At 39.2% G+C, this 139,312-nt stretch overlaps 16 protein-coding genes across 25 annotated transcripts in view; 9 read left to right on the forward strand and 7 right to left on the reverse strand.

The window, feature by feature from the left end:
- Nucleotides 1-867: 867 nt before the first annotated feature.
- LOC105269627 (uncharacterized) lies at nt 868-6,096 on the forward strand. The gene is made up of 8 exons (XM_011310026.1): nt 868-3,722; nt 3,894-4,217; nt 4,302-4,688; nt 4,767-5,081; nt 5,167-5,247; nt 5,304-5,599; nt 5,702-5,882; nt 5,964-6,096. Exons 2-8 carry the CDS (start codon nt 3,977-3,979, stop codon nt 6,083-6,085), a joined length of 1,623 nt encoding a protein of 540 aa, XP_011308328.1. The 5' UTR covers nt 868-3,722; nt 3,894-3,976; the 3' UTR covers nt 6,086-6,096.
- Nucleotides 6,097-33,722: 27,626 nt separating this feature from the next.
- LOC105269628 (zinc finger protein 512B) lies at nt 33,723-35,308 on the reverse strand. Its single transcript, XM_011310027.1, has 2 exons — nt 35,225-35,308; nt 33,723-34,726 (listed from the first exon to the last, which is right to left on the reverse strand). Exons 1-2 carry the CDS (start codon nt 35,237-35,239, stop codon nt 34,034-34,036), a joined length of 708 nt encoding a protein of 235 aa, XP_011308329.1. The 5' UTR covers nt 35,240-35,308; the 3' UTR covers nt 33,723-34,033.
- A 2,667-nt stretch (nt 35,309-37,975) lies between these two features.
- On the forward strand, nt 37,976-39,155 carry LOC105269630 (aggrecan core protein). The gene is made up of 2 exons (XM_011310028.1): nt 37,976-38,081; nt 38,360-39,155. Exons 1-2 carry the CDS (start codon nt 38,058-38,060, stop codon nt 38,984-38,986), a joined length of 651 nt encoding a protein of 216 aa, XP_011308330.1. The 5' UTR covers nt 37,976-38,057; the 3' UTR covers nt 38,987-39,155.
- A 1,989-nt stretch (nt 39,156-41,144) lies between these two features.
- LOC105269688 (uncharacterized) lies at nt 41,145-42,659 on the forward strand. The gene is made up of 5 exons (XM_011310131.1): nt 41,145-41,217; nt 41,277-41,449; nt 41,919-42,082; nt 42,170-42,287; nt 42,342-42,659. The coding sequence occupies exons 1-5, from the start codon at nt 41,145-41,147 to the stop codon at nt 42,657-42,659; spliced, it is 846 nt and encodes a 281-aa protein (XP_011308433.1).
- A 608-nt stretch (nt 42,660-43,267) lies between these two features.
- Nucleotides 43,268-44,769, forward strand: LOC105269689 (uncharacterized). The gene is made up of 5 exons (XM_011310132.1): nt 43,268-43,274; nt 43,468-43,627; nt 43,690-43,909; nt 44,050-44,213; nt 44,274-44,769. The coding sequence occupies exons 1-5, from the start codon at nt 43,268-43,270 to the stop codon at nt 44,767-44,769; spliced, it is 1,047 nt and encodes a 348-aa protein (XP_011308434.1).
- Nucleotides 44,770-44,827: 58 nt separating this feature from the next.
- Nucleotides 44,828-47,274, reverse strand: LOC105269631 (uncharacterized). Its single transcript, XM_011310029.1, has 3 exons — nt 47,160-47,274; nt 46,823-46,996; nt 44,828-46,746 (listed from the first exon to the last, which is right to left on the reverse strand). The coding sequence occupies exons 1-3, from the start codon at nt 47,205-47,207 to the stop codon at nt 45,121-45,123; spliced, it is 1,848 nt and encodes a 615-aa protein (XP_011308331.1). The 5' UTR covers nt 47,208-47,274; the 3' UTR covers nt 44,828-45,120.
- A 500-nt stretch (nt 47,275-47,774) lies between these two features.
- Nucleotides 47,775-52,421, forward strand: LOC105269632 (aconitate hydratase, mitochondrial). The gene is made up of 7 exons (XM_011310030.1): nt 47,775-47,957; nt 48,685-48,839; nt 48,893-49,059; nt 49,141-50,388; nt 50,481-50,754; nt 51,136-51,484; nt 51,586-52,421. Exons 1-7 carry the CDS (start codon nt 47,925-47,927, stop codon nt 51,724-51,726), a joined length of 2,367 nt encoding a protein of 788 aa, XP_011308332.1. The 5' UTR covers nt 47,775-47,924; the 3' UTR covers nt 51,727-52,421.
- A 101-nt stretch (nt 52,422-52,522) lies between these two features.
- LOC105269633 (B9 domain-containing protein 1-like) lies at nt 52,523-54,148 on the forward strand. Its single transcript, XM_011310032.1, has 5 exons — nt 52,523-52,704; nt 53,075-53,186; nt 53,354-53,462; nt 53,530-53,648; nt 53,965-54,148. Exons 1-5 carry the CDS (start codon nt 52,582-52,584, stop codon nt 54,078-54,080), a joined length of 579 nt encoding a protein of 192 aa, XP_011308334.1. The 5' UTR covers nt 52,523-52,581; the 3' UTR covers nt 54,081-54,148.
- Nucleotides 54,074-58,045, reverse strand: LOC105269690 (trehalase-like). Its single transcript, XM_011310133.1, has 9 exons — nt 57,948-58,045; nt 57,774-57,890; nt 56,963-57,264; nt 56,352-56,530; nt 56,094-56,275; nt 55,714-55,960; nt 54,925-55,165; nt 54,669-54,868; nt 54,074-54,387 (listed from the first exon to the last, which is right to left on the reverse strand). Exons 1-9 carry the CDS (start codon nt 58,043-58,045, stop codon nt 54,229-54,231), a joined length of 1,725 nt encoding a protein of 574 aa, XP_011308435.1. The 3' UTR covers nt 54,074-54,228.
- A 3,244-nt stretch (nt 58,046-61,289) lies between these two features.
- On the reverse strand, nt 61,290-75,752 carry LOC105269634 (trehalase). Its single transcript, XM_011310033.1, has 10 exons — nt 75,312-75,752; nt 71,921-72,037; nt 70,982-71,283; nt 70,588-70,766; nt 69,041-69,222; nt 68,193-68,436; nt 67,119-67,359; nt 66,548-66,747; nt 63,119-63,286; nt 61,290-62,031 (listed from the first exon to the last, which is right to left on the reverse strand). Exons 1-9 carry the CDS (start codon nt 75,428-75,430, stop codon nt 63,125-63,127), a joined length of 1,746 nt encoding a protein of 581 aa, XP_011308335.1. The 5' UTR covers nt 75,431-75,752; the 3' UTR covers nt 61,290-62,031; nt 63,119-63,124.
- Nucleotides 75,753-91,000: 15,248 nt separating this feature from the next.
- Nucleotides 91,001-100,173, reverse strand: AstA-R1 (allatostatin A receptor 1). 4 transcript variants are annotated; one of them, XM_011310035.1, is made up of 5 exons: nt 99,644-100,173; nt 97,569-98,180; nt 96,679-97,150; nt 95,994-96,248; nt 91,001-92,173 (listed from the first exon to the last, which is right to left on the reverse strand). In XM_011310035.1, the coding sequence occupies exons 2-4, from the start codon at nt 97,976-97,978 to the stop codon at nt 95,994-95,996; spliced, it is 1,137 nt and encodes a 378-aa protein (XP_011308337.1). In that variant the 5' UTR covers nt 97,979-98,180; nt 99,644-100,173; the 3' UTR covers nt 91,001-92,173. The 4 variants fall into 4 exon arrangements, with proteins under 4 accessions (XP_011308337.1, XP_011308339.1, XP_011308338.1 ...); XM_011310037.1 differs by lacking the exon at nt 99,644-100,173 and having other exon boundaries at nt 96,679-96,936; nt 97,021-97,150; nt 97,569-98,905; XM_011310036.1 differs by lacking the exon at nt 99,644-100,173 and having other exon boundaries at nt 96,679-96,948; nt 97,021-97,150; nt 97,569-98,905.
- A 350-nt stretch (nt 100,174-100,523) lies between these two features.
- On the reverse strand, nt 100,524-110,257 carry LOC105269636 (shematrin-like protein 1). Of its 2 annotated transcripts, none has more exons than XM_011310039.1 (5): nt 110,155-110,257; nt 107,799-107,877; nt 106,063-106,194; nt 105,552-105,647; nt 100,524-101,431 (listed from the first exon to the last, which is right to left on the reverse strand). In XM_011310039.1, exons 1-5 carry the CDS (start codon nt 110,185-110,187, stop codon nt 100,629-100,631), a joined length of 1,143 nt encoding a protein of 380 aa, XP_011308341.1. In that variant the 5' UTR covers nt 110,188-110,257; the 3' UTR covers nt 100,524-100,628. The 2 variants fall into 2 exon arrangements, with proteins under 2 accessions (XP_011308341.1, XP_011308340.1); XM_011310038.1 differs by having other exon boundaries at nt 100,524-101,449.
- A 1,534-nt stretch (nt 110,258-111,791) lies between these two features.
- Nucleotides 111,792-124,986, forward strand: stg1 (stargazin-like protein). 4 transcript variants are annotated; one of them, XM_011310044.1, is made up of 12 exons: nt 111,792-112,048; nt 115,531-115,756; nt 115,840-115,963; nt 116,298-116,638; nt 117,229-117,553; nt 120,608-120,700; nt 121,125-121,268; nt 122,065-122,153; nt 122,433-122,588; nt 123,210-123,422; nt 123,505-123,671; nt 124,133-124,986. In XM_011310044.1, the coding sequence occupies exons 5-11, from the start codon at nt 117,271-117,273 to the stop codon at nt 123,658-123,660; spliced, it is 1,134 nt and encodes a 377-aa protein (XP_011308346.1). In that variant the 5' UTR covers nt 111,792-112,048; nt 115,531-115,756; nt 115,840-115,963; nt 116,298-116,638; nt 117,229-117,270; the 3' UTR covers nt 123,661-123,671; nt 124,133-124,986. The 4 variants fall into 4 exon arrangements, with proteins under 4 accessions (XP_011308346.1, XP_011308348.1, XP_011308344.1 ...); XM_011310045.1 differs by lacking the exon at nt 111,792-112,048 and adding an exon at nt 115,298-115,445; XM_011310046.1 differs by lacking the exon at nt 115,531-115,756.
- Nucleotides 124,987-125,086: 100 nt separating this feature from the next.
- LOC105269638 (voltage-dependent calcium channel gamma-1 subunit) lies at nt 125,087-133,113 on the reverse strand. 2 transcript variants are annotated; one of them, XM_011310040.1, is made up of 6 exons: nt 133,000-133,113; nt 127,515-128,042; nt 126,227-126,428; nt 126,092-126,166; nt 125,712-125,849; nt 125,087-125,575 (listed from the first exon to the last, which is right to left on the reverse strand). In XM_011310040.1, exons 2-6 carry the CDS (start codon nt 127,545-127,547, stop codon nt 125,325-125,327), a joined length of 699 nt encoding a protein of 232 aa, XP_011308342.1. In that variant the 5' UTR covers nt 127,548-128,042; nt 133,000-133,113; the 3' UTR covers nt 125,087-125,324. The 2 variants fall into 2 exon arrangements, with proteins under 2 accessions (XP_011308342.1, XP_011308343.1); XM_011310041.1 differs by lacking the exon at nt 133,000-133,113 and adding an exon at nt 131,363-131,422.
- A 747-nt stretch (nt 133,114-133,860) lies between these two features.
- LOC105269640 (uncharacterized) overlaps nt 133,861-139,312 on the forward strand; it is a 6,724-nt gene continuing 1,272 nt past the window's right edge. Inside the window, exons 1-3 of one of the 2 annotated variants that reach the window (XM_011310047.1) lie at nt 133,861-133,947; nt 138,958-139,123; nt 139,275-139,312. The exon at nt 139,275-139,312 is cut by the window's right edge and continues 184 nt beyond it. In XM_011310047.1, the coding sequence (XP_011308349.1) occupies nt 138,977-139,123; nt 139,275-139,312 (185 nt within the window). In that variant the 5' untranslated portion in view covers nt 133,861-133,947; nt 138,958-138,976. Of the gene's footprint in view, nt 133,948-138,747; nt 138,831-138,957; nt 139,124-139,274 lie in introns of those variants that run through there. The other variant, XM_011310048.1, reaches the window with a different exon arrangement.
- Nucleotides 133,955-138,980, forward strand: LOC105269642 (protein split ends). The gene is made up of 11 exons (XM_011310049.1): nt 133,955-134,136; nt 134,203-134,272; nt 134,615-134,849; nt 135,821-135,998; nt 136,083-136,315; nt 136,487-136,773; nt 136,910-137,587; nt 137,894-137,989; nt 138,091-138,192; nt 138,354-138,636; nt 138,723-138,980. Exons 1-11 carry the CDS (start codon nt 134,079-134,081, stop codon nt 138,792-138,794), a joined length of 2,292 nt encoding a protein of 763 aa, XP_011308351.1. The 5' UTR covers nt 133,955-134,078; the 3' UTR covers nt 138,795-138,980.

Genomic DNA, 139,312 nt, shown 5'->3' on the forward strand with positions numbered 1-139,312 from the left:
ATTCCATTTGGATATTTTATTATTTACTGGAGATCCTCACCAAACAAATTGTATTCCTAGGTCCCTCCAGTTTCTCATTATCCACACCCTCCAATCTTAACTTGACCCGGGGAAAATTAAGTCACGACCGCGGGTAATTGAACATTTCACCTATCGTCACACGTGGAAACTTAGTTTTGGGTGGTGGGTTGAGAGGTTATTCGGCAGTGGGAGATGGTCAAACACCTCGTGGGACTGCGGATCAAATTTCGTGAATGCTCACTGAGTCCAGTGCTGAGGGAATATTCTATGCATACGAAAGACGACAATGCTTGTTCGAAAATTAAGATTACCCGGGAGAGAGTGTATGGTTTGACTCAGGTGGGTGGGTGGGGGGGTTGTTTGGAGTGTTCTTGCGATTCTCGGCAACATCGCGGACAGGGGACCGATAAACCGTGTGCACAGGCATCCCAGGTAGACACGATAAAGGCTGACGATGGAGTCAAGCCTGCACAAGGCTTGGCTTGGCAAGGCTGAGCGTCGGAGGCCTGAGAGAAGGCTGAACTCGTTGTTCCATTCAGCCTTGAATGAAAGATTCGTCAGCAGGCCTCCTCTCAGGTTCATTTCAAGTCTCGCTCAGACGTTCAATTTTCAGGCTGATTTCTTAAGGCTGATTCAAGACTGGGTAATCTCTAAATTCTTCAATTATTTTTTTTAAGCATTTTGAACATTAGAGTTCAATTTGCAATTTCTTGGAGTATATTTTTATTTTACCTGGTTTTTCATTTCAATAAATTCTGTAGCTCATCTGTTGACTAATTCGAGATCGATTTCCTATACATACTATAATTATATACATACTATACATTAGTTTGACATAACCTAATCGTTCGTTGGCAGCCGAAAATTCTTCCGAAGTTATAATTTCTTAAATCAAGTTCTTTGTATACAACTATTACAATACATAAGTATAGAATGGCTACGCGTAAAAGTTCGTCGTATCCACGAGTGAAAAAACATCGATATTTAATGCGTCAGCATGATTTAGTGAGTGATGCAGAATCCGTTAATAACGATGCTAATATGCTCCAAAATGCCGATGACGCATGTGGATTTCTTGAAGTTAATTTAGAAAATGATGGAGTTAATGATCAAATTTGTCAACGAGAAGAATCTGACAGTTGTGAATCCAGTGATGGTGATAGTTTAAGTACATTTAGACATAGTGATGATGAACAACACCAAGAAAATTGGGGAGCTACAGAGGAGACAGATAGTGATACAGGCGATGATGGATGTCTAGTAAATGCACCATTGAATTTAAAAGAAGATCTGAAAAATTGGGCCATACGCAATATCAGTAACGCAGACAACAAGTCGGTTAGTGAACTTTTAAAATTATTGCGACTGCATGGTCATGCAGATCTTCCTTCAACTGCAAAAAAACTATTAGGTTATGCTCAGCGTATTGACAGTTGTCCTATGGTGTCAAAAAAAAATACTAATGGTAAATACATCTATTTAGGAGTACAGAATGGACTAATTAAAAGACTTAGATTGGGAGTTTACGATGAGCCCGAGGTACGTGTCATAGTGCATATTGATGGAATGACGATTTATCAAAATACCAAGCAACAATTATGGCCAATCATTGGGAAAATTTTTCATAATGATTATAAGTCCGTGCCGTTCATAGTCAGTTTATATTATGGTGATGCTAAGCCAAAATTTGTAGAGAATTTTTTATATGATTTTGTACAAGAATCGAAAAAACTAACAGAACAAGGATTGGTAGTGAATGGTAAACAATATTCTTTCAAGATAGCTGCAATTATTGCGGATGGTCCTGCAAGAGCATACATAAGATGCACTAAAGGTCCTGGAGGATTTTCATCGTGTGAGCGCTGCATAGTTCCAGGGGTTACAGTTAATCAAAAGCGAGTTTATCCAGAAACAAACCTTCCAAAACGGACGAAAGAGAGTTTTGTTACTCGTGCCGATAAGGAGCATCAACCAACTGATTTTAAAAGCCCTCTATTAGAAATACCAGGCCTTGATCCTATAAAGGATTTTCCACTGGAAATTATGCATTTGCTATTCCTCAACCTCATGAAGAATTTGCTCAGCTATTGGGTCCGCAGTCTTCGATCAAGTAAATTGAACGCTTTCAAAACTCTCATGAAAAATATCACACGATGGGTACCAGCTGAATTTCAGCGGAAACAATTTGATATTAGTGATGATGGCCGCTGGAAGGCAACACAGTGTTCATTTATGCTTCTTTATGTTGGTGCGATTGTTCTAAAGTTCATATTACCCAGGGATGAATACCATCATTTTTTACACTTGCACATTGCTTGCCGGATCCTCTGCAGTACTGAGCTAGTGATGGACTCAATGCATTGTGATCGAGCCGAAAAGTATTTAAAAACATTTGTCAACTGTATGCCAACTTATTATGGTGAAGATTCACAGGTTGGGCATGTTCATGCTACTATACACATTCCCGATGACGCTAGGTATTTTAAAACATCTCTGAGCAATTTATCTGCGTCTTTCGGGGAAAACTTTATTGGGAAATTAAAATCACTTGTGACGGCAAGGAACGAGCCATTGGCTCAAATAGTGAATCGGTCAAATGCTCAAGAGGATTCTGAGTCGATCATGAAGCTCAAAAAAAGAGAAGTACTGAGTGAATGTGTTTTAAAGAAAAAACTTCAATATTATGAGAGAAATGGACATCAACACTTGAAGCTTGACTCAGTTAAGTATCATGATATGATAATTGCTGATGAAGCTCCAAATAATGTCGCACAGCTTCATAATGGAAGAATCTTGTGGATTACGAACATTTTTATGAGGGCAGAACACAAAAAGAATGTTCAGTCCCCAGAGGACATATTCATTGAGGGGTGTATTGATGATGATCGCGATCATGTATTCACCACCCCTTGTCCTTCAGCAGAAGTAGGCGTTTTAAAAATTAAATTGTTGAACAACAAAAAATTATTCAAACTTGCTGATATTAAAAGCAAGTGTGTATTTCTCGAAATTGAAGATGAATTCTATACATTATCTCTGCTTCACGCCGACTGTTAACCATTCAAAAAACTTAACAATAACTGTATCTAAATAAAACTCTATCTAATATAACTATTATACTATAATTTTTATATTACTATAATTTTTTTTTCTATCATTAAATTAATAGCGAGGTGAATCTTTCCTTTATGTGGTGTCCTAAGATTCATACTGACTAAAGGATGGATATTTTTTTTGTGATATCGAGGGTAGATTAACTTGTTAATTATTATTGAAAAATTGTAGTTGATGTGTGGATGAAAAAAAAAACGATGCTACCGTGCATTGGACTTCTTTTTGAAGAAAGCCAGAAAGAGGAGGGAGAGGAAAAGTCGACGATGGCGCCCTCAATTAGTGTTAAGCTATTATACGTCCTATCCAATAATACTTCGAACAACAATTAGTGATTGATGTGAACATTAGAAATTTGAGCGTTTGCGTAAACTCGTGTTTTTTTCCTTTGTATAAGGCTGGGTGAGTGGCATCGAGTGCATCATTGTGTTGAATAGAGGGACCCGGCGTTTTGCCGGTGGAGGTTAGTTAGCAGTGGGGATACCGCAATAAGCATTTCCGGTGTAATTTTATGCAACCGTTTGTGTTATAAGTTTGTTAAAAATTATAGAAAGAAAAAGTTTTGAATATCGTCATCTTAATGCAGCGTGGTGAGTAAAATCCGTTTATATATTATGCAGTAATGCAACTCAATCCCAGACGTTATATAACCGTTATACTATAACGCGACGCCAAATGGCGGGACGTTGAGGTTAGAAGTATTAGCACGTGTTACATACTCATACGAGATATACGATCAACTCAAAGAACGAATTTTTTAGGTGAAACGGTTCTTTCCACCAATATAACGGTACAAATATAAAGAGTGAAGCTTTCATCTGGCAAATTGAGTAATATAAGTACAATGAGTGATGAGTCGACGCCTAAATTCGCGATTGTGCATTTCTTCAAAGAAAAAACGGATGAAGACAAACAAGTTGTAGAACTATTGCCAGGATTGTGGCTACGAAAAGTAGAAGGAGAATGGACATGTTACTGGCCACCTGCAAAAGACAACAAGTATATTCTAAAATGGGTGAGAGATGAAAAAATTCCCCAAGATGACTGGATCATGTGTGACGAATTGAAAATTCTTGGCTGGGCTGGTATGAATTGTTTATATTTGCAGGTTTTTCAGAATCCAGATTTTTTCTGTTTTCGGTTTCATTTTATCCTTCATAATTTTTTAGATGACTATGAATCTGGGTTGCGTCGAGTAAACAGAGCCCTTATTCAAGCCGAAAATATTGTTACCGAGTCTGACAAGGAGAGTGTACGAAGCACAGTCTCTAGAATATCTAGGAAGAGAGCGAGAGAGCTTATGAAGATCAGCAGCAAAAGAGAAAATTCTACAGACTCAAGTAGCGATGACTCGGCCCCATTCATGAAGAAGCCAAAGACAAGAAAATTAATGAAACAAAAGACTAAACGTTCTCGAATGCTTTTAAACCATGACAGTGAGTCAGAAATTGAGATTTCCAAGGTGCAACGAGATGGAAAACCTGAACACTCGGATGATTCAACCTCGACCCTTGAAAATGATTCGCTGCTATTGAAAAAAAATGACGTGAAGTCAAGTCAGTATGATTTTCGACGTCATTTATCTGCAAATTCACTCATTCACTGTGTTTTTTTTTACATTGTGTGTGTTTTAGAGATAAATAAGACACGTAAACGATCCTCGAGTCCAACCAATCATTGCGACAAGACCCCAAAAAGCAGTGCATTCAAGGCCAGCTATTTCTCTCACTTAAACAGAAGTCCACAAAAAATCAGTCCTCAAATTCGAGTAGGATCTGGTCTCTCTCATAATCCAGCGGAGATTTTGCGAGAAATAAAAAATAAGCGAGAAGAATGTGCTCAGGATAGTGGAGGATGTTCAAAAGAGAATACTACCAACAGGGATATATCTTTCACCACCCCAAAGTCACGTTATTCTGATCTATCTGGATATGGATCTCTTGTGAAAAGTAATAAAGATTTTTTTTAATTTTTTTGTAACTTTTTAAACTCTATTTTTCAAATTTATGCTATATCGAACTTACAATATTGCAGATGCTTATACTAAGGCTCGTTGGAGAGAGCAAGCTGCACAACTGGAGGAGCTTCGTAATGCAATTACTGATCCTGAATTAGGTAATTTTTTAATTAGTCATATCCTAGAAATTGATAACATTTTCTGTGAATTTTAGGAGCGGTTACGGATTTTTTAGCTGCGAAACTTGATTTTCGCATGGACATTCTGGGAAACAAGATTGACAATGCCAAAAGGAGTATGAACTATGATTTTAAAGCTGGAGTCGACAGATTGGCCGTTGCCAAAGTGAGTCAATCAACACATGAATTCACATCCTGGAATGACATTTTTGGAGTCAATTTACCATTAAAAACTGTGGACGACTTTGATAAATTCGAAGAATCATTGAACCAATCAATTCAAACTGATGCTGAGAAACAGAAAGAAGCTAAGGAAAAACAGAATATTTTGGTGAGAAACGTGATAATCTTTGTCTGACAATGTTTTTTATACGGCAAAATAACAAAAATTTGTCGATTCACTAATTTTGAGGTCTTTCTTTTTATTTTGCAGAGAAAAAAATTCACAAGCCAAATTGCACAGTACACTGATTACATGAAGTGTATTAAAAATATTATTGATAGCGTTATTCAGAGGGACGTACAATTATTGTACAGTGGTATGGGAAGAGTTTGCAAAAATGTTCAAGTCAAACGACCCTTCAATAAGACCGTTTGTTTCCAATGTATGACTGGTGAGTAATTTTTTTTGAATACTCGACCATCGTCAACATACGTGGTGAAATATTTCAAGTAATAAAATTCCGTTTTTTCAGACGTAATGCTCATAAAATTCCCTGTACCACCAATACCAATCCTTACTGCTACCAGTAACTATTTAAGTGGCGCAGCCAATCGAAAAGGAAGCTCAGTTGTCAGTGGAGCCCTGATGAGTTAAAAGTATATATTCAGTGAAAATTAAAAAATTCTCTCTTTACGTTCACGAATGGAATTACTTTTTTATTTCCCAAATGTATCGTTAAATAACGAAACTATACAAACTATACCACTATATCGAAACTAGATGAATTTGAAATAAGGTGGCCTGAAATCGAGCTTAATATAGGCTGAAACAAGCCTCAGGTAACCCTCGCTATGTGCGTCCTATTATCAGAAGAAAAGACTCATCGAGGCTTTTCTCGGGCCTTGCATTTTTGTTCTTCAAGGCTTCCGGGAACCCACCCTGGGAGCCTTGCGACAGGCTTTGCTTCGGAGGCCTTGAACGCTGTTATCATTTTAGGGCTTAAGGAGGGCTGGTCCTGGCGTGGACTGCAGCCCTGCTTGAGCATTTCTGAGCCTTGGGTCAGGGCTTCGTGAGCCCTGTTCGCGTCGTCGATGTCTACCTGGGATGAAACGAGTATTGCGAACTTGTGGTTAGCCAACTTTAATTTTGTGTTTGGAAAAAAAAAAATATTTCACCTGTCTCACGTTGGAAAATTGGCCAAAATCTCGTGATTCATGGCGACAGGGAAACAAGTCAACTCTCCCGCCTGATTTAATTCAATTTTTCCCGCATTAAAACGAGAAAAAAAAACTTCATTTATCAATTGAGTTGAAAAATAAATCGGGATTACGGAAAAAATTAATGAGAAGGGAGAATTCATTGTCGCGATCAAAGCCGCGGAAATGGAAAATTGTCGACTCCTCCACATCAATCCATCGGGCGACATATTAAATTTTTTTTGGTAATGTTAAGAGCTTATTTCCCTTAATTTCCTTTGAAATATTAAGGGAAAAACTGATGGACCGAGTAGCGCACGACAAAAGCCTCGGCGCAAGAATAAAAGAGAATTTTCGTTTCATGGCGAATGGGTGACGTGAAAAAAATTGTTTCATTTGCCTCTTCATCCGCATTTTCGTCGCGCTGAAAAATAACGAAAAAGCAACAGCGGAAGCCCTCATTTACATCGTTTCCATTTTCCTCATTTTTTTTTTTTGCATTTCAGTGGTACATTCAAATTGAAAACGCCCAGTACCCAATTTTCCAACTTTCCACCCGCCATTCCCCACGACTCCTTGAGCTCGGGAAAACATTGGGTTTGAATTCCATCGAGAAGTGGGTAGCCCGGGTAGCTAATTTATGCACTTGGCGTACCTGATTCATCGTCGAAGTTTCCCCCGATGCCCTGCGTTTAATTTAAACTCCCCAGGGTTGAACGCCAACGGTTAAGGTTGTTACGGCTTCATACTTGACAGTACGCACCGAGTCAAGCCTTTCAGAAATTTTTGTGAAAAGAAATCGTTTAAGTTCACTTCAATATTTCCATTTGCCCGTCAGTTTGTATTCACGGAGATTTTCCCACAATAATGAGTTTTTTCAACGACTTCAGCGGCAATCAAATTCGAAAAGAAAAAAAAACTCAAATGAATGAAGAAAATGTTTCAGTGGAAATTTCAAAAAAAAAAAAATGAAATATAATTGCTCCATTTGCCTCTGGGCAATAACTCGGGAATGCACAATCGGGTACATCGTGGAATATAAAATTTTGGCCCTCAAATTTTCGAAAATAAACGCGGATGGGATTGAAATTACATCGGCATTTATGTCCGGGTCGCAGGTCGGTTTTATCTGAGCTCGGGGTTAACTGCTAACCAATTTGACCGAGCTATTGATTCATTCACTGTGGAAATTAATCGATGCAGTCGCTCCCAGCGATCGTAAAGATAACTCTGCTATTTTTTTTCATTTGCAGTGGATGGAGGAAAAAAAAAATAAACGAAAATATTCTGTGACGTTCTGCTTTTCGATTTTTATCCCGATATATCCGGTATTGAACTCAAGCTTTTGCTACACGTTGCATATCGTCACCGAGTGAAAAATTCAAATCAGTCCATGCTCAACCTATTAAAAATGAAGAATGATAAATCCTAAAAAGGAGATTCTCGGAATTAGGTTGATGTCTTTAGGAAGAATGACGAATAATTGAGGCACGAATAGACAGATAGATGGATAGGCTACACACGTGATAAGACCAGGGAAAACAGAAAAATATGATAAAAAATTGGGAAAGATATGTGGGTAGATTTATGGTCGGTGCACGCGGTGGGCGTTATGAGCCATTTGCCAACTATTGTTTTCGGAAAAAATAGCGGTGGTAAAGCTCCCTGTAACGTCAATAGGCTAGTCCCGTGTTAGCGATCCATAACGCAATTTTTTTCCGTCGACCTTTGCCCTCGGAAAAATGTTCATAGCTGCTGTCCTCTCATACGTTATCATCGTAGAAACTACAATATCATTATAATGTGGTACGCTCATTTGATATTCCCAGACTCGCCAGCCAAAAAATTTCATTCCTGTTTTCATAGTATTTTTTTGGGGAGGAGATTCAAACGGAGAAATCCAATCCAAAACGGTTGCGCCTGTTTTCCTTCAATATTTATTCAAGTGGTGGATCGTGGCTTCCAATATTTAGATTTTATTCATTTTAAATAGATACGGTCACTGACTCAATGGAAATTTCGTCTTCTCTGATTGGTTACTTCAAAATTAAATTCTCACGGAAAAACTTTGGAGTAATTACTTGATGAGTCATTTATTGTTATAATTTTCGTGTGAATTTTAGAATAATTATTCACCGGAGAGATAAAATTTCAGAATTTTTGCGGAAAATTATACTGTGCATCGTAAATTTTCCGAGGGTAGCGCGAAAAATTCTCCCTCACGGCAGTAAACTTTCACGTGAGTCGATGATAATTTCTATTGACCCTAGCCTCATGTAAACATAATTGGGAGATAGATTTCCATCGATTTTTCCAGGAAACTGAAATAGCCGTGAATTTTTAACCGGATGAAAAAAAAAAATCAAACGAAAAAGTTCCACCAGTGAAATTTTCCCGAATATCATTTCTCCGTCCATCAAGAATTTATTTCCACTAGATTGTCCATCGACTGATCGCCAGAATGATGCGAATTTACGATCCCGAGACACGTAGTTCGATAAAATAAAAATCGTTACTCAAATCGTAAAAGAGGACACGAAGCAGAAGGGAATTATTGAAGATCCGCAATGGCGGAGCTTTTTTAAATATTTCAGAGTTCCTTTGTGACTGCGGGCGTCGTTGAAGCCGACATTAGCCATAAAATTCCGTGGGATAAGATTGCCGTAGACTTAGGTTTCCCGCAATTCTCATATTTTCCCGGCAAATCCCTCCCGTTGGATTGTAGTCATCCTTAACGTACAAGGAATTAAAGAAGAATTATTCAGCGCTTCCCGCTCCCCTCCATTTTTTATCCCGGCCAAAAAAAAAAATAAATAAATAAAACCCGTTGAGAACAAACACGTAACATCGGATGCCCGCGGGAAATTCCTCGCATAAAACAATCACGACTACTTTTTCTAATGAAGAAACATCCAAGAAAGGGTGCAATCAAGTAATGAGAATGAAAAGCAGCGACTATTCATCCGAAAATGCTGGCAAACAGGGGCACGGGGGGGTGGGGTGAAATAAAAAAAAAATGACGATGAATTGCCGGATGCTGTGCACGGGGAGCTCCATCCATCGCAATGAGTGGGAGAGCAATAATAACGCCAACTTTTAAACACATAAAAGAAGAGATGCCGAGTGACGTAGAACACTGGAGAGCCGAATTCAACTGGCGAAGCGTGGAAAGACTGTTCGAAAGAAACAGAGGAACGGAAAACAGTTAGGAAACTAAGTGAGTTCTTCACAAACTAGTGGCCGAATGGTCTCTCCCACCCGTTGAGCTTTTTTTTTTTCTCTTCTCTCTTTTGAACGACTGCTCTTCCGCCTCAGAGGGTGGAATATCCCTCCTCACCCACTTACCACCCACTGCCACCCATTTTTCAGCCCTCCTCCCGTTCACCAGCGGCTGGGCTTTATCGTCTGCTAATAGCGAAATAAAATCTGCACCAAGCGAAATCACAGAGGAGTTGGGATATCACTCGCTAGTATATACAGCAGGTACACTCATTGCAACCACCTCCTTCCGAAATACACCCCCTACCCCTCCCACAACCGGAAAACTCGGTACAAACTTTGTACACCACATTATACCAGTCGAGTTTTGTATTGGAATAGTGTAGCTTCCAGTTTTGTGGTTATGTCGAAAAACTAAAGTTTTCGTCTCATTGATTTGGACTCTGGGAATTTTAGGGGAACGATTGGAAATTTTTTCTCATGATTTTAATGCTTGTGGGTTATTGAGGGAAATCCTACGGGGGGAGGGGAATTAATTAAAACAGAATTCAACGGAGAAATAGGGTATTTTAATCTCTGTTATCTGCTCGTTTCGGTGCTCTTCATCACTGAAATTTTCCATGAGAGGTCTATTGAAAATTCTATCAATTACGGGGGTCATTATTTTTGGAAACAACAATATGGGGGAGTGATTAATCAAATGGGGAATAATGAACGTGTGCTGTTTGTTCGATGAATTGACAAACAATGGGGGAATTCGGGTCGACGGGTCTCGAGGAGAGTCGAGAGGTTTGTCATAATTGTTTATTTGGTTTTGACGGATGTGGGGTAGTGGTTTTTTTTTTTTTTTTGGGATATGTTTAGGGTTGAAGTTTTTGAAATTGAAAAAAATCTACCTCGGGTGGTCATTTAACATTGAAAGCAAATTCCCGGAGTTTTATGGGGGAAATATCGGGATAACGAGGAGGATAAGGTTCAACAACTGGTACAACCGGGAACACCTGCGCGTATCCATTCTGATACTAAAAACTCGAGTGCCTGAGGGATGGGGATCGGTGTACCTTGGACTCTGGAGATTAAAGGGTGAGGGGGTTGACGTGCACTCGTATAAATCGGGTTGGCATTTGGTACTGATATCCTGAAGAAAATCCACCCTGACCACCGACAACTGAACTCCTCTGCCCAGAGAAATTCAGAATTTAGGAAAAAATAACTCATAACTCGCGTAATTGACGAATTCAATTCCTCGAATTCAACGGAAATTTGAGAAAAATTCTTTTGATCTCGCTTTTACCGCACGAAAAAATCACTATTGACTCTCAATTTATTTTTAAATCACCAAATTAATTGTTATTGAATAGTTCCCAATATTTACGTATTCGAAAAGCAATCCAGTGATAACACCGGTAAAAAAAAAAATTGTAGTCGGAATATTTTTTCCCAATTTTCAAAAACTTGAAAAACTTTTAAGAAATTTTTTTTTTGAAACAAAAAAAATTGGGAGATAAAACAATTGTATTTTTCGGAAATGTTTTGAAAATTTTTTAAAAATTTGTTTTGGAATTTTTAAAAATAATTTTCTGGAAATTTTTGCGAATATAATTTTTTCTTTTAATTATACTGTTGTTTTCTTACTCTTTTGATTTTTCAATATTCTCAAAAAATACGCCATTTAAATTATAAAAAAATTTTTCCTGCTCAAATTTTTGAAAAATTTTTCAAAACCTTTCCCAAAAATAAAATTGTTTTGTTCTTCGATTTTTTTTTGTTTCATAAAAAAAAAATTCTGAAAAGTTCCAGAAAATTTTTTGAAAATTTGGAAAAAATATTCCGATTACATTTTTTTTCACCCGGGAATCCCTTCTTCAGTGGTATGAACTTTTTCGCAGTTGCAATTGGATAAAACTAATCTTTGAATATTTTCCACGTCTCGATCTCCAGTAGAAAAATTTCCCAGTGATCTGTACGATTCGCTCTATTCCGAGATTATTCCCAGGAGGATTTTCTTTGATGTTATAAGTTCAACTGCTGCCTTCCAACATTTGCCAAATGAAGCCAAGAGATTTCAGTTCGAGTACAGGGATTTGCTTAGTAAATATTAACACATTTCCCTCCTCAGTACGCCCGTCTTGAAATGGGGTGGAATATAGATGCTGCGAATTCATAAAATTCACAAGAGAGATTTGTAAAATGAGGAAAATATCAGATGAAAATAAACAAAGCCTTGTGGAATTCTCAAAGTGAAAAATTCTGTGATCTCCACCTAAATCTCTTCACAGAGTAAAGAATTTTTTCATATTAACATTCCCAGATTGATAAACACACGTTCTTCAAACAATTTCCCTAGTAAACAAATTTTTTGATTTTTCACTGAAATTATTTCCCTCATCCGCAATTCTTCCCCAGAATTCCACGTAATTTCCTAGAATTTTTCTCTCCACTCTCCCAAAAGAGAAAAATCAACTCATTGAGATTTTTCCTCAAGATGCGAAAACCGTTGTCATGAAATTCCTCTGGAATTCCTCACCGCTGTCTCCCCCATGCCTATCATCTCCAACTAGAAATAAAAGCCGCAGTCCCCATGAATCCCTCGATGAATTTATCCTCGAATCCTCCGTAATGGTGTACTTGAAGAAGCAGCTGGTTCATAGACGCTCCAGAATGGGACTGCATAACGAGAAAAGAACGCATTGAAATGGCCCCGGGTAGAGGGAAAATGACGGCCGAATGCCATTCGTTATCAGAGATCATTTCATCCAGAAGCTACAGTTTCGATTCAAGAGATTCCAGTGCTCTTCTCTGGCTTCAACCCGAAATGAGGTCCTGAGGGGGCTCCAGGAAACGAAAGACCCCCCGGAGACTCCAGACTCCTCATTCTATTTTCTCTTATTTTTTTTTTCAAACGTGACGGCTAATTTGGAACCAATCGAGACCATTGCCTCAGAAAATAATGGAACGTCAGTCCAGGCATTATTTCTCTACTTCCCCCATTTTATAAAACGTCGAGTGTCCATCTCTCCTTCCCTTTGCCACCGTCAGCTACTATTTATGACACGACAGAGATAAAAATTAATAATAATCTAAATAATAACATAAATAATAACAAAAGATTGAAGCCAACGATTGGACCCAACGATTGGAGCCTTGATTTGGACTCGACGAAAATTCACGTGACCCCATCGAAAATCAATGGAAGCCACTTACCATAGACACTCACAGAATGTTCATCAGTGTGGAAAATCGATAACCCCAGCCCAAGTAATCCCAATAATAATTCAAGATTCACATTGGAGGGAGGTGATAGTGAGGTCGAAAGTTCAGGGTAGAATCATCAAGAATTTCCACGAGTTAATTAAATTCAATTACAATTTTCCACCACCGTGAGCACCTGCTCCAAGACAATATGTTTTCTTAACTCACTGTCTCCCAGTAATTGAATATTATTTAAAAATCCACCGACAAAAGGCATTAGATGCTGTAAAAAATTCATATATAATTTTAAATGTTAGGCCCAGGGGTCGTCGGTTCGAATTCTCTGCTCGCCCCTTTTTTTTCTCGTTCATCCTTTCAATGTCATTTTTATAACAATTTTTAGTTTCAACTGAATATGGGTCGAGCCTCGAAATATCTCTGAACATCGGGTGCGCGACTTGTCATTTATATTTCATAACTGGTGAGATTAATACTGGAGTCGGATGCCCTCGCGAGATTCTGAGGATTTTATCTCCCGTCCAACGTACGTTAATAAAATGATAAAAAAATATTGTGATGAATTCCCTCGTTAAAGTGCAGCTGGATCCATCGATTTTCATGGGTTAACCCGGTATTTATTTATTTATTTTTTCTCATCGGTAAATCTTCACTGGTTCGAATTAATGCTCTAAAGTTTCGCCACTTAATTGTTGGGGTTCTTCAGGGAGTCTTTCGTCTCACTAACTAATAACCACCCACCATTCTGGTATGTTCTATCTTTCTCTATTATCTCGCTGGCGTCTTAAATTCTCTAGCTCGAAACCTGGAGGAATTCACGGTGTGCATTAATGGCGGGGGTATAGTTCTCCAAGAGGATAAATATCCGGAGGGTACTGGTGCACCGATAAGGTTCCACCCGGGGCAAAAGGTTTTTCGGTTGAGGAATAATTTCCCCAATGATGAGTCGAGCAAAAAGCACCAGCAATCGGAAACTAATATTATTTCCTTGATATCTATTACCATAATTCTTCATTTATTTAATAATTCCATATAAATTTCTCAGTGAATAGCAATTTTAATAAAAATTTCACACGTCCATTTTTCTCTTGAAATTTTTATTAAGAAAATAAAGAATTACTGGTTTTACATGCGTATTACGAAACTCGTGACTTTTATTGAATTTTCTTCAACTTTCTGACGACTTGGAATATAAAAAATGGCGGACGATGAAAAAGTTTCAGAGTTATTTGCGGAAATAATGAAGTACAAAGTTGTCAGTGGTTGAGGCGAATTAAAGAAATCCATCATGGTAATTAATTCTAGGTCTGACCCAAATGGAAATACTCCACTGATATTTTCCCCCCTAGGTCCTGACCGCGCAGAATTCTGATGTAAGACGGTTTTCTATGTTTACCTTGGTATTTTTTCCACTTGCCTATTTTTAAAGTTGAAAAATATCCCCCCCCGTTTTACTCTTATTTCACCTCGGCTGAACTGGAAGTGGTGCATTGACTGGCTCCACCGTTCGTTTGAACTCTTTTTCATTCCTTGGAATTCCGTTGGCTCTTTTGAAAGGGCTCTCGTCAAGGTGCACACGGGTCTTGATCGAGAAAGAGAAAATGGCACACAACACGCAAACGCAAAAGAGTCGTGAAAACCCGGTAATGCAACGGTGTACGTCAGCTATTCAATGTCATCTGGTTTTTCCATCTGACGAGTGCAAATAGAATGCATTGGGCTTTCCACGAGGAATATTGTGCATTTTTAGCTATGGAAACAAAATTTTTTATTCTCCGGAAAAGTCGGATGGTTAGAAAATTCTGTGTTGCACACTGGAAAAATTTCCCCAAGCCTGTCAACACCAAAATTCACATAAGCCCTAAAATATATCATAATTATTTCAATTAAAAAATAGCCATGACTGCATTATTAGAAAAATAATCAATCGAAAATGCGTAGTTTCGGAGGAAATGCCGGGAATCCCATGAAAATTCACTCCATAATGAAAATAAATCGTAAGTTTCTCGAATAAGCGATTTTCCCCGGGACTAGATTTTTTCCTGGGTCGTGAAAAGATCCGAAGTTCATGGGTACTTGAAAAAAAAAAATTCATGAAACATGAAATGCGGAAATAAATTTTTTTTTCCATAAAAACCCAACGCGTTTGAATGGTTACAGGCGGAACTTCTTAAAAATCTCGCACTTCCCGATATATAGGTGGCACACTCTATTTACCAAGGGGGAGGGTGTCATAATTTTCACGTGGGAATTTTCGAGTGCCGGAAGAAAGCCAGACTATGGGGTTTTGGTGCTGTGCCACAGGCGAATATGGGATAGGAGACACCCCCACCCCCGTCCTTTCTTCTGTTGTAGAAACACAAACGTGACGTGGCTTTAAAATGACTTGCATCATGCTGAGGAAATAAGGCGCCATCTGGAACTAAAAAGAATAAAAAAGACAATAAAGAAATGGCGATGGAGATGAAAAAAAAAAAATAAAAGTTGTTCCCCGGAGTTATTTTTTTTCAAGTGTCCACCGAGTTTTACGGTGAAACTTCAATCTCTCTGACGTTATTACTTCGGTAATAGAAAGTATGCCAGATGGGTTGAATCAGTCATCCCTTAGCACTATTTATCCTTGACGGTGTGGGGGTTTGTGGGCGGCATCTATGGGATGTATGACCCAGTGGGTACATAGTGCAAGTGAAAATATAATGTGCCATAGATTTTTTACGGTTGGAAAATTTCACCTGAAATTTCAAATTGACGCAATTGAAATTTATTTCCAGCTGACAATCTCCATTTTCAGGTTCAAAATTCGAGAATTTGAAAATTATTGGTTAAACGTCAGACTAGCGGCTTATCAAGGATGTACGATATCTACCGCGAAGTACAGGGTTTGATGGTCGTGAGGAGATCCTGGTGAGGAGGAAAGGGGGAGAAACGGTGAGGAAAGGAAGGGGTGATAAAGGGGGATGAGGGTGGTATTAGCTGGTCGATCGATAGTAATTGGTGAGTACGAGAGGTTGATAACCCACTCGAACTAGGCGCCAGATAGCACTCCGGTTTTCGCATAAATGTGAATACGTATGATCCTTACCTCGGCATTTCATCTCGACGCTTCAAGCTAAATACATCGTTGTTCATCGTTCTTTGCAATTTAAACTCTCACTCTTTGTCCTTTTACCCTGGCATAACTGCCCCGGTGTCCTTGGGGGATGAGAGAGAACCGCGTGACTAGAATAATTGCACAAAATTTACCGCTGACGAAAAGAAAGACGCGCGGCTAGTTTTTTTCAATCCCTCTATTCTTTTTTTCTTTTCTTTTTAGCTTCCTTTCTTCCGTGAAGAGAGGAATGGGGAAAAGCACTTTTTTTTACCCACCACTTTATACCACCAGTCGAGGTCCCGCACTATTCACAAAAGCGTCTCATTACATCGCCATCCCCATAGGAAAGTTCGTTATTAGAATAAAATAAAAGGCGAGAGTGGATATAATAGATAAAAGTTGTTAAAATGTTCTAGCGATTTTTTGCATCGTGTTTCACAGGAGAAATTTCAATTGTTGACATTATTGTTCGAATATTTGAATTCAGTCATTAAATTTTCAAGAATTTTGTGATATTCCTCAGGATCCGGTGACAATCATTGAATAATTAATCCGTTTAGTTGATTGAATTCTTGTAGGTGGGATTAAATGAAATAGAGAATTTCGGGAGTAGGTGAAAATGCATTCTAGAAAAAGTGGATTACCCTCCTCATTACGAAATTATAACATTCGCATTATCCTGTTATTTTTCGTCCATCGGACTGGCACCACAAGTTTCCAAGTGGTCTCACGTGAATCCCGAATTCCCAGTCGCTCCGAGCTATTAGTACTTGTCTTCGCAAGTGCACGAGAATGCCAGTACGTGGGTCGAGTGGTGAATAAAGAGGAAAGAAAGTGGTGCCCCAGGGGTAGAGGAAAAAAAAAAGCGAAATAATGAGGGTAAAGAAGAAAATAATTAGAAAATAAATGAAAAAGAGTAAGACGAACCGGTGTGAGCCGCGTCGGCTCTCCATTACCGGTAATTTTCCGAGATCGTGTGCGATCCCATTAATGAAAATATGAGATGAACATCAGCCTCGAGATTCAAACTGTTGCTTTTTATATTTAATTCTATTTTATTCTTCACCGTTCAACCACTGAATAATGCACGTGTGACCTGTCGTTCGCCACCGAGACTCTATTTTAAAATTTGAAATAAATAATAAATGTCCCCTGATAATGTGTAAAGTCACTGAAGAAAGGAAACGATGAATAAGAAAAGTGCTTATTCATATCCGTTTCCTCCACATAACTCTGTCAGTGGGGATTGCGTGATGGAGAAAATAAAAATACGAATGTAGAGGTATACCAACGGTTTTACCTCTAGCTGTGACACAGATTCCCGATTCACCGTGCATTTTATCCACCCTCCGATGAATATTATGGACAAATAAACAGAGAAAATACAGTTCATCCATTACAAAGGGATAACAGCGGGGGAATGATATCGGTGAATAAACCGTGAATGGAGTCTGTCGAGTTAATTCAGTTTTAATCTGGCCAGTGGGGTACCGGTGCACAGGAGTTTTTCGGGGGAGGCAACGGTATGTCGCATCAGATTATAATGCACGTTGTTAAATTCAGGGTGTTCCAGTGCGATACCCACGATTGCTACGACAAACCTGTGCACCAGTAGCTACAACTATTTCGAGTCATCGAGCTGGAAAATAATAGATTGGCGATAAATCAATTAAAAGCGTAATTAAGTCATGGAAATACCAATTAAAGGACGGGACTGAGGTGAAAGAAGGAATTATCACGCTCATTACCTCCATATTTTTACAAATGGTGGACGATTATTGCCAAATGCCATTATCGATTACGCTTGACTTGGGAAAAATGCATTCCACTCTATCCCAGATAAAATCATCCGCAAAATCCGCCGGAACTGCAGTAGATAGTGCCGCCAGTCGACAGTCATGTTCGCCCTACGGCCACTGGTTCGCGAATTTATAAGCAAATTAACATTAATTATCATTGGCCATAAATTGAGCCCCGACGAGCTCCACCTAGTGCTAATTTTACATGGCCACGAACCATAGAGTGGCTCGCGCTGGTCAATGTGACACGGGGAAAACAAATTTCACCGACCGCGGAACAATCCGTTAATTTCCGAGGTACATAATAACGTTGGAAACCCACCATATTTATCCGCCAAGAGAGTATCCATAAAAAAAATAGGGAATCAAGTAAAAAATTCGGTCTGACCCAAGTCGGAGTGAATCTACTTGAATCAACTGAATTCTTCGGTTTGAGGTATTTCCACTCTGAGAAAAAAAAAAGAACATGGAAAAAAAAAGTAGCCAATGGAGACGACAACTCCCTCAAATGATGCGTGTAATGATTACATCCATGAAAGAATCATCCGACATCTTGTGAGCATCGTTGATTTCTACCACTTGTTGATTTGACATAATATCCGGTCTTGGACATTCATACAGCCCCCCAACAACTGATTTATGCATCTGCATAATTAATGAGCCACAAGTATTCCCTGACAACTGTACATGTCAAAGCCCAACATCCCCTCTCGAACTTTTCGACCTCATCGATAAATTTTCCATCAGTAGATCTGGTCTCGTCAAAGAGCGCGACCCGCCCTGTTGACCGCACCTCTTCACCGTTACCCAGCGTTAGTCAAACACGATCAAATGATGTGGTAATGCCTGTTGACGGGGTGAGGCGCATTACTCACTAATTAATTTCATTAGTTGTACCGCACATGCTGAACGAACAGTCAAAGAGCTCTGAGGAGTCGAGTGCTGGTGTCCCAGGGGAATTTGCCGCATTGTTCTTTCCCACCAGTCGCTAAAATAACAAACATATCATAAAGACCACGGATTAATTTGTAATTACCACTTGCCAGATGTCGCCGCCTAATTCCTCTGAAAAATATCACTCGATATACGGTAAAAATTGAGTCGAACGAACCGAGAGAATTTCCCTATTTACAGCTATTCCAAATCCATTACCACAGAGTCATCCTTCTGCGCCTGAAGTTGACTTTAGCGCGATGCATCATCCAGAGGAGTGCAGCCCACAGAAAGAAAGAGAAGATGGAATAGACGATCGTTTCGCCAGCTCTACGTTTTCCATGGTTATGCTCTTTTTTTTTTTTTGGAAGCGAGAGGGTTGGTAAATCCTCCCTCGATTTTGCCGGGAAAACGAAGAGAGAGACCAGACGGGGAGTTGCACTCGAGCCGGAATAGAAGGGAGCGAGGTAGACACGGGTAAATGGGGTGAGTGAGACAGAGGAGACTTATAAATCAAAGCCCCTTCCGTACAAATCGTCGGTAGCGATCCCCCATTCCCTGTTCTCATCCAAACGTGTCTCCGAGACTGTCCGCTTTTACCCGTAGCTGCCTATTCCATCACCTTATTCGTCCTGGAGAGCCTTCGGAAGCGTCTATCCTCTTACACCTTCAATTTTCCAAGAGACCATCTCACTCCCTCAATTCGCCTTTGTCACTCTGACCCAGAAGCTATGGCAAAACGAGTGAGTCCCGTAGTAACATCGATTTGGAAAGATTTGGTGGTGGTAAAAAAAGAAGAAAAGTGTGGGAGTGATGGGAAAGCGGAAAATGTGGAATTGAGCATAGGTGGGATCGAATGAACAAGAGTAGAGCATGTAGATGCCAGAGGAAGGAAGGAGACACTGAGGAGCCGCAATGTCGAAACTTGTGCAACTAAATCCCACGACAAGTTTGTCTCCGTTCACTTACTTGCTATCCACGAAGTTAACGTGAACGTGTTTGTGATATTACCCTAGCTCGTTCAGCCTCTACAACCTCGCAGCTCCACATCTTCAGTTATCTTACAACAGCTGAAACTCGGTAGACGCTCGCATGCATTACACCCTTATTGTGTTTCAAAACATTTTGACATCATTGCCGAAAGTTATTCAAGGTTTCTTGGTCAATGAGCACGAGACATGAGGAGAAAAGCCACGGTAATGATAGAATGTAATTGATGATGTGGATGTTGTCATGGATTTGATAAAGCTGGAGTTTTCCAAGGGCTTGGAGTAGGCGAGCTTTCTACGTACGTTCACCGTAATTTCAGTCTGTATAATTGATGGGCACGAATGTCATCGGAGATGAGGGGGTACTACGGCCAGTAGCTAATGACACGTCGGTTAGCTAATTGACACCAGTAGCTGGTACCATGTGTTGAAGCATCTAGAGTTTAGGGGCTGATAATTTCAGTACCCTCGGATTCAACGGTATCAACTCCTGTGGATGCATCCGACATCTGGTAAACATGGACTATGATTTCAACTCACCCCTACTAGTGCACGTACGACGGCAGTTCTTGGACAGTTTGTCAGTGAATGTAACACCAATGAAAATCAGTCCCTCGGTGGGTAGCCGCAGGCGGGTAAATATAGGAGTCGATAGATACCGCTCGAAAACGTTTACATGGACGACAAGTCATCGGTAGTCAAGACTGATCCGATTGGCTCACCGATTCCACCAAATTGTCGTGAGTGATGAACGAGTTATTATCAAAAATTATTATCATTATTTATTTTATCATGCCCGTGGTGTTGGAGGAAATCAGGCGTTTTTTCGTCTGTGAAAAAATCAACTTATGAAGCTGTTATGGAAATATCGATGCAATCACTGGTGACAGTGACATGTGAAATGCACTCTGTTTTACATTTCCCATAGGTGTCAATCCCTTATTTACTCCAAGCCCTGAAGATCGAGCGTGACAAAGAGGCAAACAGACACTGGGTTGCATCGTAAAAGCACTCGGTGCGCCTAGCAGAGGGGACTGAGAAAAAGAATGGCTCGTAAATCGGTTAGATTGAGAGTGACTCGGGTGTCCGATATGCCACCTCGCTTTTCTGGTGGTGAAAGAATGCCTCGGGTCGCGTGTCTCGAATGTGGAAGTAACCACCTTCGCTCATACCCCTCATTCCCCACCTCCAGTCCTTCTCCATCTTCTCCAGCGGAGTGTGTCACACCGACATTTCTCTCATTCCAATGCCGATGAAAACGTGAATCGAATTGAGTTATCACGGGTAGTCTTTCCATCGGTTTACCTTTTAAAACCCCAATCGTTTATCCACGAGCTTGCGATTCGCCTCGACCAGAGTTCATCCAAATAAAAGTCATTACGTCACATAGAAATATCGATATGACTCGAATCAATCAATCCGATTCAAATTGATGGTCGGTCTGATTGATTAAAGGATTTGCCGAGACATTGACTGGAGGCAAGTGGCAAAATGAATCAATACTTCTGGTACACGTATCATTTTTTTTTCTCTCACTGGTTTCATTGATTCGCATTTATGAGACATGAGTCGAGAACTCTGAGAGGATGAGTGTTAGGGTTGACTCCCGGAATAATTGGAGTACACCATTTCGCAGATGCAGCAGACCCTTCAGACTGACATCTATTTCGTTTACCCTCAACCATCCTCGACTTGATAACAACCACATACCTAACTGCGAAGCAATCCACACGTAGATCCCTCCCCCACACTTTTCAGATGATGGATGAGAATAAAGCCTAGACACCCCCCAATGGCATTGAGAAACCACCGAGAAGCGACAGCTGGTGAGATTAGGGGTCAGGTAGGACAGACACTGCCCCAAGAACTTTTCCTCAAGTTCCTCTGACGGATTGACCAAAAATTCCGAGTGAAGTCTAGCGCAGAGGTACGGTGAAATGATGAGGAGATGGTGAAAAAGTAACTCGACGATTTTTCAAAATGACGGAATAACCAGACACCCGGTGAACTGCTGTCTCTCATCAATAATCCAACCTCTGAATACCACCGGGCGTTTGCAGGAAGCTTGATAACAAACGCCCGCCATTGTCTCATACCCACTGAGACAGCTCTGAATACCTAAACCGTAGCCCCAGTGTTAATTGGATCCACTACCCCCGAACTTGACCAAGAATTACACCCCAAGTAACAAATTTCACCCGAATATTCATCATTCAACGGACTAAAACTCAACGTGACAACACGCGAAAAAGCTTTTACGCATCATCCTGTCGGTGAGCTCAACCCCAAGATAAACATTTTAACAGGGTAAAATACGTTGACAGATTTTTTAAAGAATCACTTATTCACTGTAAAATGGCCTCTCCACCCGAAAAGCAATTTTCACAAGATTTCAAATCCACCGAAATTGAAGTTGATTAGTTTCTATCACTGTCTCCCATTCAAGACAACACCCCAGCGATTTGTATCTGCCAGGATTGTTGGGTCGATGGAGGAATGAAAAGGGGTGAAAATAGAGGGTAGATGGAACAACAGTTGAAGGATGCGAGAGAACCCCCACCGATGCTGTTGAGTGGCAACACTGGAGATGAGACACAGGAGTTTGTGAGAATTTGCACGTTAGGATGTGGCCGTGTCTGTTTTGTAAAAGTCAGTGTGCGAAAGAAAAATGAAACATCAACTGGTTTAGGTGAAAGGTGGTAATTAATTCAAGTCCAACTGTCGGAAGAAGTGCGTACTCTCGAGGGGCAACCATCAAGTGAGTCAGGACACGAGTGAAGGCACCAACAATCTGTCTAGTGACTCCTTCCGGTCTGAGTATTACCTGGCAAACTTTGTCCTGAGATTAGGTGGTGACACTGAGTAGAAGTCCCACCATCGGCCAAGTTTCGGATAGTTGAAGTAGTGCACTCGGAGGAGCTACTCTTAAACCCCTCCAACTTCTTGCAAACTACCTACTTAGCAGTGTCATCGTTGGATAATTAAGCATCATCGGTCGATTACTGATAAGGTCCGGGTCTTGACGTTATCACAATGAAAAATAGGATTAATGGATTAATGGATTAAATAATCCGTGTGCTCCTCATCACGCCCGATTATGCCATGTTTTTGAATAGTTTATGCTGATAAAAAAAAAGTGGTTTCATTCGAGCGAGTGGAGGTGTTGGTCCCAGGGGTGAGGACTTTAAGAGGGCAATGAAGAAAACGTATGGGACGCTTGGGAAACACCCACTTTGATAGTGGTTATGGCTCGACTGTACCACCACCATCCCCTTCTTTATCCTTATCTCCGGACTCCAATCTTTTCGTCCCTCTTCACCTTTTCTTCTCGACCACCTGCTCTTCAAACCCTCATAATAGCCATCCCCTTGTTTCTCATTTTTTTTCATCGATAATTGTTTATGTACATCGGAGAAATCTTGTGATTGATTTTCTCCTCTCCTCGCATCGGATGGCAGATGGTCTTGATAATCGATCGGTGAAGATCGAGGAATTATCATTGGCTTGACTTTTTGCCGCCCATTTTTTTCGATTTGACATGTCAATCATAACTCGCTATATCGAAAGGACGAATTTGACTTGGTTATTGAGTTCGGATGCGCGGCGCTGTCAATTTCGCTGACTAGCGATTGGTTTAATTGGAATTTCATGTTCCACGGATACACCCCGAACCGGTTTGATTTCCCCCGGTCTATTGTAGTGGTCACGGTGGTAACATTGATGGGCCAATCCTTTGCCAAAAAAAAAACCCCCCAAAAACATTGTTAAAAAGAATTGTCATATTGATTACCTACGGTTGGTGAATGGCTTTTGCAATCACCAGCAGTGTCCACGGACAGCGCAGAAATGATTGGTCAATTAACGGTGGAGATAGTCACCGAGATATTTCAATAGAATGTCAATTGATTGCTACTGGATAATTATACGAGAGTTATTCGAGAGACAAGTGATCACAGGAGTTGAGGGGATCGATGAGAAGACGTGAATTGGAAATTGTGCATTGGGAATGAAAAACTCAGTGAAACGGATTGAATCGGCTCCCCTTTTTCCGAGTATCATCGCGGGGGGAAAAATATCCGTGCAAAATAATACCCTGGAAATGGCGTAGAAATGACTTTCGGATATGTCAAGCGAAGGCATCGTGTCAGTTATAAAAACTATTCCACTGAAAAAATATTGGAGGAACGTAAACAAATTTTCTATCGATTATCCCGGGAATTTTTATCGCATACTATTACCGGATTCTCAACGAATTTTATCAGAGAAAAATTGGATATCTTAAAATCAATAAAACACTCAATTTTCCGATCCAATCACTCCGTGAAAATGATCATGAAAAAATTCAGCGATAAACTAGAATTTTCAGAGAATTTAACCCGTCAGTAAATGTGGATGTATTAATTTCAAGTTGTCGATTTTTTTTTTAATTTTCCAGAAATATAATAATTTTCGTAATGACCTGCAGAAGGTGGAAGTTGAGTATTTGAAAAATAATAATTATCCTTGAATTGTGGGGTTTGGGGTTTTTTGGTGATGTGGACATTTGGTGGTATTTTGATTTGATTGTTTTTTGAATTGATTTGGCATCGGCACGTTCATCAACTGGAATGCCAACACGTTTGCTCATAGGTATACGTGGAGCCTCATCCCCTGTGATACCTGGCACATGGACACTTTGGCACAGGCCGTACACAGATTACAGATAACCCGTCCTTCACGTTATTTGGGTGAGCTACACCGGGGAGCACCTCGAGTACCGATTCGAGGGAGATAGTCACCCAAGCATTAATTGGAAACGAGAGTGGCATTGCGTGTGGTGTTCTGTCCCGTATGTATTTCACTGTCTACCACATAACCGATACACTTTCTGTAGGTTGCTGTGGCAGGCCAATAAAATCCTATTGCAAATCCCATCGGCAAGGGTTTGATGAAAATTTTCCAATGGTACGTTGAGTGAAGTTTGATTGAAAAATACGGCGAGAAATATCAGTGAAAAAAAAATTCCTCGTATTTTGGATAAACTGAAATTCAAAATAATCCACAACCCTTTCGATTTTTTCTATCCCATATATTCAATATTTTTTCATAAATCGGGGCATTCAATCAAAAATAATATTGACCTCTCAACTCAAATAGTTCGAATGAAAAAAAAAATCTTCAACATTTCTACGTCATTCGATTCACGGGTTAAAAAAATGTAATAGGAATATTTTCTCCAAATTTTCAATAAAATTCTGGATGACTCTTCAGAATTTTTTTTTATGAAGAATTTTTTTTATGAAGAAAAGAATTTTATTTTTGGAAAAGGTTTTGAAAAATTTTTCACAAGATTTAAATAGGAAATATTTTTTTATAATTTAGACGGTGTATTTTTCTGACTATTGAAAAATTTTAAAAGTAAGAAAACAATAGTATCATTTTAAAAAACTATATTCGTAAGAATTTCTAGAAAATTATAAAAAAAAATTTCCAAATTCAAACAACACTGAATTTTCAAAATGAACGACAAGAAAAAACCAAAATAAAAATGCAAGTGCATTGGCAATTGATTTATAAAGGGGGTTCTCCACGGAAAGAAACACAGATTCAACCCCCGAGCCCCGACTTTCGTCAATCGACTTTATAATCGAGATGCGATATACCTCGAGCGAAGAAGCGAGTAATATACCGTAACCGAGGAGAAGCGTATAGTCTGGTCGTTGGATGGTGGGATCGGGAAGTTAGATTAAATGTAAATGAGCGCCGATATTCGTAGAAGTATAGCGGTTTGGCCTCTCCCCCCAAGCCAAACCAAAGAGTACCCATCTGTCTTCCCCCCCATTCACCCCCCCATTCACCCCCTTCACCCCGATTTTTCGCAGAAGCGCGCGGGCGCAAACGATCGATCCTTGGGCCAGAGAATCACTGGCAAAGTGGAGTGAAGAATAAAGGGTGGGTGTACCCTGTCGGCGGAAAAGCTCTCGCACACGCAACCACAAAAGCCCGATGCACACACCTAGAAATGAGTGAGACCTAGAAGGCGTGTTACCATCGGCACACCAAAAGCTGATGCTGCGGAATCGTTATGGTCCGCACTGTATACCGCAACTACTAAAAGTTATGTATTTCGTAGTTTATATAACTCCGGAGTTGCGGCATGTAGATGCCAAACTGAGTGGAAATCAGCGTTTCACACTGGCAAAACCAGTTTTCCCATCCACTTGAGCCCCTGACATTTGAATATTCGATTCTCGTGATTTTTTTTTTTTCTTTCGTGTATACCACAAAGGATCTTCTCCACAGCCACCGCCTCCGACGACTCAGCCAAGTCTATTCATCTCCGTGGTTTTTTAAAATATTTTTTTCTTTTTTCCAAAATCATCACGGAAATTCTTGGTGTAGCATTGGCTTGCTGCAATGTATTCCCGGGATAAAGTGCATACGAGTGAACAGGTTGTACGGAATGTTGGAATTCACAAAAGGCGGGTCGTTGGTTATCGTTTGGATAGATACGGGCTTTATCGTTGAGACAATTCGTTTGCTTCAAACTCTGTGTGGTTAGGGGATGCACTGGTACTAATTTCTGGTGTTTTCCCCAGGGTGAGAGCTTTCTGGGAGTGATCCGAGGTTATTCACGCTTTTCGCACTGGCGAGATTACAGGTACGAGAATGTTCACATTGTTTTGAGAATTTTTGAAAAAGTTTCTCTCTAAAATTACAATAGAATACTTCTCACCGTGTGTGAGAGAATTTTAGAGAATTAGGGTGTGAAATTTGTACCGGTGGTATCGAATTGTTTTTTTTTTTTTTCGATTTGGAAATAATTTTTTGGGTGAAAATTGTGGGGCTGTTTTGTCGGCGCCGACGAGTTGTAGTGGCCAGGGTTGTTTCAATGGCGTGGGGATGGGTGCAATCGCCCTGGCAAATTTATGAGGAGACAGGGGGTGAACGAGAGGGTTGGGGATTACTAAAGCGGCGAGGTATAGACAAGGAAGGAGGGGATGACTCGGAAAAGAAAGTATAAATCAAGAATTATAAAGCAATTTCGTAAGAAACCACAACGAAAACTCGAACGAGTAAGTTGCCAGTCGTCTCTCCACCGGAGTAGGGGAAAAAAAAGAGCGAGAAAGGAAGGGGTTGGAAGATATCTGGGAAAGGGGAGACAAAGAAACAACGGAGAAGACGCCGTAGTAAACTATAACAAACGACGAACCGCTTGTCTTTATTCGCGCATTACTCCCTCTCTCTTATTTTTCCTCCATTCTCTTTTTTTTTCACTCTGTCCTTTTCGCCTTTCACGATGATTATACTACCAATTGGTGGAAAAACCGAATATTTATGGGAGTAGATTTCACTCGATCGATTGCCCTCGGAATTTAATTCTATGATTTTGAATTGACGCGCAACACTTGCGGTTCGCTGTTACTGATTCCCTCTGTAATCCAATATTTTTTTGATGCCCAATTTTAGTCAAAATCTCCAAATTGAAAGAAGATATCGAATTTTTTGTATAAACATTTTTTATAGAAAATTATAAGAGCTACATAAAAGGTATCAATGGAAAAATCCTCATCTTTCTTCAATTTCGAGATAATGGCGAAAAATTGACCGCGAAAAAAATGCACTTGAGGTAATGATGCGTCGAGTAATCAAAGAAGTCGGAAAATTTAAATGGAGTAAAAATGGCGTCAAACTGTGATTGCGGTGGGAATTTAATTTCATGATTTGGGATTGACAAGTTCACAGTGGTTCACTACCTTGATGGCAGCGGTTTATACCGGAAGTTGAAATCGCCAGGGGAGAATGAGTGAGTGCTGACGGTGGATTGTTAATTAACAGTATCGTGTTAATTAACGAAGTTTCAGCATTCTCCATCGTATAATTTTGCGTTGGATCTCTGTTTGGAGTGGAAAGGATGGAGTCGGTATCAACTCATAATTCATATCTCACCGCACACCTTACAAATCTACGGTTGTGCTGGCTAGCAGGTGTCGTAACTGCATCCACCCACCCCATTATCCCGAGGCTGGATACATATTGGTGGGTAAGTAGAGTTTATCGTGGGATTTCGGATGGATTGAGGGGGAGTAATGGATTGGGTGGGAATTAATGAGGGCTCAGTGGTGTTGATGCTGGTAGAAGGAAGAGTACGAAGAACTCCCATCGCAAAATTCTCAGCGTGAAAAAATTTTCCCTCAATTCTACCGCAAACAAGGATTTTTACCAGAAGATGTTTTTCCCATTTTCCATTTTTTTCGGGTTTATCCATTCTTCCATTTATTTTTGTTATTTTTCATCGGATTTCATCAATAATTCAAAAATTGTTGAATTAAACAAGATTTTATCGTGTGGATTTTTCCTGTACAGATCAGATCCATCGAAACATATTTTCTCCGAGTTTAATGGAAGACTGATAGGACCCCTGATGATATTTTCGGATGGATACGCAGTTTGTAAATTTCGTGGGCGAGGTAAAACCATGGAAATAAGATATTCTGTGTAGATGCATTTGCCTTCGGGTCCTGGCACTCTATTTACTCCGAGTAAATCCAGCTAGACGTGATATTATCCCACGTCTCGTTTCTCAAACCCCTCTCTTCAGGTAGCATTACTCTCGGTTGGCAGGAGGATCCTCAGAATGAGATACTTGAAAAAAGAAACATCAAAGACATTTTACCGGAGTAAATCTCCCCGCTCCCTCCCCCCCCTTCCCCCCCAAAAAAAATGGCTAATATGTTTTTAACTATTTTGGATGGATAAAATTACTCGGATCCTCCGATAGACGTCGCGGCAATTGATTGATTTACGCTACTGACGTTCACCGAGACATGATGTGGTATCCATTACCTCGCCATCCACTTTCATCCTTTCAATCATGGGAAGCGGTCGTCAGATGGCAAGCGATTTACACCCAACCCCAGCCCAAGGCATTTCTTGGTGCGTCAAAGATCAAAAGCGTATGTGCAATAACCTCCGACGATTCTAATTAGTCGATTGGATAATTACAGAAATGGCCAGCAATACCAATGCAGACCAACACCATCGAAATTTTCATCTGCAAGTCATTAAAAAATGGTGACTCCCTGGAAGGACAATTTTCACACGAATTAATTATTAAATAATTTAGATATAATTCATTAGAATACTAATTACATTTGAATGGAGACCGATGGATCAAAGTGGAAAATTACGTCGACTGGGAGAGCGGACCGGATGCCGGAAGTTGCTATTTGGAAAATAGTGGGACGAATATTCCTGGAAGCGGATGGCACTGGCAGCCCTCGGGCCCCATAACATACTTCCACCCTCGTTCGCCTGCACGTCGTTCCTCTTAACAGAATAATTGTTGATTGGCTCGCTCGCCGCCCCTCTTCCACTAATCACTTTACTCCACCCGCTCGCGACAGATCGAATTCTCCATTGCCGAGCCGAACACAAACGGAACTTTCACGTACACCAGAGGACACCCTGAGAGTTCCAAATTTCAATGCTATTTTTTATCGAGATTATTCATATCCCTGAAAAATCATGAGCGAATTATTTACTCGATGATTGAAAATTTGAATAGCCAAGTGACACCGGGGGTTCGGATTTTACCGGAGCTTTGTCCTCGGGTGGAGAAAAGCTCTGGCGTTTGTCCAGCGACGGGGATGGCACCCTGGGACAAGCTCCGGGTTGAGCCGTGATACCTCACGAGTGGATTATTGTAATGGTAAATTATTGGACGTTAAATCTACGTCATGGAGTCTCGTCTTTTATCGCAACGCCCGGGGAACAAGAGCCTGCAGACACTTCGACCGGACGTGTCATTCATTCTCTCTTCCTCGATTTTCACTGCCACTGCAGATATATTATATATTTTTTTATATCCCACTATCCGGGTGAAAGCGTGAATAAGTGCATCGCTCATTTTTCATCAGGATTATGCAAATTCATGAGTTAGCAGTACCGCGATTAAGTGATCAAAATCGCGAGCTCTACTCATTCCACTCTAAATCGATCATTCAAAAATATTTCATTTCCTTAAATCATAGATAATCGTTTTCACTCGAAAATTTATAGAAATTCGAATGGATTAAACGTGTGACGAATACATCCCGTAAAGTTCTCCCGATCTCAAGTGTCCTCTCCCGACTCATACCGACTCCCAGGTTGAATCTTATTTTAACCCGCAGGATTACGTAGAAATTACCCACCTTACCATAATTGAAATCCCAGGACGTAGACTTTTTGCCTTCGGAGTCCCTTAAATAGGATTTCTTTTTACCCCAGGTGTTATGAGAATTTAATTAACCCGCCATCCGAATACCTGAATTTTTTGCGCACATGGTCTTCCGTTGTCTTTCACTCGGACAATTCCCTTTGTGGTTCTGCTTTTAATTTTTCCCCTCGCGAAATTAGCTTTCCCCTCATCCCCCCTCTTGAGTTTGCACTGAATTCATTGGAATCACTGGAGTATTTTTTTTTTAAAGAGAGTAGACAACGAGGGAACAGACATTTCTCTTCTCGCTGACGTCTCGGATCCTTGTAAAAGTTCTATCGGCGTGTCCTTGTGTGGCCCAGACCAAATAACTCTCCCCCGGCGACGTACCCTGTCGTTTCAACGGGGGTTAGAAAACCTGGGGGTGGTTGGGGGGGTGGTGGGGAACAGTGAGAGTATAGAATCTCGTGTTCCACACTGTGTGCACTTTGCCTCCCAACACGAGGTGACTTATAGCGAATGCTTCCGGCTAAGTGAACAACCGACAGTCAAACTACTCTTTCTGAAATTTCAAACTCGATACTTACTGAGAATTTTCAAGTTATTGGGGGAATGGGTATTTTATCCCGGAGTCGATCCTGATTCGAGGTGACTGGCCCTCTTCATGTGGAATGACACTCGTTCACTGTAAATACGGTATAACACGAGGAAAAATACCGATGTATATTCAAAGAGAATCTGCACGCAGAAAATTCTTTATTTTCGGAAGTCATGTTGCTTTTTGAAATTTAACATTTTTCTGTCGTTTATTAAATGAAAAATAGAAATTATATAAATCCAATTAATTTGATTAATCGGAATTATGTAATAATAAAGTCGGATTGCATATGAATGTAAAGGGGGCGTATTTCCAATCTTCCAATCTATTCACTTTGTCATCAGCATTCGGTACTCCTTGGACTTGAGATATTCCAAGCACACTCCAACGATTAAACAAAATTAATTAAAGGACTGGTATAATCTGCGATGAGGATCGGACGAGGTGATTCGTTTGATGGCACAGTAAAACTCGAACAACCCACGCAAGGAGATTCTCGTAATTAAACTCCCTACAAACAGTTCAAAAATCCATCAAAAGGATTTGATAGAAGAACCCGCTGACGTGTCGAGAAGAAGTTCACATGTATTATTCCAAGTACCTGAGAGCTTTCCGCTGTACGCAGGAGTGATGAAAACTCCAACCAGTAAAAAATTGATGAAGCGCAGCCGCTAATCGCAAAACATCGCTAATTTACGATTAACGAACGGAGGGAAAACGTGCCCTAAAGTTTCTGAGACAATTTGTGAGAGATTAATGCATGAAACTTAATGCCCACGAGGTTCAGCCTAGTATTTCCATGAAAAATTTATTTTACCCCCTCAAATTGATCATTTAAAATCAACCCTAATTAGCTATTCCAAATCCGCGGTATTTCCAGTGAAAACAGCATCCCAACGAGTTATCATTTATGGAATTAAAAGGAAATAGTAATTTTTCGTCACAGGATTTTTCCCAATTACGCGAGTTTTCGCGTGGTTTTTCCAAAAAAAAAAATCGTGATAGGCTGATGAATAAAAATGAATGCTGAGGGGACTGAGATGATTTTAAATATTGGAAATCCGATATTTTTCTGGAATAACGAGGTGGAATAAAAAAAAAAGTGAAAAATGGAGATTGTTAATATTCTTGACTGTTGCTGAAACTTCATTACAATACTCATTGTTACTGCACTATGGTAATAAATGAAAGACCAAGAGAAGAGAGCGATTGGGGATGGGGTATGTGTCAGTTATTCCATTTGCTCTCTATTTTATACTCCAGGGCACTGAGGAGTTAGCATTATATTGTAACTGCACTGGAGTACACCGGGGTGTACCGAGTGTACCGTGAATCCTAAAGCGAATGCACTGGCCCGAAATGAACTAAGGTGGTGGACAGGGAGATATTCGTGGTCATTATTTAAAGGGAAGGTTAATATTTCACTCGTACTTGTCCCCACTACGATCCCAAGTGCGGTTTAACACAGTACGTTATAGCCTTCACGTTCGGCTTTTTCATTCTCTTTTCAACTCGCGAAAAAAAAAAGTCCACTAAAAAGTGTTCCATAAAATATTGTACTCTTCCACGTCGCCAATGACTAATTGCAAAATTTCTCTATTTTCTTTATTATAATTATCCAGAGAAATAAGATTTAACTATTCGAATAAAAAACGGAGAATTTAAAAAATGGAATTGATATTGTATGGAGAGAATGGAGGAAATTGTTTTATTTTTATTCTTTTTTGTTCTGTGAATTTACAACAAATTGTTATTTATCCCAGTTTTGTCGTACGTAACTATCATATATCGACAATTGTATATAGGACTTGTCTGTCACCAGTTACAGCACCGAAGAAAGTTATAAATTTATATAAATACCGGAAGTTGTATGGATAATTTTTCCTAACAATCTCTCGTGAGAGCGTTTCCCTATAAAACACTAGTATTAGTAAAACCTCCATTATCGTAATATGAGATAATGCAATAAGTGGAAGCCCTGGATGTCGAGTAGCCATTGCATGTGGTAATGCAATACCGTGAAAATCTTTACGATCGAGACTCCCCCGTTAAAAAATTGCGCACGAGAAAAAAAAAATAGATACATACAATTTTCGTTCAGCAATCATTTACCACGTGTCTATATTTTCCAAGAAGATATATATCTGGAAGAATTTGAAAAATGCATCAGCCTTCCAATTTACCCGAGGACAGATAATGAGAGTAACCCACCTGTCCCTCTCGGTAAATCTTTCCCCATTAACCTCGAGATTATGCGGGTTATTACCACCGCCCTGTCCACTAATTCCATTTGTCCCCGAAATATTATCCCCGAGAGACTATTGATAATCAATATACATCCGTCGATACTTCATCCCCTAGATTTGATGAGCTCGCGCCCCAGAAACTAGCGAAATGAAGAACAAATTTGCTGTCCAAGGCATCGCCTTTCGCCTCATCAGTAGCTCATGATTCGAGATTTACATTCGTTAATTAACATCCACCCACCCACTGGGATGGCCCATCACGTTTGAGAGATTATTTCGATTGCACAGCGATCGGTTGGACCGAATCCCCCGGATATTGACCCTTCATATTCCGATAGTTCTATATTTGATTGCGATATTCAGGTTCGTGGATAATCGAGCGAATCGGAGAGAGCTATACCGTACCGGAAGCGTTTGTTTGTACGTATTATGTCATTTATTCAGTCGAGGGGAGAGTACAAAGAATACAGTGCACATACTCCGGTGGAAGTACTTGCTGCAAGTGCCCAGATCAAAGCAAGAAAACCCAGGATGAATTTAACAACGTTAAAACACAGAAAGAATCACTGCTCGTTGTGGAGAAAACACATGCAATAATTACACCTGCAATTACCAGGGTAACGAGTGCATTTGGCATCATCAAAGTGATGTGATTCGACCCAGAGCTTTCGACCGCATGAATTTTATTCAGAAAACAGTGGAAAATGGTCTCGAGATCAAAGAAGATAAATGTGTGATCAGTGAACTGAATACTGAGCGAATTAATTCAACATCGTTGAGAAGTCTCAGTATATCTTTCACCATTCGTCTTTAATTATCCAATCGAGTTATTTCTAGGTAATAGATGAGATTCAGAATATATTTCCGTATCACTTGGTGGCGTGATGATTTGTCAGAATTAAAATGCCTTTGACAGGGATACCTCGGTAATTTAATAACGAGAATTTTTTTTTGGAAAAAATCAGTTTATTTTCCAAAAAAAATTGGAGTAAATTCCTCTAGTTGAGAAAAATCAATGCATTAAACAAAAATACATCAGATTTTCTGTGTCAAAAAAATAATGAGTGAGACGTATCTACACAAATCAACAACTCCCATTTTTTACAATAATTTCCTTAATCTAAAGTTAAAAAAAAAACATCTAGTGATGGCTGAAGCCACCGAAGTCGTGGCCGCCGTAGCCGAAGCTGGAGGCGTACCCTCCGTGGTGTTCCTCATGGGCATGGACGTACACCGGGTAAGACTCCTTGACAACGTACGGCACCTTCACGGGGTAGGGTACCTCCTTGTGAACGGGATAGGGTACCTTGACGGGAACGTGAACGGGGTACGGTACCTCGTAGGGAACTTTGACTGGTACCTTGACGGGGTAGGGCACGGGTTTTTCCACTGGTACAGGTATGTGTTTTTCCACTGGGACTGGATAGGGGGCAGGGACGTGATAGGGCACTGGTCTGTCGATGGGAACTTTGACGGGAACGGCCACTGGCACTGGCACGTGTTTTTCAACAGGGTATGGCGCTGGCACGGGTACAGGAACCTCTCGGTGAATCGTGATCGATGAGATGTGTCCGCTGTCACCACCAGACAGGGAATTCTCCAGACCACCAAGTTGACCACCTTCCAGTCCATGACCCAGTCCTTGACCCAGTCCTTGACTTAATCCGTGACCTAGGCCATGTCCTAGCCCGTGACCTAGCCCGTGACCTAGTCCGTGACCCCCGAAGTCACCGAAATCCAAGTGATCGCCGAGCTCAAGTCCACGTTTCGTTTTTCCATTTTGGGTTGATGACTCGGTAGCTATCGCCATCGCCAGAGGCAACAAAATCAACGCCTGCAGAACAGAAATTTTATTCCGGTAATTCAGTTCTCAAACGCAAAAAAACAAACTTTTCCAAAGACGTATTTTTTTTTTACAAAAAATGGATAAAATCCATATTTTATATATTTTTATAAATATATATTTATGAACTCCATTTTTTAATGATCAATACCAATTTTAATTATTCATTAAAAAAATCGGTTGCGTCGTAAAAATAAAATCGGATTAATTAATCCGATTAATTTCGTAAAAGTGGGTTCGAGCTTTCGTTATCGTTGACTTTCAAATCCAATTACCTCAGTCAGTAAAATTTAATCTATCCTACACGCATCTACAATAACAATAATGCAGCCAACACCATGATAAATTCTTTCAACACACGACTAATTGCATAACCCGCCTAATCACTCAGTTGAATCATAACCATGTTAACGATGTTCTTACGTCGGCGACTAGAATAATCATAGCGAAAACACCTCCCATGGAGTTCACCACGGATAAATAACTCACCTTAAAATGCAACATACTCTAATCGTCAGTAGTTTCTGGATTACTGAATCGGCATTGTGCTAATCACGTGAATTTATACCGGGGACTTTCGCTGGGGCACAAGGCCCCCTCCCCCCGGAAAAACACAGGACGAGTTTAAAGACCAGAAGGAAGTGCCCAGGGTGTTCACCCGGAGTAATTGTAAATAGTGCAACTCGATGTTTTCCCACGCGAAAAATGATACCCGATGGTACCGTCTCTTTCCGGCGAGATCAATTGCTCAAGTTATTTTTCAAACGTCGTTGATGTTTTCAGGTAATTGTACACTGACATAAAGCAACGTGATAATAGGGGGAGAGGTCAAGCAGCCAACTGTGCAAATACCTCCTAATTCACGAGAACTCGTGGAGTAATGGGCGATGGGTTTGCAGAGATGGCATGTTGAACTGTGGGACTTTCTCCCGTCGCCACACCGCGAACAGACACGGCTCTGTGCATCGCAATTGACCGATTCCCGGCTTGCCAGGTGGTTAATTAAAAAAAAAAAAAAGATGGATTGATGTGATGTGCCACGAGTAATTATCCTGCATTGATTGCACAATAATTAGATAGCCCGGGGTTGCGATTTCTCACGTTCAATCGAGTTGAATTGTCGTCAGTGATTGTTTTTCGTCAATTGTGAAAGGCAAAACATTTTATTTCAATTAATTAATTAACAAAACGCCGATCAATAGTCAGGAGGTGAAACTCCACTGGTGGATCAATCGAATTCTTGGAGAGGACGGTGATATTTTTGATAATATCTATTTATAAATTTTCAATGCTCTTACCGGAAATTTCAGTGTGAAATTTTGATCAGTGGGTGATATGACGGGGGAGTTATCGAAATATCGGGGCGGATGCACCGGGAAAATTTATTCATGAGAATACTCTGGACAGGCACTCGAGACCTTTCCCCACTGTTGCGTAAGACCGCATTTGCGGGTAGTGGAGCATAAATGCAAACCCCACGGAAAACACTGGTCTATTACTCTTCCTAAACCCGACAGGCAATGGAAATAGGGGAATGAGAGTCAACCGGAAAAACCGAGAAAAGACACGTGTGGTACAATCATTGTTAATGCCACTGACAATCAGGGTGAATTGCCTCTTACGGTGAAAATTCAATTTTTCACTCGCCATTCACTGGGCCATTCATTCAATCTTCGGGCTGATGTTCCACTTGATTTCACCACCAAGGACTCCTGGTGCTCCGGATGTCTAGCATATTTTTTATGTCGATGATTTATTGAATGAATCATAATGGACGGATAATTTTAAGGGAAAAGGGCGTTCGATTGTACCTGGTGTCTCTGTACTTGCGGCCATCATTGATTTACCACCGTTTAAGTCTATATTTCAATGTCGTAAATAAAGGTGTTTTCCGGCGATGCTTGCTATCAATGAATGAGCATTTTGAATGCACTGCTTTTCAAATTCCACCGACAAATTCCAGTCACGCACACGTCGGTAATTACTACTGGTACTCGTGAGGGGGCACCTTTCGGAAATTTATGCGAGATATTAACCTATTCCCTGGGGTTTAGATTTTATCTCGGATATTCCATGATATTCCATGATATTCCATGATATTCCATGATATTCCATTTGGCATTCGTTCGTACATTTGCTGGTGAATCGATGTATTTTCAAGGGATTATTTCATTCAATAATTTTTATTATTTAAGAAGTCAAAAACCTGCGAAACAATTCTGCCATTGAAAAAAAAATCAAAAGATTGTGATTTTTGATGAATTTCAGATTAATGTTTTTAAAACATGTGCATGAAGGCAACCACCTGTTTCCTGTTTTTCCATTAATAAAATAAAATTGAGCATTTGAATTTTATTACGAATATATATTTTTAGTGTCTAAATAAAATCCGATTGATCCGACTCATAGAATCCGTCCCAAAGTGACGAGCAAAGATTTGCGATTCTTTCCACTGTCCGATTTTTCCACCCATCAATGCGATATGGAGAGCACTATAAAATTCCATTCGAGCATATCCGTGAATCTAATAGAATTATATTCCCAGATTAACTGAGAACCCCCGGGCTTTGGTTAAAAAGTTATCGTTTTCGACTTAATCCAGCGGGTAGAATAGTTATTGGATTGAGAGCTTTGGCCACGGGAAAACTCCATTACTCTCAAAGGCCCTCATGAAATACGGCTAATAATTCATTCGTATAATTGCGGAATAACTCTAAAGCTCGTTTGAAAGGTATTTATCCGAGGAACAATGAGAAAGTGTACTTTAATGGATTGTAATATCCCAGTGAATCCCGCTAATTCCGCATAATGAGAGTCATGAAAGATCCGGAATAAACGTTTTGGAAAAACAAAAGCGGCAAGAGGAAGAGGCAAAAAGAGTCACTGAAACACTCCAACAAAGGATTACGAAATGAACGAGGGATAAAACTGAAATATTGAGAAACTCGAATAACTGAAAACTATCCCAGAGAGTCGGAGTGTCAGGGGGTGGAGTACAAAATCCGTATGAATAAAAAAAAATAAAGAGAAATAACAGCAGTTACCGGGAATCGTGTATGCAACAGAAACGGAAAAAATAGTAATAAGCACGGAGAGACAGGACAAAGGAGCCGGTGAAAACCCACCGAAACACACGTACACCTACACAAATGGACAATTCCTTTCCTCTCGTATATCAACTTCCTCTGACGCCGCCTTTCTTACTATTTTTCTACCATCGCGCCTGGTTTCGTCGTTTGACGGGACTGAATGTTAAGACAGCCACGTACGTATAAAAGCGGGGGTAGCCACCGGAGAATCAGTGTGCTCACGGGCTTTCAACATGGACAGCACTGGAAAATTCAAAGTGAGTAAAGAAAATCATGTGGTCAATGTTCAATCACACCCGATCATCCAATCCTAACCAAACTATTCAAAATTCCCACCATTTTTTTTCTATTTTGCACTTGAAAAAAATACCAAGTGGTATAAGGAAAGTAAATCTTTTGGAAAGCGAGAAATGAATTTAGAAAATAATTGTCGGCACTTTTTATAATTGAAAATTTTCATTGTGTCAATATTTTTTTGTGTTGATATTTTAACAGGATTTTAATGCAATTGAAATTGAAATTGTAATTTTCCCAGGTTTTGTTCCTCTGCGGCTTATTGACAGTGATCTTGGCGGAGAAGCCGAAAGAACCTGAGGACAAGGCGTCAGCATCCTCTGACAAGTCAAAACGTGGTCTGGAGTTGAGTCTTGGTGATCATGGGCTGGGCGGATTTGGTGGTCATGATTTCGGTGGTAGTTTCGGTGGTGGATTTGGTGGTGGGTTTGGCGACCACGGGCACATTGAACACATCAAGGCAGTGACAATCACAAAGCACGTGCCAGTCCCAGCGCCTTATCCAGTCCACATAGAAAAACCAGTGCCCTATCCCGTCAAAGTACCAGTTAAAGTACCAGTCGATCGTCCATACCCAGTCCACGTGCCAGCGCCCTATCCAGTTACCGTGGAAAAGCACGTGCCCTATCCAGTGGAAAAACCAGTTCCATACCCAGTGAAAGTACCTGTTAAGGTGCCCGTGAAGGTGCCCTATCCGGTGGAGGTGCCGGTGAAAGTGCCCTACCCCGTTCACAAACCCGTACCCTATCCAGTCAAAGTACCAGTGGTCGTGAAGGAGCCCTACCCCGTCCTCATCAAGGAGCACCACCACGGAGGTGATTTCGGAGGATTTGGAGGCCACGACTTCGGCGGCTTCGGCCACCACTAGATTAATTAAACTCGTTAATCACGAGATGTATTCATTCGATCTCTGATAAATTCACTATCAATTTCTAATCAACAATTATTGCAATCTGTAGTTATCAATGAATAGATAAATAAATTCAATTCACTCGGTACTTTATCCATTAATTAATAAATTCACAGCTGATGAACAATTATGGTAACGATTATTTTAACAAAAATACATTCATCCGTGCGTTTTTGTCTTGTGATTATTTCAATGGAATAATTCACACGGTATTTCTTAATATCGAGACAAAGGAGACTATCGAAGTGGTTATCAAAGGTTTGTTAATGAGGGATGTCTGACTCAACTGCTCATTAACCCCGAAGCAGAGAAAATTCCAAGGTGCCCCGAATGTTCCCACAATTCCGCAACACCAGCTCCTCTCTTTTTATTCACATCCCAGAGTTGCATTCACTCATTATTTATCGATCGATAGTGTTGTTTTACCTATTGGATCTCCCACAAGTACCCGGTTTGTTACGACATACCGTGGAAGCCGTTTCCGGGCGGGAACGTAACGGTTTCCGTTCAATGGAAATTGAAAGTACCTGAGTGACGAATAAATGAACGAAAAATCGACGACTTGAACTGTACTTTCATTGAAAAGCCAGGAACTCTCTTCTACAGCTCCCGTCACGTAGACTCTAACATTAAATTGAATTGCTTTCAATATTTATTATATCTGCGAGCAGCAGTAAAACTGGCCATTTGAGTTCAATAAAATTTGTTTGATTTAGATAACAGTGATTTTTACAAAAAGACACAAGTGAATTCTCATAATCCAGTGGATCAAGGATAATCGAGTCATGAATTGAAAAAACCATTCACCATTTATTTATTTTTCCCCATTTCTTGGAAGATCCAATGATTTTCTCGACAATCCTCAATTTACTGTAATTATAATTTGATAAAAAAAAAATAATAAAACGAAATGTGATTTTTGAAAAATAAATTTGTAGCTCTTGCTTTCGCCTGCACCAACTCGCAGGTGTAATCACGTTTAATGATCTAGGAAGCTAACGCAAGAGGTGAATAGATTTTTCTGCGGATTAATCCCGCACGGGAGAATAGAGCACTCGTCTAGACATCTGGAAGGTTTCTGAAATCCATGAATGAGTCAATCGGACGCACTCCTTTGGGCTTTTCGCCACAGAATTTCTTATCACCGCGGATTTCCATTCGAATGGTTTTGATGTACATTACCAAGTGAATGTACATTACACCACCCATCACTCGTACAGCCATGAGATTAGATAAAAAAAAATTTTGAGCGTGAGATTCGATCAGTAAAAATTGATAAGTCAAGCTTTTCGCGGTATCAGAGCAGTTGTAATTCTTTCCCCTCCCCGGAATTTCAAGTGACTCGTTAGTGAATCACATATTACACAGCCACAATCTGTATACTGTCGCAGATGTAATTAATTGCATCTGCTCGTGTCTAGAATCGTAAACACAAACTCCACGACCGGTAGAATAGAGCATCCTCCTTCTAAAGTTCTACCACATAGTACTGAACTTGTTACTCATTCTGTGTCCCCGTTAATTGAATCGTAGATCCTGGCAATGCGATTGGATTGGATCAAACACACAATTTCATTATACGTTTATTTTAGTTAAATTGCGGTGGTTGAATTCCATTGACGCTTGCTAATATATATCGCGATTAATCGAGTTATTCGCGGTGATTGGCGAGTTCCATTGATTGATAATTTGCCATTAACTTCATTGATCAATCCCTTCGGAGAATGATCGGTGGAGTTGTCCTGTTGGAGCTGTCGCTGATCGCAGCTCTGCTCCGAGGAACAATCGGCGATGTCTTGAGTGAGCCTTTTTTTTAATTTCTGCAAAAATTATAATTATCCTATTCTCCAAAGAGTCTCTACAATTACACGATTTTTTCAGGAAACTATTCATTTATTTATACCTATTAGCAATTTTTTTTTCACACGCAGAATTTTTTTTTCACACGAAGAATTTTTTTTTTCACACGAAGAATTTTTTTTTCACAAGAAAAATTTTTTTTCTCTGTAATTTCGCAGAGTGCAATCGACCCCTCAATTTTAGTTTTGACACGCATGCGAATGGTATAGCGGATGTTTACAATGGCAATTTAATAATTAAATTGGATTATAAGAAAATGGAATTTTATGGATATGAGACGAGCAAATTCGTGACGATTCGAGGTAGAGATGTCACCGTAGAATTTGATGGTGAGCATTCGAATAAAAAAGAAGATTGAATAAAAAGTCTAATGTGAATGACGTTGTAGGCACTTACACGGACAAATACATGCCCGCATGGATTGATCCTGAAATTCGAGTGTTCAAGGATATATTCAACGAAGGAATAACGGGGAATGCCCAGAGGCTGCCTCTGAATGACACGACGTACAAGATTTACAATTGCCGACTGATGCTTCTACCCGTCGCTGAAGAAAAGTGTGTAAAATCCCCATGACATTGACATCCTTTTCCTTTTCCGAAATTTCCAGTACGAGCCCCTGATTTAAAAGACATCCCGAAATTTGTGTCAACGGTTTTTAAACGCCTCCTGCCAAATTGATAATAACAAGAATTTAATTAGCAGTCCACCGATACCTGACGACGAAATAATTTCCCGACCATCCACCCTGACGATCACGAGGAAATCCGTGAGAAGATTGGCTGAATCATGCCTCGAATCGCACGTGTGTATCAAATACGAGACGATAAATCAATGGGAATTCATTGAGAACTCAAACACCGAAAAATTCTGTTTCTCGCCTGATGGGCCAGGTTCACTAGCCGACCTAGTGGCACGTGTACCTTCCGTCCCGAAAGCTGACCTCGGAGTGTTCCAGGTGATGTCACACATCAATTAACAAATTTCCATGATAAATGGCGAGGAACTAATTTGATAACCATCTTCGTAGGATATTATAAATAAAATTGGAGACGTTGCCCTCGTTGAGGGTATTGCTGCCCTGGATCAGGTTAATGGCTCGGTAAAGTTGCCGAATATCACGGAAAAATTTACGACTGGCAAAGGCATCTTCACGGCACACGGTCTTCTCGAAACGACAGGTGGAATATTTCGGTTCGTATTGTTCTCGCAACGGCTCTGATTACCCCAAATTAATATTTAATTGTGATTCTTCATTCGTATCGTCTTCCACCTTTCTAGGGACCTGACAACACTCCAGAGGAGTGAAAACATAGAAATAACAAGAGCCGGTAATAAATACAGCGCCTCTGCCAGTATTCAAATGTCAACAGCAGAATTGCATTTTTCTAATTACAAGGTAATTTTCCAGCGATTACCCTGGATTGATAATTATCGATCGGTCTATTTTCAGCTGAGCTATGGGATCATAAAGTTAGATGGTGAATTTGATATTCGTGTTGCGGGAGTAAAACTGCAAGCAGCGGCTTCCATCGACTATTCCCAAAAGCCCTGTCTCCCCAGAATAGAGAAGATCAAAGTTTCGGAATTAGGAAAGGTCGACGTCGCCTTCACCGGGTTAGGAATCTTCAACTCTGTCCTCGGAACCGTTGTGGATGGTATAATAAGGTTCTTAAAGGTTCTCCTGACGAGACTGCTGGAGGAGGAACTGATGAAGATGGCTGGTGATGCTTTTAAAGATTTCGATTGCGAGAAATTCAGGCCAGGATGACGCGTTATTGTAACACTTGTTCTGGGACGAAATAAAAGCGATGATAATTTTTTATTATGCGAATCATTAATCTTCATTATCTTTTATTCTTTCGGTCTTTCACTCCGGTGAGTTCCTATTGTCAATACGCAAATCGAAATTAAATAATCGAAATTAAAATACAGGTGAATGATCAGATAAACCTGTGGCATAGGTAGGAATTAATTATCATTATAAAACAGGGCGACGATAAGGTGGCTTCAGTTTTAAAATCGGTGGTTGAAATTGTGGATCGAATTCTCGGCGCGATTTAAAGAAAAAATAATAAAATGATTTCAAAAATTATTTTTTTCGAGATTCACTTGCTTCTTGCTCTTCTTCAAGCGGTTTTCTCTGATGTTCTAAGTAAGCTGTCGATTTTTTTATAACTCTTCATTGTTGTTAAGTAATTAATATTCCGTGGAAATACAGAATGTCAGCTGCCAGGGATTTTCAGGATGAACGAGTATTCAAATTCATCACTGACTATTCTCGACGCAGATGTACGTCTGAATTATAATCGTCTTAAGATTTATTCTTTCGGAGACAAGAAATTCATGACGATCCGAGGGGAAGATCTCAACCTCATAATGAAGGGTGAGCACTCGTGAGGAAATGTAATTAACCCTCGCTAATTGCTTCAATTAATAATGACGAATAATTTTTATTGGTGATTGATTTTCGACGATTACTCAACGATTTATTTATTAAATTGATATTTAAAAAATATTATTTCACTTGATATCATTATCGTATCATTTAAATCGTAAAATCGAATACTCGATTGTAGGTTATTACGCAGAGACTAATGACCCGAGGGAAAGACCTAGAACAATCAAACTGAATATCAATTACGAATTAACTGGTGCTGCACAGCGAAAATTCATCCATGACGGAGCAGACTCGATTTACAACTGCAGATTAATTCTGCAGGTTCAGACACCGCAGTTGTAAGTTTCAAAGCCCTTCATCGATTACCTAGTGATGCATAAAAATCAATATCTTTTTCCAGAGAACTGCCTCCCAGAATGTCCCTAAACAGAATCACAAGATTTGTAGAATCTTGTTTAGAAAATTACGTGTGCGATAATTTGAGGGAAGGGAGAAATTATTACATCGAGGATAAACCCAAGAAAAAATTTTGCTTCCCCTCTGGAAAACCTGGAGCATTTGCGGAATTGGAAGAAGCTACTGGAAACACCGAGGCTAAGGGAGACTTCGGATCTTTTCAGGTACCCCCCCAAAAAAAACACTACAATAGCTTTTCCAAAAAGTTGCAAGCGAGACGGGAAAATGATAAAATTACTCTATTGGTCCATTTTCCTCCGAATGGAGTGACAGGTTATGAAGGAATGAAAGACTCATTTTTCAGGGAATTATGAATAAAATAATCGACGCAAGTCTGGAGGAATTGATGAATGTCTTGATTGACAAAGACGGTGCATTCACTTTTCCAAATATCACCCACAAGTGCTCAGCTGGGATCAGCTTTGTGCAGGCCAGAGCTAGACTGGAGATAACAGGGGGAAAGCTCTAGTAAGAATTTATTAATTCGATTTTTCCTCACGAGTTTTGCCATTATGAAAATTTTTCCAGTGGTCTGTCAAACCTACGACGACATGGACCCTTCAAGTTAGAAAGATCTGGCCAAAAATTGATGTTCTCCATGGGTGTAAAACTGCCAGTCGCACGTTTGGAATTTCTGAATTACACATTCGCTTATGAACCCGCAACTTTCAGTCTCGCCAAGAAGGCATTCAATCTTTTTATGGACGTATCACAGAGAGAAACTATAAACATTAACGGCGATATCATACTGACGATAAGTAGAATGAAATTGTCGGCAGAAGCATTTCTTGATTACTCGAAGACGCCCTGTGTCCAGAGGATAGACAAAATAAAAATACTGGAAGTCAGTGATATCGATTTGACCCTCACGGGTTTGGGGCTCGTAACGTACATCATTCAGGAAAAATTCAACATCATCGCAGCTATCTGCACTAAAAATATTGCACGGATTCTGGAGAAATCATTTTTAGGAGCTATTGAAAGCCACGTGCCAGACTCATATTGTGAAAAATTCAGGACTTAGAAAATAAAAAACTTTCGGAAAAAAACATTCTCATATATTTTGAGAAATTCTCGTTGCCCTCCTACCCCCTCAATAATATTTTCCCTTTTTTTCTCATTTCTTTCTCATTCTTCTTACAAAACCGAGCAATTGTCATTAGCCGTCGTAACACATTACGTTTCCATTAGAAAAAAAACCTGCCATTACACCGAGAAAGTAATAATGAATGATCTTAGTATTATGCCTCGTAACTTTCTACTCTGCATTCATAACGCATTTTCCAGTAATATAACACAGCAATTCACTTACACAACGAGTCAATTAACGTGTAATAAAGTCTCCTCAGGTTTTAGAATAAAAATTTATCTAAAATTAATGATTTCCCTCGACATTAGCCCCATCCCCTGAGTCTTTAACTGGAGAATCCCGAGCAGGCTCCCCAACTTCTCCAGGATTTCCCTTCACTTGACCTTCACTGGAATTTTTAATTTCACTGGTTTGCGAAGGAGAATTACCATCACAACTATTGATGGACCCCTTGAGCGCAAAGTACTCATCCACAGAGCCAGTCGGTTTGAATTTATCTTTCTCATCATTATCCTCGTTTACCCTCGGACTTTCTTTGGGTGAATTATTCAATTTGGAAAGTCTCTGCCGTTCCCTCAGCCGCTTCCTTATCTCAGATTGAATTTTCGACTCCTTAATTACATTTTGTACATTATCAGTCTGATAATAACGAGTGGCCCATGTCTCATCGCTGCACCTCTTGGATCCCTGAAGCTCTACAGATTTCTCTCCAGATTTATCCCTAGCCTGGGGAACACTCTCTTCAGGTTCAATATTGTACATGTCATCGGGATAATCATCCAGATCAATAATCTCCTCGAACTCCTTCAATTTATCATCACCCTGAGAATCGTTCTTCTTGAATTTCCCCAGCTCCTCTCGAATAACTTTATCAGGTCCCTCCTCATTTTTTGCCTCCTCAGATGACCCGAGTTCTCCCTCCTCGAGGGGCTCGGATTCCCTCTCCCTGTTAGCAGCCTCTAATACAACATCTGTTGCTCCAGGACATTCTGAATCACTTCTGACTCGTAACTGACGTCTCCTCTTTAATTTTCTGAAGGTCTGTTTCCCCGACTCCTTGGGGACTTCTGTAATCTCGCGAATCAAACTCCCACTGGTCCTGGAATCTTCATTCATTCCTTTACGTATTTCTGCACTCTTGGTTGGCTCGGGTTCACCCTCAGTGTTCACACGTGGGGCAACTGTTTCCCGGGGCTTCTTCTCGGGTGTTCTTTCACTCTCGAGTTTCTTATTCACGCGTTCGTTGAGATTCTCGGATTCACTGTCACTGGATATCAGCTCGATCGTCGGTGTGGGTCTCACCAGCATCACGACGTCCTCATCTTCACCTATTTTTTCCACTAGAGTCTGCGATGTCTCCAAGGAAAGACGTGAGACCTCAACGTGGGATTTATTCTTGACTGTTAAAACTGAGTTGAGGGTGGCTTTCAAGGCACTCCTGTTCGAGGCCAGTTTCTGGTCTGAGTCTGGGGTCGGGATTATGTCCTCCTCCTTGCGAATGAGGGCCCTGATTGCTCGAGCTCTCATTTCCAGCTCCAGGAGGTCTAACAGGCTCTCTCCTTCCTTTTTTCCTTCCTCATTCTTGTGCTTCTCCTCTTTTATCTTGATGTGAGGGTCCACTCGGACTCTACCTCTGCGAGGTTTTCCTGGAGCTTTGGATTTTCGTTTTGTCTTGGCTCTTTTCGATTTTGAGCCTGGCGACAGGGGCTCTTGCTTAACGTTCGGATCGTCATCCGTTAACCATTCTTCAGTGTCTGATATGATCTCTAGGGATGGCCCAGAGCCATCCGAATCGCTCGTGTCAGAGGAACCTGACATCGGTGTACCGTTTAAAATTGATAATATTCGAGTTTTTGACATACCACACAGCTCACTCGCACACCATTCCTCCAACTCACTCAACTCCGTCTTCTGTAATTCAAAAAATTTACTCATTAATTTTTTTTTATCCTCGATGCAGTGCGAGGGAGAAGCAAAAGCTTCTGACCTTCAAGACCTGTGGCAACATCATCCTAAGTTTCTCTATTTTCACTGATTTGAATAATTGTTTTGCCACTTCTGTGCGATTTGACAGGTAATCCTTGATCGGCTTCAAGTCCCCATCGCTGTCACTGCTGTCATCCGATGAGAACGAGGAAGTACTGGAGCTGCTGCTGGACACCTTCAACATAAAATTCAAATTCCAATTTTATTGAATATCAAACAATAAATTCTTCACGAGAGGATGTCTATCTTCACGTTTTACAATGAAAACATAAAGGAAGAAAGGAAACATGGACAGTATTTTTTTATAAAAAAAAAACAATAATAATCTTCGTAGTTACCCCATCCCTGGAGACTGACTTCTTCAATCTAGACCTGACGTCACTCATCTTCACTTATTTTTTAATTCAATAAAGACAAGATTCAAACGATCACGACATGTTTTTCAGTGTATTGATGTTTATAACCTGAAAATTTGTAAAACGCCGGTGGCTCTGACGGGAGAATTTTTCGTCTTACCCCCCAGAGGGTACAAAACCGACGGATTATCAGAAATTTACTTGATCGACACTAGTTACATGTTATCACGTGTTATCAATTGGACTTGGCTTCTCCCCTTCCACTGGCAACTGCGCTGAGCATGTGCACTTGATAGAACTTTACTTCCCGGACTACTATTCGGAGGCGCTGATTGACTTTCAAATCGGCCTCACCAGGGGAATACGTGATAGTCTATCCAGTTATATAGAGATCAGTGACTTGGCGCCACACCCCCATTGCGTGTGGCACCCTCCCTCTCTTGGGGTGCAGTACTACGATGTCGCTGGGATCACTTGCACCCCCCACTGAACCTCTACTTCAGTCAATCCTCTTTGACCCCACTCCTCATTTTCTGCGCAATAATCAGTAAAACTGCGCATGCGCGACCGTTTAACATTCAAGAATAAAAACTGGGGTTGTGAATTTATTCAGTTCTCTATTGGCCGGTTTGAGAAGGACTGCCATAGTAGAGATATTCTTTTTGAAAAAGTCTAATTAACCCTGAGCGCCTGCGTGGAATTAAATTTTAAGTTGACAAAATCCTGAAGTTTTTTATCAACTCAACAATGTCGTACTGCGCCCGTATTTTACGCGCACAGGTGAGCGCAATTAATTCTCTAATCACGTGCCATGATAATTTGCATTTAGACAATTTATATTTTTAAACGTCAAACGAGGATGATCTATTTGGCGAACATTCCCCGATATTTCGACCATGAATTTGACTCGAATCCAAGGGCTTGACATTTGATCTCTCGTTACCAAAAACTCGGAATGGTTGACTACTTTTATTACTTTATTTTTATTTTTACCGTTTGATATCGGGAATTAATTCGGGATTCATTGGTTGATTGAGAAATTGTTGATTTGTGTCAGAGATATCCGAGCCAAATTCTCGGGGGACTAGTAACTTGGATTTTTAACAATTTCAGTGTCGAAATGAGAGGTCGGGGTTTATCTCGAGAGGAAAAATTTGGCCACTGCATTGCGAATAAAAATATATTCTTGACATCTTACATAACGTTTGCATATATAGGGCTGTATGATTCTGAGGTTATGTTCAGGTGCGCTAGGTGCGCATGTCTTTGGTTTCTAGGGTAGACCGTATTTTTTTTTAATCTAAAAATTCTCCATCAGCCAATGAAGGTGTCAATTTATCCACTCATTTATGGAATAAATAGAGTGAAATTTATTGACATTAATTGTCCATTGATATCGTCGTGGATATCTTCATCGCGAATTCCTCGATAACGATAACTCCTAGATAACGGAGATAACTGCAGGGTAGAACAAACACCTGAATGACATTACAATATATTGATTCAGCGACTCAGTGGAATTGCTGCGGACATCCAGCAAAGATGTTTCAGCATGAGTCCTTTGAGTTTTGCCGCTGCCAAGGTAGCTATGTCAAAATTCGATCGGAGTACGTACCTTCCATACGACAAGCTCGACGAGAACCTGAGGATCGTCAAGAAAAGGTAAATTGAGTTGAGCTGTTGATTTTCTCGACAGTGACAGATGTAAATTTCAGGCTGGGACGACCTCTCACGCTGTCGGAAAAAGTGCTGTACTCTCATCTTGATGAACCTGAAAAGCAGGACATCGTGAGAGGAACGAGCTACTTGAGGTTGAGGCCAGATCGTGTGGCTATGCAGGATGCCACCGCACAAATGGCTATGCTGCAGTTTATCAGCTCAGGTAGAATTTTTACAATAAAAAATATTCTTGATTGCGAATCAAATCCGTCAATCAACCACACGATTCATTCCTGATTCTCAGGACTGCCAAAAGTGGCCGTACCATCAACAATTCACTGTGACCACTTGATCGAGGCTCAAGTGGGCGGTGACAAGGATCTGGCGCGTGCAAAAGATACCAACAAGGAAGTCTATAATTTTTTACAAACAGCTGGAGCTAAATACGGCGTGGGTTTCTGGAACCCAGGCTCTGGTATTATTCACCAGATAATTCTAGAGAACTACGCGTTCCCAGGTCTGCTGATGATCGGCACAGACTCTCACACACCAAACGGTGGAGGCCTTGGAGGTCTCTGTATCGGAGTTGGAGGTGCAGATGCAGTGGATGTGATGGCGAGCATCCCCTGGGAGTTGAAATGCCCAAAGGTGATTGGTGTGAAATTGACAGGAGAGCTGAAGGGCTGGACGAGTCCCAAGGACGTGATTCTGAAGGTGGCAGGTATCCTGACGGTGAAGGGAGGAACTGGAGCGATCGTCGAGTACTTCGGACCCGGTGTCGACTCCATAAGCTGCACAGGAATGGCCACAATCTGCAATATGGGCGCGGAAATTGGTGCCACAACGTCAGTATTCCCCTACAATTACAGAATGCAGGACTACCTGAAGGCAACAGAGCGTGCAGACATTGCAGCAGCTGCTGACATGTTCAAGACTAGTCTCCTGAGTGCTGACCCCAATGCGAAGTACGATCAGGTAATTGAACTGGATCTCTCGACCCTGGAGCCTCACGTCAATGGTCCATTTACTCCAGACTTGGCTAATCCCATCACCAAATTGGGTGCCATCGCCAAGCAGAATGGCTGGCCTAATGAGATCAAGGTTGGACTCATCGGCTCTTGTACCAACAGCTCCTACGAGGATATGGCCAGGTGTGCCAATATCGCCAAACAGGCACTCAAGCACGGAATCAAGTCCAAGTCAACGTTCAATGTCACTCCTGGATCAGAGCAGATCAGGGCGACCATTGAGAGGGATGGAATTGCTCAGACACTTCGTGAATTTGGTGGAACTGTCCTGGCTAATGCCTGTGGTCCCTGCATTGGACAGTGGGATAGGCAAGATATCAAGAAAGGTGATAAGAACACCATTGTCACTTCGTACAATCGAAATTTCACCGGGAGAAATGACGCCAATCCTGCCACTCATGCCTTCGTCACGAGTCCTGAACTTGTTGTTGCATTATCTATTGCTGGAAGACTCGACTTTAATCCACTGAGTGATAAGCTTAAGGGAAAGGATGGAAAGGAATTCTTGTTGGATAATCCTTATGGTAATTGTTGGATAGAGATGATTTAATTATTTCAGAGTGGAAAAATGTTTGTGGTAATTGATGGATTGAAAAAATGTGTCGAATTTTCCCAGGCGATGAGTTGCCCTCTCGAGGCTTCGATCCTGGTGAGGAGACGTACAATGCTCCACCAGCTGATGGTAGCAAAGTCAAGGTTGATGTCGATCCCAAATCCCAGAGACTTCAGCTCCTCGAGCCTTTTGACAAGTGGGATGGCAAGGATCTCACTGATTTAACAGTTCTTATCAAGGTCAAGGGAAAATGCACCACTGATCATATCTCGGCAGCTGGGCCATGGCTCAAGTATCGAGGACATCTTGATAATATCTCCAACAATATGTTCATTGGGTAATTTATTTCCAATTAAATATGGAGACCAAAATTAAATTAATCCAGCCGATAAATTTCACGTTCTTAATACCAGAATGAAATTTCTCGCTTGAAACTTTCATAATTGAAATTTTAATTTCGCAACTGATTAATTTCTCTTGAGATTAAATTTCCTGGACCTGAAAAATCAATTTCTAAGGAATTAATTCCTGTATTAATTTTTTCACACCCTCTAAAAACTCCTCCCCGACGAATTTTTATTTCGTTGACTGCAGAATTAATTATGAACTCACTCGAAACTTTCGTAAATTGAATTTTAATGGTAAAACTTCTCCAAGATTTTTCGCGTCACTCTAAAAATTAATGTCACACCACTGAATCCTGGATTTACCCTCGCAGTGCTGTGAACGCTGAGAACAACGAGGTAAACAAAATAAAGAACCAGCTGAATAGCGAATGGGCTGGAGTGCCAGACGTGGCTCGTCACTACAAGAAGAACGGAGTGAGATGGTGCGCAGTGGGTGATGAGAATTACGGTGAGGGTTCATCTCGGGAGCACGCAGCCCTGGAGCCCCGTCATCTGGGAGGACGTGCCATAATTGTCAAAAGTTTTGCTCGTATCCACGAGACAAATCTCAAGAAACAGGGAATGCTGCCACTCACGTTTGCAAATGCCAGTGATTACGACAAGGTTCAGCCAACAGATAAGATCAGTCTCCTGGGACTGAAGGATCTTGCACCAGGAAAGGTACCGATGTTCTGATCGTTTGCCCTATTCGTCTATTTAATTATCTCATGTCTATTCCCTTTAAAATCGAGCCTTTAATCGAGCCTCACTTTCATTTCTAGCCTGTGAAAGCAGAGATCAAACACGCAGATGGAAAAGTAGACGCAATTACCCTGAATCATACCCTTAACGAGCAGCAGATAGGGTGGTTCAAAGCTGGATCAGCCCTGAATCGTATGAAGGAGATAGCGAGTGGTCGTTAGAACTGAGAGATATATTTCATAAAAGAATACTGATGAAAGCCAAACAAACACGCTGTCAACTCCGCGTAGGTTCATATTTAGATTACAAGCGAATTATAAATAAAAATTCATGAAAGGTATGCTCGAAGAGTCTCATGGGTTGCTGAGTAGTCCCCACGAGTTATCGTAAGCAATTCGATTGACGAAGGTACGTAGTAAATTGTTAAATGGAGTTATTGCAGAATTCATGTAATCACAATTTTTATTTAATATTCATTTAAACATTGTGTCTGATATTCTGCAATGAAAAATACGAAACAATGATGAGTCGTTTTGAGAGTGAAAATATAATGATTTAGTGTTGGGACAATAACAGAATTGCCTTCGGGTCTCATCAATCCTACGATTCTCATAGATGAAAAATGGAAAATTGTGTTGATCTGATGTCATGAGAGTTGGTGGTATCGACGCGTTCCATCATCAGCCTCGTCGTCGGTTCCCCTGGTTCCTCAACTTCAGAGAAATATAAATGACGATTATTAAATTTTATTATGCGATCGTGTGATAGACGCTCGTTTTGTAACTAAATTGTATACGTGAAGATCGTTGTGGGATCGAAGTGTTGAATGAACTTGTACATTATACATAATCATTTAGCAATACGTTTAAATTCCAGTTTGAGGAAAATAAAGAGAATAAAAAACAAGCCTGGAGAACAGGTGTGTTTATTTTACTGGGGGGTGCACCATGTGGGGATTTTCTAGCTGTTGCCTTGACAACCGCGTGGGTAAACAGTAGATATGCCGTCGAGTTGAGTTTATTTACAATGAGAGACGTCGATAGAGGGAAAATTTCGTTCATTTTACAATTGGGAGAATGTCGAGTGGTGAGTTTTACGTTTGTGTCACCGGGTCCATCGAGTATGGTCTCTTCTACGAGATTGACAATGCGTACTGCAAGTATCGGTATCACTTTGGTGATGATTGGAGCATTGTTGCTGTGAGTACTCCATTACTCAAATTATCTTTAAAGAACAATCAATTTTTTTTACCATTTATCCCCCACAAATAAATAATTGAAATAATTTTTTCCTTTTTTCTAATTAAATTATTCGAGACTTATAAATTTTATATTTTTAAAAGAAACTTCTTGGGGAATATTTCTGAAGCTAACGGAGACAGCGAAATTTTTGTTAAGACCTTTTTTAGAGATGCCATTCTTCTTTACAAAAAAGATTCTGAAAATAATTCGCGGTTTCTCTTCGATTCAGAGATATTCCACGCAGAGTCGACTGGGGAATAAGTCGACGTGTTACTCATTATCTCTACGCTACTGAATTGCTGTGTTTATTCTCATGTGCAACAACTAGGGAATTGAGGAGGGTATCACTCAGATGTGCAAGTGCAGCAATGACGCACGACGTCTTGCGGTGTGGAATTTTCCCGTGGATGTTACCTTCAAATCGATGAATCCCTACGGATGTGAGTTCAGTGGAAATTTTAATAAGAACGATTGAAATTACCTTGATGAATTTAATTAGTGAGCATAACGAACAGAATGGGATGAATGGAATTGAATGAAATTGAATGAAATTGAATGGATTGAATGGACCGAATAAACGAGAATGAATTGATCAAGATATTTCCAGGGCCACAAATTGTCCTCTCGATTTACGGTCTTGACGTCTTTGGCCACGATATCGTGAAGGGTTACGGGGTCTGTCGATTGCCCCTGACATCAGGAAGACACGAGAAAGAGTGAGGACATTTTTTTAAATCAATTCCTGTCGATATACCGTACGATAATTTCAAGATCCTCTTCAAGAATTTCAGTTTACGTTCCTGAATCTTCCTCGAAGCTCCAGCAATTTGCTGCCTGGCTGACCGGACGACGACCCGAACTAATCGAGCCCTCAATTCTAGCATCAGGCAGCGGCCGAGAACGTAATTAATCCTCAATTAATCAAAAAGATAATTTATTCAATAGAAAAGAAGCGGCTCGAATCCCCCAGCTGAATTCTTGTGTAATATCTCTGAAACCCGAAGAGATAGAGATATATTCGTCAGGACCGATTTTAGAGATCAAAGTGAAAGCAACAAAAAAAGTCTTCACGTAAATATCGATATTTCTCTTGGATTTAGAGATATTACTCGATAACTCAATAATTTTCCAAATCGATTGAGCCTATCGTAACTCGGTTACGTAATCGTTCGGTAATTTACTGAACCGGTAAATGAGACTTCAATTTAAATATTTCAGTGACGCGAATGCGAGCTCAGGGATCGATCACCATGACGTTTAACATAGTCCTAAAAGATTTTTACAAACTGGGATACGACAATGGAGAACGAGACAAATACACAATGACTCATTAAATGCGTCATTTAATATTTACGAAATCATTGTAAATACAGGAATAAATACCTCTGAATGAATCAGTTAATCACATGAAGCTAATTACAATTAAATATTAAATACAGCGGATTGTTATTTTATTTGAAAACGAGTGCACATTGGAATTGATCAGAAGTCAGTCGTGCAGGAATTGCAGAGCAGCTCATTGGCAGTGACATTGGGATAATTATCGATAAATTCAAAAACCACTCCGTTGGTCCATCCGAAGCCCTGTTGGCATGTGTATTCCCCTCCAGCTCCAAATTTTCCCGGTTCCCTCGCATCATACTGTCAAATTCATTCATAACAACATAAAACTATTTTCCATCATCAAATAATTAATATTCAATTAATTCACAATTAAAATGGCAATTACAAAAATATCAGTAGTTTCAACCCCGAGATATTCCGTAAAAACTCATACAAAACTCAGAAAATAATGTGCAATAATCAAATTGTCAGGAATTATTTTTACGAGGATCACATGATGGGTAGATCTTGAAAATGAGTGACTTGCCCTTTTATCATGGTTTAACAACTTATTCATCACTGCACTACCTTGAAATTACCTTTTCAAACATGTGGCCATATTTATGAAAGCCGATGTACATTGCTCTGAGCCACCTGGTCGCAAGCTCCTTAGCAACACTCATAGCGGAATGAACTCGGGTGTTCCTGAGGCCCTGGACTATAATGGATTGAAGAGGTGGCCAAGCATTGGGTGCATCCCACTGTTGTCCCGTTTCATCCAGCGATGCTGGTGTACCCCCTGATCAATGAAAAAATAATTAAATCATACTCTCATCCCTTTGCACGACTTCTCACCCATAAATTCCCCAATCCGCTGGCGCCTCAGATATTCCACTGCCCTTTTTGCATAAATTTCTCGGTGAGTTCTATTAAAGCTCTCGGTGTATAAAGGCGTCAAATTGGTCGGATAGAAGATATCTCTCGGTCGTGCATTTTTCATGTCGTAATCCAACCAAATACCTTCATCCTCATTCCACAGTACGTGATCAATACCGCGCTGATACGTCCTGGCGATGTCTTCATAAAATTTTACCCGCTGTATACATAAAAATGCTAGAGAATTTTTCTGGTAATTTCTGGTAATTAACATTCTTATTCTAGTTCAATTAATGAAGATTTTTCGTATATTTGGATTTACGGAGATTTTGAGTAATGGAATGATTTCCGAAAACATTATAAGCCAATTAAATTCATTATTTGATTATTAACGAGTTTTTGAAGTCCGTACAAATTGAGGGTATAACTGCGAATTTATTTTGGAGATGTTAATTTTTGGTTCAATCAACTCCAAAAAACCGGAAAACTCAGGAATCACATTTATTAAAAAAAATCGTGCGTTCGTCCGAACTCAAATTTCCATCATTCACGAGCTCATGAAATCCCTGTAATATAAATTTACGACTGCACTCTGTTCTCTCTTAAAACCCACACGATCGCTGATGGGGTCAGAATTTTTGATCATAGAGCTGCCAGAAATATTCATTCCCCACGATTTCACGTGACAAAAATCAATGAAAATGAATGAAACCGGTTGAAACATTTCTCTTCATTTCCATAAAAGAAAAAAAAAAACCATATACACACCGGGGAATTTCCTTCCATTCTGTGAAAATCAGCGAGAATTCTCGCGTTTCGCTGTAGAAACGCATTGAGATCGACGGGAACAATATTTCGGGTGGATATATCAGAGAGATTTCCAAATGCCGATCCCTCTGAAATGAACCAACGTGCAGAAAAATCCCATCCACTCTCAGCCCCCGCCTTTATTTCAGCATAAAATCTCTCCTCGTCGACGTGTTTAACGTGCTTTTGCGCCTCCTCGTAGTCCTCCCTGGGCGCCAAACATATCGATAAAACAATTTTTATTGTTTTTATTGCGCCAACTTTGGAGAGAATGTTTTACGAGATTTTGCAGGAATATTTCATCTTGAGAATCAAGAATTGTTTTTTTTTTTTTCACGTACCAGTAACTCTCAGGTCTAGGTCCCTCGCTGGTAACGACGTAATGGGCCATTCTATAAATTTTACGCCCTTTAATAACACTCACACTCTTTTCGTTATGAAAATATTTAAATTCTCTCTCCAGAAGTGGCAAGTTTTTGGATATAAATGTTGTATCGTTAGTCGAGTCGACGTATTTTTTCACCTGGTGATGTTAAAATTTTATAGACCAAGGGATGGAGTTTGGGGGGTGAGAAAAAAAAAATCAGGTGTAAAGTTACCATGGGAATGAGCAGTGGGGGCTGGCTTCTCATCAAATAATAAATCCTTCCTCCGTTGGGGACGAAACCGTACGCCTCCACCATTGACAACAAATTCTCAAGCATTCCTTTCGCTGTTTTTTCCATGCCAGAAAGAAGGAGACCCTCGACAACCCAATACGTGTCCCAGTAATAAAATTCTGGGAGGGAAAAAAAATTCAGTCTCTCTGACAAAAATTCAGCTATTCAAATCTTTCGCCGAGGACCATTACAGTAATTCCATCGATTTATTTATTCAATCCCTAAATAATTGGTTTCGTTTACAAGGAAAAAAGCTCGTATTAAAATTGATGAAATATCACCGGGGAAAATTTGACGTGATTTATCGTGAGTCTGGAATAATCGTTACTCAGCCAGCGTTCATTCGAGTATTTATTAAAAAATGAATTATTTAAATTGCAATAAAAATAATGAGAGGGAAATGGCGGTGAAAAAAAAATTGTATTTCATCTGCTGCGAGGTATATAGCTGTGAAATAAATCGTGAATCGATGGAAAAATTCGATTTTCTAAAAAATGCATTTTTCCTTCTTTAAATAATAAATAAATAGGGTCAGCAATAATGACTCATACCCCTGAAACGTCCACCGGGTACGATGAATCCATTATTAACGGGAATGAGACTGTGTCTTTCTGGATATTTGATGACATCCGGATGTACAATCCTCGACAGATTCCTCCAGATGAAATTGAGCTTGAGGATCCACTCCCTCACCACCTCATCCCTGATTTTCTCCAAGATACTGGGTCTGCTCTTCCAGTCCGGCGGTACCCACGGAATCAGTTCATTTTTCTTGGCAAAGTTCTCACTAACGAAGAGGGCCACTTGGATTTTATTCGGCTTACCACCTGTTGCCGACATCAACTCGTCGAAACTGCACACGATTTTTTTTGGGTTAATGTTGTGAAAAAATAATTACACTCGCATCTATCACTGGAATTATCAAGTGCTCTCCATTTACGAGTTGACTTATTCGTTGTATACCTAGTGCTCCAACGAAATAATGACAGTTGAATTAAAGTTCCATCAGATATCCGGTGGTATGAAACAACCATTACCGGGTGGAATTATTTAATTTCCGGTTTAAACTTTTTTCCTAAGTTACTCTTGACTTACACTTTACTCATCGCGGAGATGAAACATTTCTTGAATATTAAGTTTTAAATATTTCAAGTGTAATCCGATTTGTTCTGAAAACAACAGCTTCTCTATTTAAAAATTGTAACATAAAAACCACTCGGCCTTCAATCGATTAATTAATTGAATAATTACAAATGAAATTGGTAACTTAAAAATAAATTAAATCGAATGGAATGAATGTTCGATACGTCTCTGACAAATAAATTCCAATAAATTGTTATTATATATTTGAAAAAAATTTACCTCTCCAATGTTTTGTTCGGAGCATTGAGCAGATACATGTCTACGAAAGTTTTGCTATCCGGGAATATATTCGCAAGCTGTACAGTTTTTAACAGCAAACTGTGACAGTAAATCGGACTGGAAGTAGAATGAGCAGCTGATGAGACTGAACATGATGAGTTTGAGTAAAAATACCTGTTGCAGAGGTCCGTCTTCAATTTTCCTGACCCGATGCTGGCGGCGACGTCGCTCACATGAAGAAGGAAAAAGGTCAACAAGTGATCAAGCCACATTTTCCCGTTCATCTTCCTTTGACGTAGATATTCCAAAGTAAAAAGCCTCAAAGAGGTCTATCAGTCCCGGGGAATGAGGAGCGCTTTATACAGTCAATACAGCTCTGGAATCCTTTGAAATTCAGACAAGTTTTTCTCCGCATGAAGAGAAAAATACAAGAAAAATTCCTGTAAAATACAGGAATTGTTCTCTCCCATAATCCTCCACGCGGAGGCCAATTATCTCGACATATTGTTTGTGTTATTTTTTTTTTTTTATGAAAATGTTTCAAACTTTAATTGCTGCACTGAAATTCTGCAGCGAAGGGCTGACGTAAGTTGATCCGGCTCTTCGATTAGTTTTTATGAAATATCTTCAAAATTAAAGGAGATTGTGAAATTTTCGTTGAGACCTCTTTTGTAGGGCGAATCGAGAGCTACAAAAGAGGTTTTCAAAAAAATTTTGATAGTCCCATAGAGTCGGAGATATTTCGACGAGCCGACTTACCTCTTTCTCCGATTCGCAAAAGAATTTATCGGAAAAATTTTTCCCCGTGTAACTGAGACGCTTGAACAAATCCTTCTGAAGGCATCCTGCATCGACCAAGGTGGCGACACCGTCCCGAACCCACAATTAAATGAATACAGTAATGCTAAGTACTCGAGTCTGCGCAATTACGAAATATCTCCGCTCTTATTACGTGAACTAGAATTTTACATTTTCATTTCCCCTCTAATGCGTAATTTCAATACAATGAGGATAAACGGCGACGTAATTTCGAATGCTTCTGCCGATGAGAACTAATGGACCTGAGGATGTGGTATTTATGGTACTTTGTGGATGGAGGTGAATTTTATACTGATAGTAAGCCGAAGTGAAACCCGGAAAATTGAGTTGCGGCAATTTTCAGACGGAGGTAAAACTACCGCGAGGGCAATCCCGTGGGCACCGACGTAACCCAACTCCATGGGAATTGAAATTTTCCAGGGTGAACTATCAAAGGACTTGCATTGTTCTCGGGGATGTACTTTCGAGTTGAAATTGCTGTTCATGATGAGGAGGTCGCGCTGTTTCACGTGTCAACGATGGATTTCGGAATATTTCACTGCAACTTGTACTTCTCATTTTCAATATTGTCAAGTTAAATTGCGGGAAAAATTTTTCACACGAGGGGCAATACGTCCTTTTGATAATGCAATTAATTTGTTTTTTCTATTAGATAAAATACCGTAATGGTATTCACACTTTTTTCCAACGGACACAATTTTTTTCAACGAATTTGCAGACTTCAACGCGGGTGGAAATGAATGTACGTGACGTCGGGACTTTGTGAAGTTGTACTTATTTTTGTGCGATGTCCTTCGTGCACCATTCCACCACGGAAAACAGACATGCTCGTTTGACATGGAATAACTTTTTAAACGCGTTTCTCATGTACCTGCCCTTTTCCCAGTAAATACGATACAGAAAGTTTGTGATGGGCTCTCGCTCCCCTGAGTCACAGGATTTAGGGAACAATAAGATATTTTAAGAGTTCGACACGGAAATTGGGAAAGCCCGGAGAATATCTTACGCAAAGTATGAAATAAGAATTTATTCCCCTGTTTCATCGTGCGTGAGCTTCACCGGGTAAACAAAGTTTTAATGTTCAGGGACTGCTGGGACTTGGAATAAAAAAAATCAGTAAATAATCATGAGAATTAATTGCTCTCATAATTTCAATTCCCCTGTGAATTATTCCGAGGAAAATTGATAATTGACGCACTTTTGTAAAGTTACACTTTGAATTTTCAATAAAAAAAAATTTTACTTTTATTCTATTTTTATTTTTTACCAATGGCAATTTATTGAAAGTTTAATAGTATTTTTATTATTGTCAATTTTTTTTATTGAAATTTAATTGACAATTCTATAATTAATAATCCAATCGACCATGTGCCGGAAATATCAAGAAATTTCTAGCAGCAAATTCCCGGAATATTTCGTAGAGATGCATTGGAAAATGGGGAATGTAATGTGTATTTGAAGTTGGAAGGTGCCGGAACTGGTGAACAATTGAAATTCCAACAACTGCGAGCTCAACTCCAATTCGGAAACAGAAGCCCCAACAATGCACCGAAACCGAACGGTAAAATCATCGTAGAATCAAATTTTGCGATGCAGTCTGTTGCTTGAAGTAGTAAAGCCACGCCAGTGTCAGACCCGTGGACAGCTGTTTGCAATGGTCCGTCTGAAACGACCACAAAACCCCATACAATAGTCGGACGACGTAAAATTTCTGCAATAAACCGGACTCCCTTTTTTATGAAACAATAAAAGAGTTAAACAAAGCGTTTAATCGACTAGTCTACGTCGGGCAAATTTCATTCCCAACATACTTGTTCATTTGCCGAAGACACAGTGGAAAAAGTTGAGGTAAAATTCATCGAGGTAACGTATTGCTCGGAATAATCCAATATGTTTTCCAAACAGTGGACACCATCCATCGGAAATACAGGGAATGCTCTCGTATCGAGCCTCATCGAACATGTCTCGTTGTTCACCTATTGCCTATCAACCGAGTACCATAAAAACTGAAGACCCGAAATAACGGATAAATCATAAACTCCAACAGCCGGAAATTATTGCAGCCAAACTCTCGTCATTCATCGGAATATCGTGTCCACTGGCCATTTCATATTGTTTGAATTCATTGACAAAGTGACAGTGGTCATCACTTATATTCATGCATTCTTGTCTGATGTTTCGATGGTGTCATCATCACGTCGTCAAATACACAGGCGTAAACATACCGCAAAAGTCACCATAAAAATGGCGTTAAAAAGCCCTTTACTCATTTTAACAGATAAAAAATTCGCGGTACATTTGAAAAAAGTGGAGTCAATTCTATAAAAGAACGAATTACTCATTGAAATTTATTCTCTACAATTTCTGTAGAATTTTCAACGCCTGGGAATTGAGAATTTAATCTCATTTGATGGTGTGAATCTGTAGAAATTGACATAAAAATCGGTCCACCGTGGAATTGCAATTTCCCCAGAAATCAAACCATCATGGAGATTGATCACAGACCCTCGACCACTATCACGCGTGGATCAATTTGATTCCTTTTGCGCCACAACTTTTTTCCCCTATTTTCCCATGACTTTCGCGTTGTGCGTTTTTTTTTTCCGCTCGACCCAATGGTATTAAACATTAGTGAAATCAGCTGGAAACGTTCGTCCCATTCAGCATCCATGAAAATAAAAATAAACAAGATGGAAATTCTCTCAAATAATTTATTTCAATCCCCATACAGACGGCTTACGATTTCTGTCGACGTAGTCCATGAAATTCGAGGAATACTGATAACGTAACCTACATTAACTGCACATTGATAAATAATCTGAAATCGTGAACTGCCGGGAATTCCTCTCAATCAGTTAATTACTTATTAATTAATTTTGTTCATTATATACAAAAAAAAAAAAATCGGATGTTTCATAGAAAGTGAATTTTACAATCTCTCAAATGTTTTCGGTTCTTTCATAAATTTTCCATCTGAAAACAATGGAAAGAGCTGAGAAAAAAAAATTTCATTAATATAAATTGATCGATGAATTGAAATCAATCACAACAGAAAAATGTTTTGGGCTGAATCCGAAACGTTTGATATAAATCTAAATTGAATTCTATGAAATAGGATACCAAAGACATATATTTACTCAGTGATTTTTTTCCCCGTGTAGAATGAGGGAGTCTGATCGAACGAATAGAGGAAATAATCAGACAAATGGATCGCAGGAAAATTTGCCAAATGTTTTCTTCTTTGCCTTTCAGTATAACCGAGGCTTAACCGTTCCCGTTGTCCTCTCCAAGGGTGGAAGAGCTCTAAGCCCTTTTAAAGCCACCCCCATTGCTCTTGCGAGTCAAATCCATTTTCTGGATCTCTGGAAAATTACACTTTCTATTCTAAAGACTAGATAGCGAATGAGAGAGGAATTGCAGATGAACGCTCCCGGCATTTCTGGAATCAAATAAAAACAAGAACGGATTATTCCCGAGGTACTGGTAAGAATAAGTAATGACTCATGGCTGTCTGGCTAATTGTTTTTTTTTCTGGGAATTTTGCGACAGCGTTTTTCAATTCAGCAATGAGACCGATAACGTGAAACTTCTCGGGCACCGGATTATTTCCATTTCTATTAAATGCGTCGGGCATACTCGGGGAAATTCGGATTTTCCACTGCAATGTTGGGTCGTTAATATTTCTTGAGGGCAACTTTTAGTATTCCACGAGGGATACAGCCTCCATTGTACTGCGGAAACTATTTCAAAGGTGTTCTCAATACATCAATTGTAATCCCTATTTTAGCACAATAACTCGGATTTATATTTGGACGAGTCCTCAACATCGGAACTGATTCTAAAGGTCGAGGGGTGAGTTCATTCCATAATTGGATTTAACTTCCAATAATGTTTCGGAAAGAATCAATTGTATTTAAATCTCTGGTCCACTTGAATTCTTCAGATAAATTAATACTGACGAGTGAAGGGTTTAAATAGCGAAATTTTTATCAGAACATTTTTTTTAGAGGAAAATTAGAGCTACAAAAAATATTATAGCACCAATTTCGCTAGTTTGCTTCGATCTCTCGAAAACTTGGATATTTCTTGAATGCACTTGGGGCCCTCCACGTCTTCGTTAGGGAAATGTTTGACAGCAAAAATAATGAGAACTTCAGGGGCTCGAACAAGTGCCTCAAGATGACTCGTAAAAACTCCAGAAAGATGGCCGGCAGTCTTCATTATTAAAAAGTTGGGAATAATAAAGAATAATACGAAAGAGCAGTCGATTGATTGCGGTCGAACAATCTGGCGCGAGTTTAAATGAATTTTTCCAAGTTAAAATCAAGTGCTTGAGATCTGCGTTGGAATGAGGGAAAAATGTTGTCGAGTCGCGACGGAATTCACATCGTGAGAAATAATAGTGCAAGGGGAGAATTATTTATCTCCAATTATCCCGAGACATTGTTTCAGAAAGTCTCGCGTGTTGACACTCGCATGTTCGTTAGACATTTTATACGACTGGGTTAAATCTACATAATACTCACGATTGTTTATCTTTCGAGTATGTGACATCCATTGCAGGTCGTGTCAGTGGACTTAATATCCGGATACATGTCTAAAAATTCAAAAACCACCCCATTGGTGAAGGCGAATCCAGGCTGGACCTTGTACTCTCCACCCCCTCCGTATTGCCCAGGATTTCCTGAGTCATACTGAAGAAAATAATTAATGGTTAATAACACTCCGCAGATCCTGACATTTCCATAATCAATTCATTCCACCAAATTGCATTTTTATATCACTAAAATTACATCTCGCGAAGAATAATTTCCACCAACGAATCTCATAAATAAATTATTTAATTCCTTCGTTTTGGAATTATAAATAATAAGATGGGGAAGTTAGAAAATGTAACGATGAATTAATTCAATTGACGGAATTTCTTGTCAATTGAAATTGAATTCATATGAAATTTTAAATAATGATTTCTAAGATATTAAAAAAAAATGATTTATGAAAAACAAAAATCATTCCCACAGTTTAACCACGACATAAACTTCCTGGGGCTGCCAACCCCGATGTAAAATTCAGTGGCACGAATATCGCTAATGGCCAAGACGACAGCCTCAGCGGTTTTCCTCTGAACTTTACATGAAGGAGGCGGTGAACGTCGAGAACCTGGCACTTGAACCGATATTTGATCTTGCCATCATCTTCATTTGGAATTTCAATTTGGGCGGCTTGAAGACCATGATACTAGAGATACGATCCACAATCCATCGGAGATATCTCCAGTATTATCATGTTGCTCAATCGATGGGAGATCATGTTCACTGGAATGGTGAGTGTAATATTACAGAAGCTCTCTTGTCTATTCTCCAGTGGCTTTTTTTCCCTTCTTTTTTTTTTGGGTATGAATCTATTGTTTGAGCCAATGCGTGGGGGTTTTGCGCTCTAGTAGTTGTGTCGGTCAATCTCCTATTTCTCAATAGAAATTTCTGAGCTATTAGGATCCCACTGCGACTGGCGGCTTAGGTGTTCACTATTGTGCAGGGGCAACCACTAATGTGGCTTTCAAGCATAAACAGCACTGATGGTTCTATTATTAGGATGCACTAACTGCAAGTGAATGCCTCGATTTATCCCTAAAAGTGAATATTGATATCTCAATTTTATCAGATTATAGAAATTTTTCTTCATTGAACTCATTCCCACGTTTGAGGTTCAAAAGTGCAATTTTTTATCCCAGACGAAGAGAAAATTATCGAAAAATTTTTCTGTAAAGTCAATTATGAAAATATCAAATAATAAAATAAAAATCAAAATATAAAATAATACAATACAAATATAAAATATATAAAATATTATAATAAATATATTTCCTGTCGATCCTGAGATATTTGAAGAAAACTCGTCTCGAAAAAACTAGTGAGTTAAAGAAAAATAGTAAATTGGATTTTATTTGATGGTAAATTGCCGATTTATTGAGAAAACAGCGGGAATTTGCTGAAACATTACCCCAGCAATTTAAAGGGAAACGGGAAAATGGTGGAATGCACATTTTACGTCGCCTCCCCTAACATTCAGCGCTGAACAATGACCAATGGAAAACTATCAAAGCTGTCAGGAACTCGATCGGCTGTTCTTGACAGTGCGACCCGCTTTCAGTTGTCACTGTCCCCTAATTGATATGACAGGTCAACCCCCCCGAGAATGACGCAGAGAAGCGCTAAAACCCAGAGCCACTACGACACGTGAATTCTCGGAGAAGGTCACCGAGCTATTCGATATATCTCGCTATTCCGGATTAATCAGGACATCACTCATCGTCGAAAGTTTGTTTCCCGACGTAAACAAGTATACTGTGCACCGATACACTTGCATTCTCGTGTTGATTCAAGTTTAATTGTCCGAAACACGTGAACGGGGAAATTGTCGAGCAAATTCATAAAAATCAACAGTTTTCCCTTCTTTTCCCTCGAAAATTGAAGTATTTTCCCTCAAATTTCCACTTGAATTCTTCATTTTATTTTCCCCTCTGCTTTCGCCACTTCACTCCCAATAAATTGATCATTTCCTCGTTGCTCTTTCTCGGAATTGTTTTTGATACATTTTTAAAAATACAAAACAATTTTAAAACATCCCGGGTAAAAAAAAATTGTAATCGAAATATTTTTTTTAAATTTTCAAAAAAAATTTCAAAATCTTTCCCAAAAATAAAATTGTTTTGTTTTCCGATTTTTATCAATTGAATTGATTTAAAGAAAAAAAACATAAATTATGGGTAATTTTTTAAGATATTCAAGATTTTTTGAATATTTGAATTTTAGATGTCAAATGATGACACCCCATACGCGCGCCATATACACTTGTCCTATAAAAAAAAGCAGTAATTTCATACTCCGTCGCTTCGAGGAATGAAAAACAACGCGACTATTTCATTATTCCGGGAATAAGACTGGAATGATTGCATCTGTTTCTTCTCAAAGTTTATAAAACACAGCGCACTTAATTGTTTTTTTTACGGTGACATTGAAAATTCCTACTGCTGCCAACAAAGTTTCACGGCATCTCAGATTCCTATCACCCACGCAATCAGTACCTGGAGAATCAGAGGGTAAATTCCCCGAGGGAGTTTTGCAAATTGATGGGACAATTCGTTCCTTTGTAATGAAGAATGCGGTTGGTGTAAGAGAGACGAACAAGAAAGATAAATTATCCTGAGGGTTTGCAAACCCCGGAAAAGTAACGCAATCACTCCAAATTACGATACGTCAATTCACGCGTTATTTTTAAACAAATAATTATTACAATCATTCGAATTTCAATGACGAATTTTCACTGGAAAATTTCCGCATATCACTTCCGGTAGAATTCAATCAATTAAATCGCTCTCGAACGATTTTTCGAAGATGCACCTTCCGGAATACTCGAAGCATCCGACTTTTCTTGCTCCTCATGCATAATTTATCTGAAAAAAGCAACACCTCGATATCGACGTTTTTTCCCATCATTAATATCGCATCAGCCCGTCGAGATTTTCGCTCAACTTGACCTCGTCGAATTTCGCAGGCAATTTCGCCCTCATCCAGGCGAATGCACCGTGGAAAATAAATAATCGCGGAATTATCCACCGAGATGGAGTATGATTTGCAGCCACAAGGAATTATCATAAATCGGAGGTATAATCCAGTCTCACCCCTAAAATTATTCAAATCACCTTTCATGAGGTAATTCGAATAACTCTCCTCCATGACAAATCGGCATTGAAGACTCGCCTAAGCCTCACCAATTATCGCGATAAAATAATCGCTGATTAAAAAAAATTGCTTCCACCCCGCGTGACAATTAAAAATTTTCTCCGCACAAGAAATTGAGAAGAGAGTATCTTCTTTCTTTCACGTAAATCTTTCTTATCGCGTTAGTTTTTATCTCGGCGTCAAGTGGGAAATAAAGAGGTAATGATGACTCACCTTCTCGAACATTACCCCATACTCTTGGAATCCCAGGTAATTTGCCCTGAGCCACCTAGAAGCGAGCTCCTTAGCAGCTCCAAGTGCTGGTTCAGCATTCGTATTGTAAAGTCCTTGAACGATAAAGGATTGAAGTGGTGCCCAGGCATTGGGTGCATCCCACTGTTCATTCGTATAACTCAACGAAGATGGTGTACCCCCTGTATCAATCAAAAAACGTCAAGTGTCATGAGAATTTAGTGCTTCCACTATTCCACGGGACAGCTTCACCGCTATTTCCACTATTCTTTTTCATTTCTGTTTCGAAAATGACAGCGAAAATATTACACACATTTCTCAATTCGTCACCTAGACCGGGGTTGGTAAATAATCCATCAAGTTCTGGGGAAAATTTCAATTTAAACCACAAAACACACAAAAGACACATCATTGCCATTAATATATTGTATTATGTCCGCCCTTATTGCGTTTAGATTTGAGAAAAGATTTTTGAAAATTCACGAGGATTTTTTATAATTGATTTTTGGCGATTGAAAATGGATTTTTTAATAGAAAAAAAAGGAATTCTTACCCATGAAGTCACCGATTCCCTGGGACTTGAGATATTCAACAGCTCTTTTAGCGTAGACTTGAGACTTTGAACTGTCAAAACTTTTTGTGTAGAGTGGTGTTAAATTGGTCGGATAAAAGTGCTTCCTGGGTTGTCTGTTCTTCACATCGTAATCCAACCAGATACCGGCCTCTTCGTTCCACAGTACCTCGTCAATCCCCCGTTGATAAGTCCTCGCAATATCCTGCCACTTCTTGGCTTTCTGAAATACAAAAGAACCGGAGCAACTGAAGTTTGCACCACCAACAGTAAAAATATAGAAGCGATGTTCGTTGGGATGAAAAAAGGTTCATTAACGCTGATAAATATCTCCGAATCGATAAGAGCTAGCGAAAATATTTCGATAACCTTTTTTCTGCCTCTCGATTAGCTCTCTAAAAAAGATACCGACGAGAATTCGGCCATCTGTCCTAAATTCCGAGATATTCAGTGAAAACTGATGAACAGTCAAAACCTCTTTACCCCTTCACCCTTTTATCCCCAAAATAAACGTTCCTGATTTATCGGGTGCTCTCTCGAGTGGGAGATGACGAATTTTCCTTCTCCGAGAGAAGAACATTTGCAAATTCCTCCAGACAGTCTAATCACGATGATGGATATGGGCGAAGGTGCGGGTGAAATGGCGCGTTCGTTGCTCATCCAGAAAGTAAATTAGTCCTGCATTTTTCTCAAAAAATATACTGAACGCCGAGACCAATTAGTCTCTTTAATTTTAACTGGACCCCTGCGGATGGCCCATCGAGTATAACATGGAATTAAAAATGCTGGAGTTTAAGATAAGAGGGTTGGCCAACCGAGTGATGAACAAATATGAATCATCTGAGTGACAAGTTGAATGAGCTGCACGAGTTGGTGATCGCCAGCGGAATTTCAATGAGTTCAACGAGTCGTTGAAACTCGTGTTAACGCAATTAGTCGGTCATTGTGGTGACGCGATATCCCTATCTGGGATGAGATATGAGATAAGAGGAATGTCGGTTTGTGAGGTGCTATGAAATTTCTACATGAGATAAGAAGACTATTGACGATGCGTACCACTCCGTTTCCCAGGAGTTTATTGAATTGTCCGAGTAAACGCGCATTACGCTCGAGCAGGGAATTGAGATCGACTGGTATTATATTTCTAGTGGATGTGTCACTGAGATTTCCAGTCTTGTTTCCACTCGTTACGAACCACCTGGAGCTGAAATCCCAGCCACTCTCAGCCCCCGCTTTGAGATCCTCGAGGAATTCCTTTCTCCGGTTCTCTGGGAATAGATTCGCCAGGCGGTAATCCTCGCTACAAAAAAATGTAAAAAAAAAATAATATGTTTATTCGCTTGACTGATGAGTGACAAAGGATTAAAACCAAGAATTTCCACCCGGAAAGTAATTAAAAATTTTTCCAGACCTCCCTTATAAAGTCGAGCTAGTGCTGCAAAAGAGGCTCATTGAAAAAATTTCCACATCGATCCGTTTTCGTGGAATATCTCGTTATCTAAAAGAGATAGCGAAATTATTCCCATAACCACTTTTACAGAGTAGAATGAGAGGTATGAAAAAGGTTGATACAAAAATTTCGCTATTTCTCTCCAATTCCGAGATATTCCGGTGGAGAATTATTTCCAATTTTATCTAAATCGACGAATTTGCCTTTAGCTCATCGTTGAATTCAATGTAACGCCTTTGCAGACCTTTAGAAAAAAGGCATTATTTTTTTTTAGCTCTTCATAAACATTGAATATATCCAGCCCTTGAATCACTACCAGTGGGAGGTCTTTGTCCAAGTTTCTGTCAATAGATCGTCGAGCAAACAGTGTACAATGGAAAACGTGTGCGGATTGTGGAGCAATTGAAATGCAAAATCCCAGATAATGAGTTATTGTTAACAATTAGGAACTCACCGATAACTCTCAGGGCGTGGGCCCTCGCTGTTGACGATATACCTCGCCATCCTGTACGTTTTTCCGTTTTTAACAACATCCACACCCTTTTCACGCTGAAAATAATTGAATTCGTGCTCAAGTGTCAGCAAATTGTCGACGAGAAAGCCAATATCACCGGTTGCCTCCAGATACTTCTCCACCTGCATGACAAAATAAAATAAACACATCAGCATAATCCGGATGAGTGTAATATTTCTTCTCCGGGATGTCGACGTGTCAAATGGACTTTCTATCGGGTAAAAAATTCAATATGCTAGTGCATCCCACACATTGCCGGAGTAAGGAAACATCCTTGACACGATCTTGACATTTTCCAGGGTAAACTACCCCTACATGATTTTCCAACGAATTTTACCCGGGAGGGTTGGGGTACTTGTTTATTCACATGCAATCCCTACAAGATCCCAACTTGTGGCCAAATCGTACGGTCACGCCATTAACGACGGCTCCACCCCCTAAATTCATTAGGATGGACCTGGGGGTGGATTTACCGATGCTAATTTATTCTATGCATTTCATTATTCCGGCTATTAAGAGGCGAAAATTTCTGGTAGATGTCGGATTAATTATTCTCGTCGGAATTTTACGCTCGACGGTTTATCGAGTTTATCAACTTGTTATTATTTATTTATTTATTAGTCACCCAATCTTTTTCTCAAATTTTTTATTGCGACAATTGTAGTTCTCATTTCGTTCAATTAGTGAATTCATTTTTTTTTTGTTTTATTTTGCTTTGTAGATTTCATTTAAATAACTGGAAATTCATTTTTATGCTGCTGCACTCTAATTTTTCTCGGATATTTCTTCACAAAGAAAAATCCATCGCCGGCCACAGGATATCTCCATTAATGGCGAAGTTTCGCCGCCACCGGTGTTGGGAGAAGTTCTTACTTGTCCCCAAAAAAAAAAAAAAATTCCACTCAACGCCAGAAAAATTTCACTCGCGAGAGCAAAACATCTTTCATTGGCTGTCGCCAGTGGATTTTTCCCGTTCCATGAAAAATTTGATATCACAACAATAAAGACAACAATTACCATTTAATTCAATAACAAGTTTGATAATTCCGCCTCATTAATAATCTGCGGATTTTTTTCAAATAAACTCCATGAATTATTCCAGCAAATATTACAACTTTATAATTTAAAAACTGAAAAAAGTATTGCGAGTCTCTGAAGAGAAAAAAATGCATGGGGTTGTGGAATTTTTTAGCGAGCAGTGGGTAAAACTAGTAGTAATGGTGTAAAAAAAAGAAAATACCAAGAATTATGGGAGTTTTAGGTGTTTTCAGCGGTATCAAGTTGCAGTGCTACCCGGAGAGTCATAAATACATTCTATAACCGGCTCCTTGGCCATAAGTGTAATACGGCTGCAGGGGCCCATATGCAGCCTCCGAGCAACAATGAGAGTCTGGATTATGCCCAGTACAATTGAGTTTCCACGGTTATTATTCGATGACAATAAAATGGGAGTCAGTTAGTCAAGTGCAATTCGATTGCGTACGTACCATTGGAATTAACAGGGGTGGGTGGCTCCTCATCAGGTAGTAGATACGTCCCCCGTTTGGGACGAATCCGAATCTCTGAACCACCGACAAAAGATTCTGAATCATTCCCTTGACGGTTTCCTCCATTCCACAGAGGAGAAGTCCTTCCACGGCCCAGTAACTGTCCCAGTAGTAGAATTCTGGGGAAATATTTTAATAACCTGATAAAATGGGAGATCAGAAGAAATGCATTCGAATTTTAGTAAAACTGTTAAAAAGACCTAATATATATTTTTTTTAATTAAAGCAATTGGTGGAATTAATCGATACACTGAGAAAAAATTCAGCCATTAAATTAGAAATCAGGTTTCATCGAGGCTGAATGTTTATAATGTGGATGAAAAAATGGGCTCACCCTGAAATCGTCCACCGGGAACGATGTATCCGTTCTCAACTGGGATGAAGCTGTGTCTTTCGGGATATTGGAGAACCCGACTAGACATTTGTCTGGATAAATTCTTCCAGATGCCGTTCAACTGGTACACCCAATTGCGAAAGTTGGAATCCTGGATTCGCTTGAGTATCGGTGGATTTGGCTGCCAGTCTGGTGGTATCCAGGGTAATGCCTCATCGGTGTTGTCAAAGTTTTGGGCAACGAACTGAGCTACCTGCGCTCTGTTGGGTTTTCTATTGGTCGCTTCCATCATCTTCTCAAAGCTGAGAATAAAAATTCACGCGTATTTCATAATTTTAGGGAGAAATTGAATTGACAGGGCTTGAAAAATTCATCACACCGGTGATGGAAAATCCCTAAACCGAAATGGCATTTTTAAAAACCCAATTTTCATCACAAGAAATATGAACTCGGGGGATTTTAACATCGACAGGGACTGCCGAGGCGAAAATTCCATTCCACGGATATTTTCATTTGGGGTTTACTCCCGGGAATGGAGACTCTGGTGTATGAGTTAGGAATGAGGTTCTATCATGGCCAGGGACATTCAGGGGCGTGACTAATAGAATATATTCTGAATAAATTTGAATGAAAAAAAAGTGGGAGGATGATCGCAGGATTCATCCTAGTCCTCGAATATCTCGAGGTGTCGACTGAACGTATTTATATATTATTGTTGTATACATAAAAATATTCTGTTAAAAAGACGGAATAATTGGATAATCCACAGCAGTTCAATTTATTAATTACAAGAACTCACACAAAAATTCGTTGCATTTTGTACAATTGCATTTGCACTTTTTTTGTCCGGTAATTTTGATAAAATTTTATTGAATTTTCATCTTGGTGTGCGGTAAAACGGGTCAATGAAATCCCGACAATTTCCATTATTCCACTTACTTGGCTAGAGTCACAGAGGGATCATTGATCTGATAAAGATCAACAAAAGTTTTGCTGTCGTTGAAAATTCCCGCGAGTTGCACAGTCTTCAAGAGTTCCCCCTGACAATAAATTTCACTGCAAACAAAAAAAAAAAAGAAAATAAAGGCAAAACCATCAATCATGAGTGCATTAATTCTGAGATAATGAATAAACAGAATTTATTCCACGAGTCGAATAATCGGTATAGCCATCTCCACTTGAAACACGTAACATAAAATAGGCCACTGCGTCATTAGAACAATTTCACAATTTTTCACGATTAAAGATAAACTCCTCGATAGTTTCTACGGGAGATAATCGTTTCCACCGATAAACCTCGAGTGAATTTATTGTGAAGCCATCGGTACAAAAATTTCTCCCGTTCCCGCAAATCACGGTGAATTAATTCGATTGGATTTTCATCGCCTCAATGGACACCATTTTCCGGAAATTATCCGTGTAAACACCCCGAATCCACCCCTCATCTCATCCATTCTTATTTTAATCCTCCCCGCCATTTCCCCCGGAAACATCATCAGAATTAATGAGCTCTCGTTAATTCACGGTGTAAACTGATTATCCGTGAATCAACGAGTCATTTAATTGCTGAACATTGAGCCAGTGCTGATTCTGCCAACATGATTGTGATATTCATCAATTAACCTCGGAGGGGGAAAATCAAATGTTGCCTTATCACCAACCGTAATTAAAAAGTCTAATTACCCTGTGAATTCCAAACTGTTACGATAGAAAATGATAAACTGGCATGACTCCGTTTTGCGCCTCACGTTTTTATCGAATATCTCAGAATAGAAAAAAGATAGCGATTTTTTTGATGATACATTTTTTGTAGCGAAAGGTGAGTCAGACAAAAATGGTTATTACGAAAATATCCATATTTTCCTTCAATCTCGAGATTTTCGGGAAAAAGAGAAAAATCAATTCTCCCACTCCGCCGCGGAGTTATCGCGGTTTATTCGCCAGTGATTGCGCTTATCAATAAAATTCTTCAGCACGTGCGCCCTTGAACTAGGGAATTAAAGTCTAGTTTACAGCTAATTGTCATCAGCGGTGAATCTAATCGGCAATGGAATGTCCAGGGGATGATCTGTTGGGGATTGGACCCGGGGGAGGCGATCACGCGTTGCAGTGATATTTTTTCCCCGGAATTGGTTCGATCGTGCAAGCACCAGTGAACCTGAAAAGTACTCCCGCACTGCAACGAGTATATCGCAACGATATTGTCAAACATCAGTGCACAATAATCGTATCGGGTCGGCCATGAGGGTGTGGATTCCCCGGAGGATCAGTCAGACGGAGGATTCACATTTGCCAACCGCTGAATCGCTCATGCCTCCGTGCCAACTCCATCGGTATCAGGGCACAAAAAAAAATAAATAATTCAATCGAATATATACCAATATATTCGATATTTACATATAACGGCAATATATATCAAGGTAACTTAATTGGAGTGCAATTAGCATTCAATTAAATTCTTCCATTAATAATAATTATTAATGAATCATTGAATTCCAATAATTTTTTTTTTTATAAATGGTCGATTTATTCATGAATTAAAAAAGTCTTGAAATAATTTGACGATTTTTTTTTCTAGATGTTGAATTGTTGAAAATGATTTTTCTTCTTGTGCTGCTTTTGCAATTGGAAGTTTATCCCACCTCCTGAATTTCATTCTAGATGAGGTGGGGGTTAATGCCAGAGGATATTAAAAATTCTGCTGACGGACGCGTGGGATAATTTCCCACGAGTCCAATACCTTTTAGTTTAATTTTATTCGCTTTTGAGTTGAAAATGTCTCATTGAATATGAAAAATTCTAGATTGAAGCGAAACGGAAATTTTTTCGGTTCCAATGTGAATCGCAAATTGGATGAACCGTTTTGGTGATGACGAGGGGCTTTTGGTGATGAAGAAACAAGTCACCACCTGGGGCTCTCGATTCATTCGAAAACGTGCGACAATTTACCTCCATCATTTTTTTTTTCTCTCTCGGAATTGTTCCTGAAAACGAGACGCCTTATCTCTAGCTTCTCGTAGTTACAGTTTATTTTTATTTTTCCATTCGAAAAATCACCGACTAGATAATTACCAACACAAATCTCGAGCTGAACGCGTGCAGACGTATCGATACCTTCAGAGACAATTGGATATAATTATCTCAATCACTCCCAATCATTCGCCAATAAATTAATAATAGCATCGGCTATTATATGTGAATTCTCAAGGCGAAAAAAAAATCTTACAAAGAAAATTGACTCGGAAAACGAATATTTTCTAGTTTATAAAATCTGGAAAAATATAATTTCTATTGAATTTGAAAAAATGGCATTGTTATTATTGATTATGATGTGTTTAGAATTGAATAATTTATTGGCGAGTGACAAAATGAATTTCCATTGTTGAATAAAAAAATTAAATACACGTCGGTGGACTAAGCAGAACGACTAAAGTTCATTCGATTCAGAACATTGGTCTTTCGAGATAAAAGAAAGTTGGAAATTCTCGGTGTTATGACACCGCTAATATTAGACTTGCTGCGAATAAAATTATCATTAACAAAATCTAGAAGTGATAACGAAGAAATTTGCGGACCGCGTAGGCAAGGTTATCAGATGTCTATTAGCCTAAGAACGGAATGAATAAAGTTTGCGTAATTCAAGATGTTTAAACTCAACTTATCACGAGATGTGGGAAACTTTGATTATGAGAGGCTCAAAACTTTCCACAAGCAGTTCAATCACCACTTGCCTTTGTGTCAACTTCAACGAGATGTGATCAGCTAAATTGGAGGATCGACACTCGATCATCCGATGTTTAATCTAACAGTGGAAATTCTGAAACACTCTACTATCATTCCCGTTATTGTGTTATCGGGAGTTCTAGGCTCTGGGGGAATATCTTATCACAGAAAGCGAAACCGGAACTGCATTCTGTCGAGCGCTCGTTGCGATAATGACTGGATTCACCGGACACTTCTGTTATCCTTATTTTCAAGTGGTAGTTTTTTCTATTTAATTACAAATCAACTGGACCATAATCAATATTTATTCAATTCCCTTGAAGTTGAATTTTTCAATTAATTCTTAATTTATCATGAAAACCATTGATTTACGATAGAAGCATTAAAGGACTTTTTTTAAGGTCATTAAATTTCCGACAAAAAAGGTGCCTTGGTATTTTTTTCTGAAATCGATGGATCCTAAGTAATTGTAATTAATCGATATTAAGGAACTCCGACTCGTCTGGATTGTCTCTCTAACATTTTCTTGAACTCATTCAACGAGTTTGAAAAATTCCGCGAAAATTTTGTGAGCTGTATCAAATATTTGTTTAAAAAAAAGTATCACCTGTCGCAAAGATCCATTCCAATCTCCCTCTCATCGTCGTACCTCCTGATGATGCTGGCGCAATACACTTCATTCACCCCAGCCAGAATAAGTGTAAATAAAAACACATGCACCGCCATGTTCCTCCGATTGATTTGCACTCGACCCCTTTGACAATTTCGATGTACCTCGGGAAAACGCAATCAATCCTCCACCACCAATTTACCGAAATGTCCCCGTGAAATCTCCGGTTTCCTATATTTTTCTAATAAAAATGGCAATTTCGTAGACCGAACTTTATCACCCGCACTCGGCTATTTACAGGTTCAATCAAGGCGAAATATCTGTACCAGGGATAAAGGGAAAATTGTGGAAATACCGGAAATAGGTGAGAAGGGAGGATCGCGGATGGGGCATATGATCCGACTGCCCGAGTCGAGTGGTCAATCTCGCGGTCGCGGTCTGTTATATACCACCGAGAGAGATAAGTTTTTGTATCAAATGCTCGATGGGCTTGGCTGTGCGATCAATCCCATTGGCTGATGATTACATGACGGCTCACAACACTCGCATTAACATATCGAGATTTATGGTTTTTCGCTGCGGGTGTGGAATTTTTTAATAGAACTATTTTTCTACAAGCGACACGAAAATATCGTATTTTTTGTATTTTTAAATATTCTTGAAAATTTACATTCATTCAAACTTTCAATAAAAATGGAATTTTCTAGTTCAAGTTGTTATGATATAAAATCATAAATTAATATTAATTGAAGCAATTGTTTGAAATCGTAAAATCATAATTAATACGCAGTAAAAAATTAATTAACAGAGTACTAAATACTGTACAGGAATTTGTCCCGTGATTCGCGAAAACATTATCGATTTTATTGGCTGCGGGAAACAACCGGAATGTCATGCCTCGATAATTTTCTGGTATTCACTCTATTTAATCTAATCTGAAATCTGATGGTCAGGGAATTTATCAAATTCATTATATCAACACTCTAATCGCGAAAAAAACAATCAATAAACTCAGATAAACTCACTACTTCGATTATCAGTTAAATGGAAAGTTACGTTCAATAATTAACTAATTTATCATCAATTACATCTGGAAAAATCGTTCTCCCAGACTAGGACATTTCTCGAAAGTTGACGATAACTTTGTGACGTGATTTTGTAAATTTCAAGTGTTTACATTTCGAAATACGTTGTAACACTAATCTACTGCCGACAACAAACTCGATGTCATCAATATATCGAACACCAATTCCTGAATTATCGATTTACCTGGCAAACTAATCGATTTGAGATTAGAATGACAAACAATTTTATTCGCAATTGATGAATTCTGACAAAAAAAATCCATATTTTTTCCTGAAATCAATCATCTCTGGTGAATTGCTGATATATTTTCCATGAAATTCCTGAGTTCTTACACGAGAGTGAAAGAGTGTAACGGAACAATTGAAAATCTCGAAGTAATTACGGGGAATTAATTACTTTCTTTGTTTTCCTGAGTGGATTCTGTCAATAGCGAGTATTCGAGTTTACATTGACACGTGGCATTAAATTTCTCGTGCCAATGTAAATTTCACCTTTTTGTCGAATATATCACGACGATTAACAGCTTTTACAGTAATCTTACTAGTAAGTACGAGTTACTTGCGCAAATGTCAAGCGATATGCGCGCTAAATTGTCATGCCACTGGAGTATAGAGCAAGGTTTCCCCTGAATAGATAAAGGCACTAGTTAGAGTGTTTGGTATTGAAATTCATGAGCGGCGTTATCTCATTTTGGTTTATTTCACTTCCACAGTATTTTTTCGAATTATTTTTGGGGTTGAAAATCGAGTAATTTCCAATTCACTCGAAATATTTCCACCAATTGTAATAAATTGTTTATACAAAATTAATCTGAACCGCAAGTGTTTGCACTCGATTGGGAATTAATTCCATGCAATATTCCCTTTGATTTTTTTTTCAAAATAATAGAAAAATTGATTGATTGATTTTAAAAAATTGTGCGATTTTTTTTCGCGTAAAAAAAAATTGGAAAATGGGTGATTTGCGTTTTGTAAAATTGTGGCAAGTTATTGATTGTCTCACTTGAAATTGTTATTGCAGAGTAATTATTTTTCCGAGTTGTTTTCCATACGGAGAGATGAGAATTTTGGGGTGAGAATCTTCTCATCGATTCCATGCAAAATTTATTTCATATTCGAGAGAATGTAACCGGAGATAATGGATGAGGAAGCAGCACCGAAATTTATTACTCCGCAATCTGAGAAGTTTTAATGAAATTCAATTACCAAGAAATTCTCTTCATCTGAGGTTTATTAGACTCGCAGTACACAAAGGATGAATTTTCAACTGCAAGTAAAATATGATTATTTTATTATAATGAAGTCCTCGTTGAAGAGAATTCCTGTCAAAATTTATTTCCAGAAAATTTCGCAACTTTCGTTTCTTTGAAAATTCAAAATATTTTTTTTTCGGTGTTCTACATCGAGAGGTATGCGATGTGCAGATCGAGATTATAAAATCGTGAAATGATAATCGATTATTATTAAATATTTCGGAATTATTTGAGATCGGAGAAATTTGGGGGAGTGCAGATATCTGTTATGGGAGCTGATCACGTGCCTCATCTCCCATTTCTCCATTTTCTCTGGATAATGAGGAGACATGTGAGAACGTCGGAGAGATGTGAGATGTGTGAGAAAAAATGGCATTACAGATCCTTCGGATGTTCTAGGTCGTCAGCTCGTTATAGGAATAGTCAGGAATCCTCTTTGTCATCTACTCCAATTTTCTCCAATGGTGGAAACAAAGCCGAAATTAAGCCCGCCATGCTCTTCCATCTTTGAGGTTTCATATTATTCTCATTAATTCGTATTTTCTTACTTTCTTACTTCCGGTGTTTTCTACCTGTCCCTTACACACGGCTCTCTAAGATATTTCTTTGTCTCTCGTATTTATTCAAGAAACTTTGGATTTCTCGACTACAAACTTTGGAGTCAACCCAGTCACTCCATTTTCCATTTTATCGCGGAATTATAATCTTCGAAGAATAGCGCGGGATACAGAATTGACGTCTCAAAATGGTTGAGCTTTCGAAAAATCCTGGTGTCGTAATTTTTTTTTATGGGACTATTTGTAAATATTCTTCTGTCATAAAAATTCAGGGTCGAAAGGTAATTTTTTCCTGCCTTTCTAAAAATTACCGAACGTAAAGATCTAAGGAGATGAAGGCAAATTCTCCGAGAGTAACTTGGAAAATTTATGGTTCTCTCTCTTTCCACGAAAATTCGCAAGTTCCGGCGGTTCAGGGGAAATTGTGTAGCTCAGTAAAATTTATAGAACCAAATAAAAATATTTGTCTTTTACTCAGCAATTTTCTTCAATTACCTGAACATTTGGTCATCCCCTTTTCTCCTGACTTTTCCGGAAAATATAGTGTTGAAACTTTTCAATTACAAAATTCCGAAAAATCTCGGAGAACTGTAATTAAAAATCGAATCCCTGGAGAATTTTTTTTTTCCGCTTTCTTCTCTCGTGCAAACGTGTGAATTTCGCGACAGAAAGTTTTCACGTTTCGAGTGGAAACACGAGTGGAAACACGATCGCGTGATCGATATGAAACTTCATATGTAATTGCCCTAAGTACCCGGACTAAAAATACCCCGAGCAAAACGAGAACGAAACAGAACAGATCTCCACGGAGATAATCCATTTCCACTGAGCTGTCACTGTCATGTGACACGTGTCAAGCGCCTCCTCTGACGAGGGATGAAGATCGATCCAGAGATCGCGTGTCACTCCCCGCAGAGAAATTATTTTGCAAAATTCCGCTCTCAAAATGACTCCCAATTTTTGAACAAATTCCCCTCACCCATTAAAAATTCATAAAAAAATATTCATTAAAATTCATAAAAAAAAAATGGAATCACCCCCAAAATAATCAATTAAGCCTGATCAATAATCGATTTATTCCACCGGTAATTCAAATCGCAGAATGAATTTATTATATTGAAAAATGGATTCATCCCAGCGTGAGAGCGAAATTATTTCTCAAAATTCTTTTTGATTTTGGCAGTTGCCAAGAGTGCTTTCTCGTACCACATAAATCTCGCTTAAGTAGCTTTTTCTGTCAATACATCACTCTTCCCAGAAAAAAAAAGCTGAAAGAGTTGAATAAGCAGATGAACAACGTCATCCCCTGAAAAACAACTTTTGAGAAGAAATGAGAGGTATTCTTCAGGCACTTCGAAAGTGTGGGCGTCTGAATACATGAATGGAAATAAATAGAACTGGCATTGGGGATTCCCCGGAATCTCCGAGTCCCCACTGGAAGAGGAATCGTAGTTTATTTAACCTTATGGATGACTAGAATCGTGAATAACCAGGTGAATTTTGATGGAGCCGAGTCAAGAATACAATAAAAAAAATATAGACCTCATAATCCGCTCCCGGACCACCGGCAGTTAATATGATTCCTATCAGTAGAGATAAACCGATGTAATTAGCGAGTGCACGGTATTAATTGAATTGGCAAAACCAGGGGGAATCTGATCGGCGGTCCTGTGGTCCGCCCTAATTTCCGGAATATTTTACTGTCATTAACTCAATTCTCAAGGAAATTATATTCTTATTTTTCCGATTCATGGTTATGCTTTCCATTTTAAAAAATGTTAACACAATAAAAAAATATTTACAAGCACTTTTGAGTTAATCGAATCAATTAGCTGAATAAAAAATGCAAATAAATTCGCACCAGCTAGAATATATTACAAGTAAGGAGGAAAAAGATAAAAGTCAGGGATAAATAATGCGAGTGTTTATTTATGCAGTTTCCACACGAATCCACAATCGAATATCCACAATTCCCGATCCAAAAAATTCCGGTACAAAAACCGATTATCGATTTATCAAAAATAGAATCGTGAAATCGGCGGAAGTCGGGGTGCCTTATCAATTCTCGATGATCGATGATGTATTCCTGCAACATCTGCGATATGACTTATTATCAGAAGTCGAGGATTCGAATTTACGACTGAGTTTGTCCCCAAAAAAAAAGAGAAATATGTGAAAAATGCCTTATCGATTAGCATCGAGGTCTTTTGGACGTGCTGGAAGTGTAAAAAGTTTCAGAGTTATGACTTCCCCCGGATCGTGAATATATCGACGATAAATTTTGCGACGATGACTACAACGGGAAGTTGTCTATTTTCTCTTGCCAAGAGTTGTCCCTTTTTCTGGGTATTCTTTGGTCGATGAGGTGTCGTTACACATTTTGGGGATGATAATGGACCATTGGTATCAAATTTGCCCGATTGAGGGGATTTTATCGCATTGGGCTGTGATTCAAGGGACTGTCTCGTCATACTGACGCTTTTAATGGCCTCCGGGTTCATAAACTCGGAATATCCAGAGCAAATACCACTTCCGATTTTTTTTTCCTCCATTCGAGAATTATTACTGCATTCTCAAATTTTACTGATTTAATTCACCATTCCAAATCGATTTACTCAGTTATACGATTTTTAAATTATCTGTACATTATTTCAAAATTGCTACCATTCACATTTTCTCGAAACGAGTTTTTCCGAAATATCTCAGGATTGAGGAAAAATATTGACATTTTTGTATTCACCTTTTTTGTAGCGCTCACTTTTCCCGCCAAAATATATACCATAAAAAATATCGCTATCTCCCTCCGATCGTGAGATATCCGCGAAAAACTGCTCGCAAAAAAATATCACCCTAATTCATCGCTCAACTATATCATCACATAAAAAATTCATGCAAAAATTCCAACACGCTGAAAAAATTATGTAACATTTCCGTAAAATTATCCCAAAGCTTTCCCTGCGAATCGGCGAAAAGACGCGTAATTTTTACCGAGTACTCCTGTTTTTTCTGACTAGCAGTGAATTTCGGGGAAAAATCGGCGGAATCAACCTAGAGCGGGTGAATTTTTCTCCAGTATTTTTTCCCCTCTTGAATGATCACGTCTGCATCAGGGTTATCAAGACGTGTTAAGAATGGCTTTTTAAACTCTCAGAGGTGCATGGGTTCTCTGAAAGACAGGCTTTTATCAGGTCTCGGGTGAATGTTCTCTGGTGGAAGTTTCAGGTCACCCTTTGAAATTTAATCTCATTCTGTTGGCTGTACTGGAGATTCGTGATGTATAGCCACAGAAATTCACTGAGTGGAAGAGAAAACATTTTAAATGATACCTTTTTTTGTATCTTATCGAAATACGACCCTGGATTTTTGAATTTGGCGGTAGTAAAGTAGATAAAATCCTCGAATTTGCATGAAAGAGCTGCGCCATTGGCTTCACCTCGTGCTATAAAACTGGAATTTAATTTCATAACCGGATGATGGTGCTCCGGTAATGAAATCATCTCCGATCGAGGAACGATTCCGAAATCCAGGGGTATCCAATGCACCGGTCACCAGTGGTACACCATTTTTTTTCCAGTCGCTCGTTTGAATTCTATATTCCGGGCAGATGCACTCATTGCACCCTTAGGTGCAGTAAACACTGGATCACTCGAATATCTAGGGATCAGGTTTTGGATTAGGATACGTGTCCTCGCATACTATCGAGTTCCGCTCGGTATCCAACTATTCCATGCTATGAAATTGGGACATTTCGTCTTATGGTCGACTACATTGCATTTTCACACTCGCTGACTCGGGGATTTTCATTAAAATGGCCTTTTCATAATTATTCTGGTAAATGGATAATAGAAAGAAAATTCATATTGATAGCATTATTTATGCCAACGGTCTTTCGCGATTCGCTGCAGGTTAATTAATGTTTACTTATTTCATGCGCAATTTGCAATTGGTGAATTTTTCAAAAAATTTTTTAAGTGTCAATTTTTCAAAATGTGGAAAATCTTAAAATCACTTCACGAGGTTTAATTCGCCCTCGTTACGGATCCGCAGTCGGTCCGGTACTCAGAACTGTTCGCTTCTCCCGGGAATTCTCATTATTGCGCGATTGGTGAATTTTTTTTGAAAATTTTTCAAGTGGAAATTTTTCAAAAAATGAAAAAATTAAAAATCATTCCACGAGGGCTAATTCTTCCTCATTTCGGTTCTGTAGTCGATCCGCAACTCAGATCTGTTCACTTGTCCCGGAAATTCCCATTATTGCGCGATTGGTGAATTTTTTTTGAAAATTTTTCAAGTGGAAGTTTTTAAAAAAATGAAAAAATTAAAAATCACTCCACGAGGGCTAATTTTCCCTCATTTCGGATCTGCGGTCCGTCCGCAACTCAGATGTGTTCACTTGTCCCGGAAATTCCCATTATTGCGCGATTGGTGAATTTTTTTTGAAAATTTTTCAAGTGAAAATTTTTCAAAAAATGGAAAAATTAAAAATCTCTCCACGAGGGCTAATTCTCCTTCATTTCGGATCTGCGGTCCGTCCGCAACTCAGATCTGTTCACTTGTCCCGGAAATTCCCATTATTGCGCGATTGGTGATTTTTTTTTGAAAATTTTCCAAGTGGAAATTTTCATTTCATTTCATTCTCTCAATCGATTTCGGTTTCCAGATTTAATGGGAATCGAGGAAATTATGTTGAGTAATTAGGATGCATCTGATTTAATTACTGTTAATTCTCTGGAGATTTGTCTCCGTTTGATAAATAAATTAGCGGATGCTGGATAAATTTATTGATATTAGTTTCCATTTCAAAGCGGGATTGTTGGTAAAACTAACACAGAGCTGCTTTCCCGAGATCCCCATCGCGCAGATGATTTTTCTTCATGCCGAAGGATTAATCGTCCGTCGTTAAATTCGAATGAGCCATCCACCCAGCAGGGGTGGAGAACCTGTGGAATATACGACTGCCAAGACTCCCACGTAAAACAGTGTCCCAGAATATATAGTCTCAATCTATCTAGACTATGACCTCACGATCCATGAGTCGGAAGATCGGTAAAACTCATTCCCAAATATTTAACACCATTTTAAATTTCCAACCTGCTCCTCAAAATTCCCGTGATATTCCCAGACAATCCGAAACGTCAGAGTAAAAAATTGAATTAAATAAAAAATTTCCCCATTAATTAATTGAACTAAAAGGAAAATTCCCTGCGGTTTCCAGGGGCGACAGATGGCGAATGTCGCAGGGAAAATTGGAATAAATTACAAAACAATTGGATGTACTGTACAGCTTTCTTACGTTGGATCTGTAACACAAATTCCCATGTCTATCCCATGTCTAGTCGGTTCAAAAACACGAGGGACTCCTTGGAAATGGAAATTTATGGACGTGGGCAATGGTCGGGTAATGTCCCGGTGAGTTATTCCAGGCGACGGTCTCGTTAATCCAGGATTTACCCAGCGTATCGTCAATGGACGGCTGTCCAGATGGATAGAATAAAGCGAATGAAAGACCGTAAAAAATTCAGAAATAAAAAAAAAACGGCATCACTTTACTCGATTGACTTCAGAATATCTCCTCCACCTCCAATCTTTTTTTCACAGCGCTAATCCCTCGGTCAAAAAAATTTTATTTTGCAATTCTCTGCTTTGACGTCTCTCTTTCAATTGAAAGTTTATCTTCTATTGGATTATTATTAATTATTTATTGAATGTTGACATGAGAGAGGGAGGAAGTGGGAAAAATCTTCGGATGCAACTCCCAATCTCAGATGTTCCCCCGAGGAAGAGGACAAGCTCAAATCCATATTTATTACTCCTCACCCTGACTGCTTTTTGTTTTATGCAACTCACTGGGGCCACGTTCGGCGATGTATCACCCTGAAGATTTATCCCCGACATTTCACTGCCTCCAGTAGCCGTGGATCCTCGGACAGGTCTCCAGCCCGCATCCACCCATAAACCACTGGATGCTCAAGTACTGATGAAAATTTATTCCATTGGGATTTATTAAACATTAAATATCAAGGGAAAACTATTAACTCGAGAGATAATACGCAATTGTTTTCGGTGGACGAGTTGTTCCCCAGGTATCAATCCATAACTGGATCTAAACCACTCGCCTCTTGGAAGTCTTAATGGTCCCACCGGTGCTTCGACGCCGTCTGCAATGGATTGTACTACAACCAGTTGCGTCCACCGGGAATCTTTTTTTTATTTATCCTCCACGGGGAATGATTCTCATTTTTATTCTCCAACTTGGCTTCCAACCACTGCGCCAATCTCAAAGGGAGCTTTATCTGTCGTCACGGTTTTTATGCTTTTCGTTCATGAACGCTCGCTCTCGTGAAAAATTCTCGAATCTAGATAATTCTATTTACTTATTGTACATGATAGAGTCCTGGGTACAACGAATATTTTTCCCTACATTTCCAGTCTCAAAATTCTTTAAAATCCATTTTTTAATATATTTATATGGAATTTCGGTTGCACTCAGGAATTATTTCAATAATTTTTTATTTATGAAATCAAGGGGGTAATTAATCCACTGATGTAATTGATTTTTTTCTTCAATTGATCTGGACCATCAAATTATTTTTAATTCGATAAATTATCTAGGGATTAATTAAAAAAAAAATCGCCAATTATTGTAATTAATCTCTAGATCCCCTGAATATTTTCAGAATGTCGATTATTTTTTCTGTGAGTGGATTGCAAAATTTTTCACCATGTGGAAATGGTGGAATTTATTGGAGACCTGATGTGTCATGAAGTCAAGGCCAAGTGAAATCATGAGGAGAGATAAGGATCCTCAGGGAGGCTGAGAGGGTCACTCAATTTGTCCTCAAACATTAGCAGAGTTTCAGTCGCCCTCAGAAACAAAGTGAAGGGTTTTACAAGTCCTCAGCAACTTCCCCGTCGACTCTCGCCGGAAGTACTCGGCACGCGCGACAATTTAAAATTCTCAAGCATCGAACGACACCCGAATGTGAATGCGATATTTACCAGTTGCAAAAATGTCACCTCGAAATTATTCCGTCGTCAATAACGACGAAAAAATGCCACCAGAATGGTCTCCCCTTCTCCCGTCACGTTTTTCATTTCTCATTTCCGTCAGCTCGGGGTGGGGGAGGGGTAATAAATATTTCCGGGATTTATTCTCTTCTCCTTTACTCAGTTTACGACACGGGAATGGCGCTGGGGTTGAGGATTTCATGTCGCAATTAATGAAAAAAAAAATCTGGGGGATTTCCTGCGAATTTATAGCGATTTTGTAATGAAACGAGAGTATCGATCGCAACCCGCACTGATATGCGAAATTCAAACAGGAGAAACGTGGAAATGAACATTTTTGCTTATTACTCTCGTCTTCTTTATTTCCATGACCATTCGCCAATTAGATTTGACAACCTCTCCAATTAAGAATTGATGTTGCAAATCGGGTCATGTGGAATTACCCACGAGCTTTGTATTTCAAGAATCCAGTGGACCGTGAATTTTCTGCGAGTGCTAGGTGAAAAAATGTTTTTATTTCCCGGATTTTCTGAGATTCATTCTCCATTTTTCAAGATTTTCCACGCTCACACCGTCCCCCCAGCTGCTTCATATTTTTATATTTTTTACGCTCTTTTTACTGGAGAAGTTGATACATTTAATCTAGGGTCTATAATTAACTTATAAATCATAAGATAACGAAAATCTCACGTCCGGTGGAATGAAAGAAGTTAATTAAAACGCAATTATAAATTCATTCAAAGAAAGTTTCCCAAATATTCAAAACTTTTTCCAATTCTCATCTGAATTTCCCCCAAAAAAATGGCGTTGTGGCAATTAAAATTGCACGTCCGTTATGACAAAAGGTTTCGATGGAAAAAATGATTCGGGCATTAAAAATGACGAGTGTCGATGAAAAATAACATCTCGGGTGAAAAAAGCGATAATCGATCGTGCCACCGGTAATCTCATCGCAGTTACCGTGGGTCACGTTTTTTGATTAAAAAAAAAAGGTATGGAGAATGATAGGTGTGAGATTTCCAAGGGAATGGCCATTTCATTATACCCACGTCCCCAAAACCCGTGTTACACTTGAAACTTTCCGAGTCTGAGCAAATCACCGATCAATCACCGCGCATTTTCGAAATTGCGTTAATCATTGGTATTTTATCACAGGGAAAGGTTCACGATTACGGAGGCACTCCATTACGAGCTGTTGACAGAGCCAATTTCAGTCTTATCGAGGCCCTCGTTATAATTGAAAAAAATCTCACGCCCTCGGGTAATTGTTTTTTGTGCGTAAATCAAATCAATGACGTGTACCTTCGTTGGAATTCGAGGGCTTTCGACCTTTTCCAAATTAACTTAATGAAAACTCAATTTCCCATTCAGAAAAAAATTATTTCCATAATTTTCATTTATCCTCAACATTTTGTTTAAACTACAAATTAAAATCGAGGAATTTATTGTCCGGAGTTATTGACCAGTTAAAAAATATTGTTAATAAAATTGGGTATTATCTTTTATTTTTATTGTGGGAGGCTTTTGTACGGGGATTTTTATTTCAGGGAATAATTCCTCGGACTGAGGAATTTTCAACAAGCGGATTGGAGACTTGTTCGCTTCGTTTTCGAATATACCAATTATCTAGAGTAATCAGGGAATTCTTGAAAACGTCGCAATTTAATCTCGTGGAGAGGTTTCCCCGTGGGTTTCAAGTGCTCGAGCTTCTGAAAGTCCATAAAATCAGCATTTTATTTTTTCTAGGAAAGACTTGAATTTTCGGTTCCTCCCAGTGAACTAAATGCTAATGCATTTCCATTAAATGCACTCATTATATTCTTTAGAAATATCCTTGACTTGCGAAAATTCCCAGAATTTATGGATAAAATCCGATTTTAATAGCCACCGCATGGAAAATCTTTTTTCTGGTCAATATTGATGATCAATCCGTTAATCTTCACTGCATCTGGAGAGGGCTGGATCGATCCCATTGGGATTCATTCCATTGGAAAATTCTCCACCCGGAAAATTCAGTTCACTGGTGTTTCAACGTGGTGCCCTTCACTCAAAATCATCGATTGATTCCCAACACGTGTCAAAAGTCCCCCGTGGCACCTTCCCAGATCTCTCGGATTCTTCCAGAGGCACGTTTGAATGTGCGATTTGCGTTTCTTTTTTCCTCGATTCATTCCGAACTTCTGCACATAGAATTTGACGAAGAAATTTTTTATCAGGTCCAGTTGGAGTTCTCCGGAATTCCTAGGATAAAACAGACAAGAGATAGCCGTAAAATTCGCGAGTGACGCTCCTCAATTCGCTTTACAAATCGCGCATTTCTCGAATCGCTCTATTCCCCGCACTTGCCACTACTTTGTTGCTTTTATCATACCGTAAAATCCCGAAAATATGACACACTAGAGAATAAAAATGTCAGGGGCCCCCGTACCCTCGCGTCTCATCATTTACATTTCACAGCGATCTTCACGGTTGAAATCGTTCTCACTGAGATTGAAAAACTCGATCGAAGGGTTGTTATTGCCCCCCAGCCATAACTTTTCGGCTGAAAGACTGGAAAAAAAAGGGATTGTGAAGAGAATGAAGGGATGAAGTCCGTTTTATTAAGTTGAAGTTACGCCTCAAATGGAGAAACTCGGAAGAACTAAACCCCTGTAGTCCTTAAAAGCAGTCCAACGCTCTTTCTCTTCCGGTTTAATAGTCCCCTCTGAGTGGTGAGTCCCTCAGTAAATTTTTGAATGTTCACATTACAGGATTCACCCGTGACACTAAAAAATCTTATAAAAAACAGCCTCGGGAGCCCTTCGGGCTAATAATTTCGCTAATAGACGAGTTTTCATGAAATATCTTTGGATCAAACGGAGAAAACAAAATTTTTATTATGACCTTTTCTATAGCTCTCGTTTTACGCTACAAAAAAGATTCTATGAAAAATTACGCTATTTCTCTCACATTCAGAGATATTTTCCCACAAACTTACCTATCAGATTGATGGACTTTATCTTTTACGTGATCCATTTGCAAAGTCAGCTTCACTGAATATCTCAGAATCTAAAAGAGATGGCGAAATTTTTATAATCACCTTTTTTGCAGATCTTCCTGTACTTTGCAAAATAGGTCATGATGAAAATGACGCTATCTCTTTTAGATTCCGAGATATCAATCGAAAACTTGATAGAGACACTCGTCGACCTTTCGACTACTGAATTGAGAGGTCTTTATGCGGTTTGGTGGGACTCATTAATGAGGATTCGCGAGTGCCACTGGATATCGCAAATCGTTGCGAAATTTCCACGAGTATCACTGAATCTGATTATGTCGGTTGGCCACGGGAATTTCAATAGAGGATCAATAATGACTGCCCACTGCATCACCATTACAACTGAGGTCTGCGTCTCTGTATGCTTGCGACAGGTGGAACAACGAACAATTGCCATCAAAACCAGCTATCCGGTATAATCCATTCACTATCTCCAATCGCAGGTTATACCCTAATTGCCAGGACTTTCACAGAGATAACCACTCCAATTTACAAGAACTCATCCATAAATTACATCAAGAAAAATAATTACATCAGCCAAATCAATAGACTCTAAATAAATTTTTTCATCCCGATTGCACATGAAATTCTAAATTATATTAATTGAATTTATCCCAATCGCGATTAGCTGATAAATTAATGAATGATGAGAGGATATTATTTTTTCAATTAATCACCATTTGGCGAGGTAAATTGTGAGATAAAAGAGGAATTAATGAATAATTTGGGAAATAGCCAATGAATATTCAAAAACCGTTCATCAATAAAGATAACAGAGAATTCCGAGATGTATTGAATACGTCGGGGGTTTTGTTTTCGCGGGAGCTCGTGCTCTAACCAAAAAAAAATCCACCCTCTATAATCTCCTTAGGAATATTCCCACAGAATCGAGGAGAATGAAACCATCGCAAACGAGATTTCCGAGGTAATATTGCTAGTCCCTTTCAATACTACGTCATACGGATTTAAACTGAAACTCCATTTAAAGAAAATCGAACGACAACAGAGGATTGACTGGGGCTTTTGAGAAAAGAGGCAAAATACCCATGTTTTTCACTGCACACCCAACGATGGGTATAAACAAAGAAAATAAATAGTTACATCGATTGTTTTTTTTAAAAGCACCGGATGGGGAATTGCTTCACCTGCAATCACGGGAATATACTCGATGTATTCCCTCCTGGGGTACTAAATCGGAGTGAAGGAATATCTCGTCGAGTGGCGGATATTCCTGGAGCTGATAACTACGTACCCGAGTCAAGCGGAAATCGTTTTGATTCTCAGTCGTGATTTAGGAGACATGACAGATGAGAGGAACGCGATGAAAATTACAGGTGGGGGGCAAATTGTTTTAATTTTAAACTGGAAATTATTGAAATAGGCCCGACTGATCGGCAAATTCGGTGTTGTCCCTCGATGAGCGCGATCAATTCTCAACATGGAATATTATTATTCATCCCTCGAGATGGGGAGGAAATTAATTGAATGAATTCCTCCGAATATCGAATTGTTTATTCAATTCGCTGAATTAATGCACACCGGTGTTTTACAAGGTTATAATTGAAATGAGTTCTGTTATTTCAACTGTATCAACACTTCTGATCAATAACGCCTTTTATTGTTCACCGAAATAGCTCGGGTACATGGTAACATGAAAACTCACTTAGTCGGAGGTAATGCGAAGGTAAAGTACATCAAAAAGGCCGTGGGTTTTCCAATTACAGAAACCCTTTGCGATCCTCGGAAAACCGACTCGCAGAAATAAACGAACAAAAGTTTCGCTTATTTTTTATGAGAGAAAAATCTCTGAAGCTCGCAGTTTTCCAGGAAATTCGGCTCTCGATTGCCGCGGAATTCTATGAAAATAAAAATTAATTAAACCCCTGCTCCGAAAATTTGCAGACTCCCCGGAAATTCACATTTACAATTTCCCGGGCTGAAGTAATTATTGTTCTCATTGCGAATGGTTAATTTTCCACAGCAAATGCGAGAATTAGCATGGAAATGATTTCAATTCTTACATTTTCCCCCGTAATTTTGCGTAAATGTTGTGCAGGGGCTGGGGCAATCCGAAAACATGAATTTTCTCGTGATCCTCGTAGGAAATTATGGTGTAACGACATATTCCTGGATCCATTAACCCCAACAATCACTGCTGCCATCGTGCCCATAAAAACCATTCAATTATCTAATATTTTCCCTCGTTACGATGTAAATGGACATATCGTGTAGCGCGTTGCATAAAAAGGAAGTCACTGATAACAGTAAACTTACCGAGAATGTATTCATCGTCGTTGGGTGGATTTTTCGTGTTGAAAAATTCACGGGTGAGTCGCATCAATATTTACGCTGCCTTAGCAGTCGTGAAAGCGACAATTCCATTTAATTTTACGTCGATCATAAACGTTTCTTGCTCACTGCATTTTCAGCGTGTCGGAGAACCCCTGAATCCTGGGATTTATGAACCGAGGCAGATGAAATCGACAACTCAAGATCACCACCCACGCATGCCCCTGTCATCTACTTCAACAGCCCCATATTTTTGTAATTAAAAATTCCCCATCAAAAATAAATCTCATCCCAATAATTAACACTAAAAAATTAATCATTAATTGTTGATAATTTATTATTTCAACATCGAATTATGTTAATTATTTTATAATTTTCAATAATAATATAGAATTTATTCAGATAATTTTTACAATTAGCGATTTGAGCAGTGGAAAATACAAAAAAATTCATTGAATTTGTTATTTTGTTAATAAAATTCAACACTTTGCACAGAATTATTGAATTTAATATACAATTAGAGTACAGTTATTTTACAAGCTACTCCCCCGACATTTATTAATTTACACTCATGTACATCGATTTAATGATAAAATATAGTTGTATGTACACTCAACATTTATTCCACAGTGTCAGCCTCATTCACTCAGTCATGCGATAAAAATATTTATCTCTACGTGAGTGTATTGATTTCTCGTTTGAAAGAAAAACATCGTAATAATTTATCAGTGGAGAATCGAGCGGATGAGGCAGGGGCTCATGCACCATCATCCGCTGATTCAATACGTCACTCATATTTTGAATTTATCTCCATATTTTATGGGATTCTCCCACAACCCGAGAGAGAAAGAGAGAGAGAAGAATCCTTGACTCAAGGGATAAATGCCAATTAAAAATTCAAATTCACAATTCAAAATTTGCAATCAACTCCCGAAAAAAATTTCCACTTCAGATTCATCCTGAAGATGTAGAACAAAAAATGTGAAGATAAAAAAGATTAATCGATTGAAAATGAAAACTCTCAGTAAACCTGACGATATGTTATTTTAAATTGAATAAATAAACAATGCAAAAAATAATAATAATGCAAAAAAGGGGATTTTTCAGTTGAAGAATTCTTTTTTCTCGTTGTACAATTGAACTTCTGGAAAATCTCATTTATCTGGAGATCCGTATACACATAGAGGTACCCTATTCACTTGATTTTGTGCTGAAAATTTTACAAATCATTGATACCCATTAGGATTACTCTATCTCCCATAAAGTCTAACAGCAATCATTAACACTTCATATAATTTATATCACCACCTGGTGCATTAACCCTAAACGACGCAACCGTTATTCACAATTTATTATTCACCCAGAAAAGAGAAGCACCACAAAATCACACAAAGTACTCAGATCCATAACTCATTACTCACCGAATTGAACAATAACTTTCCCATAGCCTAGAGTAATCTTTGGTATTGAGCGAAACGTTGATAACGCAATAACTCGAGATACAAAAGCATCATTACGTGACTAGGATAACACCTTGTACCTTGTCATCACCAATCAGACTGGAGTCTGGAGTCTCTGGAGATCAGTCAAAAGCATCCGACAGGCTCCGACTGGTGCCACGATTTCACTCCTGAAAATCAATTCTTCAATTAATAATTATCAGGAATGAACGACGGATGAAGTAACTGATAGGATTTCTTCGTCAGAATTTTTTTCCTATCCCCAGTAATTCATCATGGACTTCCTATTGTTGTAAACCAACAAAGGACCAGTTCCCTCCACAATCCAGAATTAATTCCACACCGATACCCGATGCACCGGAAGATCTCCAAGATATTGGACAATGGAGTGCAATTTCACTTTGAGGTGAATCAGTGGACTTGAAATGCTTGCCAACTCCTGGAGCTGTTGACCAGTTGTCTGGTACCTAATCAAGACCTCAGTAATCAATTCCAGGACTAATGAAACCATATGGACTCCTGCTATTTCATTAATTTGAGTATCTCTACCACTTATTCATGGCATTCAACATTGAAGAAGTGAACGCTCGTGAGTACCTCCACGTTAAATGGGTTTAACCATCGAGAAGACGTCCAATCGATTCTCCATTTCCGCTAGGTAAGAGTGTATTTCGGTCATGGTATATTTAAGTAATGGGTTTCTACGGACGGACCAGCAGTCGATCTGATGTATGAAATGCAATGACGACGTGACTACTGTCGAAATGATAGCATCTCGACAATCGCAATAAGCGATGGCACATCCTGCCGAGCAATCAACTCTTCCAACAAAATCCAATGACCGAGTGCTTTCTCGTGCTTTTTCTCCACTTTTCCAACTTTCACCCCGGGGAGTCCCTCAGTTTTTCATTTCATTTTTTAAATCCAAGTTTTCCGTCCCAGAAAACCGAAAAAAATCATTCTACGTGGTTTACTTATGATTTTTTAAAATTATCACATTTCATTCAGAATGAAAATCGGAAAATTGAAGAAATTCATAAATTAATAATTATTGAGTTTTTATTGGATTGTTCTGATTGTATCATTCAATAATTGGGATAGTTCTGGACAATTCCCCGAATTTGAGCAGTGGATTGTGTGGAAATTTTCGCCTGAAGGGCGAATTTAGAATTTTCTCATGATTTCCCATTTCCGAGTGATAAAACACCATTTATAAAAAGCCGCTCTTCATCAAATACAGTGAATAGTCTCGCCGGGAAATCATCGCGATACCATATTGATCCAGCGCGATTTACCCAGCAGTTGAATACCATTTCCCCTCGACTCGTATCAGCAAAAGGAAAAATTCCCCAGAAATGTTAGAGCTCGGTATCAAGGATGTACTACACTGGCAATCTATACCTTCTCCACCGTTTCTCTGGGAACACGTGCATCGTATATTTCCCCGATTCGAACCCACAAGGTACTTCTCTCCAGGGCATATTTATCGAGTCCCCAAACCCGAGATCAAAACTCGCGGAAAAAAAAATCCTTTGATAAAGAAGATTTACCCAACACAAAAGCTATCAAAAAATATCTCTCATGAATTTGCAACTTTTCACATTACATCTCGTAAATAATTCTTCCTCACATCGTCACTGTGAAATTCCCCAGGAATTCTCTCTAGAAGTCTCAAATTACAATTCCGGTGAGGGAATTTTTCATTCCCATAAATTCTGAAAAATTTTGAAAGGTTTTTGAGATTGAGGGACTCTTTTCCTGTATCATGTAAATTCTCGGAGTCAATTATTTCTCCGAGGCACTGAGTACAGAATCGACAGCGAAGAGTCAAAAAAGACTTGAGTAAGAGCGATGAGAGCAAATCCTGAAGGTAATCCCGTGTTTTTTTTAGATTCGCCTTGAGACTCCCGACGTTTGACTAGCCATTACTGACACTAGGTGTAGGTGTTCTGGAGTTGATGAAAATTTCTCTCATTTCCGTTGGGTTAAAAAGTTAACGAGTCGTGGATAGTATATAACAGTGTTCACATGGAGGGAAAAACTCGGGCCTCCGAGGGATTACATAGCCTCTGTGGTCATCCCGGATATATGCAAAGCTCAGAGAAATATGAGTGTTACTGAAGCTAAGGGATGAAACTACGATAATTCGGCTTTACGACGCACACAGCTTTGGATAACTGTTTAATGCTCCTTGTTTTGACGTTTTATTCGACTAGGTCAGGTGGACCAATTTGTCTCGCATGAGCTGCACCACATGACGGCATTCTGCCTTTGCTAATGCTCACCTGAACGGCCTGGATCCATCGATCCTCTAGGTTTCGTGTATTTACCAAGTTTTCACTGAATTCAACTATTTCGTGGATAAATTCAGTGGCGAACGGCAAAGAGGAAATTTTACGGGTCAACGATCGGGGCATGTTCCCGGAAATTCGGGCTCTTCCCTTTCTCAATTATATTAATTCATAGGAAAATTTTTGTCAAGAGGAAATTTTCTGTTGCAATAAATATTTATATATCAATTTTTCTAGCGAATTGTCACCCGTTAACAGTTGGATATAAACCTTTTGTGATTTTTCATCCCAGGTTTGAACTTGTTAAGACACATTTTCTCCATTATGTCATTATTTTCAGTGCAATATTTCTTTCCATTACCCGAATCCACGCGGAGAAGACTTTAACCATAACTTTAACGCACTCAGGGAATTACCACTGAAACGATCATACGAGTGGTGCGTGATACCTTTAGAGCAATGTGTTCTTGGTTTTTTATATCCATTTTATTCCTCCATTTTTATCGACTGGCACAGTGCAGAGGGTTACACTTACATACAACAGAGGTATTTAGCTTTTTATAAAAAATACATCGAATTAAGTTATATTTAATTTAGCGGAATTTAGAAGCGGACTCTGGGGAAAAAGTTGGACAAAACAAATATTTTCTGGTGTGCGTGGAGAAAGTGGAGTTTCATGAGCAACTGGAATATTCGACTAGGAGTTTGAGTTTACGATATGCTCATATAATGAAAAAACTTCAGGATGCATCGGCTGCTTTATCATCAGTCTCAAGCGAGATCACCGTCGTAAATTCTATCGTCTGACGTCTTAATAGGAAATGGAGAAGTGCTCAACCCATGATATTCGACGTCTCACGGAATTTGAAAAATACACTTTCAATATAAATCCATTTTCCAGAGAATTACACGTAATTGAGAGAACATTTATTCCCAATGGCACACGAAAAATTCAAACCAGAGGAATTTAAAATAAACTATAATCCAACTTTGCAATAAAAATTACCATTTGTTTGAATGGAATAAATAATTCAATTTTCTATAAGATAAATTTTTTAGCGTTTACCTCCCCCAGGCAGTCCTCTGGTACAGGTCCGTGAAAACAATGAGATCTAATTAATATTTCTCGAGTATTCATCATCAGTTCCCGGAGAATTTAATTTCCCCGGTAAAACGCGAATACTAATTTAACAATTTTAATATACCTCCGAGAAATCATGCAGCTCGGCCCTTGGAATACTGGGGCAGAGGTAAAAATCAAGCCGATGCCATTCTCCATTTCTTTAATTCTCCATTCTCTCGATTCTCCCGTTGATAGAGTTGAAAAGATATTTTAACAATTCTCACTAGCTCGCGAATAAAATCTAAAATATTGGCATCAAAGTGATCACAATATCGCCAACTGAATTCTTCCAGCGAAATCCTTTGTACAAAAATCCTCGACTAAAAAATGACTGAAACGGTTTCAATTACCAGTCTCTCCTCTGCTTGTTTATAAAAATATTACCACGTCATGCATACCTTTGACACAGTACAAAAAATACTGCAACAATAATAACAATAATATGACACTGCTACGTAAAAGTAGAGAATAAAAATTCATAGAAGTGTGATTTAATATGAATAAAATGAAATTAAGAAAATGAGAAAATAGAAAATGAAAAATGGAAAGAGAGAAGACTAGAATGAAAATTCTCACCTAAATTATGTCACCACTGCTGGCAGCTCTGGTTGTCTTGGTGAGGGGTCCAGTTCCTTTGGTACCTGATACCTGATACCTTGGTCTGCAATAAATAATTTTGCGAAAGGCCTTTCGAAAATTATCACTCAAAAAAGCGTACAAAATTGGATTGACGCAGCTATTCATGTACGCCATAACATGACTGGCTATCTGAATCATAATGGATGTTGTTGTCAGAGGATACGATCCCAGTGATTTAACCACCAGAATGAGCTGCAACATTAACAGAACTTGCCCGTTAATTGCATACATAATTGCATTCATAATTACCTTTATAATAACGTCATAATTGCATCCGATGATAATTGAGTTAAACCAATAGGCATTGAATGCACCGGAGTTAATTGAGTTCACTAATTGAATCGTTCTTGCATCAAAATTTTTCAATCAATAAAATGATGGAACGATTCAATCGCTATAAACAGATAGACTCCGAGTTGGTAGCGATTTTATGGAGTAAAAAAATGAACAATTAATGTAAAATGAATAAACGAATGAGAGAAAAATCTCGAGTAATTTCATTGAGGGAAACCCATTTTTTCTTTCAGGGAAAATCGTTCTCTTTTGAGTTTTCGCGTAATTAAAGTGAATAAAAAAAAAGGGCAAACGTTTCCATGAATTTTCAAGTTTCAGTGGCACGTACTTGTATGGGAAACCAGCAAATGGCGAAAACAGCGACCACGATGATGACGAGTCTGGTGACTTTTTTCCGACCCCTTCGGCTCTCAGCACTGGCACGCACCCCACGCCACAACCGAATCAGCATGAACACGTAGAGTCCACAGGTCAGTGTCAGAGGTATAACGTAGCTGAGGAGGAAAAAGGTCATCTGGAAGAGAGGCCAGTTGACGTCCGGCAGAATTCGACAGATGTATTTCTCCGGATCCTCGTCTCCCTGCAACTGAATGTAAATCTGCCGAGTTAATGAGTCACCGATCGCCACCAATTGCCTCGGATGTTCAATCATAATTACGATGGATCCCACCTGTCCGTGGATCAGGAGAACTGGAATTGACGTCGTCAGGATGACGAACCAGACGATGCAGATGGCGAGGAATGCGTGGTGCTCGGTTCTCACTGTCATCGAAGCCACTGGATGCACAACAGCCAAGTACCTGTTGAATAGAAAGGAATTGCCATTTTTTTTTTTAAAGGAATTCAAAACAGCTGGAGGGATATTCGGTCTCGATTCGATGGTCAATCAGTCTGATGAACTGTTAAATTAATCAACTAATATCAGAATTGAACCAATTTTCGTGATCTTTCTGGGGCGTGTCAACAGTTTGTGGTTTTGATTGTCAATGCCAGTGATGCCAGTGGTGATGGCTATCTTTTCGTGCCAAGTGCAGAATAATCGAGTCATTGTGTACTGATGGGGGATTGAGGAGTCAAGGACAGAGCGGCGATAATTACTTGATAAGAAATTAGAACTGGGTTTAGGTACTGGGCTTTTGTGCTGTTTTATCAGTAGTATCAGTGATCTGTAAAAATTTGAGTAACGAATTGCAGAAAAATTTAACGATGTCAACTCACCTGTCCAAGCTCATGAGTACCAGAGTGTAAACACTGGCGCAGGCAGTAACAATGATCAAGTACTGAACAATTCGGCACCACAAATCACCGAAGGGCCAGTGTGGCAGTACAAAATCAGCGGCGGTGAATGGTATGCAGAATACAACAAACAGCAAATCCGCAATAGCGAGATTGATAATTAGTAGATTGGTGGTGGATCGCATTGCTGGATTGAGAGCGATAACGATGACCACTAGTGAATTACCCACAAGACCGAGGATTCCGATGGGTCCGAAGAACAATGGTACCACCACTTTCACCACTTTACTCACCAAATCACGATCATAACAACCACCATCCAACGAACAATTCGTCAAGTTCTGCTCGAGCAGATCCAAATGCTCGCTGAAGTTCCATGCACTCGCGTTCATCTTACCGTGGCTTTTGACAAGCACTAGATTTTCATTAACGTCCAGTAATTATCCATGGTGTACCTCACGCGTGACGAAATCTCATGATTCTCTCCCGCCAGGGGATGAGGGTGATCATGTCATCGCAATTGTTTCTTCCTCTCGCTTTACGGAAATTATTCCACGGACAAAAAGATTTATTCCCCGGAAAAGTCAGTTGATTCTGGGATTTCGTGTTAATTAAAATTAATGAGCGCGAGATTGCCGAATAAACGACTTCTTCACTTACTCTGATATATTTCTCTTGAGTTCAGGGGAAAAACGCGAAAGCTCGGTAATTGATGTACTAAATTTAAGGTAATTGCGATAAAAGTAAGCGGAGCAAATGTTCGGAGAGAATTTTGGGGAATTCTAAGAGAAGCTGTTGATTTTTTTTTATAAATCCGGTTGAGCTTTGAAATTCATGGTTGTTAATGTTATGTTCTGGGATTTTTTATTTTTAGAGATTGAAAAGGGAAATGCTCGCATGCGTGCGATTGATTTTTTAATGTTTTAATGATGCGCAGAATTGAATAATTATCTTAATTAGATGATCATTTTATTGATCACTGCGGTATTATTTCGTCAGGCGGAAACAATCCCTGCCAATCATCCGATGACTTCAATGAACGGAAAAATAGGGCAATCGCGTATTCTTGTCGTCATAAATCAATCGCATGCGGTGTTGTTGATGAATGAAAGTTTTTTCCCTTGCCGTTTAATCTACCGTGAGGCTATTCAAGGGTCAACTGTTCACCAGTGAATAGCGAAATTTTTTAAATCCGCTGGTTCATTCCGGAGCAATTAATACCGGATATCCAGCATCGTCAATTGAGGATGAAGAATAATCAAATCGAAACAGGTGTTCGAAACAAAAAATCATGTTGATTTTTTAAAAAATTTATGAAAATTCAAGTTCTCTGGGAAATTCAGAAAAATTCTAATTTTTTTTTAGAGAACGAAATGTGAGAATTTTTTTGAAAATTTCCACGGAAATAATTTCTTTGAATTTTTTTTTTAAATTTTTTAAAATTATTTTCAATTACGAAAGTCTTTGGAATTCCAGTAGAAATCCAGTGGAAATCTCATTTAACAAAAAAAGTTGTTGAATTTTGAAATTTGATTTCAGGGGAAAGATGAATCAAAAATTGAAAAGCAATTTCTCGTGTCCAAAAGGGCAATTTTCCAATCTCCATGGGTAAACCGAGTTTTCAAGGACAAAATTCTCGAGAATTCCCCTGGACCGTGAAAAAATAATAGTTATAAAAATAAATAATTCCGACGCGGATAAACGGAGAATGGAATTTCATAAAGCCAGAAACATACGGTGTAAAAAAATCCATCATACAAATTGCTGGTGTCGTACGATTCTCGGATGAAGATATTTATGGTGATTTCGAGGACGAGCAATATCGAGGAAGAGTTAGAGCGGGACTCGCCTAGAATACATCCACCCGATATTACATTTCAATTCTCACATTTGCACTTCAGAAGACCTAGATCTATCGCCCGATATATTAGACTGAATCTGCAATTCCGCGTATTCCATTGGTTTTTCAAAACTCCACATTCCTGATTTTTTGAGGGAATGATAATCCATAAAACGAAGCAAATAGAACGAAAATTTTGAAAGACGCCAGTTCTCACCCTCGGAATAATTCCGTAATACGATCGATCAATTATATCGCACGTCGCGACATGTGTCATTGGAAATGAGAATATTACCACTTCAGTCACGTATTGGTAATCACTCGATTAAATTCTCCCCGTCATGTCTAATTAGATCGAACGAAAATACCAACCCCAAACAATCAGCGAATAATGAGAACATGAAGTCGTCACATCACAACACTTGTCTTTAAATTCCAAAATACTTGGGAATTAATTCGGAAATTAGTTGGATGTCGATGGTCGACGCTCACCTCGCGACTGCCGCGGCGTTTTGAACCGAGTCTCGACACCGGCGTTTACAAGGGCAATGGACCACGCGGACCTAAGGGTTGATGTGCACCTAGGGGTTGTGCGCGCGCCTCATTCACCCGAATGAAGAGACCAGGAGAAGATTTTCATCGTTCGCTGGTTATTCTCCGGCTGTTGGTAAAGCCAGTCCTCAAAATATCAGCCGTTATCACTGTCCGTTTGTTATTTATCAGTCGAAGAGAACAAGTGGTTGCAACTGATATTCTGTCACTGCAGAAAATTGATAGCAATCATTCTGATTAACAATAAATATATTAATTATGTCTTGCCATGCGCGATATATCCTGAGATATAAATTGACATTGATGAGTTTTTATGTTTTTATATCCACTTTTTGCATTTTTAACGGAAACAGTTTTATCCACATAAAAAAGTATTGCCCCAGTTTTTAAAACACCATGGGAGTCATTAAGATAATTACCGGTCTCAGCTCTGACTTACTTCGTTCTGTCCCCGATTGATAATAATTATCGTCTGAATGCGTTCTTCCTGCAGGAAAAAAAAAACTGTTGGGTTCCAGATAAATGAGTGGACAACAGAGAAAAAACTGAAGAAATAATTCTTTATTAATAGTAAAGTTCTCTTCTAATTATCATCTAGCTTAATCTCCTGATAATTTCTCTTTTCTGATCCTTGACTTCATGATCTCCACCTAGGATTTACCAGTTAATTTGTCCTGGATGGTCTGCGTGAGGACGCGTTGAGCGAGGTTCTTGGCGAAAGTTGTGAGCTGATCCCCAAGGCTGGGCTTCTGGGCATTCTGAGGATAGCCAGGTCCGGCCTGGGGGTATTGACTTTGATAACCACCTTGATAACCACCTTGATAGCCACCCTGATAGCCACCCTGATAGCCACCTGGATAGCCCTGCCCATAGCCGGACTGGGGATACCCTTGACCATAGCCTCCCTGAGGATAAGCCTGTCCAGATCCACCCTGGGGATACCCTTGCCCGTAACCGCCTTGAGAGTACTGCCCTGGATAGCTGGGGTACCCTGCGTTTAAATTTGTAGAACTGGTACGTTGGACAGTGTCCGGAGAACCTGATCCTGTTGGGTACCTCGAGTTCCCTGACGGATAACCTGATCCTCTCGGATAGCTCGAGGTGTCTGATCGACCTGATGGATACCCGGAACTCGCTGGATTTCCGGAACTCGCTGGATATCCCGAACTCGCTGGATATCCTGAACTGGCTGGATATCCTGAACTCGCTGGATATCCCGAACTCGCTGGATACCCCGAACTCGCTGGATACCCTGAACTCGCTGGATATCCCGAACTCGCTGGATATCCCGAACTCGCTGGATACCCAGACCCTGCAGGATACCCCCCAGATCCAGACTTCTCAGAGCCCGAAGACTCCAACGGCGCTGACGCAACCGGCGTCTCTCGATTTGCACTAGGATACCCGGAGGAACTCTGTCGACGACTCATATCCCTGTGCACTCCCTCGTCCTCTGCAAATACGTCCAAAACTACCCTGAACATTGTTAACCGTAAAACAACCATGCGGGGCCATGCCGATTCCACAATCTCCGAGTGTCTCATCCTCACATGATGATGCTGCATGAAATTCCCAATGCAATCCCCCAGCGTCGTAACTCCAGGATTGCCCCGGATTGTGATAAATCTTGTTGGCAAAACGGACTAACGTGAAAGTGGTTAATCAATCATGAGATCGTTAATACTCGTGAATAAGTTATTTAAGCTGTCATGCAAGTGAAGTAACCCATCAACTTGAGATTCATATATTCTTAATCGATATGAGGACTGGGGTACATAAAAAATATAAAGTGAAGGCACTAATATACACCTGACATCGTCAATGGCACCGATAAAACGAGACAATCGTACAAGGAATAAGTGATTAGATCATCTCGCGTTAATATATTCTGTAAGAAAGTTATTTATGTATAAGTACTAATCAGTTAATCAGCAGATGCTTGTCAAAAGAGGAATGGCTCCATCATCCTGAGAATGTCCAGACACGGTTGCCGCGTGCGTCACTGAAGACATGAGTATTGTAGTTGTTTCCACTGTTGTTGCCACCGGGTCTTTGTCCGCGTCTGGTGTTTCCACCGTTGCGTCCATCACCTCCATCAGACCAAATTGAGTCACGATTGCCTCCATTCGAGGCTATCGAGTTTCCAGAACTGGGATAGCGACCACCAAAGCCCAACGATGAGGATCTAGGTGGTGGTGTGGGTACAACTGGTTTTGGTATAGCAACTGGCCGACGACCTCCACCAGGTCGGCGTGCAGCTGGGGCTTGAATAGCATATCGAATATTCCTCATTTACAAGTGCATCAAAATTCAAAACCACTCTCAAACCGTTGGTGAGACTGAAGAGGGCCGTGGATGAAAATTTCATTCCTTTGACCCCTTCAGCCTCTACTTCCTCCATAACATTCTCCTCATTACTTCAACTATCCCTTCGCACGGAAAATTGCACAGAGAGAAAAGAATCCTTTTCCCCTGTTGAAACAAATTATTGGAAATAAGGTCATGCTCGTTGCGAATCTAATGCAGGAAAATCCATTACTTTCCAAATTCTGCAGCGATGTGAACTGTAGGACAAGTCCATTTTTTCGACGTCCATTTTCTGCCAATATCTCCGAATCGAGGGGAAATCGGCAATTTTCTGTGTTAACATTTTTTATAGAAAAAGATGAGAGCTATGAAAAAGGTATTTATGAAAATATCGTCAGCTGCCCTCTATTCCGAGATATTGGCGAAAAAATGGACTCCAACATAATGCACTTATCCTAATTCACCACTTCGCACTGGAATTTCCTGTGGTTAGATGGTCGGTTTCTTTTTCCTCTGTACACGGGATCATTAGTACAATATATTCTAATCTTTCATTCACTGCGATAGAGATATTTCCGCCTGGAATATGTTAATCGGAGAATTCAGTGCCACTATTTGACCGCAGATAACGCGCGATAAGTGATACTGCGTCAAAGGTCACATGTAAGTCATTTTACTAGAAATTGGAATAAATATGGAATTGTAGGGCGAGTGCAACTGCGTAGTTTAATACCCGTGACACAATATTCTCTACATAATTTTTTGTTTAAAACCCGGTATATCAACAATGTGTATTTATTCATCATAAAAAATGGTCAAATACTTATCTAAACAGGTACAAAAATAAATACATGTTCCAACAATGAAATAATTCTTAAACCATTTGTACCAGACAGCGATTTTTTTTTTAATTTATTTTTTATTTTATACAATTACGATTGATTACGTGAAATATTGATCGAATGATTCGCATACATCCGTTCTCAAGAAATAAAACCCAATATTCGAAAAAAAAAATCGCCATCAGTTAAACCTGCGAGATAAATCGGGACGGAGTACGTGAATGAAACAATTCCACCAACGCCTGAGTTACCACCGAAATGAACATGCATGATCGATATTAGAATGCAAAATTGATTTGAATCCGTGAACAGTCTAATCAGACAATTATTTATCGCATTCGCCTCTCCGTCTGTTAGAGAGCTCCGTCGAGGGTTTAATATTTGAACAGGTAAATACAGTTACAACCGGATGTGGGTGATTTCAGATCGATATCGATGATTGGTCCATCTCCAATGGCTATTTCACGGGAGAGTATTCACCACTCATTACAGCAGCCCCTTTTCAGTGCAAATTGAATAATCTTACAAAATTTTCAATTCCATGGGGTACATGCCACAGCTGTTATGAGGAGTGTTCACGATTGGACCTGTAACGCAGTCTGACAAAATAAAAAGGTGTGTCGATTGAAATTTATTCGCTGTTTCTAATGAATTCTTCATGACAGGTAGGTGTTAACGGTGACTAGGAGAAGACTGACGAAACACAAGGAAAGAATCTCCGGTGATTGTGAAGCGGCTCCATTGTATCTCCGCGAATGCGTCATGTAAGGATTTTGATTGAACGGGTAATTTGGGTACTGATGTCCTGGCTGCTGATTATTATGATAGCCCGGATAATTGCCAGCTGGGTACTGGCCAGATTGATAGACACCAGGTTGGGGCATGCGATTCTGCGTTGGGTACGGTGGATATCCGAGATTTGATCCTGATGAAGGTGGCCGTGGATAGCCAGCATAACCAGAGTTTCCAGATGTACTGGGGTACTGAGGATATCCATTATTATTTGCTGAATTCACGGTATGATAGTTGCTGTCGTGACTGGGATCTGGTGGTGCATTAGCGTTTGAATATGGATTGTAATTTGAACTTGATGATCCGTGGCTCTGATCTGCATTCGTGGGTTGTCCATTTATCGATGAGACACCAGCTGACTCGTATCCTGAAAAAATCTGGCTGTTTTCCAATCTATTTCCCCTCAAAGTGACATCCTGGATGTCGTTGCTGACCCCTCAATATTGGGATTCATGAGGAAATAGTCGTCAGTGCATTGGGTACATCGAGGGTCAGTGCAACGTGTTCGAAAGCTGCATGCTACGGATCCACACCATTTTCATACCGATTTTCAAATGATTGTTAATTACAACTTCAGCGGGAGTCACGTATTATTCAAAAGACAACCGGGGAGAGGAAGCTGTAGGATGTTTAAAGTTTTACACAACCGGAACGTGAAGTTCAGGGAATAATTGAGTTGTTAATATCGGGGAGAGTTTCGAAAAGTGAAAAGAGAATTTAAGGATACACAAGCAGTTCAGTGCAAAAGCAGAAATGATTCCATGATAAATTTTCATTTTCTCATTGTCAGAAATGCATTTTGATTAATTGATTAATTTGCATCGATGCATTCAACTGGAATGAATAGTAAAAAACTCGAATTTTTTGAACGGCTTGGATATCCCCAAATTTTCAGAGCGAGAAAAATTGTGGAGCCACTATTGTGATTCGAGATAACTCTAGCCATAAAGCTAACGCATATTGACACACAACTCCTGAAAAAATCTGTGAAAGCAGCGGAAAATCAATCTCCCCTGGCATTTCCACCAGTAAAGCGCCCATAACCATCTGTTCTGTGAGTACCAAACCACCCAGGGTAAAGTAAATATTCCTTTTATGCTATCACCAGAAAAATGGAGAGTGCAGAGACTAGGCGAGTGTCAGAGGAGTGAATGAGACAGTGATCTAGAGTGTTGAAAAGTTTTACCAGGAAAATGCCACCATGTACACAGTCAATATATAATCATATTGTTGCAAGTGGAAAAATGTGGAGCATCTCGTCTGACCCTGGATGAAAGGGGATTGGCTGAGGGATCATTCAGGCTTTTACGTAAATAGACGAGAGGTCGGATTAAGTGAATAAAAATAACTCCACCATTTACGTACATTTTCACCCATCCCCAGGACTCAAATAAATTGAATGGAAATATCCGTAACCAAATATCTATTCCTCAACCACTGTCAACACGATTTTTCACTCATGCCATGTGAAAAACATAACAACTACCTCCAACCGCTTTCCAATCGAATTTTTTTGTTATTCATGAATGAATGGATGGTGGAGTTCAACTCCGTGCGATAACACTGGGATAGTTGAGGCACAATCGCATACATCGGTACATTCGGTACTCATTCTGGGTTATTATTACTCACCGATATTGGAGTTTGTGTTGACACAAGTTGCGTGTCCATCAATGCTTTTGCAGTATTGCCCGCTGGGGCAAACTAGAGTTGTGCAGCTCAATCCACCTGGAGCCAGATATGCAATTACTATTCATTCATATTTTCATTAAGACTAGCTTTTGGAGCTCTATTTATTCGATCAATAAAATATATAACGATATATCCAATATTATCTTCGTGTATGCCTTTTTATAATTCATATTAAAAATCGATAAATATGTATATAAATAAATTATAAAATTCCATTCATCGCATTTTACTCATTCGTTACATCGAGAAAAATTTCTAATTTTATTTATTCTAATATTAGCCTTCAGAAAAAATATCAGAATTTTTATTGGGAGGCTGATGAATTCGAGATGAAGAAATAGCCTTAATCAAAATATTAGGGTAAATATTGTTGCAAAAAATAAGTAATAGGTAATTATTTATTAAAAACGAGTGTAAAACTGTTTTCAGTCCCAATTTTTTTTCAACTCACCAGCAGCCCCATTCCTGGTGCAAGTGGGATACCGTCCACACCTGTCCCTTGACTCATAGGTGCAGGGATCCTCAGCCATAACACAAATTTCATTGCTCCTGCAGCCGATATCCTTGCAGCTCCTGCCATACTCTGTAAAAAAAAAAACGACCCAACCCCTGAATTCCTCGGGAGTCCAGTAAATCATCATCCACTAAAAGGGACAGAACGCCCAAAAAATGAAGACACCAAACGAAGAAACACAAAACAGTCATTACGAACTTTTACGCCCTGACATTTTCCGGAGAATGCACAATGAAACGTTAAAGAGAGTTTCGTTCATGTAGATGTGCATTTAACTGTTCTGTTGAGCGTTGGTGCTTTTAAGCTCGGTTGCGAGCTTTTTCCCTCACCAAAGTAGATATTAAAAGTTAAAAAAAGAACACAGAGGCTTATTACGCCCTGCAAATGCCCAGTGAACTGAAAAATGCATTGACACCATTTTTATATGACTAGCTCATTTTACCCTGGAATGATAAATATATCAGTCATTGGTTTATTCGTTTGACCTCTGTTTTTTTTATTCCCCATCATCCACCCCCATAAATTGCTCACCAGAGCAGCTAAATTCTACGCTAAAGGCGTCGGGGGATTTTAACTTCCGGTAATTCCATCAGCATTGACTCAATAGTAATTGTATTTCAACACTCGTTGGGAGAGTATCGATTATTGGTATTATTAAAACCGATGCGATGGTCTATATCGAGAATTCTGACATTAAAATGACCGGCTCTGTTCGTCGAATACAAGATAAAGGTCAATAGGGTGTAGGTGGCTGTTGCCTTTTGCGAGAATGCAATCGAGCATGGGAGAAAAAAATTATTACTCCCACAGGAAAAATACCCCATGGCAAGGGTGAGCGATGAAAAAAAATCTATCAGCAAAAAATTGGGAGAAAAAATATTGAGTGCTTGAGCAATCAAGATTTTTTTTATTATTGAAAAAATGTTGTTTATTTATGAAATTCAATGTATTGGAGATTATTGAATCATTCATGATTTTATCTGATAAATTTTGAGAAAATTTTTTGCCAATATCTCAGAATCAAACGTACATATCAAATTTTTGGTCTAAATATTTTTTATAGAAAAAGATGAGAGCTATAAAAAAGATAGGTATGAAAATATCGTGATCTCCCTTCAATTCCGAGATATTGCTTAAAAACTGGTGTATCAAATTTTTTTTGTTTATTGAATTCGCGGATTGATTTTTTTCAACTTCAATTTTTCCTCTTTTGACAAATAATTTGATGAGTCAGTGAGTTTCATTAGGCTATCCTAACATCAAGTGCCTTTTTTTAATAAATAATGTTTCCATGTCCAATACCAACAGCGGAGTATTAGGTAATTCGCTAATTGCAAGACAATCACGCCCGCAACAGGTGATTCCCATCGGAACAGACATCCATCAGTATTTGCCCATAAACAACCTAAAATAGTGTTGTTTATGGTAGATAATAGCGGTTGAAAATTATCTACATAGAATAATAGTTAATGTGAATCCGAGTGCAGGAGGCGTGTACATGGAAAATGAAGATATAAATAGAGCCCTGGCGGACGGTAGATTGCCAATTTATTCTTACCGTCGACTTGAGTCCATTTACACAAACACAAATGAATTTGAGTGGTGCAAACTACCGTATACCGTCCATTTGGGCACTTCGTGAGGATGCATTGTGTTGAAAATAATGTACTTACTCGAGTATGGTACACCGTTGACAATGCTGGAGCACAACAGAAGCCCCCAAACACCAATCCACAAAGTTCTCTCCATTATCTTGAAGGATAAAACGATTTTTATTTCAGGAGGAAGCCAAGTCGGGACTTTGCCAATTTAATGTAATGAAACTGCATGACCTTCGATGGAAAACTCTTGAGATCGTGGGTTGGATAAATCGAAAGGCTGTTTCATATGTAACGATGTGTACTCCGATGGCAGATAAATAAACGCGAAAAATTGTTGAAAAAAAAATCCATGCGCTTGAGTACTGAAGTACTCATTGAGTAATTACGCTATCAATTTTCTGGGAGATAATCAGAAGAAACCTTCCGGATTTTTCCAATTTTGGGGATTGATTTCGTTGATTAATTTTTTATTGTGATTACTTGGCTAACGTTTTAGTTGAATATTTGTCCATTAATTATTGGATTGTGGATGAAAAACGGGTTATGGAGTGGTTGGTATTTGTTGATTGTTATTTTAATCGTAGATCAAATGTTTGAAGTAAATTGAGGAGAGGAAGGAGTCATAAAGGATTGAGACTGTGATAATATCAACATTTGACGTTTCATTACGTCACATTTTCATTCCGTAAATATTTGCAAACGCGTGTCTAAACGAAAAATCACAGCGTCAGCTCGTCACGAGTGCGTAATAATTTTTGGCAATATCCCCGTGGAATACAACACCCGGTGTTGACCGGTAAATATTGACTTTCATGAATGTTCATGAAAGCAGAACACGATGACAAAAGAAAAATTTTTTAAAAATTACTTGGCTACTCACGTAACCGAGATGACGCATAATTGTTGTAATCCGCCAGGAAACTTCGAGATTGAATTTCTGGGATAAATGAATCGCAATTAAAAAATTCTGTTTTTTTCCCAACGGGAATTTTCACATCACGCAAATGAGATTTTAACGATTTTATTTTTTTCGTCGTTTTATAAAATTTTGAGTGAAGAATACGAGAAAAAAAGTGCGCAATGTGAATGAGTCAGACGAATTGCGGCGCATTTATTTCTCGCGGCGATCGGTTATAATAATTCAGAGAATGATAGCGGTCGATAGATTTTCATCGCGATTTAATTTGACGTCCGAGAGTAATTTTTCCCGGGATGATGGAAAAGCGATACGAAGACGTCACCTGAGACGTCACCTCCTGACGAGGTAACAATCGATGATGGGGCTTTGACGTGGGTCAATCGATGGTGACACTTTGCCAATGCACATATCGATCAATCGAGATGACTCTCCGATGGCCCGTGACGGTGGTGTCCAATCGAATGAACCAACCGACACCCAATTGCGACGTTTAATACATCAACGTCATTGAATTAGCGAATTAATGAGGGTCTGATGTATTTTGTAAACCACACGGGAATGCAATTGCGAAATTTTCGAAAACAAGTGAAAAAAACGAGTAATAAATCATAATTCAATAAATCACCGGACATCAAAATTTCAAATCATAAATATAAATCATGGAAATATCAATCAATTATTGAAATTATTCAACATATCTTTATGATTTATTATAAAATTAATTACTCCTATAGATTAAATTCGAACGAGCGGATGACAGATCTAGGAATGAATGACGCATTGCGCGAGAAACCGCAGCTCATTCGAAACTTGAGAAACAGCTGGGCAGCCCATACCCTAACCAACACGAAAATCAATCCCACATGGGATCCAATCGGTTCCAATAAATCCACTCCATCCATTATATTCCCCAGGAATTCTCATAAAAATTGATAAAAAATTCCATTTTTGCTATAAATAAAATATCGCAAGGTGACACAGAATCAATCAGACGTCACAACCTAATAAGTAATGATTGAACAGAATAAAATGCTCGACTCAATGTTTAACTCCTCCATTCTGAATTCCTGAATCATTTATCTCTCGAATTCCTCTCCGATTTCATGTCTTCCTACCGTATATTCATTCATTTATATCACCATATATTTTTTCTTCACGTAATAAACCCAAATGAAATTAATTAATGAAATTTAGAGACAAAGTATTTTCATAAAAATCAATTATATATATTTTATTTCTTTCGCGTCCATATATATATATTCTATATTCCCAAATAATATAATTAATATTTACATGGACATATAATTTATTGGCTTTGTGTATGGTTTTATATTTTTTACTGTACAAAATCCAAAAAAAAATGGAAGCCATCAGCGCTCTCTTTCCGAAATTATTGAGTAAGAAGCAATTAATAAATTAAAATATGTGGGTATTTATATGGATTTGATGGAAAGTGATGATATTTGGTGAATATATAATTATGTCAGTGGGGAATGTATGGAAACTTACCGAGTGCGTATTTGCCGCGTGTAAACGATCCATTCAGTGTGAGAGTTACTGCGACACTGGATAAAGAAGTGTGGTGAAATTCAGTATGGCTACTCCTGGTGTGCCATAGTATCCGAACAGTTTGTGCCGAAGGGGGAAAGGCTATGAGGGAGGGGAGAAGGTCGTGGTGTGACCATGAGAAAGAGGGAGATGGTGGGAGCGCATGATGGGTGGTGGGAGTGAGATGACGGGGCTGCGCCTTCAGGGGGGACATGACTAACGGAATGACGAGGACGCATTCACGGAAAATCTTGGCCACTGGTGGAGATGGACAATTCTAACTCCAGTCACTATCTAACGGGTAGCCAAATATAATTATTAACTCACTACAAATACACATGTTAATATTGGAATGGTGGGAAATGGTAATGGTATTTAATAAAAATTGATTTATTTAATTATTGAATATCTGAATATCTGAATATCGTCCGAGATATTGCCAGATCGATTCCCTTTCTGTTTTTTTATATGCGGATAACTTCTGGTTATTTATATATTTGTTGATTTATATTATGAATAATTAGGAATTATTAATATTTCTTCAGAGATGAAAGAAAAAAATCCGATCTAAAAATTTGCGTGAGAAATTTATTTGCTTGTACTGGGAGATGAGGGATGAGTAGAGATGAGAGTTTGATCATTTGTGGAAGCTTTTACTGTTGTTAATATTTGATAACAATCTTTCTGCGTTCGTATTCTCTTAATTGTAGATCAGGTATTGTTACAATACTGTTCAAACAAAAGTCTCGGCTTACCGTTGCCAGAACACTTTTCTCAGAGTTTTCCCGAATGCTTGAGTTAAAACTCGATTCAACTTTCTTAATCCAGCAAAGAGTGTTTACTTATATTGAATCGTTCGAATTATCTCTTGTTTTCAGGAGTTGCATTCTTCGGCTGGCTCTAATTGATTGTCGGAGAAGAGAACTATTAAAGCTGTCAGAAAACATGCCGCAAAAAAAGAATAATCCCCTTCGGAATTCATTAATCATTGACTCTGCTGGAATTCATTCGCCAAATCGAATAATTATGACTACAATGACAATTCCCGAAAAAATCTCAAATACCAAAAATTACCCAAAAGATATTTAATTACCCAATAAAATTAAAAACACCGCCCAACAATTCCCCATAAAATCGAAAATCTCAAACCAGAAAATATTTCATCAAATTGTCGACGAACACCTCATAAAAAAATTTGAAAAACCCTTAAAAATTGAAAAAACCAGAAACTCTCCCCGTCCATACTGCGACTCGCGACAAAAGCTCGCGCCAAAAAAAGCTCCCGAGATGTGTGAAATTATCACCCCGTAACGTCCAAAAAAAGACCCCTCAAAAAAAGACAAAAAAAAAAAAAGGGGATGGCAAGCCCTCGGGGTTGACGTTGTGCACATTTACAAGTGAGTGGAAAGACGTGGAAAATCATTGGACTTGCGCGTGAGAGAATCGTCCCAACGACTGGGGGATGATAACGTTATAACGCCAGTACTGTCGTGCGTTTCAGGGTGCGCGCAGATGGCGCCCCAGGATGTTAAAAGGGGGGGTTGCAGGGCATTTGGAAACAGCCCCCCACCAAGTTGTAGTCCTGGTGGTGGTGGATTTGCCAGTGGTAGTGGCGGTAGAAAACCAACCGGAGACCGGGCGTCGACCGCCAGTCGTACACACTGCCCCGTTGAAACAACATTCATTACCGATGTGCCCTCCAAAAGAAAAAAAAAAACATCAGCCCCCCACGTCCAATAAATCGTCGAAATAAATCGGAATGAATTGAATCCCCCAGGAATTTCTCTTTTCCCCGGGAGTCAGTGCATGTGATTGTGAATGACGTAAACAATGTGAATGAATTATTCGGTAATCGGTAAGATGTTTTATCCATTTTATTGAATTTTTTCGGGGATTTATCCCTCATTTGGATTTGGGGGATTTATCCCTCATTTGGATTTGGGGGATTTTTTTTTTCAGGTGTTGGGATAACGTCGGTATCTCGTGGCAGGGGTCTCGTGGCAGGTGTCTCGTGGCGTTTGTTGTATTTGCCACCGCGTGTTGCACATTATGGTATCACGCGCCTGATAAAAGTTTATTAGATTATTTTTTAGTCTTGGCTTTGATCAATTTACCGTGAAATTTGCATGTGCATCATGAACCTTTGATGTAACGCGCGATATTACGGGGTTGTGGATGTGCGAGGCGACGGCTTTGGTGTCCTTTGTTGGTTCATAGGACGATGATATAACAAAGCGCGCGGTAAAGTATTTATGGATTCGTGTGGGGGTGGATTTAACCGCAACACAATGATCCAGGGGATGTGCCAGGTATGACACGTTTTCAATTCAAAAGGGAAAATCGTCGTTATTCTATTTATCATTTTGATATCATCCGCGGATTAATCGGCGATTTTTTTTAATGCCTCTGGGGTGCTATTCAGTCGTGGAAATTAAAGCTGATTCGGGGGATGAATGAGAAATAAAAACAATATGAAAAATAAAAAAAAATAAAGAAATAAGAAAAGCTGTGGCGCTCCCAATCCCCGCCCGACGAATTTCCATCGCGAAAAAGTTGAAACCACTTCCGTTTTATTAAAAAAAAAAAATCGTGATTCGGTGCAAGAGTAGTCATTGTTCCGTTGCATTGAGGGAAGACAAAGGGAGTGAAAAAGAAAAGGACAGGACAACGAGAGGAGAATCTTTGAATATAAACGTCGAGGCTTTTGCAATTCATGGGGCATAAGAAGGAAGTCGTAATCCCACACGTCTCAGCATCGTTTACTTTCTTTCCATGCACCCTTTGGGCTAGTAAACTTTCCACTATTTTTATTTCATCCCTTTGTCCACACGAGAATAATCGAGACCCTTGACCCCGCGATTCTCTCCTCGAGGACGTCATATCGTATCGTTCAATCTTGGATGTTCCACTGTATCGGGGCAAGTCGTTAAGAGTTTGATAACGAGCTGGGCTACATCCAGGGCACAGCCAAAGTGATTTTTTTACCCCCTAATGGGTAATAAAAAAATTCTAATGAGGCCGGCACGATCGTAAAGCACAAACTTTTCATCTTCGCCTGAGAAAATCTCTCAAACTCAATTGCACGGGGAGGAAAATTCTGATGAAAATTATCAGGAGAAATTTACAATTCAACAGAATTACACTGGATATTTTTTATAAAATATACGAAATGTTTAATTGAGGGATGAAGTCATTTGTTGAATATTCTGGTAATTCTTGATAATTGTTTAATATAAGAAATATAATTTTATTGAATTTTACAGATAAAAGTGAAATTTTGTTGAAATCGAATTAAATGGGAAATAATTGGAAATTCGAATGAATCTCTGGCTGAAATTTCCAGAAATTTCTAACGATTTAGTAATTACGTTTTTGAAATATAATCCGCGAGCGAAGATCCGCTGGCTGAATTTCTGTTCGATTTTACCGTATCCCGAACAATTGGCGGATTCAGCGGAATTAAAGAGAAAAAATTCATAAGTTTCATAAAAATTGTTGAAACTTCTGTATAAAAAAAAAAGTAACGAGACAATTACACATCTCTCAGAAATGGAATTGTGAAATTTTCGTGCAATTGTGTGGAATTTTTTCTTAATATTTTCCATGCTGTTGTGCATTAAATCGTCTCATGAATCTCTCGTTAATTTCTCCCCAAATAAAGGGTCTGGCACAGAGAAATGGTGAATTTAATTGATTCCCATGAAAAATTCAAGCGGTGGGGCGTGAACTCGAGACTGGAAGAATTCCCGAGTGAATTTCGAGGTGGAATTCCCTAAGAAGTGAGCTTGTAAGAGGATGAAAGGAAATATCCCTGGAAAAGCCTTTGAAGTCGCATTAATTCTCTCCTACCCGTGACTTTATCCTCGCTCTATTTTACAAAACATCAGGAAGTTAATTTATTTCCGAGGATTGAGGTGACACGATACCAAAAATTCGTTCAACTCCACGGTATACCGAATTTAATGCTTAGTCTCGTTTCGCCGAATAGAATGAAAAATCTGCCGTGTGTTTAACTCGAGTTTTCCTCTTGAAATTGCGGTGTAGTTGAGGAATTCTGATACAAACCAACTCCAGTTCTCTGTGTATCTTCTAAATGAGGAATGGGGGTTCTGTTTATACCGCAGTTTCGTCAATTCCGGACTTCTTAATTACTCCGACACTAACTCGTTTCAATTTATTGAATCTACTATTTATGTTCCGCTTCTTGTCGAAATGTTTCCATTCTCCTCGATTCCGCGGTATTTTATATTTTAATATTCGTTGGGAGACTTTTCGGGGGAAAAATTCGGTGAAAACGTGAGATAAATTTGTTTCTCCCAGGAGAGGACTTCCAGAAGAGACGCGCAATCCGCAAATACCCGTGGAAATCAGGAGAGACTCCCCAACAAAGGCCGCCCTTTCTGTAATTTAATGGAGCCCTTAATTTCGTTGTCACGTTAACGAGGCACCTGGAATTGATTGCAATTAGAGTTACCTATGTTTAGATTTAACCATGCATATTGCTGAGCTTACGTGCACTACAGATTTGATTCGTAATTAGTGGAGCTTTCAATGGTGGTTAGGAAAATTGTTTCCAGTGACGTCTAGTTAAATAATACCTCACGTCTCGAAAACTCACGGCAGAGTTAATCCTCACACATCGACAGTTTCCTCTCGTAAATTTCAAATGCGGGAGAATCTCGCAATTGATGCCTTGATAATTATATCAAGTATTGTCGTTTAATTATAATTTTTATTAATTTATTCAATGTTATTCAGAAATCTTCAAAAGTTCACTCAAAATTCCGCCAATTGTCCTCTATTTTTATTCAATTTCATTTCATCCGTCATGGATTCAAGAGTATTCTCTTTTTATTTATAATTACGAAGTAATTACACCGCACAATTGATGCTCTACACGGAGAAATATTTAGGAAAAATTACGGAACTGTCAATTTGCTCATCGATTACAGAATCGACTCGAAAAATTCAAGTGACGGTATCACAATTTATTTTTTATCACACATAATTCAGATAAAAATTATGAAAAACCGCAGAAAAATTTCGCGACTTCAGATAAAAATTACGTGAGAGTACCGTAAAAATTTCTCCAACCACATTTCCCTCCAGAATTACGGAAAAGGCACGTAATTTTTATCAATCGGAGAATAACGAATAGCAATTTCTTCGCGACAGGAATAATTGAAAAAAAAAAAATGATTGGCGATGGATTCCGAGGGCGGAGGGGAAGGAGTGTTTTGAGAAAGGCGAAGGTAATTCCGGAGAATAAACTCCAGCAACTAAACAATATTCATTGGAGTACGGAGTTGTTGTGAAAAGTTATGCGACATATTACAGTACTTTGGCATCGACCGCAAGTAGAATCCTGCGCGTGTGGTACAGCCCAAGTGACTGTGACACTCGGTAATACCCAGAAGGCAAGTACATATATACATGAGGTTTATTGCAAGGTACGTCAAAGAGTCACGGTGAATTTCTTCCAACTCCCCCGAAGAGGATAAAGACCGGAGGAGTGACTCCCAGAGGCTTTTCACGTGACATCGATCACTCGAGTGATTGATAGGTAACGTGGCAGCCCCTTCAATTTTATCCTCTCATTTCACTCTGGCTTTTTCCCCTCTTTTCTAATGGGCCTGTTGTATATAGGGTGTAAATCCTGGTGACCCGCGTAACCAGCTAAGACCGAAAGGATCGATAACCTCGGTCAGAGCTCAAGTCCCGATAATCCCACCAATGCCAATCCTCCGGAGGAGAAAAAAAGTTGAATCAGGTAAATGGCCAACTGAAAGCTCCAGACTTCTTACTCAGGTCTTACCCATCAAAACTCAAATTCAAACCGTTTTTCTACGTGAATACTTTTTTCAACATTTTTTATTATTGATGAACAATTTGGCGAAATTTTTTGCGGTTCTGAATTGAATGAAAAAATCGAGTGACATTTGGAATTGTCGAGTGAAAATTCATTAGCTCCGACTGAAATTTATTTTGGAAATTTATCCGGAGATTTATTAGAGAGATAACGGAATTACGAGTCAATTTTTATTCTGTCATGTGAACAATTGGTAAAAATGATGAATTAAGCTCGGGTCCTTGGCTTTTTCCAGGACAATGAGGAGTAGTTGATATACCGGAATGTCTGGTGGCTGATAATTCTCTCCTTTCACTGTATAAAGAAAGTCACGAGGAGTAGCACCGAGGAATGCAATTCAATGTAGACGTTTCCGATAATCCTAGGTCGTAGACTAAAAGTGGAACGTTGAAGGGACAATCGCCGAGATTTCGAGAGCTTTTGGGTGTGCATAACGATAATAGGTGGGCATTCTTCTCCGGATATATTCCAGGCATTCGCTGGAACACCTGGACAACGAGAAACCAGAAACAACTGGAAACAACGTCGGGAATTCACTGGGAATATATTAGACATCAGCTCGTGACGTGCATCCAAGTATGTACCCATTGTTTGTCGATATTTTGCCGACATTTTGCCGACGTTTTGCCGAGGGATGTTTCCAGTCTCGTGACAATCAATTTCATAAATTCAGGACACGACTGTGTATTAGCATTTTCATCCCCCAGTGTTTGATTGGAAAATATCGAGAATATTAATTCCACCGGTGTGTATTAATGGTTGAGTGCGTTTCAATATTGTCGAGTGCTTTAATTGGAAAACCATTGTTGGGGGGTAAAGTGAATTATTTACACGAAAAAGTTACGAATTTATCTAAAAGGTTTGGAATCGCGGAGGCAATCTGGTCTTGCCAATGTATTCCGAGGTTTGCCATTTTTTTATTGATTCAATTATTTTTTTCATTATTTTATTGTGTTTTTACGGAATATTCAGGACTGAAATTACATAAATTCGGGTTTCTGGATTTCCGAAATTTTTCGAATTGTTTTATATTTTTTTTTAATTTTTAATTAAAACAATTCCAGTTGCAATTACAATTTTAACCCATAATTGTTGTCTGTGCAATTTTCTGAAATTTTGAAAATTTGAATTATGAAAATTTTGTGCAATTCCCGAAAAAAAAATAGAAATACAGGAATGCACCGACGAAGGTACATCAGTTGTTCGTGATGTCTTGGTACAACTGCTCGAGTTGCTGCAACGAAAAGCCGGAAGAACACGTTATCGGGGGCTTCAGTGGTGCAAGCCCATCCAGGAGCAGTGGTAACAGTCTGGCCATTGCATCTGGAATCTCAGCGATTTTATCACTGGTGATAGTTTCGATTGCTATTGGTACGGGTGAGTGGCTCTTAACCGAGGAAAGGCTGCCGAAAGATTTTTCAGCTAACCTAACTGCCGAACCGGACAGTAAAGTGACTTACAGTGGCCTTTGGAGGGTCTGCATTGCCAACAGTGAGTTATCCCATACCATTACGACGAAAATTTCACCCTTTTATCCAACTAGATAAACGATCGCATTTTATCTCACTCCTCGCGAAATCCTTTATTTCATTCTGACAATTTAATGCCCCCGCATACCCCCTTTCCTTGACATTTGATTCCCCACAGCTCCAAAGATCTTTCCAAAAAGCTGAAGAACTTCCCTGACTATTCAAATATATTTTACAAGCAAATTTTCAAAAATCCGAGTATTTCACTGGATTTCTTATCGGTCCTGAGGGTGAGGGCTAAAAAGGGCAAACGGTATTACCCGTACGTCAGGAAAAAAGAGCAATTGAGGGGGTGGATGGGGGCGGTCGGGGGGTAGGAGCGGGTGAAAAAGTCGAAGTGGCTCAGGAGGAGAAGTGGTCGCGGGGACGAGGAAATGACTCGTTACGAGGCGCACCGGAAACCACTCCTGTCTTCCTCCCGGAGTGAGAGATGGAGGTAAAGAATTAAAGTGGGATGAGAAACCTGCGAAGAGGATGAGTCGATGCTCACTCAGGAAAGTACGTCCCGAGGACAAATCGAAAAGAGAAAAAGAAAAAAATGTCGAATTAAAAATTCCCCTCTCCGTGAGTGCCAGAGTGGCAATCGAATTCCGCTCCGACGACCTATAATCGAGAAAGTAGAATAAAATAAAGAGAGCTCATCTCCTGGGCGGTATATTTATTCGACGAAATTGTTTATTATCCTGTGGTTGATAGGGAATAACGGGCAATAATTTTCAGGAATATTTCAGAATATCTGACAGTTGATACCGTACGGCTCGATCTATCGATGATATATTCGATTACTCGAGAGAGATGGAATTCAATGGCTTCCGAAGCCGCCGGGAAATGACTGTGTACTGAACTCCTTAACAACCCTCATCCTGCTTCCTCTCAATTCGAATGGGAATCCCTTCGATATTGTACTGTTCCTCTGGTTATTCAACAATTTACCACATGTTTTAAATAATTACGACCTATGAAAAAAAAAAGTGGAGTGGAATGTCAATGAAAATTTTCTGACGCACTGGAAAAATTATTCAAAAATGTAATCCGCATGGGGAAATTAAAAAAAATTGTAAATGAAGAACTAATTAAATTTTAATTTGAAATTTCAACAATTCGCGGATGAGGAATGAATTTCATAATAATTCCGGAGAAAAAAGTGGAAAAATTACTTCTCAACATAATCTGCGAGGGAAAAACGAGGGGAATTAATTAAACATTTAATTTTCTGAATGAAAATATGAGATTTATTATAAAATACCACATGCGTAGTATAATTACTTGATAATTACGAGGAGGGGAGAAGTAATTAAAAATCCAGGAGAAAACACTGGGAAAATTATTAAAAAAAGTAATCCAATTAATTAAAAATCCGTTGAAATGCGAGCAAAAATGGGAGTAATTTCGGAATATACGAATAGTCCTTGAACAGTAATTACCGCATTGAAGAATTCGCGATGAATCAATTGTTCATAATTATTCTCGTCGAAATTCTCTGAATTCAAACTCTCAAGGGCTTAACGAATATTTCTCAGGCCGGAGAACGTTGAAATAATAAAACCACAAAAAGTGGCGGAAAAAACGTGAAAGTAACGAGAGTTTCATATCTTTCCTCTGATATATCTCGTATCAACATCATCAAATTCTCTCCCTCCACTGCCCCAATAGCCCGAACAAATCGCCGAGACACTCCACCCCCATTTTATCATTTTTATCATTTCATAATAAAATCCCCAAGATTCGAATCTCACAAAAATATATTTCCAATAAAAATTCCGTATCTCTCGTAATTCCGGTGCGCAATGGGGTATTTTTTATGGGCTATTCCGTAATTTTTATTGATTACTTCAAGGAAAACCTTCTCCGGAAAAATGTGAGAGTAATTGATCAATTTCCCACTACTTTCCGTAATTTTCCGCAATTTTTTTCGAGTTTTCAAATAATATGTTTGCATTTTCATTCATTATTATCATTATTGCACAATCCCGATATTTTTATTGGAATAATTATTATTATTATTTTAATAATAAGGGGTAACATCCTCAAGGTGCTTCAGACAATTATTTGAATTTTCTTGTTGATTCATTTTTTTTTCTTTTTAACAATTACGGAGTATTCGGATCACGTATGGTCAACACGCGGCTACATGAAGCATTATTCCCAGACGCACATGGTACAGCTCTCTAAAGTACTTGGGGGTATGTAACGAGAGTACCTGGGGTGCAGCTGTATACCAAAACCCACCGGAGAAACATTTTCCAGATAATGTGAATACATACGCCCCGAGTGGCGCAATATAAACCATTTCTCGGTTCATACGGAATAAAGAACAGTAAACATATTTCCGATGTTTTACGTTAATTTGCAGCCATTGTAATTAATCCCCATGAATTACTCAATTTCAAAAAGAAAAATTGACAAGTGAAATTCGATAATTCACGGAATAAAAATCGAATTCTCCGAATTTAGAAGACATACCGTTATTTTAGGGTTATTTTCATTAGGACCTTTTTTCTAGAGCAAAATGAAACCTGCAAAAAAGGTTTTACGACAAATTTTGATATCTCCCTTCAATTTCGAGATATTCCGCGGGGAGTTACTGGAGAGATTGGAACAAAAATCACTGGAATATTTTCTGCGGAAAATTTTTCGGCATCAATTACAAATTTCTCCATTACATTTCGTGAGTGAACTCTTATCCAGTGAATGAATTATCAATGGCAGTTGGCGATAAAGTTGGGAGTACCTCGTGAATTTAATAATCACTTCATGTGCCGTCCGTAGCGCAACTTTTTGTTTAAAAAAAAGCCCCATAAAAAGGCCCCATCGAAATTCACAGGGCTCTGGGGCATAAATCTCACCAGATCATGACCCAGCATTTTCCTGCGAACCACTGGTTCAACCCGTGAATTCATTTTTCATTCTTCTCCGCGTATGCACATACTAAATGCCTTTTGTTCTATTTTACGGAGTGATATAAACCCGTTCTACTCGGACACTTGACTGGAAAGATTGTATTTTTTACTTGCAGCATCAGTTATGCAGTACAAGTGCAAAAACATCGATTATTTTCCAAGTGAGGAGTACACTCCAGACCCTAGTGATTCCACAATGGCGATACCCTGTGAGTACCTCCAAATTTTCCCCAATTTTAATAAAAATTCCCCGCGAATTATCAAAATCCGATAACTCACATTTTCCCATCACTCATCGAGTTATCTCGATAACCATCGATCTGAGGTGAAAACCTGTAGAGACTTTTTCATAGCTGAATAAATTCTCAACAAAAAGTGCCTTTTGACATTTTTTCATAAAACTGACCATTTTCAGCAAAATCGGTATCCAAAATGATGTAAAAAAAATCATGTGAAATTCCCGTTCGGAATTTGATTGCATCATTAATTTTAATTTATTAGTTGAATAAAAAAATCGTTGGATTGTGTCAATTGACACGGGTTGATTGACAAGAAATCGTTAGAGGGGATTTCTGCGGGAATTTACGATTTTTTAATGAATTTCTTAGAGTCAAGGGATTTTTGTTCGTGCAGACGCTGTAACCAAGTCTGCCATCTTCTTCTTCGCTGCAACAGTACTTCTCGTAATAGCTGAAGTTTGTTACTTCACTGCTCATGTATATCGGCCCCGACATCGTCTGTGCGTTTTTGTGGCCGGAGTGGTGTTCACTGTATGCGGTAAGTAAATGCATCGAAAGCCCCTCTTGACTACGAAAAAGCCTTCTTCACCCAAAAGATTCCCCCCAAGACTCTAAATGACCCCATCATCGTGTTCCCGACGTTCTCTTCTCGCTCCCAAAGCCGAAAAAATTGCACTAGCATTTTTTCCGCATTCCTGTGAATTTTTCATGGAAATGCGTAAAAAAATTCGCGAAATAACACCAGATTTTTGGGTAATTCCCAAAATCCAAAATTGTGGAGCCATAAATAATTGCCTTGTATTTTATAAACATAATATATCATAATAAATGTTATATTGATAATGGTAACATAATATTTTATATAAATAATAAAAATTTTGGAAGCGAAAGAATTTTTTCTGCACTGTTGGAAAATTACACTCAAAATTTCCAATAAATTCCAATTCCAGAAAATTCAATGGATAATTTCCCTGAGTGTTTAATCCCGCGAAAATTCAAGTTTTAATTGAAACATATGATCATTCAACCCCAGAAACCCAATTTTCTTCGATTTTCAGGATAAATGACGAATTTAGCGCGCGTTTTGAATATAAATTCCACCGAAAGTCATTCTGAGATGTCTAGAAATTTCGAACAGTGCGGCAATCACTCCTTTCGAACAGCTTCAGAGAATATCCCTTGAAAATGGTTCCCCATGCGGGACATTGAGGGTAACCGATTGTACCGAAACACGGGACCAGAGGAACGGACAAATATTGAAACCAGTTCAACTCCCGTATCGAATATTGATTCCGTATTATTGGAATGTCGGATTGATGTTTGCTTGTCAACAGGTCTTCTCATGCTCGTCGGAATGATCATGTACATATCAGTATTTAAGGCGGAAGTTGGGAGCAAACTCCGACCCAAATCGTCCTTTCAGGTCAGCAAAAGTCCACTTCATCCGTAAAACCCGCGAGTCATAAAGATTTGATTACAATCCATTCATTTTATTCTCTTCGGACTCGTGAATCAAAGTAATAAATACAACTTTATGGATACGACCCGCATGAAATTTGATGGAACGCCCGTTTTTTTTTTTTTTTAGACGAACCATTTATTTTTATCTCGAGGTATTTTCCACTGCAGTACAAAATTCCGCTATTTCATTCGATGGTTCGCTCGTCGTCCGATGAAAAATTCTCTATCCTATATTTTTCAGGGGCCACCGTTCACCTACAGATACGGTTTCTCATTTCTATTGTACGTCAGCGGATTTATCACAACAGAAGTCGCTGGTACATCCGCTATATTTCTCTACATATCGTGGCACCAGAGAGATTTCAACAGGCGAAACGCTAAGCAGAAAAATTGTGATGTAAGGGAAAATGCTGATGGATTTGAGGTGTCTAATGACTCGGTGGAACTCACCATCAGTTTTTCAGTTTTATAAAATCAATAGAGACACGAGAATAACCGAAGTTCGGGCTCTAACAAGTCAATTTAGCTAATTGGTGAATTTTCGTGAAAATCTCGACAGCTCAGGAAGATTGCGTAATTTTTGTAGCTCTCGTTCTGCTCTACAAAAGAGGTTTAGAGAACAATTTTATCTCGCTTGTATTCAGAGATACCCCATGGAAACCTTTTAGCTAAATCGACTGCTTACTCTTTACGTCTTCTCTTTCGGTTCTCACGAATATCTCGGAACCTAAGAGAGGGAACCAGATTTTTATAAAAACTTTTATTCAGAGGTATTCCGCGGAAACTCGAAGGGTGAACAAGTAGTTTACCTTTCGTTGCTGAATTCATTGAAACGTGAATATCCCCGATGTCAATGATCCGATTTGAGGTCTCATTTTGAAGATCTTGAAGGCGACTTCAGAATGGTATAGGACTTGTTAAATTTCACTCAGCCAATCTCGAGTTGTGCTCTTCCGCTGGTTGGAATTTGGGAGGTGGTGAGTGGGCTGACGATTTTAATTATTTTCTCCTTATTTAGAATGTCTACCACGTGGCGAATCACGTGGGCCACCAGAACTTCCATCCTCATCATTCCCACGGGAGTTTTCTCTGCGAGAGGCACCAAAAGCGTTACTTTTTCAGCCGAGACTCAGTGGATCAAATGGATTTCGATGAATTCCTCCCACCGCCCCCCAGTCTCGATTATCACGATTATCCTGGACAATTTCCCCGGGATCTCACTACACAAACGGTGAGGGAATTTCCCTTAGACTAATTGTTAAATGAACTTGAGATTATTATTTTTTTTGTTGTTTTTGTTTTTTTAATTCAAGATAAGTACAACGGCTGATGTCATTCACGACGAGTGCAGCCCAGGAATTCCCCAGGAGTTCGTCACCTTCGACATAGACGCGCCTTTTCCTGCTGGACCTCCTGTCAGGAACAACGAATGGCCCCTGGAAGCCTTCAGAAGGACTACTCCAGTCTGATACAGCGTCAGGTACCGCCAATCGAAATTATAATATGAAAAATCAGTGATAAAATCATCGATTCAGTTTCCATCTCCTTTTTCCATAAATATATCGTTATTCGAAGGAGATAGCGAAATTTTTGTAAAAATCTTTTATATACCTCTTGATTACCTCTAGAAAAAAGGTTTAGACGAAAATGATCGAAGCCGCCCTTGATTCCGAGATATTCGCAAAAAAATGGTCATTGAAACCGAAAATCGATCTAAAGGTTTTCGGAGTATTCTGAAATAATTTGAAATATTCATTTGCGGGGCAAATTGATTTTATTTGCATTTCCTATATTCTTGGGGCGGTGAAAAATATATTTCAAGATATGTAACTTCGCTATAGTGAATGCAATAATGTAAATTGAGAATCAATTTATTCGATGGAATTTAATCTGTGCGTTTGATTGATTTTCGAGGCATTGATTGATTAAATTAATTGGCAGGTACGCTAAGCTGGTGGAAAATCCTGCGAGCGACTCTTCAGATACTTCGGATGATGAGATTAATCATTACCAAGTGGAATACAAGGGGATCACCGACGGTGACACGTGCCCCATTGTTTCACTGTGAAACGCAAACTCGATATCGACTGCCAATTTTTCCGATTATAACGAAGTATTATCGTCCCTGATCGTGAGATAAGGGGGATCCCCGAGGGAACGATTGAATGAAGTGATAATTCAGTTGTGAATCGATCGAAAGCTCAAAGTTCTTGGCGATTACCTCAAATTATTATTATGAAATGAAAAAATAATCGTACAATTGAAAGATTTAATTTCGTGGATTTATTGCTGAATTGTCGGGAATTTATTGAGAAATTCGTATGAGGAATTCATGAGAAGTGCTGGTAGCTAGAGAAATTTGTAAATACCATCGGTAGAATTAATCCATCGATAATTTGACATGTGATGATTTAAGGCTGATTTGTTCGAGTGATCGAGGCTCTCGACGATGCCTCAGTAATTCAGTGTTCAATGTACTTTTTGAAATATCTTTTATCGTGTAAATTCAATGATTTTATTACACCATGAGACTACAAGGAGATTCGTCATTTATAATGTATATAATATTTTAATTACGATAATTTATGATCGACAGTTGTCGATGGATAGGTGAAATTCTGTTGAAAGAAGCTGTAAATTTTTTTTTAGAATAGAAAAATTAGATTTATCGAATTTGTAAATGAATTACCAATAATTACGCAATTAAATGTATCACATTATTATCGTTCTCGCACGGAGTCCAAGCACACCTTGTATTTTTATTCTAGGAGAGTGTGATCTTTATGTACATTGTCTTTCCCTCGATCCTCGGGCAGGTACATTCATCGGGCCAGTGGCATCATTGCGATTTTTTTTTCAATTAATTGATTCTCCATTTTTCCTCCAATCTTTTCATTTTCGTTTCGACAATAATTCCAACTGGGAAATTTTTCGATCACAGAGAGAGAAGAAAAGGGAAAAGTCTATTTCCAATGTAATTTCCACCCTCTATTCCTTAACTCATTAATCGGTAACTCTTTTTCATGTTTTGAAATTCCACTTCTCGTTACGATTGGGAGGGAATTCAATTCGATTTTTTTTATTATTGTGGAAAATCGTAATTTTGGAGAGGTGAGTGGTGGACAAATCGTTATCAACGACCGATTATTGTCGGTTCATCGGCCATCGCTATCTCTTCGGTGGGTGCTTTATCGCGTTTACGTTTCTTCGAGAAGAGGAGGAAGGCACAGCCGGCTAGGAGGTTCCCCATACAGACGAACCAGGCGAGAATGAGGGAATACCCGTAATGCATACTTGCACCCTGTGGAAATTTTTCAGGTAGATTCTTCATCTCGTACTCCATCGAAGATACGATCACTTGAATTACCACCATTCCACAGGCGCCTAGACAAATTAAAAATCGTCTTCAATTTTTTTCAACTACTTTTTTTCAACTACTTTTTCAAAAAATACCGCCTGAAACCCCAAAAATACCAAATACTAAATATAGTCCGCATAATAAAAAATACAATTAACTCACCACTAATGAAGTGAATTCCCCCGGCCAATCTCTTGAACATGTATCTAGGATTTCGAAATGTATAAATTGAGAATGAAAATCCCATAATCATGATCATCAGGCAGATGATGGCGAAGGAGCCCTGTGTTCTCGCATAACCTGCGATGATAAATCGAAGGAGATCGATCATTTCAGTTCAATTAATCCGCCAAAATTAATCAGTAGAATTTTACGCTGAAATCTATTATCAAACCCCACATTCTCTGAGATTACATTTGAGGGAATCGGATTCCTAATTAATCGGCAGGCAAATGAATGAATAATCATTCATTCTAATATAAAAAGGGGGAGGGGAATCGATCTCGAAATATCTCGAATGACTGTAAGGATAAATTACTCACTGAGCACAGTTTCGTCAAAGTCCTCCATATTTATGGCGTTTTCACTTGGAAACATGTCTCTATAGCTGCAATTATCTGTAGAAAAAAAATGCAAATGATCAGAAAATTTTTTGGATACTCTTCCAAGTGACTTACAGTAATAACCTAATGTTTCTCGATTTACTCCACTCTCGCAGGACCTCCAGAGCCCCTGGTTCCTGATTTTTTGTACGTCAGTGGTGTTGTGGGGGTATTCCACGCTGTACCAGTGATCGGTGCAAATTGCTATTGCCCAGATGGACGCTGACAGGCCGACCAGGAGAGTACATCCCAGAAGTACTCGCCTCTCAAATATTATCTGTAAAAATTTACACCCGAAATTTTTTCCTGATATTACCCCAACAGTTTTTGTCCGGTCAATTCTCTTTTTTTACATCAGTTTTTAGCCATTATCTTGGAATTGAGAGAAGATAGCGATATTTTTATAAGAACCTTTTTTGTGGGTCTCGTGATTCCCCATGGGAAATGATCTGACGAAAATATCTCTAAATCCCTTCTATTTCGAAATATTGGAAAAAAACTGACCGAGAAAAAAATACACAGATTTTTTTCTCAAACTTCTGACGCGTCACGATTACTCTCCGCTAATTAATTGGTAATTGTTATAAATAAATGGTAAATGTGAGGAGAATTATTATCAAAAATTGTGGTACCATCCGGGAATTTTTCGGGGATTGATGGGACATTTGAATTAACTCAAAAATTCGTGAAGACACACGACAAAATGAAAAAACGGAAGTGCCGATTGGAATATTGAATTCAAGAACGTGCGACTGAAATCTCGGAGATATGGAATCAGTTCCGTTCTGATGAGCCCCAAAAAATCTCCAACCTGAATACGTAAGTACAAGAGACATCCCATCCCCTTCCAAGGAAGTGGAACCCCTCATCCCCCTCCCCCCGTCCCTCAATTCCTCTGAAATTTTGTCTGTCTTTGAAAATAAAGGAACGAATCGATATTCTGAATTTTCCAACTGAAATAGAGTCACGCCTGATAAAAGTACCGCCGGGAAATCGAATAATTCCGAGACGAGAAAATGAAACGAGAGAATAACGCAGATCTCAAGAAAAAAATATAAAAAATCTCGCATCGAAATAATCATCAGAAACAAGTCTTATCGCTTTAATTGATCAATTTTCTCTTCACCCACCGAAATAATTAGAAAAAATAACCGAATAATTAACAAACCGGATTTTTAAATTATTTTCTCCAATTAACATCCTGAATGAACTCCATAAATTATTCATGGAATAACAATTATTCAACTATTATTTAATAAATTCCTTTTTCAATGAGTCTCTCCGAAAATAGATATTAATAGATATTTTTAATTAAAAAATTGAATGTGAATTCATATGATTAATAAATTAATAATTTACTCACTTGATTGTAAAGTGCTTTCATGCGACTCGCCATGTTTCCTCGAAGTACAGAGAAAAATCCGAGGGTAGAATTCCCGTTATCAAATCCAAAGTAATAAACAATAAAAAAAGTTTTTTCACTTGACACTTGTGTATTCAATTCTCCCAGACTCTCATGGTGTCGGGGTTATTCGTTCGCTGGATTTTTCTCTCGATTTTCTCCAGTCAACCAGAAGTCAATCCATAAATTGCTGGTTTGTATCTCCGGTGCATCGGTAAAGTTCATTGCCCACTCACCCCCAGGAGTTAAATCACTCGGGAAACTACTCACTCCTAAGTGCGACTATTCCAACCCCTCGATTTCCATTCCCATTAACCGCATCATTTAGCCACCGATTCAATTAAAATTCCACAAAAATCGGCAGTTGGATGGTTTCCGGGTAAATTCATTCACATTTTCGCTGCTTCCTGGTGGAATATCCCGTGAAAAACTAGAGTCTTTTTGTACTGTTTTTCCACGAATTTTCCGGGACCAACTGAAGTCGCGTACCTGGAATTCAGTTGTCATCGTGAATTTTAATTAAATCATTTCTCTCTTGCACTGATGATAAAAATTTCTAAAAAATTGAGAATAATTATAATTATTACGATTCGGTTATCCATTTTTTATTGACAAGTCCAGTGGATTTTCCAGTGGATTTTCCAGTGATTTTTCCGATGTGAGGACTTAATTATAGCGAACTAGGTGACTTAATTATTCACTCTAGTTATTTCTCGATAAAAAATAGACGGATCTTTGAAGTGAATGATGAATATTCTTAACTCGAAAGGTCAATGGAAAAATGACTTGAAATGGAGTAATTATAAATAATAGTGAGTGAAAATAATAAAAGATCAGAGGCAACTCTGAAATAATCTCGTAATTAATTGTAGCCGTTCATGAGCTTCTCACGACGATAATTAATGAACCACCCGATACACGTCAGCATGAACTTAATTAAACCCCGTCAAAGCTGATCATCGTGTCAGTTGGCTCTCGACCAATGGATATTCGACGCAGTGTTTCCCAGCAGCCGATTACCCCCGGGAGTCACGAAAAAGCTCTCGTTTCCCCTGGCGCAGACGCCAAAAAACATTCCGGGATAATGTCAACAATTCGACACTCAGCCGAGTGTCTGGGATGTTTCGGACCGGCGAACAATATACCAGGGTGGGATAATAAAAAAAATTCAATCGGCTGTACGTGCCGAGCAAGTGGCAATAAACCACCGGTTATACTCGAACACGTTGTTTCACCGGTGGTCGTCTTAATTCGAGTTCTTCTCGGTATATTTAGATGTCCATGTGTTTGAGGGAATAAAAAAAAAAAAACAGTTAAACATTGGCCCCGTACCCGACACCACGTTGACTCCTCTTCCCTACCCAGGTCTAAGTATAGAGTTTGTCTAGCTGAGCGCTACGTCGGTAATTCTATCGACAGGCTAATCTGCACTCACAAAAAATATTTCACAATGTCGGATAATTGTCACTGAAATTTCCAGTTTAAAATATTGAGGGCAATATTTTAACAACTCGTGATTGACCAATCGTTCTATTTTATTTCGATTGAAATCAATTTAAAAGCTGAATGATAATTACATTCATTATTGTTGTTATTATTGTATTATTTAATTATTTAATTATTCAGAGGAACTTCTGAATGGTTGGTATTTCAATAAATGTTTCAGGTTTGGAGATATATTTGGAAGATATTCCAATTTGAATGGAATTTCCCTGGAGTTGTTGAGGTAAAAGGTCCCCTCGATTTTCATCCCCTCAGGGCATCGGATTCCCGCCATTTAATTTCTACCCTGAGAATAACGATTCCCAAGACGTACGTCTTATCCCAGTTACCGAGAATTTCCTCGATTTTCCCATTGACGTCACAAAAGCCCTTGCATTGTCCTCATTCCAGGTTCTTTACGATTGCAGTCCTCGTTGCCGGTGAAATTGAGTCGTAGAAAATTCTAGTGAGCATGAAAAATACTCCCCGCAAATGTTAATTTTGCTGCATGAATAAACAAATGGAGGGGCTTTATTGGAGCTAAAGCCGAAGGGGAAAAAAAATGCGGTTGTCGTCGGTGCGCAAGCGCCTATTCACTGAAAACTATTTTCGTATCGCTTTCTTTATTCTTTCTTCATTTTTTTTTTTGGCGAAACTTCTCCGTTGAAACAGAGGGGAAATCACTGTTGGTTGATCATCATTTGACGATAATAAAACAATTTCTCCAGTCTTCAATAATATTTTTAATAGACCGAACAAAAGTCCGTCGATTTTCCTCAAAAATCGGCGATTTCCTCAACTCAATTAAATTTTTCAATTTTTCAATTGAAGTAAAAATGCAAAATTGTTGAATTTTCAAGGTGAATGGTGACCATTCATGAATGACTTCATCTCAAATTGAATAAAAATTGTGGACCTTAAAATTCAATGTTTCGCTTTTACTCAACTCAATTCTCAATTCTCCTCGACAAAATTACGTAACACCACCACTGCCATTAATCGTCAACAATGACTTGCATCATCGAGTGGGTCATTTATAACCCATTGCAAACCTCCACGATGTTTATTTAACACAATGGTGGAATAAACAAGGAAAATTTGAGCTAAAAATCGCGGGACCACTCGGCAAAAATCGGCGCCTCAACCCGCGTATAATGAATTCATTCCTCCTCCACCGAAGTATTTACTGAGAAGAAAAATATGCAATCACTCAGTTTATTCTCATGCGAAAGATCATTTATCCCCGGCTTGATTTATCTCGGGATTTCCACTCTCTGTAAACAAATTCTGAATGAAATGCGCCACGACGCGCCGTAACTTCTCTCCCCGCCCTGTGGGTAATTGTCGGAGGATTATTTATGGATTTTTAATGAATACTGAGGTGAATGGGGTGATTGAAATATTTGATATTAATTTGACGTTTTCCTGTGCGATTTTCCACCTGTGGTACACTTTCTGGGACCTCTTCTTCATGATCTTGGCACGCAGGCAATTTTCAGGCTCAACCCACTGCAATCATCCCAATTCCATTCTGTATTGAGTGCTGTGTCACAAGGTGACGGGTACTGAGTGTCGGTAATTTCGAGTGAGAAATGCGGTTGAGAAATATCGAGGGATACGATGAATTTTTAGTTGCAGTGCGGTGATAACTTATTCTCTTTGAAACTGAACTATTCGGCTATTTATTTATTTTATCTGTACCCAGTTTCCCCTGAATTTAGTAACCATTCAATTATTTTTTACTCCGTCAACCGTTTGGTCATGATCGAAACGAGAAATTTCGGTGATTACGTAAACTGGAGTAATTACTGAATTGATTTTTTTTACAATCCGCGATTTTTTGCCGTCGGTTTTCAGTGAATATCTCGGAATTCAGGGCTGATATCGAAAATTTCGTTATGACCTTTTTTTGAGGTCTCATTAAAACCTAGAAAAAAGGTTATTACAGAAATTTCGTTATCTGGCTCAGGTTCTGAGTTATTCTCTGAAAATTCTTGTCTGCGGAATTTTAATTCGTTTTATTACATATCGAAATTTTATTCATTCAATTTTTCAATCAAAAACCATCAAAAAAATATCCTAAAAATTTATTATATGAACTTTTATAATATAAATTCGACTCACAATATTTGTGAGAAGCCAGATTTTTTAGCGTGGGCTGAATTGAAATTTTCTCTGAAAATCGATGGCCACTAAATTCCCCCTAAAAATACATTTCCTTCGTAATAATTAAATAAAAATTCCTGGGAACTTGAACAATACGGAATTCATTTGAAATTGGCAAACTCGATTCATTACCCTCTCATAAATCTAGTTTTACGACGCACCTCAGTTTCGAGCTGTTGCAACTTTTGGGACAAGTGGAATCTCCTCAAGAGCACAACAATTCACTGACAATTAATCTCCGAATCTGTTATCTGCGAGTAATAATCTAGATGAAGTAGAATGAACAAATCAGTCTGGACACTCTGAATTTACGATACTTGGCACCTTGTCATTCCATCTTACAGAATTTTGCTGCGAATTGGTAAACTAGGATAACTGCATTTTTTCCGCCTGCAGTTTCCACCCAATTTCTCAAAATTGACACAAAATAATGATATTTTCATACAGATCTTTTTTGTAGGTCTCATCTTTCTCCACAAAAAATGTTCATACGAAAAATTCGCTATGTGCATTCAATTCCGAGATACCGGCTAAAAATTGGTTTCGAAAAAAATTCACTTATCCACATATCATTTGCCACTTAGTTACTGAATTTCAACGTTTCTATTTTCAATTTGATGTACATCGCAACTACTAGACAACAATTCATTGTTCCTGACCTGTATCTCCACGATTCACTCATCGCGTGGAGTTTCCACCACCGGGGGCCGACGTTAAACCGACATTGACGTGCCAATGATCGTAAAATTAAATGAGACAAGTGTTTTGTTTTGCGAATTTCCGGTGTAATCGATCAACGAGTACTCAAATTTTAATCCCAAATTGTAAACGCACGAATATATGAGGGGCATTAACATAAATAATAATAAAGTACAGGCTCTGGGATTAATAAAATAGAATTGACAGAACCGCGAAATTCCTGCCAAAATTGATAAAACACGATCTGTTCTGCCCCAGGGATTTCTCCCGCAATGAGAAAACAAATTATTCCTGTCAACTAAATTGACCTGTTACATGTAAATATTTGTAAATATTTGTAAATGTTTGAGGTTTCAGACTAGATCATCGCTTAGTCAAATATTTTCCGCGGGAAATTGTGCGTGCAGTGAAAATTCCGCTGGCACACAATTTTTTTTTGAGTTTCGTAGAATTTCGTACATTGAATAAATATAATCGTAGAATCAGAAAATTGTCGCAGAAATATGAAGTTGGAGTGACTGCAACGAAAATAAACTTGAATAATAATAAAATACAATCGAAATATTCTTCTTCAATTGTTCAAATAATTGTTAAAAATAGTGAGAAAACAATAGAAAAGGTAAATCAACTAAAAAAATAATCATATCATTTGGTATTCCATTCTTTTAATATAAAAATTGATTATTTGTTGCAAATTAATCCGGAGGTCCGAAAAAATAAAAAAAATCTCGATGTTGCAGTGAAAAACCCCCATAATAAATATTAAACATGAAAATCAATAACAAAACTATCTTCCTCGCACCCTCATTCCCCCAGAAATTATCCCCCGGGATTTTCCCCCATCAATTCCATTAAAACATTGCATCAAGGGATTAATATTCCATTTCTCTCAGCGTAAAAATTATTTTTCCATTACTTTTTGACGTACCACATGCGAGTATGGCGGGCAAAAAAAAAAAAAAAACCGGTCCTGATAAATATGAATTCCAAACGAAAGCACAAAGTCATTCGCGAATTACACGTTATCATGCGGTCTTTAATCAATCCCGTGTTTTTTAACGGTGAAAATAATTCCAAATAAATATTTTGGTGTACGTACCGATTGTAATATTGTTAATCCGAGGGTAAAGACGGGTGAAATCCGTACAAATTCACAGATCGGGTCAACGCACGACGACGTACTGGCCGACGTTGACGGAGACTGGGGAGCTTTTGCCACAAGCTCCCACAACGAGTATTAAGAGAGGGAGCTTTTGAGCCGCCGACGCAGCCACCACGCGGAGATAAATATCTCATTATATTTACCCTGCAAGGCAGAAAAAATTATCCCGATAATTACTCCACATAATTATTCATTTCCACATTGATACCGAATTAAAACAATCCAAATAATTATAGCGTAATAGATAAGACGAGTGCAATTGAAATAAGATTGATTTATCCGGACACTGTCAATATTTTTCGAGAGATTTATTTATTTATTTTCTTTTTTATTCCAGACGGAATGAATGGACATGGGATTTTGTTGAAAAAAAATTTGTCACGTGCTTTTAATATTTATTAATAATAACAAATAAAGCGTTTCTGGTATGACGGATTGATTTTCTGTGAGGGAAAAAATAGTCAATGAACAGTGAAGGTGATAGATCTGGGGGAGTTATGAATAAAGGGTAAATGCGTGTTGTGGATTATTACACCCCAGTGTAAAGACCCATCATCCTGAATGTCCACTCGGTGCCGTTGACCGTGAGTCGGAGGTCATTATCCCGATGGCATCTCATTTAGTGGATCGATGCGACCATCGATTCGAACCCTGACAACGAAAAATGAGGCCTCACCGTCGGCTGTACCTGAAACCCCCGCCCGATACCCGATAGTAGCTATGGCAACAAAACCCGATCGAATTTACGAAGTCCACCTTAGGGTTCACCATCGTCTCGACGAGTAGAGCCTCCTGGGCTGTCGTCCCTACGACGTCAATCCCGATTAAACAACAAAATTCATCCCCACGTGAATCGAAGTTCCTCGAAAATTCAATAACTCAATTGTAAGTACATTAATCACTCATTACCTTGGAATTTTTATCGCAATTACCTCTCGAGGGCTTCACGGTTATCCTCTCGAGTTCCTTCAATGCCCCTTTTTCAGTACGAGGTAATTGCGGGGTAATTAATTAACATGACGGGACGAGTGTCGCTCGTGGAACAGAAGAGACTGCAGTGGGCGAAGGAAAAAGGTAAATTGTTCGTTTGAATTAAAGGGTATGCACTAATATCGAGTGCACTCATTACTTTTTTATCAGAGGAAATGGCAAGACTGAGTAATCACTGGGAGTCCGCGAAGAATTCAACCGCCACGAGAACAACTGTTCGGTAATTCTCATTTTTTTTTCATTTTAATTCCAGTTATTTCATTCGCCTTTAATTTTCCTTTTTTTTGTGCATTAAAAAATATCCAACACCTCCGAAGTAATTGACGGCTGTGGGAAAATGTGTAACGAGTATATTAATCAACATTAATTCATATAATGATTTAATAATAATTTATTTATCGCGAAAGCAAATAATTATTTCCAGATCTTGTGGTGCACAATTTTTTTTAAATACGTATATTTTTTTATATATCTATGTATATTTATAAATTATTATTATCTGGATGTTGTTGGTGTAGATATATTAATATTTCGATATAATTTTGATATCCTGGTAATGCAGGACACGTTTATCATCCCGCGACCCCGCGATTCGCAAGCCTCTCCGTGCGAGTGAAAATTACGGCAGCACGACTAGTCTCCGTACTTTGGAGACAGGTTCAACGAGCCTTCAGAGTTTAGACTACACCGGCAGTATGATCAATATCCTGGAGTGTCCAGAATTACAAGGGCCGATACGAAAGAGAAGTCCCAGTCTTCCCCCGATCCACACGAAGGAGTCCCGTCACTCCATCCAGGTACCTCGAGGAAAAAAAAAGAAAAATCCAAAAAAGCTGAGTGCAAAGAAAAAAAAAATAACACCCCCAATAGCTCGACCGAATCCCACAATTTCTTTGAAAGCCACCCCCTGGGGGTTGCTTTCACGCACGTCGGCACACATCGGCACGGAATATCGATTTCAAATGGTTCAACGAACCCCGGGATACGAATAACTTCTTATGTCGGGGGTTAGAAACAGAAAAGGGGATCGTTATGCCGGGTAACACACCCTCTGGTAAAACACGCAGGTCGGAGGGAAAGGAAGTCGTACCACCCCGTTCCGACGCGGAATTCGTGGAAACCCACGTGGATTTTTGGAATTATTATGGTTATTTATTCATGGGATGGATTTTATTGACTCTGTGTAACCCACTTGAACATCCTCGAAGTAATTATACTGTAATTATTCTGTAATTAACAGTAATTAGTTATGAATTATTCATTCTGACAGCAGTATGGTTTTTTGAGGTTTTTTCAACATCAGTTTGTGTGGGAACTATTGATTTTAGGAGGAAATATGAAAAAAGCTTTTTCGTGGAAAATTTAATTAGCTACTGAAAAGCTCTTCTCGTGGTTTTCCATTAAATTGATAGTTTTCGAAATAAATCGATTACTTCGCGATTACTTTACTGTTTGTTCATGGAAAATAAAATGAACCTTCGAGTTTTGATTTGTGCTTTTTTTTTTCAGTCCACATCGCGTGAAAATAAAGAATTAATCTTATTGCATGATCCAGGGGAGAAAAAAAATGTTGTCAATAATAATTATCAGAGTTCTGTCATAAAAACTCACGTGAAAAATGAATAAACATAAATCACGAGTTAAAACCCCATAATTAATTATCAACGCAATTACATTTTTTCATTAATTTAAATAAAAAACCAAGTGCAGGCGTGGGTGATGGGATATTGTAATTTTCCGACTCGATACCTCGAAATTTTCTCCTCAGGAACTTGCCGGATTAGAAGTTGAGGGTTCGCGGTACACAAATTACCGCAGAAGGTATCCCGGTGAATCAGGGCGAAACCAGCATCGCAGTGGATACGAGGAACGAGAGGGTGAGACATCCGGTTACGCGAGTGACTCGATAGAGCCACCCCTAGGCTTCCAAATGACTGACGTCAAGAGTGAGTCTAGAATTTTAATTCACCCTCCCCATTCCCACACCCTCGAATTCCAACGAGCACCACAAAACTACTGATCGATTGCAGGATTAGCACCACTCGATAAATCCCTAGACACAGAGTTGTCTAGACCCTGGCCAAATCCGTACAGCGAAACGTCAGACACATCTCCACCATCGTCGAGACATTTCTCGTCGCGCCTCGTCGAGCTCAATCGACCGAGATGGGGAAGCCTGTGGAATCAGGATCATCATCATCCTGATCCACCCCCACCCTCATGGCTGGAACGAGGACTCTCCAGACTGGATCACTCAAGCCAGGTACACCCTAAAAAATCAATTGATTCGATAAATCAAGTAATAAGATTTTTTATGGTGGTAATTAACAAGTCTCTTGTTAATGAGACCTTGAGGATCAAATGGCCAGCTGCGAAGTGTCAAAAAATGTATTTTTACTCCCCAGCTATCGCTCACTCAATAATAATTCCGCAGATTCTGGTAATAAATCACGAGAGTGCCAGCAGCCCAGACAGCTCAACGACAGGCTCCACCGGGTCTGACTCGAAGACGTACCTGAGGGGTCAAAATATCCCAGTAGATGCTCACGTACTACAAGAGCGTGAGGCAAAAAGGCAGAAGGCATTAGAACTCCAGAATGCAATAAAGCAGCAACTGGAGGAGAAAGATAGAAAGCGTCTAGAGGAGCGAGAGCGAAAGCTCCGGGAGGAGCGAGAGGAGGAGGAGAGAATTCTCCGGGAGAGGAACAAGGAAAAGGAGAGGTGGGTACCACTATCTGTAATTAAACTGGTAAGAAATGTACATCGAAAATTTGAAGAGGGAATTTATATCTCATTCATATCTCTCTTCGATTCGGAGGTATCCACCGAAAACCTATTGACTAAAATGTTTCCTCAGGTTTGAGGAGGAGCAGAAACGATTGAAAGACAAGGAAGACGTCAAACTGAAGAAGGAGATGGCCATGCGGGAAATCCTCGAGACCGCGGAGAGAATCGCCCGGGAGGAGAGACGGCAAAAACGTCAGCGAGACGACGTCAGTGACGTCGGCCAGTTCAATGGCCCTGAAATTACAGAAACTATAAATACTAATGAACTATCAACAACCAGTGAAGCACAACCCAAGGCTGATCTTCCCCCGGAGAATTCCCCGAAGGATATGGATGGGGGTGATAAAATCGTCGAGGAAATTAAAGAGGGACACCTTCGGCTGCCCATCAACAAGGAAGTTGCCATTGTCCTAACGGGGAGGATTGAGGACTCTGATTTCCTCACTGGCTCCAATCTCCAGCTTCTCAATCTCATCGTCAATTCAACCCCGAGGGATAGGGATCAGCCATCAGGGACTCGTGGGATTAATGCCGTTGTCAAGACCATGGGGAATTGTCAGACGAACTCAATGGGCACCATGTGCTCACCCAGGTTCAGAGAGAATCGACTTTTGACACCTAGCAAATATCGAAACGCATCTGGCAGGGATTTTGGTACGCAGACTGATGGGGAGAATGACGGTGACGGGGATAAAGACTCCAAGGACAGGAAGGAAATCGTTAACACCAGCAGAAGGGATATTGATAAGTAATTGAATGATTGCAGGGGATTTTATTAAAAGGGCTGGGGGAATTATCTGTGCGTCAATTCGCTATCGCTTTTTGGAAAATTCAATTTCACGAAAAACAAACATCTCACCCCCAGCCCTTAGGGTTGATCCATTACTTTTAGAGGGGAGGAATGGGGGTAACTGGCTTTTTCAAATTTTCCATATATTTTCGACAAATCGAAAATGAGAAAAAAATATCGATTCTGCGATTTCTACTTTACTGTCCCATTTACGCGTTCTAACGTCGTCTGTGGGGCGAATATTTAATGCTCCACGGATTGTAGGTCAATCAGCACCGGCTCGACGGACGAAAAAAATTCCCGATCGAAATCCCAACCGCGTGCCAGCATCGACGCCCGACCCCGATGGAACGCCAATAGGTAAGTGGAATCATCAGAGAATCACCCAATCCGGTTTTATCGGATATGAGAAAACCGGTGAGGATTTCCATTGATTTCAAAGTGATTAAAGCTTTGCCCAGGCCCGGTACACGCTATCGCACGCAGAGCGAAAAGGATCCGCATTATCAAAGGCGATTAAGGTTGAGGAGACGTCGGGTTGAATCGAGTGACGAACGATCGAGGTATGAAAAATTCTATTGTAATATCGACATTTAAATTTTTTCAATAACTCTGCTCATTATATTTCCACGGCCCCCGGTAAAATTCATCCCAAATTTTTTTTTCGTTGCGAATTGATCATCGAAGAATCAAAATCGTGATCTGATGCGACGTAAAATTTCAGATCGCCGTCGCCGAGCCGTCGAAAATCCACAAACGTAAAATCAAAAATCCGCAATTCCTCCCGTCGAAAAGTAAAATTAGAGCATTACGACGCCGATCTCTCAATGGACAGCTTAAACTCAGTGGTTCCTCTGCGAATCGACGAGCATGGCCGCATAAACATTCAAGTTATTGATAATAAAGAAGTGGCCAGTAACTGTCGAGTTGAAAAAATGGAATCACCGAGAAAATTGGACATGGGATGCGGCGAGCAAATTATCTCGCAGCTGACAGCAATGAGAAACGTGAGAGGCTCCACCCGATGCAAAAATAATCCTCAATAATAATAATCTCCGAAACAAGCGTTTACATTTATAAATTGATATTGCAGGGGCTATTATTCAAACAGCAGGAGTGGGACTCCGAGAGATGTTTGGTATCACCTAACACCGATTACTATTAATTCACCCGCCTTTGCCGGAGTTAAAATAATGATTTGGTAATCGATTGTCTGGGTACCGGCTGATAATTTCATGAATGGATACTCGAGAGGATAATTACATTTTATTGACAATAATTCTGCACGGGAAAATAGAGGAAGTTAGTCGATTTTCTCCATTTTACAGAACAAATTAACTTCGTATTATGGCATTTCAACTGGATGATTTACTGAGGGACGACAAGAGGGATGGTAATTTAATTCCCGATTTGAGTAAGGCAACGTGTAATTCGCAGGAGGAATTTCGTCGACTTCGTGAACGCTGTCCTGAGTACAAGATTAAACCCGAGAAGGTGCAGTTTTATTTTATTCGATTCTGCATTTTAATTTCAGATGATAAACTCAATAATTTCCAGCAAAAACCCATAACTCAATTAATTAGTAATCAGGAGTAATTATTGTGTTTTTTTTGGAATTTTGGAATTCTGGAATTTTTCTGCGCAGCTCAAGAGGGATGACGTCAAGGTCAGGGATAAGGATTT

The sequence above is a fragment of the Fopius arisanus genome, unplaced genomic scaffold, assembly GCF_000806365.1.
Source record: "Fopius arisanus strain USDA-PBARC FA_bdor unplaced genomic scaffold, ASM80636v1 scaffold00072, whole genome shotgun sequence".
Taxonomy (NCBI): domain Eukaryota; kingdom Metazoa; phylum Arthropoda; class Insecta; order Hymenoptera; family Braconidae; genus Fopius; species Fopius arisanus.

Coding starts and splice junctions, on each gene's coding strand:
- LOC105269627 (XM_011310026.1), top strand. CDS start 3,977: ATGAGTGATGAGTCGACGCCTAAATTCGCGATTGTGCATTTCTTCAAA. Junction 4,689..4,766: donor AAAAAATGACGTGAAGTCAA/GTCAGTATGATT, acceptor TGTGTGTTTTAG/AGATAAATAAGACACGTAAA. Junction 5,883..5,963: donor TTGTTTCCAATGTATGACTG/GTGAGTAATTTT, acceptor CCGTTTTTTCAG/ACGTAATGCTCATAAAATTC.
- LOC105269630 (XM_011310028.1), top strand. CDS start 38,058: ATGGACAGCACTGGAAAATTCAAA. Junction 38,082..38,359: donor ACAGCACTGGAAAATTCAAA/GTGAGTAAAGAA, acceptor TAATTTTCCCAG/GTTTTGTTCCTCTGCGGCTT.
- LOC105269688 (XM_011310131.1), top strand. CDS start 41,145: ATGGAATTTTATGGATATGAGACGAGCAAATTCGTGACGATTCGAGGT. Junction 41,218..41,276: donor TGTCACCGTAGAATTTGATG/GTGAGCATTCGA, acceptor ATGACGTTGTAG/GCACTTACACGGACAAATAC. Junction 41,450..41,918: donor CCGTCGCTGAAGAAAAGTGT/GTAAAATCCCCA, acceptor CCATCTTCGTAG/GATATTATAAATAAAATTGG.
- LOC105269689 (XM_011310132.1), top strand. Junction 43,628..43,689: donor CAGGTTCAGACACCGCAGTT/GTAAGTTTCAAA, acceptor ATCTTTTTCCAG/AGAACTGCCTCCCAGAATGT. Junction 43,910..44,049: donor GAGACTTCGGATCTTTTCAG/GTACCCCCCCAA, acceptor CTCATTTTTCAG/GGAATTATGAATAAAATAAT.
- LOC105269631 (XM_011310029.1), bottom strand. CDS start 47,207: ATGAGTGACGTCAGGTCTAGATTGAAGAAGTCAGTCTCCAGGGATGGG. Junction 46,997..47,159: donor AGTCAGTCTCCAGGGATGGG/GTAACTACGAAG, acceptor TTTATGTTGAAG/GTGTCCAGCAGCAGCTCCAG. Junction 46,747..46,822: donor TGTTGCCACAGGTCTTGAAG/GTCAGAAGCTTT, acceptor TTTGAATTACAG/AAGACGGAGTTGAGTGAGTT.
- LOC105269632 (XM_011310030.1), top strand. CDS start 47,925: ATGTCGTACTGCGCCCGTATTTTACGCGCACAG. Junction 50,389..50,480: donor CTTGTTGGATAATCCTTATG/GTAATTGTTGGA, acceptor GAATTTTCCCAG/GCGATGAGTTGCCCTCTCGA. Junction 51,485..51,585: donor AGGATCTTGCACCAGGAAAG/GTACCGATGTTC, acceptor TTTCATTTCTAG/CCTGTGAAAGCAGAGATCAA.
- LOC105269633 (XM_011310032.1), top strand. CDS start 52,582: ATGTCGAGTGGTGAGTTTTACGTTTGTGTCACCGGGTCCATCGAGTAT. Junction 53,187..53,353: donor ATCGATGAATCCCTACGGAT/GTGAGTTCAGTG, acceptor AGATATTTCCAG/GGCCACAAATTGTCCTCTCG. Junction 53,649..53,964: donor ATCAGGCAGCGGCCGAGAAC/GTAATTAATCCT, acceptor TAAATATTTCAG/TGACGCGAATGCGAGCTCAG.
- LOC105269690 (XM_011310133.1), bottom strand. CDS start 58,045: ATGTGGCTTGATCACTTGTTGACCTTTTTCCTTCTTCATGTGAGCGAC. Junction 56,531..56,962: donor ACCCGGTGGACGTTTCAGGG/GTATGAGTCATT, acceptor TTTCCCTCCCAG/AATTTTATTACTGGGACACG. Junction 54,869..54,924: donor GCGGATTGGGGAATTTATGG/GTGAGAAGTCGT, acceptor TTCATTGATCAG/GGGGTACACCAGCATCGCTG.
- LOC105269634 (XM_011310033.1), bottom strand. CDS start 75,430: ATGGCGGTGCATGTGTTTTTATTTACACTTATTCTGGCTGGGGTGAAT. Junction 72,038..75,311: donor GGAATGGATCTTTGCGACAG/GTGATACTTTTT, acceptor TTTTGTTTGCAG/TGAAATTTATTGTCAGGGGG. Junction 70,767..70,981: donor TCCCGGTGGACGATTTCAGG/GTGAGCCCATTT, acceptor ATATTTCCCCAG/AATTCTACTACTGGGACAGT.
- AstA-R1 (XM_011310035.1), bottom strand. CDS start 97,978: ATGAACGCGAGTGCATGGAACTTCAGCGAGCATTTGGATCTGCTCGAG. Junction 97,151..97,568: donor GTACTCATGAGCTTGGACAG/GTGAGTTGACAT, acceptor TCTATTCAACAG/GTACTTGGCTGTTGTGCATC. Junction 96,249..96,678: donor TTTGCTGGTTTCCCATACAA/GTACGTGCCACT, acceptor TTAATGTTGCAG/CTCATTCTGGTGGTTAAATC.
- LOC105269636 (XM_011310038.1), bottom strand. CDS start 110,187: ATGGATCGTTTACACGCGGCAAATACGCACTCG. Junction 107,878..110,154: donor ACGCGGCAAATACGCACTCG/GTAAGTTTCCAT, acceptor TTATCCTTCAAG/ATAATGGAGAGAACTTTGTG. Junction 105,648..106,062: donor CACCAGGAATGGGGCTGCTG/GTGAGTTGAAAA, acceptor ATCTGGCTCCAG/GTGGATTGAGCTGCACAACT.
- stg1 (XM_011310044.1), top strand. CDS start 117,271: ATGTCTTGGTACAACTGCTCGAGTTGCTGCAACGAAAAGCCGGAAGAA. Junction 122,154..122,432: donor GACCCAAATCGTCCTTTCAG/GTCAGCAAAAGT, acceptor TATATTTTTCAG/GGGCCACCGTTCACCTACAG. Junction 123,423..123,504: donor GGGATCTCACTACACAAACG/GTGAGGGAATTT, acceptor TTTTAATTCAAG/ATAAGTACAACGGCTGATGT.
- LOC105269638 (XM_011310040.1), bottom strand. CDS start 127,547: ATGGCGAGTCGCATGAAAGCACTTTACAATCAA. Junction 126,167..126,226: donor AGAAACATTAGGTTATTACT/GTAAGTCACTTG, acceptor TTTTTTCTACAG/ATAATTGCAGCTATAGAGAC. Junction 125,576..125,711: donor GGGAATTCACTTCATTAGTG/GTGAGTTAATTG, acceptor TAATTTGTCTAG/GCGCCTGTGGAATGGTGGTA.
- LOC105269642 (XM_011310049.1), top strand. CDS start 134,079: ATGACGGGACGAGTGTCGCTCGTGGAACAGAAGAGACTGCAGTGGGCG. Junction 134,137..134,202: donor GCAGTGGGCGAAGGAAAAAG/GTAAATTGTTCG, acceptor CTTTTTTATCAG/AGGAAATGGCAAGACTGAGT. Junction 136,316..136,486: donor GACTGGATCACTCAAGCCAG/GTACACCCTAAA, acceptor ATAATTCCGCAG/ATTCTGGTAATAAATCACGA.